This window comes from Labrus mixtus, chromosome 8, assembly GCF_963584025.1.
Source record: "Labrus mixtus chromosome 8, fLabMix1.1, whole genome shotgun sequence".
Taxonomy (NCBI): Eukaryota; Metazoa; Chordata; class Actinopteri; order Labriformes; family Labridae; genus Labrus; species Labrus mixtus.
This window is the reverse complement of record NC_083619.1, coordinates 17,309,914-17,430,835: the sequence shown is the minus strand read 5'-3', so window position 1 is coordinate 17,430,835 and position 120,922 is coordinate 17,309,914. Positions and strand designations below refer to the sequence as shown.

Genomic DNA, 120,922 nt, shown 5'->3' with positions numbered 1-120,922 from the left:
ATGAATCACAAATGATCATCTTTGGAAATAACATTTGTTACAATAATTATTTTATAATAGAATCTAAATAAAAAAAATGGTTTTTGATTTGTGTTGTAAAGCTTGTATTATGATGAGCCACTGTATATGTCAAGGAAGGCATGGGAGGCCATTAGTTGAAGCTTTAGAGACAAAAGATAAATCTTCATAGATTCAGAGTGAGCTCAATAAATTGGACACTTAATGACTTTTCCATGTCTGGTGAAGGGAATACTTGAACTGCTTTAATCAAAGAGTTCTTCAAACGCCTTCCAAGAAAAGGCGACACAGCGGCCTACGGGTGAATAGAAGACACTTATCTCTACCAAAAAGAATGTGGGTATCGCTTACATTTTTTTTATTTGTTCTTTATAATTCTGGACTTTTGCATGTATTATAACATTGTTTGAAATAACAGATCAATTGCTTTATGTATATTAAAAGTAAAAGAAAAATCAGTGAAAAATAACCATCACAAACCGTCTGACCACGAAGTGAAGCCTTCAGATAGATTTGTTTGAACTTTTCTCTAAAGTAAAAATAGCAGTTTGAAATAAGTTATGACAAGAAAGAAGAGCCAAAAGCAGCTAATATTTAAGTTAACTTGAAATACATATACTTATATTTCTGCTCATTAAGACATGGTTTAACCTCTTGTTCTATCACAGTCAAAATCAGATATTGTGATTTGTAATTATACTGGAAAATTGAGAATTAACCAAACCAGATCCTACATATTGAATCAATCAATCATTATTTGTATCGCACCAATTCACACCAACTGTTATCTTTACAAAAGAGCATATGGGATAATATGCAGGCAGGATTTCTCGCGTTCCGGTTGTCCACACTCCCTTGCCGCCGAGGTGGGGGTCAGGGAATGAGCCTGAATTAGCTATATGTCAATGACTTCATCATATTTATCCATACTTATCTGTAGCGTTTGGAAAGGAAAACTGATCAACAGAGCCTCATAAATGTTTCACATTTCACAGAAACCCATGCCCACAAAGTCACAAACAGAAAGACATTCTTAAGCTGCCAAAGATATCATCGTCCTTCTTCAATCACTTCAGTTGTTTGTTGTTATTAAAAATGATCCACAGTACAAGAATGTGTCCATCAATTAAGTTGCAAATGACTGCAGGCCACGGCCAAACACTTTGAAGGGGGGCCAGAGAGAAGTCATAAAGCAGGGACAGTGTGGCCACAGCTTAAACCAACCCTCCGAGCGGAATGAAAGAGGCCATGTGTATGAAGAGGTCATCACTCGGGGAAACAGGCCTGGCTGTTTTGTGTGTGTGTGTGTGTGTGTGTGTGTGTGTGTGTGTGTGTGTGTGTGTGTGTGTGTGTGTGTGTGTGTGTGTGTGTGTGTGTGTGTGTGTGTGTGTGTGTGTGTGTGTGTGTGTGTGTTGGTGGAGGTGGTGGGAGCTGGAGGTCCTCTGGGATTGGTGGGGTTAGTCTATTTTCCCTGAGACTCTAAGAAAAAAACTGTTGACTAATGGGAAATTAATGAACAGGTCACCCAGTACTTAAGCTCTGTGTATCTCCAGGGCAGGGCTTAGTGATGTTTTAGAAGTGTCAAAGTTATATGCTAACTAGAGACATGAGAGTATCTAACCTACACTTAACCTCCATGTGACCTCAGAGTATCTGTCTTAATTGTTTGGTACGACTATCGTGGGGAAATATGTTAAAAATGTGTTGTTTTTATCTACAGTTTAAAATGTTAGTTTGTTAGTTTGGAAACTTCTTGACTCTCTTACCCCAAAAGTTAGCCTAGAAGATCTCTCGCTTCTGTTAGGTAGAATAAGTTAAGCAACTTCAGCAAGTAGCAGGCTAGCAATGATTATTTTAAAGACCTATAATGTAGAAACAGTTAGCCTAACCTTGTTTATAGCTAACAAAATCAGCCTGAAAATGGAGCCTGACTACAGTTACCTCCGAGTCACTTGTTGGTGTTTTAGTAAAACACCGCCAAAGAAACAGAGGAATCATTTTATAACATTTAGATACAGCTAGGTTAGCTGTCTCCCCTGTTTCCAGTCTTTTTGCATAGCTTAGCAAGTTTAGCTAGCTTAGCGAGCAGCTTTGTTTTGACAAAGAGCCATGAGAACGATAACATTTCTTCCTATTCAGCTCTCGGCAATAAGCAAATAAATGCATGTTTTTTGGAATAACAAACTATTAAATATTATAAAATAAATAACTGGCCTAATTCTAGCGCTACATAAACAAGAGGAAATGCTTCCAACCAATTCAGAAAATATATGATATAAAAAAAGGTAGCTCTTATGATAAAGAAATAAATCTCAAAACATCCAAATATTTTACTTGGCCCTAATTAATTTCACATCAACCATTCATGGGCAACCGTGCAACAGCATCCTCTTCCTACCAGACCTCTCACTTCTCCCACTCTTCATTCAAGCTTACATGAGCGACTTGCCCCAGCACGCACTAAAGATAATTGGTCTTTAATTTGCACTGACTGCTTTTGTTCCTGGGTTGAGGCGCAGCATTAGCTCACAAAGGCAGAATAAGCAGTGCCAAGGAACTCAAATCCCAAGCCCACCCATGGCACTGTGAGAGCACGGCTGGTAGAGTAGTGGGGTAGGCAGAGAGATTGGAGAAACTGGGTTGCCAGGTCTCCTGTGAACAAGCCGCAACAGGTTTACTAAGGTCAGGATGTTGGGGGATTAGGGTGTGTCTGGCTCCCCCAGCTCCAACCCCTGCAGGTAAGAGCTTGACTATCTTGGCTGTGTGGGTGCTGTCAGCCACGTTCACACTTGCATGACCATCACTTGGGAGCAGCTCCAAATGCCTTTCTTTCAATTACCCAGAACAACGCTGAAAATAAATTAATCAGACATTCGTGTTATGAGTAAAGAAAACACCGGGAAGACGGATCAGGAAGGCTAGGATGAAGCCCGTTTCTATTTCAGGAGCCACACCCTTCACCCGGCCCGCTCTGTACGCAATCTTCCATTTTGTATGGGCAGGTAAACCACAAGATGAAAGAAGATGGCATCATGTAATATGCCTCTTAACTGCTTAAGAACCGTCTCCAAAACCTAACGCCAGATAATCAGATCCTTTATGGGTGGCCTAATCCGGTGAAAAGTGACCTCACAGTTGTTTTCATTTGCGAGTCTGTTGTGGTGACCACACTTGGCAAAAACGCTACATGCCTATCTGTCACAAATAATGAGACACTGCCAAGCTGGTTGAGCTCCAGCAACCGAGTCCATCTATGAAAGAATTTGTGCGTATGTGATCAAGCTGGTTGCTTCATGTCTGTAGGCTCACCAGCTTTATTTTTGCTTCGGTTATGTCAGCGTTGCCTCATCATGCAGATTACTTTTACATATTTGTACATACCAATGGAAGACGAAATACAGATTGCTACAAATCTTGGTCAAAATTCGGGAAGGAAAATGGTTTATTTTGAAGGTTTACCATCACAAGTCTCACCAACTGTTTCAATGTTATGAATCCATATTGTAATGGATTGAACTGGATGAACTTTAGTAAAGAGACGGCAACTATTTTAATCAGTTAAAGTAATAGAAAACATTTCGCCTCCACACATATGAGAGTAACCCCCCTCCCCATCACGCTCTTATATCAAACTCAATTGCTTCTGTTGGCTCCGGCTTCTAGTCTGTGAATGACATGTTGTGGCAGCAGCCTTCATTTTGAGACAGCTGAAATATTTTTACAGGTCCATTAAACTGGAATTCTGCGGGAGGAAATAAAAAAAAAATGGGCACTCTGATATAGATCCACGGTCGAGTACCAAAACAAATCCAGAAAAGCGCCATGCCCCTCGTTACACCTCGACTTTATCTGGTACAGACGGCAGGGCTGGAATTCAAAGTGGGGGCGATAAAGCTCATCCAACTCAGCATGAGTGGACTGGCTGTGTTATGAAGAAAGCAGCTACACACACACAGCTCACCACTGTCTCTTTGGGGGACCCTCAACAGATTAATGATCTCCTGAGCGGTTTGTCTGTGGTAACACCTTTAAGTGTCATAAATGCTTCAGGAAGTCTGGCTGCCTGTGGGGGATAACAGGACAGAAATGTTTTTCTATACCTGATGCATTTCAACTCCATTAAACTTCATTTTTACTTAATGACCCTCATTTTTATTTCTTTTTTTTAAAGTAGCGTTGCACAGTACATTTAGAGAACTATTCATAAAGTCAATTTAAATCATTTAAATTCCATACGAGAGGGGCTTCACAACCAGAACAAAAGTGTTGCTTGCTCTTGACCTCTTCCCCTGGCTGCAGCCCCCCATTAGTATTTAGCATTCACATCTAATAGCCCCCTAATAACTTTGATACCATCAGCGTCACTGCTCCAAACCGCCTTTTATTCCGAACTTGGCATGAGCACACGCCTCATACTGCAGGCTAACATGTCCACAGTGACATAACAGGCTGACTGAAGGGCCCTGAGAGGGACAAGGCCACAGTTTGTTCTGGCCTTTTCCTGTCAGGGGCTCTATATATGTTTGCGCTGTGGCTTTGACACCCATTGACTGCCGAAGAAACTGAAATAAACAAAACCATGAGAACTATTGAGAAAAAGCCACAGGAAAGGGAGTCCGTGTATTTTTAGCAGATTTATTTAGTAACCCTGGAACTCTAACGTGTATTTGTCTCACATTTTCATGAGATATTTTGAAGAGAATAAAAATGACAGCCCTGAGCTTGGAGCAATTCTGCGCACCCTAAAGGCTCCTAAAGTGCTCCCTAATTACCGTTTTTCTATCCCAAGGTATAGAGGAATGCGTTCCAAAATGGATTACGTTCCCACTCTCCCTCCCTCGTTTTCTCTTTTTCTTTCCCCATTTTCTTGCAATTCTTTCCCCTTTATTGCTTTCAGTCTCCGTCCTTCTCCTTCTTTCGGTTTAATGGCTTACACATGTCTGCCAAGTGGCCGTGGCACCGCTGTGACAAAGTGAAAAATACCCCAATGCTCTGTCCCATGCTGTTGGATCACTGCTTACATTACACAACCCCACCCGACCTGTCCAACCTGCATTATCAGGATCCATATTCATTGTTATTGGCGCCTGGTATCAGTGAAATAAAACTGTAATTTTGGGTCTCTTATGAACAGTTCTTAGAGGCAGAAATGATAAGCGCTCTCTGTTTTCTTTCAAAAGGGAAGTAGACCTACTTTTTCCCAACAGGACTTTTCATTTCCAATTTAAATTTTAATTTGGAGTTGTGTTTTAACGTTTTTACGTATGTATAGGTGTCAAGTTTTCTTCTTACTCTCCATCCTTTTGTCCCTTTGTGAAGCACTTTGGTATGCTTTGGTGCTCTTTAACTTTTGTTGAGTTAAGCTGACATATTGCTCACACAAATCTGACCCCAAAAAGAACTTGCAAAAAATCTGTAATTACCAGTTCAAAGATGTTTTTTCCTTTCTCGCAGGGTCTGTAATTAAAGGTAATCTTGAGAGAGTTTAGCCTGCAAAATGTTCAGAGCAACCTGCAATGTCTATGTTGCCTGAAAGGATGTTGTGCAGGAAGGTGTAAATGCAGGTGTGTGTCTCATTTCCAAACAGGGAACGGGACAGTCTGATATTCACTTTAAGAAGTGCTGTGATGTAAGGATGCTTGTACATGTCATCGACAATGGCTGCCCTCCAAAGCACAGCTTTAAGACCCATAATAGCACCCAGCTGCTGCTGCTCAAAGAAAAAAACAAGTTTAACTGTTTCAAGTCTGACTGTCTTCACCATTTATCCACCAACAAAGTCTGAAGAGACAAGAAAGAACACAAATGTCCTGTTTCTTCAAGAGACTACTTGGGACAAGTCTTCCAAAGTAATGGCCCCATATGTTTCACATTATAGAGGTCTCCAGAACACCATGCCCACAACAGCAAGAAACCCCAGAATCCGAGCCACTGCAAAAGACAATTTATTGAAGAGGACATTTAAAAGCTAAAAAAAGACTGACAGAAATCAAGCTAAGCTATAGGGGGTTTAATTCAAAGGCTGTAAATGATACTCTTTCACATTAAAGGGGGGGGGGGGGGGGGGGGGGGGTCCACAACATCAGTGCTTGGTCAGTTTGAATGACTCCCTTCTCTGTCTTGAGAGTGCTGGAGCACAAACACACACTCATACCCAGAGCCAAAGTAAATACAGACAGCGGTGGCTTGTTTTGCACTTTGAATAAATGGGCAAACTCAGTGAAATGTTACTGAGCAAAGGGCTAAAGAGAAGGGGGGGGGGGGGGGACTAAGGGCTGAGAGGTAGTACGCAGTGTGTAGAAGTCTAATCCTGCTTTTAAGAAACTGCCCTGCCTGACTTTGAAACCCTCCATGCTAATGATTGACCATGGAAAAGTTCAAATGCATCGTGCCTTACCTTTTTAAACAGAGAGCGAGCACTTTGAGTCTTCGTCTGTGTCCCTCTCTGTTTCCTCTTTGTCAGTAAGAGCTGCTGAAAGAGAAGGAGTCCTAATGAAAGAGCCCTCAGCCCGTCATACAGGCTTAATGCAGGCTGAGAATCTCATTTTCCTCTGCTGGAATCTGCTCTCAGGTCGGTCACAGCCGCTTCAGGGCGCTCACTTCGTCCTTTTGCCCCTTTCTGCGGTTCTTAAAAAAAAAAAAAAAAAAAAGTATTGAAGTCTTCACACAGTTCCTGAACTTTCTGCTGCTGTAGCTGCTCAGTCCCCCAGCACGGTACACTTCCTCCAGTCCGGGCTGCCGCTGCAGCCACCACAAGTCCTAGCATGGGATAGTCCTCCCACTGCGCCGCTAGGGCTGTCTCCCCTTGTTCCCTCCCCCCTTCACTCTACCTCCCCTCTCTCTGGCCTCCTCCTCTCCATTTGTTCTCACCATCACCCCTCACACGCAGACGGAGACTTCCTACCAGCCACCCCTCAGTGGACCACCCCAAAAACCAAACATTTTGGAGAAATAAAACATCTTAGTACCATAAGGTTTTTTACCAAAGTTGATTTAGGAAGTTGAATAGGCACGGACAGCAGTATGAAGACATTTGCTGTTCTGTGTCCTTATACCTAAGACACAGATTATGTTAATTCAGCTTTGTTTATGGTGCCCAACACACTCATAACTCCAAAGGGCTCTAATGCCTTTTCTGTTCAAACATATTATATTGGTTTAGTGGTATGATGGACAATAATAGCAGGATGTACTATGATGTTAAACCAGGATTATTAAATGTCAGATATTACATCATTTATTATAAAACTTTAAGATCTTACTGTTTTTTAACATCCTTATTGTCTGAGCAAGCAGTAAAGCTGTCTTCAGACCTCCAAAGAAACTTACTTAAACTTTAAGATGATTGTGGAATATGGTTTTCTCATCTTTCCAAACGCCTCGTGCATGATGGTGATTTCCTGTTCAGTTCTCCAAGATATGCACTGCTTTTAATATACTTCAAGAAAATGTGATTTTTTTTTTCTCCCCATTCATCTTTGGTAAAATGATTTGTAGACGGCAGACGGATAGCGCCATCCACAGGTAACAACAGAAACTGCATTTGAATCAGCAGTCTCTCCTCATATAGTGAACCGCTTCAGCTTTTAGTTAACATTGCAAACATCCTGCTTATAACTTATAAAGAAAAGTATGACTCAAAATTGCTATGAATGCTTTATTTAGAATCTCTTGAGAATAACATTTAGATTGCAGAAAAAAAACATGATTAATCATTAAAAAGTCAGGTCAGTATTGTCAGCTAAATCTCTGCCAAAATAAAGACAAAAAACAGAATTTTCTAGATTACAAAACATATCTTAGTTAAGCAGAAACACACTACAAACAAAATAGCAAATTTAATGTTGCCTCCATTGTAGAGCTGGGGTGAACACTTTAAAAATAACATTCTGAATTAGAAAAAAAGCCTTATATTCAAATGAGCAGTGACAAATATATTCAATGACCATGCATGTGTTAGAAAAAAGCATACATTTTTTCTCTGAAGCTTTTATATTATTGAATAACAACAAATCACCACAAACTTAAAATATCAAAATACTTAAATGAACCAGTGTCAGAATTTAAGCACACCTCCAAAAATCTCATGAGTAGGAATAAAAAAGACAGAAGTAAAGCAAACGGCATAGAAACTGCTGGGTTTCATTTCATTATTATGCTGTATATTAAAAGTGAGAGGTGGTGCTTTGGGTAGTACTGCTGGAGGAGAAGGTCATGCTGAAATTAGAGGAGTAATCTACACTGCCTCTACGGGATCCACTCTTGGAGCCGGCTCTTGACCCCGAGCGGGATCCTGGGTTAGAGACATTGTAAGGGCTGCTGATTCCCTTGGAGGAAATCGAGGAGGCTTGCAGCAACTTCATCCCATTACTTTCCTCCACCATGCAGCCATCCATGGCTTCCTTGTAAGAGATCTTCAGTTTGGTCTTAGGGCAGGTCAGATTCTTCTGGTGGTTTCTTGTGTCTTGAAGCTTCTGGGCCCCTTTACCATCCAACCAACCTCTGCTGATAGACTCCTCGATGGTGATGCGACGTCCGGTGTCGGGCTCTATCAGGCCTCCTGTCAGGTACTGAAACTCCAAAAATCTCTGGCCAGCTTCATAAGGCAGCCATGACTCCTTCACTGCTTCTGCTGCTGACATCTTTCTTTTAGTCTTCACATCCTCAAAGCCAACATAGGCTTTCTGGGCAGGTTTAAGCTTAGTGGCCATGCTGTCATCAATGATGCTGTGATGCACCGCATCCTGCAAAGACAGTCTAGCTCCGGTGGCAGGATTGATAATGCCCCCTGTGCATGCCTGGGCCTCCAGGAGCCTCTGGACTGTAAGAGTGTCGACAATGCCTCTTCGGTGTGCTTCAGGGATGGTGATTTTCTCCAAGGTCTCTGTGTCGAATATAGCCCCCACAGGGCTATGGTCATCGAACATCTCAGGGGGAGATACAGTGATGGAAATACTGTTGAAGCGTTTACGGACGGTAGGAGAAGATGGTGCGGCCTGGGTGGGACTGCTGCAGGTGACCATGTCATCAACAGTGGTGGCTGAAATGGTCATCTCAGTGGTGCTGGTTCTGCTTGTAATTTCATCAGCAAACTGGGTCAGGGTTAGTGTTCCAGCACGATACTTCTCCATCGACTGCTGGTCGATGATACCGCGGTCCAAGCAGTCCTGGATGTCATACTGGGTTCCTGTTTTCCTGTCCACTATAACCAAACGAGCCGAGCCGTCAGACCCCTTGATGGTTATTTCCTCCCACTCACACTCCTGCTCTGACAAGTCCAGGAAAGTGTCATAGTCGATTAGCTCCCGATGGTAGGCCTCCCTCACCGACATCTCAAGCCCAGTGTCTGGATCGACGATCACAACTCTCCTCTTGCGAAGGATATTGGTACGGCTCTCCTGGGGTTTCTGGGCCTTCTTCTTGTCTCTGAGAGGCAGGAGTATCAAGTCAGTTTTGCTATCTTTGATGCATCTGTCCTTCAACTGAAGATACGTCAGGTTATCCTTAGTATTAGGGTCGAAAAAACCTTTGGTGTCATCTCCTTCATAAGTCAGGATCTCATTCATCTCCTCATCAAAATATCCCCTTTTATAGGCAACTGAGACATCAATACGATGGCTCTCTTTGGGGTCAATAATCCCACCGCTGGCAATTTGGGCCTCAAGAAGACGGATTCCATGACCTTTCTCAATCAGATCTTTTTCAATAGCCTGGAAGAGGGAGATTGTCTTTCCTGTGTTTGGGTCTCTGTATCCAGTTACTGCCTTCTCTGCAGACAACAACTTGTTTTTAAACTCTTTTCCAATCAGCCCCCTCTTTGAGGCCTCCTCTACTGTCATGAAGACATTGTTGACTGGATCAACAATGAAACCAGAAGCAGCTTGGGCTTCAAGAAGCTCTAGGGTGGTTCCCCTCATGAGCAGACCGTCTTTCATCGCGTGATAGAAAGGCATTATCCGGTCATTGGCCTCATCGTAGATCCCTGCAATGCAGGAGGAGCCGTAGAGGTAGGACTTAAGCTTGTCTTCAATTTCTCTGGTGGTGAGTTCGCCTTGATTAAGCTTTTGCAAATCAGTTTCATCTAACAGTTCTGAATCCATGAGCTCTTTGATAGAGACTTCACCACGAAGACCCTTCACTGTCATAGGCGTTTCTGGTCCTCGGAGTAGAAGCAAACCAGAAACAGGTTCCACTGTGCACTTCCTCCTCAGCTCATTATAGCTTGTCTTCTCACTTGTTGCTGGATCCAGGTAGCAGGTGGGTTTTTTGTTCAAAGCTCTGTAAAGATCCTCATCAATGAGATTGCGGTCCAAGGCCAGATCTTTGGGAAGGTAGACACTCAGAACAGGGTCAATTATGCCTCCAACAGACTCTTGAGCTTGGAGCAGGCGGACAGCTGTGTCTTTGTCTACATGGCCCTGTTTGCAAGCCTGACCCAAGGACAACACTTTGCCAGTGTATGGATCTTTAAAGCCTGTGCTCGCTGCTTCGGCTCTCACCAAGGTGTCTCTGTCTTCTGTGTCTACGATCCCTCTTGAACAGGCAGTATCCACAGGCATCTTCTCATTCAATGCGGGGTCAATGATGTAACCTGTTGCTGCTTGAGCTTCCAAGAGCATAAGGGCGCTCTCTGGACTGAGGAGGTTCTTGTTTTTCGCTGCAGTGAAGGGCATTTTTCCTAGGGAGCCTGTCGTCATGCCAGCGATGACTCCTGTACCCTTCAGACTAAGCTGGATGTCCACAGCTACCTCATCCACAGTCTTTTCTCCCTTCAGTAGCTGGTCTAAAGTGGCTTTACTTATTATGCCACAGTCACAAAGTTGGTGGGCAGTGACTTTGCGGCGCACTCCATCGAATATCAGCTTGGATGGATTAATTGTTGGGATCTTCTCATCAGTCTGGGTTTGCCTGCTAGTGGCGCTAGGTCTCTGCTGCAGCCTCAGAATCTCTCTCTCCAATGCATCTCTCTTGAGTGCCAGTTCTTTTGCCTCTTTTTCAGAGCTAAACAGACGACTCTTGTACCTCTCCTCGACGCTCTTTAACTCTCTCATGAGCCTCTCGATCTCATTCTTCAGAGAGAGCCTCTCTCGATCAAGATTGTCTCTGTCTGACTCACACTGCTTAATCTTGCCGTCCCTGAGCTCAAACTGGCTCTTCATGTAGTTGAAATCCTTGAGGACTGCGTTCTTTTCATCCTGCAGCCGCTGTTTGCTGCGAATCTCAGTCTCCAGTGTAATCTTGATGCGGTTGAGCTCTTCTTCTAGGCGCTGCATGCGGGACTTGTCCTGCTCCAGCAGTTTAAGCTTGGATAGCAAACTGTCTCTCTCCAGCACTATCTCACTGAACTGGCTTTGGGACTGATGTACAATCATGGAACTCTGGGAAGAAAAAAAAAAAAAAAAAAAAAATTAATATCTGATCAGAAAAAGAAAGGTGATGCACAGAGCAAAGAGTGAAAACTGTGATTAATGAATCATTAAGTATAAAGGGGTTACTTAAGGAGCATGTTGTAAGCATAAAGTATTTCATTCATGGATAGTTAGTTTTTTGTTTGTTTGTTTGTTGTGAAGACCAACTGAATGTTTGAGGAAAAAACAAGCAGTTGTCACTTTGAATTGCACTGATTGATCATGGACATATTTAAAGAGAGGTGTGTCCTTATTAAATCAGTTAGTATTCATTGAGTATGAAGTGACTGTTATTGTTGTCAGTTTAGTCAAATTATGTGAAAAGTAATATGTTGAGCATGAAGATGCATATCTCAGTAAAAGCATAGGTAAGCAGATGAATTTCATGCAAAACTCTGAGAAGTCACATGTCATGGACTACTTGAAACCGGGTTCAGTCTTAATACATTTTTAACCATTCATGCAAAAGCAGGCAGGCAGTAAACAAATGTTGTTGAATTATGTGGAGATGACCCTTCAATGCAACCAAAAGTACCTCAATAGATTGCTTTTTGATTTTGTCAATTTCCAGTTTAAGCTTTTCTCTCTCTCTGGTCAGGTCATTGATGAGAGTCTGGAGCTCCGCTGTCCTCTTGGTGCTACTTTGAAGCTGGACATGCATGGCCGAGATCTGATTGGCGCTTTCTCCATCGATAGCATCTTTGCTCAGTTTCAGCTCATCTCTCTCCTGTTTCACTGCCCTCAGCTCCTCCTCCAACCTCAGTCTCTCCTTTGTCAGGTTCTGTGTCAGAGTCTTCAGCTTCTCGATCTCAGTGGTGTATTCATTAAGCTGGCGGCTCTTTTCCTCTATGGTCTTATAAAGGCTCTCGTTACGTTGGTTAAGTTCACGTATTCGAGTCTCTTCCTGCTGGAGTTTCTGCTTGAGTGCCCTCAGCTCGGCTGTGACAGCTGCCAGTTCATCCTTGGTGACTCTATGATCCCTTAGGCTCTTGTCCAGAGCGGCCTGGAGGGCGCTGACATCCTGTTCATACTTCCTCCCAGAGTTGGATGCCTCTATCTGGATAGATTTCAGTGTGCTAATTGTGGTGGTGTGCTCTCTGCAAGTGTGTGTCACCCTCTCCAACTCTGCCTCCATTCTCTTTCTACGTGTGAACTCCTCCTGGGTTGCCTTCTTCTGTTTTTCCAACTCAGCTTCCAGTCCATCCAGAGATCCCTGAAGTTCCCGGATGCGGCTCTGCAGCCTGGAAGAACTCTGCTCGGCCTTGTTTTTCTCACTCCTCTGCTTCTCCAGCTCTACTCGGGTGATGCGGATCTCCTGCTCGGACACTTTAAGCATGTTGATTTCCTCCAGATGTGATGTGTTCTTTGCCTTCAGATCTGCCTCAGCCTGCCTCAGGCGATTGATTTCTAATTCCATAGCTCTCCTCTTCTTCCCCTCCTCCTCCAGGTTGAATGTCAGTATGCTGATCTGTCTGGACTTTTCCTGATTACTTTTGGTGGCTTCCTGTAGTTTGATCTCATCATCTCCTTTCTGATTCGTGAGCGTTCTCAGCTGAACCTCCAACTCGCTGCGAATCCTTGTCTCTTGTGTCACTGATGCCCTCTGCTGGCTGACCTCTTGCTCTGCTCTGCTCCTCTGCTCTTCTGTGTGAGCAATGGACTGCCTCATTCTCATCAGCTCCTGGTCTAGATCTCTCTTTTCAGCAGTCAGTCTTTCAATCCTTAGTCTCAGCTCTGTGGTGTCCTCTTCTTTCTGTTGTGAGGCTTTCAGGATGGTGGTCTTGGTAACGTGGATCTCTGTCTCGTATGTCTGCTTAAGTTGATTAATCTCCTGGGTGCACTGTGTTCTTACCTTTGAAATATCTGACTCAGCGTTTCTTCGGCGTGTCGCTTCCTCCTCCATCAGTATCTTCATCCTCTCCAGTTCACGTTCCTTGTCCTTCACAGCTTTTTCAAGGTCAATCTTTGCCCAGTTGAGCTCTTCCAGCTCCTTCTGTCTGCGACGCACCGCTGCCTCATATTCTTCTTGCTGACTTGTGTAGCGTTCCTCTGCCAACCTTCTTTTTCTTTTCTCCTCCTCCAGCTGGTACTTAATGCGCGTCAGCTGGTCATTAAGATCTTGGAGCTGGGTGTTTGTGCTGTCCAGGTTTTCCTTGGTAGCATTAACTTGCATGACTGTGGTTCTCTTGACTTCCTCCATAGAAATGAGCTGATTTTTGGATTCACTGAGCTCCAGCTTGTAGCGGGACAAATCATCCTCCAGGGCCTTGTTTTTCTGGTTGCGATCTTGGATGTCCTCCCTCAGACGCCTCAGTTCCTCCTCCAGCATCTCGATCTTGGTGTTCCTGATCTGAAAAGAGCCATGACAAAAACAGAAACTACGGTCAGATTTGTAATCTTTTGGTTCATTTAGCTCCAGTTCATGTTGCACTTTATTTAACACTCATGGGATTATATGCTCATATCAATATGATCCTAAAAGGTGTGATCCAAATCTTCCGTCTACCTTCAGTTCCTCCATGTTCTTGAGCAGCTCCCCAAGAAACTTGTAGTAGTCACTGGAGCGGGTAAGCAGCTCAATGTAGTTGGACTGGATGTCAGCCGCCTGATGGAGATCAAATAATTGGATTAATACTGATGTAAAATGTCGATGAGCTCATTACCTACCAGTGTGATCTTTAAAACATCAAATGAAGGGATTAACCTTTTAATAAACTGTGTTAGCTTCACCATAACATTTCTCTGAATGAATGGAGAGTAATCACTCATACCTCTTGTCTGACTACAGAGGCTGGGGACTGAAGCATTGTTCTCTTGATCGGAATGTTAAGAAGAGTTTCCAGGCCTGAACTGTACGAAGCCAGCTGCAGCTCATAGTCCTGAAAGTATAATAAAATACAAACTTTTTTCACTTTGTGAAAATGATTTCTTGTGCCCATAAAGATGGTAATATGTCTGAATATAAATGATGTATAGAAATACAAAGAAAACAATGCATATTAACTGGCTACTTACCTTTATGGAGGCTGCACAGGTGTTTGCGTTTTTCTGCACGTCCTCTACTTTCTCCTTCTTTCCCTTGATTTCTGTGTGAAGTGCCTGTGTGGTATACAAAGGATGGGAGACATTAAATTCCCTGATTCAATGCTTATTTAGTTTATATGTGTAAGTTATATTAGTTTAAGTAACATCAAGTTTATTTCAATGAAGTTTATTTCATTCATTGACACAAAAACAACAACAAACATGCAAAAATCTCAAATCTTGAATGTGACCTCAAACTGTCTAGTCTCTTTTTCTTTAAAGAAATAATCAAGACAAAAATATGACACAATAATCAGCCATTACTAAAAAAAAACATTGTTTGGATTAATTTTCTTTCGATTCAAAGTCAAATAAGTTGAGTTGACATTTAAAGTATGTGTTGACAAAGAAAGAAATGCGTGCCTTCTGTTGGTTGAGGTGGTCCATTAGAGTCTGGACATCGTTGAGCTTAACCATCTGCAGGGTGTCCTGGCGCTTCCTGGCATTGTCTACCCACTGCTCCAGGGAAGTGCTGCTTTGCTGATAATGTTTCAGCTGTTTCTCCTGCTTCTCCAGATCCCACACTCTAGGGGAGGAAAAGGTGGGAGGCAGAGGAAGGGATGAAAGGATGTTTTCAGTGTTGTTACCGGCAGTGGTCGATTAAGGAAATGGAAAATATTCACAGGTATTGGAGGAAATGAGTGTACGTGTACAGACTACCCTACCTGCTGTCAATCTGGGTTTGGATGCGGCGCCAACGGTCGGACATCTGACCCACCAGATCTGAGTACTTGGACAGGTCTACATCGCACTTGTGGAAGGAATCTGAGATTTGACCGTTCCATTGCACAGCTCTAGACAGGTCGGACTCCATGGCTGTCAACAGGTCTCTTTTTTGCTCCAGATCACTCTTCATTTGCTTTTATAAAGAATCACAAAATATACTATGTATTAACATCCCATTCAATACTGATTTAGATCTGCAGGCAGATGCTGTGCTGATGCATACATAACGGGATTCTGACATTATTGTACAAAAATAATACAGTGATTAATGAGGTTACAACTTCAACAGTTAGAACACCTATCTCAAACCAAACTCAAATCTCTAATCAGCAAATCAAGTTGGCCGTTAGCTATTAAATTATTTAATTACAAGTAAAAGCCTTGCATTGAAAAAGTATTCAAGTACGCAGGATGTACTTAAAGGTATCTAAATACATTAACTCAATGCATATTGTGCAAAATAACTAGTATTTATAAATGACTGTAATATAGAAATATAATGGATATCAAAATGTGTTGGTTTCTTTTTAGTGATGTTGCAGATTTTCCCTAATTAGTTTTCTTTTGCAATCATTTTCAACTGTCCATTGCATTAAATGAGATCATCACACATATGATGTATTAAGGTACATTGTTTTGCTAAATGCTGCTTAAGGACTGATGGCAAAGACTCAATCACTGTTTCCTAGATAAGAAATGAATTTTGAAAGTTTATTTTCATCAAGTTGCTCAGTACATTTTGCATTTTGATGCATAGGGCTTGAAAGTGGAAGTGACTGAACAGACAAGTTTAAACATAATACTGAAGTTGTGTCAAACCTTTAGAGTGCTCCGATAGTTCTCCACCTCACGAAGGTCCAGGGAGGAGGTCTCCTTCTCTGTCAGCCGGGCCTCGTGCACTTTGATGATATCTTCAGCCTGGAGAAGGCTTTGAAGTAAGCTCTTAAGCGCTGACAGCCTGTTCAGGACACAAGGCCATTTCGTTTAATACAGTATCTACATTTGATGATGAAATATGATATCCTATTACATACAAAGTAAATCTTGATGTTGCTACAACCGCAGGTACTAGAAGTGACGTTTTATGTACAGAATTCAATCACTGCTGGACAACAAAAGGGGATGTGATTAGATTAAACTGACATACCTTTGAGTGTAGGCTGAGTAGAGACCCTGGAGGCCTACAAGCTTTTGGTTGATGATTTCCAGTTCAGTGCGGAGAAACTTGGCTTGCTCGGAGTCGGCTGGTAAACCTTCCAGTTGCTTTATTATCTTTTCTCTAAGGCGCAGGTACTCGTCATGAATGGAGTCCAAATCTTGGTGCACAGTCTAGATAGCGTAAAGTCACAAAAAGTTTAATTTAACATGTGCTGATGTTTCTTACTGTCTTTGAAACAGAGTTTAAAAGTTTAGCTAGGGACTTTTTACCAAGTGCTATTTATGATATAAACTTAATAGTATTTTTCTTTTGGTAATATATATGTATATTCAACGTTTCATTCTTCCAGTAGTTGCAATATTTTGCAGCAAAGAAAAATTCTCACTTGAAGTTAGATTGTCTACTGAATTAAAAGATAAGTACCTGAAGCTTCTGGATGTGCACTGTGCACTCGTGCACACTGTTATCGCCGAGGGGAATGTGCAGATGACTGGTGAGACCAGACTCTGCCAGCTCCAGCCTGCGACGGATCTCTTGCAGACTGCTGAGCAGGCTGAGGCTGAGGGTAGAGGTGGGTGGGGTGGGAGGCTTGGTGGTAACCTTGACCTCAGTTGTGTTGACGACAGTTTCCTGCTTGGTGGGTTCAGGCTTCGCCCCTTCATCTCCTTTATTTGTTGGTGAAAATATGGAGAATATGGTTTAATATCAGATACAAACAGCAGGATTTGAAATGATTTAGTGAACTGACAGTTCAGGGATAAGGTGAAGGGAGTTTGAACTCACTGTAAGCAGGCAGCTGGATTATCAGTGTGTCATAGTGGTTCTGGGCTTTGTCAAAGTAGCCCTGGATGGTCATCTTGTCATCTTGCCCAAACAGATCAGAGCCTTGGCTGGTATGCTGGAACTCTTGGTAGTGAGTCTCCAGTCTTTTGATGATGCTGCGGTACTCCTCTGGTCGCATTTTTGACAGCTGCAAGACAACAGAGAGGGAAGGAAAAAACACAGGAAGTAAGCAAACTAATGCAGACCATGTTTCAGAAACGAAATCTAGAAAAGCTTAACATACAATTCAATTTAGCACTTAGCAAACGCTTTCGTAAAAAAAGCGTCTGCTTGGTGTTAATTGCACTCTTTGTGATTACTTACCATGCTGAGTGTGAGGGAGTTGATGTACTTGATGTCTTTGACACAATACTGCCACGAGATGAGACTCTTGATGTTGATGTAGAGCTGATTCCAGATACTCATGATTGCTTCATAATACTGCTCATTCCTGGTGAACAGCACAAGCCATTTATCACTCTTAGTCCTAACACAAAACTATGCAAACACCACACGATAAACAAAAGAGACAGTGTGTTGTGAACATTTTTTTTATCTGCTTTGGCTGACACATTTTGAACAGCCCCATCTTAACTTGAGCTTGGTTGATCTACAATGACTGAATGTTTCCTACTTGTTGGCGAGGCCGATGCTGAGCGGGTTTGGTGGGGGGATCAGCAGACACACAGAGGGAATCAACATGTCCAGACCTCCGGGTCCTGTCACAAGCCATTTACTGCGCTGCGAGTTATCCTTCAGGATGCCCTCGTTCCCTTTGAAAATTCCTTTCTGTAACACAAATTGGACATATCAGAAAATATTTGCGATATTTAGGACTTTACATTTAATGCTTAATATTCTGTGCTTATGTTTGTGTATTTGCGTGCGTGTATGTGACAGAGGGAGCAGGCATATAACCCACCTGGTCTTGTTTGAAGTCACACAAGGCCTGGACCATCACAGGGCTGCTGCTCTTCTCCTCAGGGTTGCGCGGTTTCAGCCTCACAATGGACTTTGATTTGTTGACCAGACTTTGGACCTGCCTCTTATGCTCAATGATACGCTCCTTCTCTTTCTGTGAACATCCAAGAAATCCGTACTATTTTAAATATGCCACTGTAACCTGGAGCTACCATTACAGTTAAAAATAAACTAAATCTAAAGAACTTTAGAAACATGAAACCAGACACACATTACCATTCCACTAAGCCTTTGAAAAGAACTGGCCAAACTTGTTCACCAGACATGCAAATTGTTTACACCCAGGTCACAGAACATACAGTATTTGGTGGTTTAAACCTGCAGAGAAACATGCATTTCCTGGACTTAAGCTAGTGAAATGCTACCTCCAGGTTTTTCAGGAGCTCAGTGAGATTTTCCAGTGGAGTGTTCTTGTCGCAGGTGAACTTGCTTCGGATGGCCTCATGTTCCTTCTGCAGCTTTGCATAGGTCTCATTGGCATCTTTGAAAAACTGAAAATGACAGCAAAAATGTTTTATAAAGTGGTCACATGAAAACAAAAGTGGCTCTGTTTAGATAAGGGAAAAATCTGGTCTGAGCACTTACTTGGCTGTAGGCAGAATTCTCCTTTAAATGCATAGAGATACACTTGGTGATCTGGAGAAGCCAGCTCCACTGGGTCTGCAGAGTGTCCATGTAGGCCTGTGGGCACATTCAGTCATCAGTACAAGACCACTGAATCATTTGTCGTCTTGCGTTGCGTCAAACCCAAAAAACTGAGGGTCTTACTTCAATCTTATCGGAGGCGGGATGGTTGTTGTTCAGGAGTCCATCCGCTTTCGTCTTCAGCTTGTTCAGATCTTTTTCTTTCTCTTCCAGGTCCCTCATCAGACCCTAAAGAGATCCAGAACAGAGAGTTAGGGATCCAGCAGGATAGAGCCATCACACCGAACTCAGATTTTAGCAGTACAATTAATTAAAACACAATCGCTTCAGCAAAGGATCCTTACTGAGTAGCTCTCTTGTTTCTTAGGGATGTACTGATCGATGTTCTTGTCTCCCCAGTCAAAAACCAGCTCCTCCTCCTCCCTCTCATTCACCCACATGATGGCTCGGGAGATCTCCTCGATGATGCTCTGAAGCTCACGCAGCTGATGCACACGGCTGTTTGAAATTTTCTAAAGCAGAAGTTAAATTTAGGAATTAGACAAAAGTAACAGAAGCTAGAGAAAACACATCTGCTGGTTAAAGAAAAAAAGCTAGAGTTGGGATATACCTGAAGACTGTCCCATTCTTGTTCCAGGATTGAGAGATTGTACTTGTCAGACCTTGAATGCTAAAATAAATAGAGTTAGTTTTTTAAAATTTTATCTCAAATAATATGAGTGCAGAGTATTTCATTTTTAATAAACAACACATCTCAAACCAATCACATTGAACACTTTAAAGTAAAGACATCTTCAAAGAGCTAAAGAATCAAGGAAACAGTGAATAGAAGACGACTTACCAGTTCGTCTCTGGCTCGGTCTACTTCCTGACTTCTCTGGATGGAGCTGTGGGTTTTGTTGTGGCTCATGATTTGCTTATCAATGGCTTCGGCATCATCACCAAATGGAGAGGTCTCAATCATGCGCTACAAGAATACAGAATCATATTTGTAACATACGTATTTTAGAAAACCACTAGTTCCCTCACAAAAAAAAAAATCAGATACAATTTAGTTGAAGGAAAATGACACATGGAATATAAAGGAGTTTTTAAGGAAGTATACTGTATATATACAAATACAAAGTGTCTCTTTTAATTATCAACAAACTCCAGAAAGGCCAAAATCAAAAGGTCTTGGGACATAAAGCCATTTGTTTTTTCCAATACAAAACTTTAAAAACAAGTTACAAACATATGATTTATTTTCTTTTTTACTTGTTTTCTTTTATTTTATTTTTTTTAAAGCTCCTTAACACCTGGGCAGAGTGAATAGTGAGTTTGGTTGAGACTATATTCAGCTTTAAAATAACAAATAGTTAGCCTTTAGTTGAACCATGATGCCTTTGTTAATTGAATTGTAGGAGCTTGTCACCTTTTTTTTTAGTTTATACTAAAATACTTTGATCGACTTATACTTTTATTTATTTATAAGATTAGAAAAAGGGCAACAACCTGTCTGTATTCTTAGTGTAAAATGATTTTGAATCCAAGCTTCACAATTCCCTCCCTCCTATAATTTTCCAGAATTTAAATCTATCTCCGCCCCTACTTTGTCCACTAGGTGTCAGCAAATAATCATGTTCACTGTCAGCAGAAAACAATCCCAACTATTCCCCCCTTGTCTGCAGCCCTCAGCAGTGATAAGCGCTCTGCCAGTAAGTCGACATCAGCCAGTTCCTCCTGCTCTTTACGTGCATTTTTTTTCTCTCCCTCTTGCCCTCCTTTTCTCAAGACTTTTGTTCTCTCACCACTCCCTTTCCCTCCGTGGTTACTTGGCAGAGGACACACACAACAAATCTGTCAGGAGACTTTCGACTGTGAAGTTAATGTCCGGGGGAGAAAGGTCAACAAAGTTATGTAAAGCTCAGTAGGACTGTAGGTACAATGGCAGACAGTGTAATCAGCTGAACACAGAGACAGAGGTCGGTAATGGCAGGTTTTCAGATGACATGTTTATGGATTTTGAGCTTAAAAATATCAAAAATAGCTTAAGTAGAATGACTGATACACAGAATTATATGAAGAAATGTTTCTCTATTACATGACACGGGGAAAGCGAATGACAAAATAAGAAGGGTGAAGCTTGAAGTGTTGACAGAATGACAGGGTGTGTTTTTTAGTTGGGTGGGAGGGTTGGGGAGGTAGACTGCTGAAGGGCGTTTTTCCCATGAGCATGTTAGAGATCTGCTGAACGGCCCCGTCCCAAAACAAGTGAGTCAGTATAGTGTCAGATGTCACACTCCTTTACTTCTACTTTTCTTTCTGCTTCAACCAAGTCTTTATCTGCTTCCCTTTCTGTCTCTCTCTCCCTCTCTCTCTCTCTCTCTCTCTCTCTCACTCTCTCTGTTTCTCATATGGCCAAGCTCTTTCCTCTTCTTTGTTTCAATCCCTCTTCACCTCTCTTGGCCTCTTTTCACTCATGGAACAGGTTTGGCAGCATGACCAGATGGTATCAGTTACAGGAGGTCAGAGTACGTGATAGTGTAAGTACTACCCCCCCTCCCCCTCCCCACGCCCAGTCAAAAAAAATGGTGCACCTTAACACAACATATACAGGCATGCACACACATGCAGATGCGACCATCCACACTGCTCCAACAGGTTAAAAGTGTCAGAGTTTTGTCAGAGACACTTGCAGATAATGCTGTCACAGAGCACGTCAGACAATGTCAGACAGATGCTAATAATAAGTCAGTATTAGAATATGACTACATACAGATTGGCATTCATTTACCAAACTGTAACGTGTATCAACTTAGTGAAATAGTTCTTATTGCTATACTGTTTTCAGCATATCATGTGTATTTGTTTTGTTTTTACATTTGCTTCTGAAAGATATGAAAACCTCACCTTCTGTTGTGCAATCCAGGCCATAGCATCATTAAAGACCCTGCCCCCATCAAGGGAGCCCACGCTGCCCCTGTTCGGTCGTGGGGTCATACCACCCAGTAGCTGCTGTTGGATGGCGACATGCATGTGCTGGAACTGGTCTAAGCTGATTGAGACAAACAAAAAAAAAAAGGAAAATACTTTTGAATCTTTCAAGAGGAATCAAAGCTCAACTTCAAAGAGCTCCACATGGTCAAAAACAGCTAAAGGAGAAGAATTGTCCCGTCTGAAATTCCATATCTGTCTATAGTTATGGTTTAACAATGAAATAGGATTCAGACGTTGCTCAACCACAAGCACATTTTGCAAATGTAGTTAATGTACACATGTTAAAACTGTAGGCAGGTGTAGTCAAATACGTATACAGTCACGAATGAACCTTTGGAAAGACAGCACACAAACTCATGCTCTACAAAGAAACACACACACACACACACACACACACACACACACACACACACACACACACTGCACATTGTCTTACTTTCTGCCCACATCGTTGGGTATACGCATCTGCTGCAGCTCTATGCCACAGACCCTCAAATGGTCCATGGATTCTGCAGCCATGTTCAAAAACCTTTCTCCCTCTACTGCCGGACCGCCCTAAAAAAACCCACAAAGTACAGATATATTCTAAATGATGCATTATTTTCCTTAGGACAATATCTGCTTATATCTACATTTGATATCAGTTTTTTTCAGTGTAAACTTTTGAGCTATACTTACACCCTGAAGAACCATTTTTGCCCGCTGCAGGTACTCCTGACACTGGCCTGTTAGAAACAACGCCTTTTGCTGAATAGCCTGTACACTGCAAAGGAGAAAAGAGCATTCAGGCTCGTATACAGCTTTAAGTAATATTCATTTGTTAACTATGCTTAAAAACATGTAGGTGACACTCTTTGGTAGTTAATTAGAAATAAATCAGATTTTACAATAAAAAAATGTCATCATTTAAAAGTGCTGATATGCAGGTAAATGTTTTTGTTTTAAATAACTTTTCACCATGGCTTCAGGTAACTACATTGTTACAGTAATGCGATTGTTAATGATTATTCAATTTAACAGAAATTGATGAAACTTCCTTTAAAGCTAAATCATCCCTGTATTTGTGTAGAATGTGTGGAAATCAAATAAAGCAGATTTTTATTATTCTTTAAAAAAATCCTCTATCATTGTTTGTAAAAGTCATGCTATAGGATGGATAGGATAAAAGGGGAAACGGGTCACCAAAGGGTCACCACTACAAAAACTAGGTTAACCAACAAATCTTCAGCTCTGGACTTTCTCCTTTTAAAGAGCTTGAAACTCATCCATACATCTTCATATGATTCTCTATAGTCTCCTTAAGTGTGACTTTGTTGAACATGAGTTAAGCATTTTTGAGAGGACTCTTGAAAAAGGAAGTAGTTTGGAAGCTCTTGCATGAACAGAGACCTCACTGCTTCAACATTAACACTGACATCATAGTGAATGATAGTAGTGGGAGGACATTTAGGGGTGTGTGCAAATATTTCTTCTATTGTAGATAAACAGGCTACAGGCAAGGAGGGTTACAATGAGGGTCACCTAGAAACACATAGCCTATTATGAAAACAAAAAAGAAAATATTTGAAAAGGGTCTGGGATGAATTTGGACTGACAAGAGAACAGTTTTATGTTCTTGTACGTAGCCCAACATCACTTGAGCTATAGCCTAGTGCTTATAATATTAACTACTTTCCTGCATTCCTGAACGTATCTTTTGGTTTCAATCATATCAAATTGCCACAGAGGCTTCTTGATGTCAACGCATTGGTATTTTATATTTATATTTTTGTTAGCTTTGTAAATGTTCTCCTTGTAATTGTACGTTTCTACGTCACGGCCACGTTACATTTAACGGTTAATTGAAGCAGACTCGTTAAAAAGTAACAGGTGTTTTTCTTCCCCTTACCTTATTCCACCACCTCCGCCTCCGCTCATGCTAACTTTCACCTTCTGTCCGCCGGCCCCCCCTCCGTGCATGGAGGACCTGGAGAAGGTGGTGTAGGTGTATCCGCCTTCACCTCCCTGGTAGTCTCCATGAAAGCCGTTTCCACCGACAAAAACGTCGTTTCTCAAACTCGGACTCGCCAAATCCGGCCGCGAGTTACTTCTCGGGCCCATTTGAGCCAACCTTGGGTTGGAGCCGTACGTGCTCATGTTTGCAAATGTTGTTTCAAAGTTTTTTTTGTTGTTAATTTAAGTCGTCTGCTCTGCTGTCCAGACAGAGGACAGAGCGCGACTCTCCCCTCCCCGTCTCCTGTTACGCAGATAGTGCTGCTCTGCTGTGAATAGACGGAAGCGGGGCTCTTTTGGAGAGAAACCACACCTTTCTGTGTTTATGAAACGCTCCTGTGCTCTCTCGGCCTGTGTCAGAAGATTAGTCAATTTACACTGCAAAATCCAAATGGAAGTTATGTTGCAATCATTACTTGGAATGCGCAGTTGTTTTATGATGAAATCTACAACATGTGTTATAACCTGTTGTACGAGACTCAGAGGTGAAGGAGGTTACTTAGATTAGGAGTCTAGCTCATTTTACTATTTAAGCATTTTCTGCCACGTTCAAACCAAGCACTACAAATTAAATAAAAAGGCTTTAGCCTATAATAAAAAGGTGGAAAACTTTGAGTCTTGCTGTGTTATTGCGAGCTAATAAGCTATAAAGATTATGATATAAGGTGTAGCCTACAGATGTACATTAATGCTAATTTAAATTTAAAAGTAAAAAAATATATATACTATCTACAATGCAGATGGTCTGCAGTAAAGTGTGGACATGCAGGAATTAGCAAGTAGGCAATAAAATGTGTTGCTTGGAAACAGTCAAGTCCCAAAACAGCTAAATCTTAGTCTTGCTCCAGTAAAGTGGAACAAGTTGTGTTGGAGCAAAGTGAGTGGTTTAAAAAAAAAAGAACACAAGAATCTATTTTTTTCTTATTAACTTGTATTTGTTAATGCTTTTTCCTGTACAACAGCACTTCTTCTCCTGTGATTTTGCTTAAATGAGCCTAAAGATTAAACTGTGTTGGGAATAGCATCCAACTCGACAGCCAAAAACTACAACCATGCCTTTTCCTGTTATTACATTAGGCTTTTTATTATTTGTATTGCTAATGTAAGTTTGGCAAGGGGACAGGAGTTCAGATATTGCCTCTTAATTAACATTGGCACATCCACAGTGTTGTGGATCATTGTATTTTCCCTGTAATAAATAAAAAAGCCTATATAAATGAAAATTTAAATCCCTAATTATATGTTTTAATAACTGTTTGTGAGCACTCAGCCCCGCCTGTGTGCCCTCTCATGTATTTTAAACCTCTGATGTGATTGCTTTGGGTCGTCAGTGCAGAATTGTCTCCATGTTAATGTCTTCCAAATCAGTGTGGACTCATTTTAAACTCTTGTCCAGTTTGAAAAAAAAAAGAAAAGAATACAGCAGCCCCCACATTTGTTCTCCAGATGAGTGAGTAGAAGAGATAGTGGTTGTGCAAAGAATCTGTCATCCAGAGTTTAACATTCTTGAGGTTAAAGGGAGTCCATTTGAGGATTGAATGTTTTGTATAGCTAAACCACCAAGTAAAACCAAATATATGTTTTATTTTCCCATTTCCCTTTACTTCTGTACTAGCTTTTCATTCCTTGGGTGACAGGGCACATCACAGGTAGATGTGTCTGAGCTTTGAAAAGTGAAAGGGACAAGTAGACAGGAGGGAGAGTCATGCATATTGTGTCAGTGTGAGACAAAGTTTCTAAAGTATGTGGGAAAGTAAAGGTTGGTGAAATGTCCGAAGAGAAAACAATTAACAATGAACCCAAAGCATTTTTGCCAACTTATGTTTCAAAAGTTGCCAAAGTGGAGAAGATGGATCCTCTAGGAAAGATATAGAATTACTGGCAACAAATATATATATCTATATTTAATGCCAGAAATCTTTTTGTCTTTATTACCTTTTGTTTTGACAGCCATATTGTGCCCTTGTTTGTTTAAAGACTGAATTATTTCCACAGAACCCTGTGCTACCACACTGTCAATGAGGTGTGAAGACAGAGTTAGGCAAGAGGGGAGGGGGGGGGGGGGGGGGGGGGGGGGGCGTGCTCACGGGTTACAACTAATCTGACAACTTCAAGAAACCAACGCCCTGAACTGGAATTTTCAAACCATTTAAGAGAGAACAAAAAGTTGTACTTTTCAAATGTAATGTTCATGAATGAATATTGTATTTGTAAAAACTTGTCTTGACTTGTCTGTGCTCAATATTGAAGATTAACTTTCAAATGTATGACGACAGCCTCATACTATAACGCCAACAACCTTGAACAACCAGCCTCAGACGCTGCAACACACACACACACACACACACACACACACACACACACCTAAAGACACACCTTGCTTTCCCACTGGTCAATGTGATTTTGCATTACGTCTTTTTTTTTTTGTTCCAAACAAAAGCCACTGCAAGATTGAACATGAACAATTTGACAAACTTCAACTATGTGCCAAAAAAAAACAACAGACTGAACGGAAGGACAGTGAACCTCTCTGTACTGTATAATAGGATAGTAGCGATTAAGTGGAACCAAGCCCCTTCTAATGAGCTCTCCAACAGAGAGGGGTTTTTTGTTGTGCAGTTTTTTTAGTATTTGTTTTTGTGTGTATTGCAAGACAAGAGTCTTTATGGATGATTTAAGTAACAGTAAGGCTGCAGGGAGGGTTCTACAGTCAGATTTAGTAATACTCATCTGTCATTCACTGGAAACACCCTAAGGCTTATCTTCCTTTATGACTTATGTGTCACTCTAACTGTACTCTCTGTGTGTAAAGGCCACTTTGAGGAGAAAGTAAAGCCCCTGCTGGCTTTCTCCTCCACTTGGGAGTCAATAATTAACTTGATGTTTGCTTTCCAAAAATCCCAGTGCGGATCCTGGTTGTAAACAGGAGATTTAATTTATTGTGCAATGCCCTGTGGAATACACAGAAAACTGACATCTGGACTGTAAAAACACTCACTTGATATGTGTGACCCCATGGTGTGACCAAATGAAATATGATGAATCCAAAACCCCGAAAGGGCAACAACAGGTTAATTCTCATGAATTAAGTCAAGTGACTGACTGAGTGACGTGCTCGTAGACATGCGTGTGATATAATTTCCAGACTCTGGCACTGACATCATTCACTGAATAAACAGTGAGAAATTAAAGACTGACATCTGGTTTATTGAACTGCAGACAACTGACACATCCTGGGTTATTAACCTTGTGTCCTGACTTTAGCCTGCAGCTTGTTATCATACAGATGGTTCTTCCGGCTTTACGGATACATCTCTTCACTGCTTCTTTGCCAGTTCACCCCAGATGATTCAGTCATGAAATATAGTAAATGTTAAACAATGATCTTTATGTAAAAAATACATTTACATACAGAGGATGAAATACAGTGACGAATGACTGCCCTCAATTATATAAAAGATGATGGGTCAAGAAAGCACAGTGTATTGACTCTTTTGGAGCTTTGTTTGCATATTTATGTAATTACTGTTTCAAGATTTGATCATTTTAAGTAAATGTTATTAAGTATCTTCCTCGATAAGATTACTATAAACCAGACAGCTCCTTATTTGGATTAGAAAAATCTGTTTTTTCCGGACACTCATTTAGAAAAACACAGTTTAAATGGACAGACTTTTGGAGGAATTTCCTTGTAATCACTCCTTGTAGTCATTATATTGTCCCAATCTCCCCAAATTGTATACAGGACATGACTTCAGATCTCATGGGAAATAAAAGCCACAACATCAGAGGCCTTTCCACAGTGATTCAGCGCTTCAAAAACTTTGTTGTTACCGCCTTTTCTTCTCTAATATTTGCTTATCAGCAGGTAGATTATCTGAAGGCTTTGTACTGTGTGTGTGTGTGTGTGCGCATTAATGTGTGTATCTTTGTGTGGTTGTGCATATACTTAAACTGTGTACACAGCTCATGATTATTTTCTTCACACTATCTAAGTTGACATTAACTTCTAAGTTATAAACCCACCAACACTAGGCTATCGCTCAGACTTTGGAACCACTAAAACTTTATTTATACAAGACAACATTGTACTCCTGTGATAATGATCAAGACTTTTTTTTTTTTTTTTTTTTTTTTTTTAATCAGCAGCATATGCTACAGATAGGCTACACATATCTTATTGTGAAAAGGAAAAATAAATACAGAATTTCTCACAGCTGAGCGAAACCTCTGGCACACCTCTCTGATTTTATCAGGTATACACCAGCCAGTTTGTAGACACACAAACACACAAACACACACACACACACACACACACACACATACACACACACACACACACACACACACACACTCTCACTCACAGTCTGATAGAACAACACAGACATTTGAAGTGACTCATAGCATGGCTTCAGGGTGGGTCCTGGCCACACCTGTGTTAGTTGCTAGGGTGCGTAATAAGCAGCTTTGAACGATAACAAACAGCACAGTGAGATAGTGTGACGGTATAACGGTCGACTGGTTTCTGTTGGCGCTCTGCCATGAGATTTAATGTGCACGAAGTGTACTACAAGAGAAAGCTTTGTCTGCATCACAGGTGTGTAAAAGATTAAGACAAAACCTGGACATTAATTGTTAATTGTATTGTTACCTTACAAACAACAGAGCAGAAGAATGCAAACATTTTTATTTTTAACAAGCATAATTAAATGATGAGATGTTGTACAGTCGATCTAAAGGTACTTATTGAATCTAACAGATTTATTTGACCCATTGTCTGAATATTCTATGTACATTGTAAATTGTAAAATCCTCACAGCGTTTGTATATGACCTACACACACTGCTTTGCTGTAATCATAACAACCTCAGTCGTTTAAAAAGAAAACACAAATCCTAAATAGTTTATGTTGCATGATTGTTGCTACAATAAAAAGGAAGCAGTGCAGTTTCTCCAAACAGCCAGCAGGGGGCATCAGTGTGTAACAAACGACCAGCGCAAGACGGTGGAGGCCATTCAGAGGGGAATTCAAACAAGTTTCCAGGATCTGTCTGCTCGTTTTGCATAACACCTGAGAGCTGTGCTTTTTACCCTTAAAAGAATGTCAGATGTAGAATAAGCTGGGGCAACTGTGAACTTATAAAATAATAAATGATTAACAAAAAAAGAACTCAAAGGTCAAAAACAAAGCGTTCACCTTTTGACATGCATGTCTTTAAGAAATCCATTTGAACGTAAAAAGAAAAAAAAATATGCGATGTGTGATTTTACACCCTGGATAACTAGAAGTGTGTACTAGCACCTTGTGGCCAGGAGGGTGCAGCATTGCTAAACTCTCTGTGTCTGCTGTCACATGGTCAGATAAATATAGGCTATCAACCTTGTGGGTGTAAATCAGACATGAGCAATATTGAACTCTTTATTATGAATATTGTCCCTTGTATTTAATTCTAACCAGGCTACCTTAAATACTTTAACATTGGTATTATAACAAAAGCATAGTGCTTAAGTCAAATCTGAAAGCTCATAAATAAATGATCTCAATCAATACTACGATTAAGTGTTCATTCATTTTTTGTGGTAGTGTTCATATGGTCATAATGAATGGCCTACAATGTTTGTAATTTCTGTCAGCTAAAGATGAAAAATATTACCATTGTTAACAATCTCCTCTGATACTGAGTACGATTTTGTAGAATAAAATGAATAACACATGAAATGATGGAAATGGCTATCAAGAATGTATACTAGCAATACTAAGGCCTTCTTCTTATGACATTATTTAGGAATGGATGGTTATTATTAATGTAATGCTTTATAGATAGCAGTTAGCTATCAATAAAAAAAGGTTTGAATTTACCAAGGTGTAAAAAAAACACTTTGTTACTTGCTAATAGTTTGTTTTTCTAAATGTTCTGGAGCAAAGTCCATTTTATAACTTCTAAATAACAACTCCAGACAAAAAAAAAACAAACACCATAGCACAAGACATGTTTCTTGTCACCTAAGAGTTACAAATGAAAACCTGTTGGCTTGTCAAAAAGTCAAAAATAATTTCTACATTTTCACACCAAGCAACTTAAAACTTAATCAAAATAGTTGATCCATAAAAGCATTAAAGGCATACATCAACCATTTGCATTAAGTTTTGTATCATTAGAAACCTGGTAGTATTTTTGAATGGTCGTGCATCCCGCCCTCATTTTCCCCTGAGATGGGAAATCTTTGTATTTCTGAGTCTGAAAAGGAGCTTCCAGTGATGCAAAATGACGATTTTTGCGTCACTGGAAGCTGTTGCGGTTAGCGGGGTGAAACTACAACGCTAGTTCCTCATATTTTCGACCGCTGAAGCTACAGACCAATCACAGATCAGTGGGTGGGAACTCACTCCCAGAATCGAAACTTAACGTCCGCCATATTGCTTGGAAGCTATGCTAACAGGCTCTATGGAGAAAGCTGATAATGGCGAAAAAATATACATATAGCGGCGAGATGGCTGCTGCCAACAGGCTGGTCTTGTGTTTTGGCTTCTGCGGGCGCTGGTCGCCGGGAGCCAGGAGCAAGACCGGCCTATCGGCAGCAACCGTCTCGCGGCTATATTGCCACTGCCAGCTCAGCAGCCGAGACATAAGGCCTGCCTGTTGATAGCGGTGAGGACGAGGAGACCGAGCCGGCTCGAGCTGGGGCGGACTGGTAGTGGGTGCTCTCACTGTTTGCCTATGGACACAGACATAGAGTCTGTTTTCTGCTAGGAATTTCCAAGATCAATTCTGGAAGAAATCTCTGAATCAGTTGAGGAAATGGCCTCATGTGTTGAAGTAAATATGTCTGAAAATGTTTTTATTACTATATTTCTACTGCTATACTGTATATTTTGGAGAAACTGTAACGATCGAATTTCCCTCTGGGATTAATAAAGTATTTCTGATTCTGATTCTGAAATAGAGGACCTTAGTGGGAGTGGCCTGCGGTGCTGTGCATTCTGGGATTTGGTGTCTTTCATCAACATGAGCCAAAAAAGACACTTTCTGCCTTTTCACGGCCAAGAGGGCACCAACTTCAAAATGTATTTCACATTTCTACATATATGACCCAGTGTCAATACAGATTCATGTTTCAATGGGTGAAGTATCCCTTTAAAAAAAAGTTCAGTAAAATTTTATGAAGCAAGTTTGCTTTCGCTTTCTTTTTTTTAACTGCAAAACTCTTACCTCAAATTACCCCAATAACTTCATTAGGCTGCCTAACACATGGACAAACTCTTGGAAAGATTTGGTAAGAAGTCTGTGGAACAACAAACCAAAAGGAAATGACTCTCATCAGTTTCTTCAAACAATGTGACACGCCTTAATAAAAGAAACCATATGGACAAAGGAGAACATTAAAAGGCCAAGTGTTTTTGTGTTTTTGATATGTTGGATCACTCAACTCAAACTATGAATGAATGTTGATAAGCTGTTATATCACTTTGAGCTACTTCCTCACACTGTGGGGCTTAGGCCTACTGTATAGGCCTATAACATATCGGCTAGGCTAGTTTTTTCCTTTATTTGTGTGTTTTTCTTTACATTCACAACAACTAATTTAATTAAGTCAATTCACCTCTACTGGTAGCCTATCTACAGTAGAACAGACATGTTTCATTGTTTGCTACAGAGAGGGGCGGAGACAGAGCCACTTCCCCCTCCTCTCTTCCCCCTCAGACCCCCTGCTGACAGGACATCTGTACTGTACATTCTAACTCTTTGTTTTTAACTAGCCTATATATTCTTATCCATTATGAATCTTTCTGCATCTAAATACAACTTAGAAAAACACCGAATCAAAAACAATTAAATAGCCTTGATCTTGTGACTTTTGCGCAAAATGTTTGGAATTATCAAAAAGCGTGGAGCAAACGTTGCTATAGCTTCTGCTACGGTTTAATTGTGATTTATTCGGTCAATAAGTAGATGGTTTAAGAAATGCACTGTCAGTAACACTGTGCCCTTTAACATAAACTAACTAGCAATGGTGTCTTCTTGGTGAACATTTACACAATAGCTACATGTAAACAACCTGCTATTTTTTTCAGTCGTCTGACTACATCACACGAGCATTTTCCATTCCAAGTGGTAACCAGTGGTTACAGGTGGCCTTGTTGGGTTAAGGTGATCAGCACTCAGCCTTTGTGGGCAGGTGTGTTACCTGTGGCTCCCTCAGGAAGCACTTCCTGTGGCTTGTGCTGCTCCCGCGGCTGACCGACAGAGACACCAATGGATCACACGACGGACGGAGGAGATCCTCAGATAGTTTTCCTCGTCATTGCCTAATTCACCGCAATCCGCGTTTGTTGTCTGAGCTCGAGCCGGCAGTCAGCCCCTCGTGTTTTTCTGTTTGTTTTTTCCTTTTTTTATTTATTTTTTATTTATCTGTGGTGGCAGACGGAGGGGAAGTGCTTCCTGATAATAAAGAGGTGCGTCTTATTTCCATTCCAGTGATTGACTGCGCACGGCTTCCACCGCCGGAGCAGGGGGCATTGACGCATTGTGGAGTCGACAGGGGGTAGTAGCACTGCAAAACCCGGCTTCGCTTCACTACGGAGGCATCTCTCGGCGGAACCGCGATGGCCGTGGTGCAGCTCGACACGGAGGACCACCAACCGGAGAACGGCTTCGTGTCCCCCGAAACCACGTCCGCGGGACTGCTGACACGCATTGACTGCGCGGTCCTGCCGTTTCTCGGGGGATTTGGGAAGTACCAGAAACAGCTGATCGTGCTGACTTGGATACCGGCGTTATTCATTGGATTCAGCCAGTACTCTGATAATTTCCTCCTCGCGCAGCCGAACAACACATGTGTGCAGCCTTTGGCCAACCTGACTAATCGCACCGCAGGTTATTCCTCGTTATTGGACGGTCCGAAAAGCACCAGCGCGCGGCCGGCTCACCTCTATGCCAATGGAAGTTATGGCACCCACAATGAGACGACCAAGATGCAGTGTCAGTGCAGTGAGTGGACGTTTGAGCTGCACAAAGGGCTCGTGCAGAATGTGGTTACCAAGGTAAGGATGGGCATCCTTTTCCATCATATTGTGTTATGCATCAGTGAAACCCTATCTGCTGTAATCCCATTATGCTCGATTTATAAGAGGGGCGGGGGGGGGGATTCTAGAGGGATTTCTTATCAACACTCGCCCCATCGTTAAAGGTAGATCACTTTCAAGCAGAAACACACTCATGTTTGGACAAAACTGTGCTTTGACAGCGCTGCCTCCATTATCGCTCTGGGCATTTCTCCACAGAGTCTGAGTCGTTTCTTTTAAATCGAGATCTATGAATTTGCCCTGAAAGTAGCTGGATTGCACAGGTGACATGGCATGCATCACGCTGCTGCTGACAGTGACTCACCGCAGCAGCTGACACAGTGTGTGTGACCTATGGCAGAGAGACAACACCATTGGCACATAGGGCACAAAACTGCCAGGGCTATTGGAATTTACGGGTTGTCGTAATGGACATAATAGACACGAAGGGCTTTTGATTTGGAGCAAAGGTCATTACACTCTCTAGAATAATGCAGCTCTATCACTGACCAAACAACACCCACCCTGAACAAACACCAGGGAGATGTTCTTATAGCTATAAAAGCTGGGAACCTTCAGTGTGTATGTGATGTCTTCACCTCCTATCACGTCATTGTATTGTTGGGATATTCCTCTCTGTATGTAAAGGCTAGACTGAGGAGACAGCATCAGCCTGCAGTCTTCTTGCAGGAGAAGGAAGAGCTGTATATCACTATGAGCTCTTCTGTTGATGCTGCATGCCAATATCAACATATCAAATTATATTATTCTGTGAGCGAAAAAGCTTAAGATTTTGATCATCCCGGCTCTCTGAAAGAATGTGTATTGGATAACGTGATTGAATCTTCAGGAGAAAGACTCTGCATTTGATCAAAGGGAACAATTGAGGCTGTTTAAACTGAAAAAAAAAAAAACCCAATGATAATGAATGTGAAATGTTTGTTTCTTCTCAGAACAAAGTCTAAAATGCAGATAAACCCTGAGATAACCTCACCCCACCCCCCAGAACACACAAAAAATATAATTTTAATCTGCAGCATCTTCATCTCAGAAGAGTTTGGCAGCCATGCAATAATCAAAAGGCTTATCACGAAGAGTAAGATCTGACGCCGAGCTTTGAAGCTTCTGTGTGCTGCAGGAGGGTGGGGGTGTGGGGGTGGGGATGTGGCATCCCGAGCTTGCGTCCACTGTGATGCCAGCAGCCCATCTGCTAATCACTGATAATGTCCTCATTTAAATAAATCAAGTTTTAATTCAGCATTGATCTAGGGGGGGCAGTTAAAGTCCTGATTTCATTCAGTGTCCACAGTGTATTTCAGGGGGTGGGGTTCCTGATAAACCTTTTTTTTTTTATGGATGAGGCCTTCAAAAATTCCTTACTTGCAGCTGAAATGAAGTCATAAACAGGGGGAAATTGAATGGGTGGATCCATATATTACTAACAACCAAAAAATGTTAAGTTTTCCCTGGACAAAGTGTTAGTTTCCAATATGAAGGTTTTTTATTCTGAGACCCTGCTGGCCCTCCCCCCCTGTCCTCTCATGCTGGCGTAATAACCTGTAGGTTCTAATATTTGTGTTGTTTTTGCACACACGCAGAGAATGTCATGTTGACACTATCACCACTGCAGATCAGTGACAAGTCCGAGCAGTTGGTTGAAATGTCTGTGCTGTTGCCCACCTTCCTTGACCCACAAGCTCCATATACTGACAAGGTCACCGTCAGGAGAAATTCAATCAGATTTTGGCACACAAATCCCAGATTGATGCCAAAAATGAAGCAGAATTGACCCCATAATGTGTCTCTATTTTGACAGCCTTCCTCACCCTTCCAAGGGCCCTATATTTTCCAACACCAGAACACATGAACAAGGATGTGACACTACATCAGGATGTGATGACTTGGCATTTCTCCCTGTGTTTGGATTGCACAGGCATAACTGCACATGACTGGGCTCAGCTATCTGTGACATTCAATCCTGAAAAAGCAGAGCGGGGTGCCAACACCGATGAACTGTGATAGTGTCTCTGTCAGAATATTGCAAAACATTCTGACTCCATATTTCTCTGTAATGAGGAAAACATGTATGCAGATGTTTCTCTGGTTGCAAATGCACAGGAGTCGTATCTACTCAATATGTTCTCAGATTGTCAAGAAAAGAAGGTTTTGATGGAGGTTGCAGTGGTGATGGATCTGAAGTGGTTAATGAGTAGACCCATCCTAATTGAGTCTAAGCTCTCCTCAGGGTCCGTCTTAATTGGCTTGAGCCTGAGAAATGAGAATGTATCATTACTCAGAGACAGATAGTCTCTCTGCAGCCTCACCCGACTCAGATCCCATTCAGGCGGGGGTCAGCTGCACATGCCGTCTGAAATAAAGGCTTAAGAACCTCTGCTAGACAAAGATTAACCTACACTTGTATATTAATAAGAGACATTTGCCATTTGGAGACGGACGATCATTTTACCATCTTAATCTGAATCTTGGATTCCCCTTTTGTAATACCAGGAAAATGACGTCAAGACCTTTACAAAACTGCAATGCCATCACAGAATTTTCTTCATTAAGCTTAAAAGATGTCAGTCACAAGTTTTTTTGAGTCCAAACTATTGTCCAGATGCTTTTATGCTGAGTTAACTAAATAACCCAAAGATAGTCCATTAAAAATGAGAATCATGAATATGAGAAAAACAGCATTTCCTGATAATTCAGGACCTGGTATCAATTATCAACATAGATGCGATTCTTGTTTGTTTCATTTCGAAGTCAAAATACAGAGAATCACCTCTATTTAGATGATTTAAATTATAATTGAGTTATATTTTAGGCCAAAAGTGAAACATTCTGTATGTTTTAGTGTGAGGTCTAAAAAAAGTATACATTTTAAGATATAAAGTTAAGCTTTTGGTGTCGATGAAAATTTTTAACTTTTCTTACATTCTTTAGACCCAGTTAAAATGCTTTTTTAAAAATAAACTAAATAATGGAAAAGCAATGGGCTTCTTTGACAGTTGATAATCAATAACTTCAGCCTTAGTTGGGTGATTTATTGTTTCAGCATTACTAGATTATAAACATTTGGCTAATTTGCTAATTAATCAAGAGAATAATGCGTTCATTTGACAATGGATAATGAAAGTCTATTTTATCCCTAGTTGAGCTCTTCTTTAATTGAGTTTTATTTCAGCGTTTCTTTCGTATACATGGTACAGTTAACAGTACGTCACAGCAGAGTAATGTGTGGAAGTGATAAGGCAGATATGTCGTAGAAGCATATTGTCGGGTACACCCTGCCTCAGTATCACTGAGCTGGAGGCTGCACACCCATAGATGTGAAAGATGATACTGTAGCTGAACATTCAGGCCTCTCTGCTCTGTGTCCCTTCATACTGTTTACCCAGCTGGCTGGCTCCTTCCACAGACCCCCGGATCAGTGTGGGACACTTTGAAACGGTCTCAGCTGTCGGGAGGCGATGACCCCACTGCAGATACCCAGTCAGCACACAATGACAGCCACTCACGGCGTCAGCTGGGAGGAAAGAGACTGTGTGACCCAAAGATAAAACTGCTCATGCTCTTTACGTGTGTGTGTTTGCTGCAGGCTTGTTTCTGATAAGCGCTGTTTCATAACAGGGAGGGGTCCAACATTGTGGGGTCTCTGACCCTCGCCTGAGGTTTAAGTTAGTTTGTAGGAGTGTCTGATAGATTTCAAGTTGTAGGCGTGCTCGTCCCTTGTCAATGCTCATCAAGTCAATTTGGCGACAGACATGTGTCGTTATGGATCTTTACTGCAGACAAAAGGAGGAGAACGTTTCATAAACTGATTGAACGTTTCATAAACTGATTGATTGGTTTGTTTCATCACCTGCCAGTGTTGGTCGCTGGAAAAACTGACTTCACGCAACCAGTCAAACATGTTAGTCTATGGGCTGTGCAGTCTGGATGCAACACTAGTTTGACAGTTATTCAAAGCATTGTCACATGCATTAGTCCCTCAGGCTAAAACTATAATGTCAGATATCTGTGTATTGTTTTCCTAATGACTTCTTATTATGAATGCAAAACTAATACAGAAATAAGTCATTGTTAGTAAAGTTTTATGTTTGCTCTCACTCACTCACCACCCACCCACCCTCCTCTTCTAATTACCTTCTTTATTCTAAACTAATATACCACATTTCAGGATTTCTATCCGTTTGTGAGGCTGTGGTGCTCAAACTTGCATTTGGAAGCAGCATGAGTCTAATAGCCATGATGCTATTCAATGCTCTTGTTGCTAGGCAGTAACTATGCAGCAGCCTCTCCATGTGTGTTTTTGCCTTCTCTTTGCAGCTGCCTTTTTAAGCATCTCTCAGCCACTTCTCCGTCTTTAGACCGTTATTATTTTCCATACTTACATTCATTCTTTTTATTTCCCCCATCTCTGCATGTTCTGTTTCTACATTGTTTAATCAGCATTCCTCCCTTCCCCTTTGCCTGCCCTCACCCTTCAACCCTTCAACCACCCACATCTCTGTAGTTCAACGAGTGCAGAAATGTGCAGCTGTAGTTGAGAGCGTCTTCATATGAGCTAATGAGGCTCAGTGGAGAGGAACAATCATTGGTGGACCAGTCATTTGAGAGAGGTCGACAGCCCCCTTTGAGGTTCTAACTGATTTGTTTCTGGCCTCTCATTGTTCTGCATTTACTGTGTGCATGCATGTAACCCAACTGTACTGATTTCTATTCATTAGTCCCAAATGACAGAGACGACAGGGAGCAGCTGACAGAAATAATAAGGGGCATGGCAGACAAGCTGTGTGGATTTGACTCATGCTTTGTAGGATTTCTTTATCCTGCTACAGCGGAGAGCCTGTCCATATTTTTTTCTATTTGTGCTCTTCTAGATGCCCGTAATTGCCTGTGTTTGAGCTCGGTCAGTGTGTCAGCCTGGAGAGAAACCTCATGTTGCTGCTGCTTTGTCTTCAGCATGTGCCATGAGAATGCTCATATGTTGCTATTTAACAGCACTGGTCATCCGTCCCTGGTCAACCACAGACTGTCTGTTCTGGACAGTCAACACACTGTCGTCCAGCTGTGCAGTGCAGTGTGATTATGTCACAGGCCCAAAGGATGTCAGCTCAAGTTCTTTTTTGTTTTTTTTTAAACACTCTTTGTTGTGAAGTGATTGTGCAACAGGAACTTGTTAGCCCGCCTCCGTCTCTTTCTCTGCTGACATCGATACTGAAACCGTGAATAAGTGGCATGCCTGGATCATGTGATGGCTGGGTAATCCTGGAGCGTTCCATTCCAAGCAGGTCACTATGACAGAGGTTACGAGAGGTCAGAGCCCCTCAGAAAAAAAAGGAAGAAAGAACCACACTTTTTGTGCAATTCCAACTGAAGTTGTCTCATTTTTTCATAGCATTAAATTTTATGAAGTAAAATATATAGAAGTTCTGATGCGATTTTATTGTCCTTTCGAATATCAATTCCAATAATAGGCTTGTGACCACTACCTAGTTCCCGTCTTGTACTAGTCTGATTAGAAAATGATTTCATATTGGTAGGCAAAAAAACTGATGTGACTGATTATTTACCTAAAAGCAGATTATTTTTTGGGGTTGTACTAAATTATGGTTCAGATTGGTGCATTGACTGGCGTACTCACTGATGCTCGATACTACATTTTTGTCTGTATACTCGTATTGGAACAATATTTTAAGGTGTTTTCTGGACATTTTGCTAGCTTGAATAACATTAGACTCTTTGCTAGCACCACACGTTTTTTGTTTGTTATTGTCACATGTTAATGTTATTGCCACTTGATTGTTTTTGGGCCCATTGGTTTTGGTATCTGCATTGTCTGGAATTCTTGCAGTATCGTTGTACATTACAAATATTGGTATAAGTATCAGAACAACTGTAGCGTTTTTTGAAATGACATTAGTCTTAAAAATAAGAGGCACAGTTAAGATTTATGTTGTTCAAACCCACATTCATTAAGCAACTGCTTCAGCCACCACGCCCCTCTCTGCTCCTTCCTGCTGCTTGTATCTGCACAGACAGCTGGTTGGCATTCGGTACCAAAAAGACCCCTAACATCCACCCCCTTCCCAAAATCCATTTTCTTTTTCCCTTAGGGAACAACTACTCTACTGATCATTAAATATTAAAGGGAAGGATAGTAAAAGTTGCAGGTTTCTGGGAGATGTATTTCTCTCTCACTCTGCACGGCTTTACGTCTCTGTAATCATTGTGATGTTTACAGGGTCTATTTATCCTATTAGCTGTTCCTGCTTTGGGAAGAATAATATCAAGGTGTGCACGATTCATACAAAAGCGGTCATACATTGCATTGTTTGCACTCTAAGACTCCCTCTGCTCCTTGGGTGGAGGATTTCAGTCACAGAAGAAAATAAAGAGAGGCAGACTTGATGGTAGTGCTGTAAACCCATTTGGACAATGCAGAGTAGGCAGAAAATAAGAAATGTCATGCTTTGTAGACATGGGTACATTTGTTAGTAAAGGAAAGTGCAATTCATCATTTTGACAGTTTATACAGCTTTTTGATACTTGCAGTAAATTCTGTCTAAATTGAAGTCAGTGTTTCTTTTGTTTGAGAATGTGCCCATCTCACGTTTCATTGTTTTGTGTTTTGAGCTGTAACAATACCTCATACATCTGACAGACCAAGTTCTAATAAGCAATAGTCAATAGCTTGTCTCATCCAGATTCCCGTACCCTGCTTACATGTCTTGAAACTAATTCCTGTGTTTATTTGTCTCCACAGTGGAGCCTGGTGTGTGACTCAGCATGGAAAGTTCACATTGCAAAGTTTTCTTTGTTGGTGGGATCGATCTTTGGATACTTGGTGTTTGGAATCCTTGCAGACTGGTAAGATTTTTTATTTTTTTTTTAAAGTCCTGCATGAAAAGAAGACTTTTTATTTAATATGAAATGGCTTTTTTCAGAAATGACTTTTTCTGCCTCCGTAGGTTTGGCCGCCACCCAGTGCTGATCATATCAGTGCTGTTCATGCTGGTGTTCGGTCTGACTGTGGCCTTTTCTGTCAACGTCCCCATGTTCAGCACACTGCGCTTCTTTGAGGGCTTCTGCATGGCAGGGATCGCCCTCTCTCTCTACGTCCTCAGTAAGTCTTAATCACACAACTATAAGTACTCTGCTACATCATAGGCCATTTAACCTTTTACTAATCCCCTCTTACCTTTTGTTGTTGTTGCTACAAAGAGAACAGACTTTGATTTCTCACAGAAACCTTTCAACTTTGTCTGAATCTTTTAAACCTGTAGCTAACATGGTTGGAAAATGTGCCTTAAACTGACTTTTTAGTTTTCAAGCTGATTTTTACCTTATTGAAAAATCTGTAAAAACAACAGCCTATGGCATAGAGATAAAGAGTTTTCAAGATAATATGCTCCAACAAATGTAATGTTTGACAAAGGTAACATTTTTACAGTTGGCTAGCTCGAAGTTGAAACTTCCCTAAAAATAAAAGCAGAAAAGAGCCACTGTCATCACTCGCATTATTTACTCTGAACTGGTCATTTTCTAATGTTTCATAAAATGATGTATCATCTAAACCTCCCATGCTAACATTTGCTCATTGCCTTACAGCTACTAACATACTAGTCCTGCTCAGTGGTTTTTGGTTCTGGACAGGGCTTTTTTTTTTAAAACAGACATTGCCCTCCTCACTATTTTAATACAGAGTGCCAATATTTTATTTGAGTCTAATGCATATCACTTAAAGAGCCCATATTATGCCCTTTTTGGGGTTTGTATATTTAATCTATGTACCTACTAAAGTATGTTCACAATAGCTAAAAAAAGTGTCTGTTTTCATGTACTGCCGCTCCATGCACCGGCTCGCTTCTGATTCTCTCTCTAAGGCGCTGAAGTGCCCACGTTCGGTCACGGTCGGCCTGTCGGCTCTGCCGTAATTGGTTAGTCGCTCAGCCACTCTGGCTCCGAGGGCCGGGGAGCAAAAACATTAGCACCTTAGCACTACTGTGCTACCGCAGGCTACAGCATATCGTGGGCGTGCTACAGAAGTTAACGGGCATACAACATGAGCTGCTGGGCTTGCCACAACGAGCCAATGGGCTTAGATCAGTGATATCACACTGACAATGACGTCACACTGACAAATTTTTACTTCGAGGGGGGCTAAAACCGAGCGTTACATGCGGCTAATGCTGCAGCTAACAGGAGGACGTTTCCGTGGACAGGATACATGGAAAACACACTAAAGAGCATATAAAACCAGAAAAAGCATAATATGGGACCTTTAAGCGTGTTTAAAAATCTGTATCTTGACAGATCTGATTTCGTTGTAAACCATTATGGACACAGTAATGTGTCTGGGAGGGGTTTTGCCAACCGTCAACCCATGAAAACCTTTCTGTGGACGCTAATGTTAAATGTTGCCCTTCAAAAAACAAAGAAATTAGGTTTGAGACCTCTTGTGTAGCACAAGAAAACTTTGAAAGCCAGTTGCTAGTTTGCTTCAGAGCTGCAGCTTTGCATTTGGATTTTGCTGAAAAAAATCTGCTCTATTGAATAGAGGCATGTGGATTTACATGGTGGCCAAACTAGTTTGTTTGGGAGTTGGCTCGTTCATGTTCAGGAAGTACTGTATGAGTAGCTTGTGTTGCACTGCTGGTTGTTAGATGCGTTTTTTTGTCTGTGTTTGATGGAGTTAATTTTTAAACATAATTTTTTTCAATAAAATTATCATACAATTTAATTTCCTACATTTGTCATCCTTAAAGTAAAGATACATTACTTTACTTCTATAATCAAAATATTGCACATCAATAATTCTGTCAACCTTTTTCATGTGTGCATTTTGTAGCTTACTTGAATACAACCATTTAAATGAATGCAATGTACAAACTTTTTAATCACATGGTTTCCAATATTGAAGAACTGCAACACACCAGTTTCATGTTAATGCTACTTTTGCGCATGCCGCCGAAGCTTAATCCTTAGTATTCTCCTGTTGCTGTTGTTCTTGTTATGACCAGACACAGCTAATCAAATGCCTTGTCTACTTTAATTCTCATCTTTAGCAGGGGGGAAGCAGTCAGTTAAAGGAAGAGTAATTGCGTTGCGGTGACCTCCCAACGTTAATTAAACCAAACGCCATTGTCGGAATAAATTCTCATTACAGCAACAACTACTAGCCTCCTTACCCTTGAAGTGAACTCTATATTTTCATTTGGGTGTAGCAGCATTGTTGTTTTTCCTGATTTTTTCATCTGAATCACTTCCAATCAATAATCTGATAATGACAGCAAGGGGTTGGGTGCGGTTTGGTAACCTGTCACTGCAAGGAGAGTCTGTAGACACCTTAATATTCTCTGTTAATGGGACCTTCTTCACAATAAAGCTTTGAATAATTTGTTCCATGGGATTTTAGCCCTTAAGAATGGGAGGGAGGAAATTTCATGATAGCGTCCTACTAATTTTCCGTTATGACTCTGGCCAATTGATGATTCTGGTCACATTGATGGATCCTTCAACAGCCTCTCTGGCAGCGGTAATTGAACAGAGGGAGGGAGCAAAGGGTGAGGTAATGAAGGAAGGGGCTGTCAGTGTCCTTGTCATCCTAATTTACTCCACAGTGTATACCTTGAAAAGCTTCACCAGGCTCCCAAAATAGAAGGAGCGTTTAGGGACAAAGGTGGGACAAAGGGAGGCGAAAGGGCGGAGTTAAGCTGTACTGTACGGCGTCTTATCAAATTTAAATGAACTCGACATCTGCTTCCATTGTTTTCACGTTAGCACTGCAGTGTATGGTTCAGTAAATCATTGGTTCTCAATTTTGGTGGTGGAGTTGTATTATACGTTTGTGACTTCCTTTAAATCTCCTCAATGAACGATAGTATAACGGGCTTTTTTGTGCTTTTTTCAACCTTTTGATTTATTTTGCCTTTTGTTTTAAGATTTTAGAATACTATTCAACTTATAAACGTGCTTGGCTAATAAAAGAGAGGAAAAAGTTACAGTTTGTTGCAACATTAAGTTGTAAATGGATACAGCAACATTTTAAAATTCAGGTTTGATACTGCAGTTCTTAGTTTCTATAAGTGTACAGTTTCATCTTGATGTGTAGATATATTTGTGGTACCATAATAGATTAGATTAATCTATGATCTTTAATGCACAGGGTGCAACCAACAATCTGAGCTCTAGAGTTGATGATTTCATGGCCATCAGTGCTGGAGAATGACGGAGTTTGAGGGGACGAGCTAAGGGCTTGTTTTTTTCTGTTTCTATTGTCTCACTTTCTCCTTTTTTAAACTGTTTTTTATAGACCATTGGTGTTTTATTATTGCAGATTTTAATTGACTTTTAAAAACATAAATCAAAGGCCTTATTAATGGTTGAATGCCAGAGCGGCTCTGCACTATTTTATCCTTCCCATCTGTAAAAAGGAAACAATATATGACTGTTAAATCAGCAGCGGAGCTATACTATATCAGGGTTTGCATTTTAAATAAAGTACGTCTGTGTCTAGAGTGTCCAGTTAATGTGAGTGAGAATTAATATTACCTCCATAGCTCAGTCTGTACTTTTTCAGTCAACACCTTCCCTGTCCCCCTATCTGTTTTTGAACCATTCTCTAACATAACTATGACATTTTTCTTCACACGCAATCTACAAAAGTTCGATACGGTGATTGCAAAGTCAATAAAAAACGTCAAGAACAATCTGTTGCAATGTTATCTACGTTCTTTTTCTTTCTTAGCCCAATAAACTGTGAATGCAACACGTTACTTCTCTGTAATAATATTTTTTTGAAAACCAACTAGAGAATCTTGGCCTCTCTAATGTGTGAAATCCCAGCAATAAACACCATGTAGGATTGTTGCATCCTGTAAGAGGAACCCATATTATTTGGTTTGCATCAACAGCCAAGTTTTCACAGTTTCTTTCTTCAGGCTGAAACTGGTAATTATGATTTAGACAGTCAATTTTCTGTTTTTGATTGGTACTGATTCTGTGAAATCATGAAGTAATTTTGCATGCTTTTACATGCTGCTTCATGGTTTTTGCTGATGTCCTTATGACTCTGACTGTCTATGAGCAGCTCCTGCACTACATAGTACACTCAGCTGGAGCAGGCCTTAGGACTTATGTTTGCTTAAGCTTGCATATTTGTATAGATTTTGTTTTGCCATACTGCTGCCCTTATATCTGATCATGTGTAGCCTCTGTCACATGATATTTACCCTGCAGCCACTCTGTATTGACAAAACTCTACCAGAGCTGCTCCAAGAGGAGGAAGTCAATCGTTCAATAACACATTACAGGAGAGAATCAATCGTCTTATTTCAAGGCATTCTTTTTAGGGTATTTAATGTATTTGGAAGGTGGCTATATGCTAAGAATGCAGCTAATATTCACATTGTAGTTCCGACACTGTCCCATGACATCTCTGCATGTAACATTACAAACCACATGACCCTCTTTTGTGGTGTGCTTTGTTTGACTGTGCTTACAAAGAAAAGTTGAAGCAAAATCCCAGCTTCGGCTGTGTTTGCACTGGAGACGTAACCCTAATCCCCTCTTTCCCATAAACCACTGTGCAATTAAGTCTGAGTACATGGGTCTTAAAGGCTGGATTCCATTAGCATTGTCAGGTTTTTTGATCTGGAAAACAAAAATGTGCTAATTGCAGTCTTGCTCTTTGACTATGCAGACAATTCCATACATCCCTGTAAACACGGATATGCGGTAATAAGGGGACACCAACTGCCTTAACCAATGTTTTTTTTTACGGTATTGTGCCCTAGAGGCATCAAACAGGAAGTGCATAACATTTCAGGATATGGGCGAGGCTCTATAGATGAGTGTAGAGCAATTTAGGCAAGGATATCCGTACCGCCAGGAGTGTCTGTCAAAGACGGGGTCAGAGAAAGGGGCAGGCATAGCTTATATGATGTAACATGTTTATGCTAACTGCCAGGAACAGACAGAAGATATGGGAAATTCAATGAGTTGCTGGACATTTTTCAGACAAAGGAAGATAATTGATTGACCATATTCACACTGAGGTCATTTTCTTCTCATGTCAATCAAAGGGTTGTAAGCTCAGTTGCTTTTTGGTCGTACAAATGAGTTCCTACAGTACTTTATATCATATTGATTTAAGGTATCTGAAAAATCGTTAAATTAAACCACTTCTCATTTGATAAGCAGCTAAAAAAACCAAATCATAATAATAATCTGGAGGGACAGCAGGCCATTTTTAAAACTTTAAAACAACATATTTTATAACCGGGAGTGATGTTCCCACAGCCCTATGTTTTTTTTTTTTTTTCAAAATTAGGCCCTATGTTCCCACATTTCCTTTTTCATAAATTTGTATCAGATTTTCTCCCCCGTTCTCCCAATTTGGTAGCCAATTACACCCAACCTATTATCCAGTAGCAATGGACTACATATGGAATGTAGCTTTTAGCTAAATCTGGTGCGCCCATCTCTTTTGTTTATTGCAAACATTTAATGTAAATGCACATTGTCCTTTTGAATAAACAAACTAAACTAAGTAGCACAGAGGCCTCGCATTGACTAGCTTCCGGTCAGATCAGTCGAATGAAGCGCAGCAACTGTTTCAAGGCCCTGGGAAGTTTTTGAAAATAGACATAAATGTACATAGGTCATTGAAGTGAAGATTTATTTTTTTCTGTTTTGTTTGATATTTGTTCGTGCGTAGACACATAAGTTACATAGGTACATTACGTATGTACATATTTACGTTTGTGTGTATGTAGGTATGAATATGCATATATGTAGCATGTGATTGTATTACATGTATATACCGTATGCATATTTGTACTTATCTGGTTTTGTTTGTCTGACTTAAGGAAATGAAAACAAGGGTTCGGCATCTATATGCTCTGCTTCAGCAAAAACCCTTTTCGATCAGCCTACTTTTATTTTCTTTCTTGTAATGATTGTGATTGTGACGATTTCTGCTGCTGCTGATCGAAATAAAATGACTCATTCATCCATTCATTTACTATAAAGTGCTTCCAAAAAATATTGTGGGAGGATAGGGCTTAAATTGAAGGGAAATGTAGGAACACAAGACCTAATTTTGAAAATGTCCTAGAATTCTTTTTGCTTAATATTAAGTGATATAACCTCAAACTCAATATTATGATGTCACATATATGGCCCACGCGTGAATAAGGGGAATGGCAACTTAGTAGAAAATAGTAAACAGATGGAATGAATGAAATGGTCAACTTAAATAAGGATAAAAGGAAAAAGTAAGGTTTGAGTGTGATGCGATTACACCACATCATATCAGTAAATGAGGTAAAGTGTTTCTGTATTTAAACATTTAGCCTTTACATGTGTAACCCAGGCTATTGCATCTTTCTATGTTGTGCGATATGTTTTGATTCAACGTACTACAACAGTTTAGTAAAGCCCATAGCTATAGAAAGTCATCTGATGCAGCGCTGCTATTTATACACTAGTGCTCCAAACACTGTGGACCAGCCTTGTTAGCAACGTAGCACCTGGTAGCACAGGCAGGCAAGGCCCACTTTAGCTCAGCATCATTATCTATCTATCTATCCATTATCATCATCACTATTGCATTTTAACAGAGAACCCTCCCCCCTCCTGCACCACCTCCTACCACCCTTACATACAAACAGATGTGACACAGCAGCTTGCTGAGTCATGCTACAGTAACTGACTGCGTTTGGGGGTTTGTTTGAGAATTTTGTTATCGGCTTGAGACGAGGAGATTGTGTTCTGGGGCAGTGGGCCAGAGCTCGCTCTTTTGTTCACACAGATTCTTTCATATATGCAAAAAGGCAAATTGTTAGCACTTTTTTTGAAAGGAACGTTGCTTCTTTTTGGACTTTGAATGTGTATTTATTTGACATATCAGTTATGCAGCTTAATTACAGTGTCAATAGCACACATTGTGTCCGAAACAAATTAAATAAATAACTGGTTTAAGTGAGGTTTTGCGCAACAAAAATCATTGTTGCTGAACGTGTGTGTGTCTATGTGAGTTTGTACCTTTGCCATGTTTTCAGATTACACCTCAACTTCCTGGATGTGACAATCGAATGATGTTGTGGAGCAGGATGTGTACTCAGAAAAGTCTGTGTAATTGCCTTGCAGCGAAAAGCAAATGCTGTGCACTCATCTTAAGTGGAGCTCACTTTCCATGCCTGGATTCAGAGGTTGCAAGCCTGCACATGTCAGGGTGTGTGTGAGAGGCCTCATAAAGAGAGTTACTGTAGTCACACAGAGAGAGGAACAGACAGAGTGATGCAGAAGACACATCACATGATGCGGTCATAGTCTCGGGCCATGCATCATAAAGAACTGTGTGACATTTTGCCGTCAGAAACCTTTGACACACATGCTCACAACATGGCTACTTTATTTCAATAAAGGACATTATTTTGAGGTGCGATTACCTTTCCCTCTGTATTAACACATTAACAATTGCTATAGTTGCTATTTAAACAAGCAAAGTTTCATTCCTAGCGCTACAATTTTGTACACACAGCAATAACATAGTCTGTTAATGCACTGTGCTGATCATGCCAACCTCAAAAATATAAATACAATCTATATCTGGTCATGTTTCTAACCTAATGTTTTGAATAATATGAAGTACTGCCAAAGAAAATTAGTTAAAAAGCATGTGTTGCTTTGTGTAAAATAACAATAATTCCACGTTGCCTGAGTTAAATACCTTCATTCTTTCCAAGCGGATGCAGTGCTTGGGGTTTGTATCAATGTTTGTTTTAAGTCCAAGCTAAAATGTTCACTGTATAAATTAAATGTTTTCCTTAAGAGGTTTGGATCTAGTATTGATAATCATTTCAGTCACTGCTTATAGAAACTTGTCATGTCTGTATGTAAAAAAAAAAAAAAAGATGTAAGACAAGGAGAGGGAGATAGGCAACAAAGGCATGGGGAGAGGCAGACGAAGGGTGATTGATAAACGTATGACTTTAAAATCTAGAACTTGAACGTTACACATTACCAGACTCTAGCAGGTGTCATGTCTGAGGGGGTTCAAAAAGCTGTCTAGCATTCATGTCAATAAAGTAATATAGCTCCTGTCAGACCCAGACTCTTTATTGACTGTGTGAGTAATGTTGACTGTCTGTCACTCCTTTTGTACATAAACTTCACAAGTATTTGTAGTGAACAGAAAAACACATATAGAAGGGAACTTTTTCGAAACTCATGAGTAAAGAACACGATACTCCACTTTTCCATAACAGTTTGTATTTAAGATTGTGTTTTAAAGTCTAACTTCAGCAAGGACACACTACGTATTATTTTTTTTTTACCCCATTAATGTAGAAATAATGTGCTTTCAGTCTGCTCATGTGATGCCTCAGAACAAACCTGATCAAACTTGATACAGTCCTTCTCTCAGCCCACAATCCCTCCAGCACAGTCTGAGATGCACAAGATATATTGAACAAGAACACATGTTAAAATCAATGAATAATAAATTCATTTCAATCTCAGTGCTAAAACAGGAGGAGGCTTAAGAGGTAGATTTTCCGTTAAAATCATCCAGTGGTAGAGAAGCAAGGAATCTTTCTAGAACGAATAAGTACCATGCAGTGTGTGGCCCACATAGAGTTAGGTCATGGTCACCGTACATAAAGAGGCTATGATAATGAACTGCCTTCTCAGCAATTCTCATTTTAGATTTGTTTTCCATTCTGAAGAATGTATATCAGTGAAAAAGTGCATTTTTTAACATTTCCCCTTTTATGAAGGGTTATGCGACAACACCCATTTATATCCTCTCATCTGCACAGATTAGTCACGTGTGTTCCCAAACGTCCCCTTCCAGTATGTTGGTGGATTAATGCTCCTTTTTTTTCAAACAGAAGGATCTATGATGTATAAGCTTCTTGCTGCAGAACCTGCTCAGGTTGGCCAAGGCCAGTCCGGGCTAGTCCTGTCCTCTTCGCTGTCCCTGTGTTGCCTGTAATGAGGTTCTTCCTCTCTCTGTGGTGCCCTCTTGATACCATTCACATTAATCTCTCTCTCGAAAGGGGCATCGCAGAAAGACTGAAGCTCTGTGTGCATTATTCTGTGTAAATGGCTTCCTTTGTGTCACTGTCAGATTCCCTCCTGTTGGTACAGTCTTGACAGAAAGCATGCTTTGTTAGCCTGCCTCCTCGTCCTACCTTTATTGCTCTTAAACTGTTTGTATGTTTGCCATTGATAGATATGGCTAAATCTGGCCTGAACTGAGAAATGCCTGCCAGATCTGGACTCTAAAAACAGGAGTTTTTCATTTGCAACCATATGGCTATATCTCTTTGAGGATAGCTGCCAGGTTCTCTTAACAATATTGCAGAGATATTGTGCTTTATTTGTACTTATTAAATTTTTTAAGAATGGTCTGGGGGGGGGGGGGAGAGTTATGGAAGAATACAAAGAGGCTAAGTAGGACTTAGTGGGCTGTGCAAAGAAAGCAAAGGTCTTTTAGCCAAAGAAAAGTATTTTCCATGATACACATGTTGACCTGTCCACGTCCTTCCCCTCAAACTGCTCTAGCTGTCTCCTGATATATGGGTTAAGGGGCAGCCTCTTTTTTTTTTCCATCTAAACAGGGCTAAAGTTCGTTTTTGTGCAGAGTTTGCAAATCTGGTCGCTCTGCAGACTTCCTCCTCTTACACTTTCAGACCAAATGTATCTGTCCTTATTTATATTAGAGGACTTTTTTTTCCTGTTTAAAAGCAGACGGTATGATTGTGTTCGACTTGGCCTACTTAGAGTGGAAATCATTTAGAACCTTGTTCTTTTATGAGGGACACTGCATGACATAATCTCAAGCTATCTCACAGCTCAAATTCCTGATTGAAGTCCAGTGATTGGCCAAATCAGCAAGACTGACCTTTGCACTTTTATTTATCATTTTACGTGTAGAAGACAAATGAATACTTTTTCAGTTCTTCTTTAATCAGGCTGATGACTTTCTTATTTTGGGACACCTCAGAACTTTGTGTATCAGTCATTCTGTATCTCTCTTTGGTTACTCCTGGAGAGCTTAGTTTGATGCTGATCTTCCAGTGTGTGGGAGAAAGAAGGTGGAACCAGTGGGTTATTTCTGAAGTAGAAACCCACTCACGCACAAACATTCTCAAAGTAGAAGACTCTCCTGTTGATGTGAGCACACTTTGATCAAAAGAAAGTCCCTGTGACTAGTCAGTGCTTTTTGGCATTCTTTGCAACTCCAGATAAGGTACTAACCAATGAGTAAGACAATAGCCCTTTTTTAGCATGTATAAGAAGTTAGGATCCCTCAGGATATTTGTGTGATAACAGTGTCAGCCTATAGATCAACAAAGACAAGAGTAAGAATTTCCCTTTGGAGCGTTGTTGGGAAGTTATTTGCCTCAGTAAATTTTAATAAACTGCAGTTGTGCTTGTTTACATGTACCTGTAGAGAATCTCTATGGTCTATATTCAGAACAATGTTGTCACTGTAATTGTAGTCACGCCGTGACCCAAAAAGGACCACGTGTCTTTCAAACAAAATAAGTCTCTTCGTGCTCTTTAATGCCTTTAGGTTATCATGTTCTATAAAAATGTGGAGGGTACCTGGAGAGCACTCTGCCTACTCTCAGATACTTTCCCAATTAACTGTGTGTTAATCAGGGCTGTGCACCCACCCCCCACTGCTTGATTTATTCTCCAATGTAGTCACTATGTTCAACGGAGGGTGCAATTCGCTTTCACACAAAAATCCCCCTCTGCAGTAACTCTAGGCAAAGACCAAGGTTCAGTGGGTTCTTATCAGGGAAGTGCTGTTTGCTGACAGTGCTGCTCTGGGCTCTCACTCACTACCCTCACGCACTACAAAAACCTCATCAGCAGCTTTACACATGCCTTGATTGGACACGTCGAGATTTTTCATGTGTGACCATGACGTTGAAGGTGCAATATTTTAGCAATAAATTGTTTTATTACTGTCCTGCACATGCCATTTTCAATTAACCATATTGAAATGGCTGCCATTTCTTCCAAACCCCAAAGTCTGAGTTATAGTGTAGCCTACAGCTATATTTCAGGTTTGCAACAAGTATAAACCGAGAGGATTCAACAGATTATCATGATTTCAAACCTTCGTTATTAATCAGCAGCTAAAAAGACAATTGGTGAAGATCCAAAGTGAAAATGGGTCATGCTAATGTTAGCATTTAACATCTTTATAGCTAACCTTACAGTCTGATGGTGTCACCTCCCTGCAGAATGTAGCCTAACGGACACCAATGGAGAGGAAAAAATAAGTAGCTTATGGTAATTTATTGAGCTAACTGAATGTACATCATGCTTGATTACCTATTAGCTACTGTCATACAACAGCTATCATTCACATTCAACCACTTCCAAGCTTAATTTACCATTAAATAGTCTTTCATGATATGTTATGAAGGACATAAAAATCCTTTCTGATTGAAATATCTAAGGGTTTGTGTCCGTCTTCTAACTTTTTTGCAAGCTTCTTACTTATTAGCGTAGCTCATATAGTTAGCTAACACCCTAACACTGAAGTATCAAACATTAATGTTATCTTTGAAAAAACAATATTAGCTTGAAAAGCTTTTATTATTATTTGATGTTGTCTAATGGTAAAGACTTGTGTATAAAGCGTTTTACCTTGACATATGGCCTAATGTCCTTTCAAATTTTCATAATTACTTACTACTTCAGTAAGAGCAGTGAACTGATAAAAAAATTCTCAGACTTACTACGTTAATGTGATCACATCATCATATTTTAGGAGTATTTGAACTTCTCATCCCAATCAGAGAAAAATGGTCACCATTTGACAAGAAAGATGCTGTAAAGATTTGTGCTGAAGAAGCTTGCACGTTTTTCCAAAACAGAAGTACAAGAATATAAGTAAGCTAATTTCTGAGTTGAAACCCCTTTACTGTTGGGTAATCTCTTTCATTTGACCATTTGACCATTCTTAGCCATTCTTCTTTCACCATTTTAAAACCTGAAGTGTGGTTAGGTAGCCAGCCTATTGTTTCTCAAACAGAAGGGAAAAAGCTGCTAATGAGCAAAACTGAAGACCTGTTTTAATTACTGAACATCTCAGAGATGTAAGCAGTGATTCAGAGGCCATTGACAAGGAGGTTTTGGAATTAACAACAGCAGAAGTTTAAAAAAAAACAAAAAAAAAACGATGGAGGAGAAGAGGAAACTCAGCTGAGGGATGACACTGCATTACAGCCGCACTTTTTCCACCTGTTACACCCCATCCTTGTGCTGTGCTGCTACTGCAGATGCTACTAAAAATGCTATAAACATTTATCATAGCAGCAACCAAACCTCTGCTATCTTTCAGTATAAAGAAAGGCCACAGAGTTCTTACGGGATTGAGTGGCCGAGATTAGGCTGGGAAATCATGGCATGGAGCCATACGGACCTCATGTGACCAGTGAAAGGTCACGACATTAGCCTGTGGGTACAGGGAGTGGCTGCACTGAGTGCCTTTAGTGGTCAACCAATCTCTTTCACTCGTAAAACAATGGGCCGCCTTGACTGAGCTCTGTACATGACAGAAGGCTGGTGAGCTGCTGCAGCGGGTAGCAGAACGTGTGATTCATATTCTTGTTTTGACAAAGTCAGCAAAAGGACCAAAGCTTCTTTAAGGATTACCACTACTATTAATTGGCTATTGGCTCGATCATTGATGATGTCATTTCCACTTTCACTGTGTGCAGTTAGGGTCCCAATGCATTCAAATGTGTCCTTCTTTTACAAGATGTATGCCCTGCTAGTTTTGTCACCCCAGGGACCCTTTGTTTGCATCATTAGTGAGTTTCATGAAGGGGAAATCAGATTATTTATGTCAGTAGAACAGAGGGTGCAGCAGAGCATTGTGGGAATGCTGATCTAATGGGTTTGTGAAGGATTAGGGTCAGCCGGAGTAAGGAGCTCAGAGCCTCCTTTCCAGAAACTTTGGTCCTCATTGTGTAGCTCCATCTACAGAACATGTACCACCTTTTGTATATTTCAACACTTATTTTTTAATTATATATTTATGATATACAGTAGCTCGTACTGAAATGTAATGGTGTCTGTCCGTGCATGTGAGCACTTTCCTATAGCTCACCACAGGATGTACTTTCCCTGTCACAATGCGATGGCATGTTCGGCACACATGATGCCTTATACATAACTGAAGAATTCAAATCCCATGCGGTCCATGAGCAGTGAACCATTACTTTTCTCCCAGCGGCGCGCAGAGAAGGGGTCCTGAGGTTAGCTGGTTCAAACTCAGCAGGTCTTGCACCCATCGCCCTGCTCTCAGCTCATTGGCTTTGTCATTCCAGCTGCGATAGTGTCTGTGAACAGAGAGCATTATTCATGTCCTCAGAAGGGGGCAAGTCCTAATTGAAATTCCAGTCTTTTCCACTGGAATGAAGCGGGGCCGCCGACACCCACTGTATTATGCTGGCCTTGTCACCTTGAAAGGCCCATCTGGAGACTGTTCACATTCCTGACCACTAGAAAAGACCCATTAGAGAAAGAAAAACTGCGATGTAAAACAAAAAGGATGAATGAGGTGGGACAGAAGACTTGTGCAGTTTGAGAAAAGAAGCATTACAGTAATCTGCACTTTCTATGGGTTGATGTGAAGTCATGCTCTGCTCTGCACTAACTAAAGGGCTGAACTGTCTGTGGTTGCTCGCTGCCAGTGTGGTGTGCATGCTAATGGCTGGCTGAATGAATCAGTGCCATTCTGATCGAGGAGAATGGAGTACAAGGAATTTCTTTCTAGTTAGTTCACTCTCACAGCAGCTTACTGTCTTGATCTGTCTACTGTCTCTGAACAACAACTGTACATGCTGATTTATCGCCTTTATTTAATGTCACAAACTCTGCGCTGCGCTGTAGCTGTAACAGTGACCTTTTTAGTTTTTGATACAAGGATGTTATTGATGTTTTTTTTTTGTGTGGTTAGCCATGAGTTGTGGGGAAAAAAAGTAGGTATTTAAAATAAAATATTTTTTGCCAATGCCTCAGAGTGCAAGGTGAGGTCTGTGCAAAATCAGATAAGGGGTTGCTCTGAGTCAAGGGTAGGTAAAGAAAGGTGTTTCTCTGTGTTAAAAGTCACAGTATTTTATAGAATAGTTGTAATTATGTACAATGGCTTTGAATAATGTCTGTGTAACATCATTCAATATAAAAACTCTGCATTGAGGTCATCAAAGTCATTGTCATAAATACTGTGGGATCAGGTTGCACTTGCTATTCATGATTCTTTATACAAGTTTATGTGTAAAGTCTGTCCTACTAAGAAGCAGGTATTTCAGTCTCATCTGGGAATTAATCAATGTAAATACTGTAATTACATTTTTTATTCCTACTTGTTGTATGATTTACATGATATTCTATAAGAGCAACTAGCATGCCTTAATTTCCCCCTGGGGTACATTGAAGTATTTGTGATCGTTCGTCTGGTTCTGGAAGTCTTTTGTTCCGTGTTTTCACATACGGCCGTAAAGTGTTTGTGTCAGTTGCAGGAAACCTTACAACACACTTTCTCTTTCTCTAACTTCTTTATCTCTCCTCTTTGTTCTCTCTGCCAGGGATCGAGCTGTGCCTGCCAGGATGGCGTTTCTCCATGACCATGGTGGCCAATTTTGTGGTGTTGGGTGGTCAGCTGTTGATGCCCGGGGTGGCTTACCTCTGTCAAGACTGGCAGGTTCTCCAAGCGATCATCATCTGCCCCCTCCTGCTGATGCTCTCCTACATCTGGTAAGGAATAGAACCAGGAGTATGCTGCACCTTTGCCCCCACTTTCTTTGCGTTTGTTCTTCTGTTTTAGTTTCAAAGGTGTTGTTCACTTGTAGTGTAACATGATGCACTTGTAATGGGTAAATATGTGGCACCATCTGCACTAAAATTCAACATGTGTTAGATTCTCATAAAAAAGCGAGTGTTGATGTAGTATGAATTAAACCTTGTTAAACCAAAGGGGCCTTTGCAGATATTCTTGGTTTAAACAAAAAAGTGGAGAATGTCTGAGCTCCAAGGACAAACTCGTGAATTCTCAGCTGAAATAAGTGTAATGTCTTTTCATTAACACACTGCCAGTGACCTCTGCTGTGACCACAGTTCACAGTTTTGCTCCAGCTCAGGCAATAAATCCTCTTGATTTCACTTCAGTATATTCTCTCCTGTAACACACAGTTCTCCACAGCATTGCTAATATGTGCAAAGCTGGCAGAATAAAAACCAAGAATGTACATTTAACCACAGAGTTGAAGGCAATAGCATTTTTCTAAAGGTGCGCTACAAAAAAAAAGCTGTTTCCCCTGAGAAACTGTTAAAATATTATGAGGAACTGATCTGATCGAAACATCAATACAGTGCACTTCAATCACTGTAGGACACTGAGAGGAGAACTGATGGGGTATTGATGAGATTTCCACAGTGGAGCAGTGCAGGGGTCAAGAAACCTGAGACATTAATCAGTGTAATCATTCTAATAAATGGCTGAAACACAATGTGTATCACTCAGGAGTTAAGTTGCTGAGCTTGTGGAAGGCACTTGTAACACTTTGTTGTCATGCGATGATGGCCTTGACAGATAAACAAAAGGCCACAAAATTAAGAACTTGAGGGCACGATTTACTGGACATGAATGATAATTCTTGAAAAAATAGATGCTTAAAAACAGCTCACATAAAAAAAAAATCAGTTATGTCAGACTTTCCAAGAGGACTCTGGGAGTGTCATTAGTGTGGACCCATGTTGACTTTCTTAATTAATCCAATCAGTGATTAAGTTGACAAAGGGAATAAGGTGTCTGTATGTTTATATATAACTGTGAGGACTGAAGAGTTCACTAGCACACATGATCAAAGTTAGCTAAGTTCGGGTAAACATCATCAAGCTACATCAGTGCAAGATCATACATTCTGTGTCGACATCTGTTCCAGAGAAAATTAACCAGCAGGGTCAAATGTGTTGCTGTGGATGACTTTTTTTTAGATTAACATATTTCTGTGGGAAGAAACCCTGACAGCTCAGGAGAGGAATATGTGCGGCATCATGCACAACACAGATCAGACAACTAAGTGTGACAAGTGAAAGTAAAACTATGTGTTTATTTGTTAATACCATGTGTGGTTAGGCTAATTTGAGACACCCGTTAGTGCAATTTGAGAGTGAGTGGGAAGTTTTTTAAAAGACTGATTTCCCTCACATGAATAATTTAACATACAGGGTTTCTTTTTTTAATTTCATTTGAAATGTGTGAGAAGTTCTTACTCAGAGAGATTTCAATCCGCCAGTTCCTTTTCGTTTTCATTCACTTTTCTTTGTCTTATTAACGAGGACATCCCCCGTCTTCTCCTCAGGATCTTCCCTGAGTCACTGCGTTGGCTTCTGGCCACTCAGCAGTACTGCCGCTCCAAGTGGATCATGGGACACATCGCACAGAAAAACCGAGTGAACATGGAGCTCGACGCAGATAATATCCTCACAGGTGACCATTGTGTTTGCATTGAAAACTACACATTAAAGGCTTACATTTACATAGTGATATTGTAATTACTGTTTCTGCTGATCATTTTAAATCGTAACATTTGATCAACTTTGCTGCATTGTCATTTTTGAAGCTTTTTGTTTGGTGTGTTGTTGTATTCCCAAAGCTGTTCTTCCTCAAAAAAACAACAACAACAAAAAAAAAGGTGGATTGGCAAGGTTATATCAGTTTCCTGTCTGGTTACCATAGAAACAGACCATTCAGAGGTAGCAGTGGGTGTTGTACATTGCATTATGACTCTATAATGTTCCTTTATTTCATTAAAGCATGGGTGGATGGACTTGAGCTGCCATGATGGCAGATGGACGCAGGTCAGACTCTTGACCTTTGAGGCCGGGTTAACTGATAAGTGTCTGCACTACGAGGACGGATGGAGTCTGAGATAAAAGCCGTGCTGTTGTTAATGTCATGGCTACTTGAACTTGAAATAGGATTGAACAGGTTTTTTTTTACATTGTAACATTTTTAACATTTGAGCACCATGGCTGGGGAAATCCTCAAAGACGAACCACTCGGTGTGAAATCAGAGATACTTTTTTTAAAACTCTGAAACTGCAGCATTAACAGAAGTACTCTGCCATCGACATTTATTACCCCCTCTTGTTTTACAGTAACTGCGTGTCCCTGACACTTCCAGTAATATTTTCTCCTTTTAACCACTCAGCCTTAAATAACAAGTCGGGCACAAAATGTACTTATTGCTTGTTTCATCACAGCTGAGGAACTTTTAAAGCACAGAGACATGACAGATGCACGTGTATCCGCCGATTAGTTCATCTTTGGTAAAGTGAGCGCAGTAATTTGCATACAGGAGGAAAATCTCAGTGTTACAGCCGAGGCGTTGGTGTATGGAATGCGGTCTCATGCCTGAGTCAACACGGACATGCAGTACCACAAAGCCAAGGTGTGTTTCTGTGGCAACCTGCACGCTGATACTAAAACATCCACAGTGTGCTATGTCACATATCAGCGACGGCTCAGGGGCGTGTTGGCCCCAATGGAAATGTTCCTGTTCTTCTGTGAGCAGTGTTGTCATGCAGTGCCTGTTAGACAAAGCAGAGAGGGAGAAGGGGGACGAAAATGCTCATTAAAAAGACTGCAGGTGGAATTTGTTTGTGGTTGTAAGAAATCAGGGGCACCCTTGTTTATTCATATCACCTCACTATGTTATACTCAAGTGAGTGTATAGGTCGGTAGAAACTCACATTAAAACGTTATTATGTGCAGTTCGAGATATTTCTGATCATTTTTTCTTTACATACATGTGCAAAAATGTGTTATGTAGTATTTTGTACTGTCTTCTGACAAATACTTGTTTCTGTTAAAGAGCCCAGTGTCTTCTTTCAATCATAAATGTTTTGCCGTCTTTGGTTTATTGATGTACTCGTCAGGGTTCAGAGGTCATCATGCGGCTTTTGTAGATATCTTTTACAGCCCACCTGAAGCCACGGAGGGTAACAAACCAAAATGTTTCATTCTGCAATAAAAAGGAAACTTTGTTTTATATGAGGTTTAAGCTCTCCCTTATTTACTCAGGCATTTATATAACTAAGATAACAAGAATAAACTATGCAGACCAAAGATCAAAAAGAATAAATTGCATTTATGTCCAAGAGAAAACTAATAGAGAAACTAGGCGTCCCATGACGAGCCTATATGAAAATATAAGAAATAACTATTATGCTAAAATATTGACATGTGCTACTTATGTCTGATTTTGTCGACGCTATAACATGAATGTGTTTTCTTTTTTTCCAGAGCTGCAGAAAGCTCTTCAAAAGAAACCCAAAAAGACGTGCATAGTGAAAATGGTCGGGACGAGGAACCTGTGGAAGAATATTGTCGTGCTCTGCGTCAACTCGTAAGTGTTTGTTGCTACTTTAAAAAAAACCAAAAAAAAAAACAGTTTGGACAGTTATATGTCGGGTTCTGCAGGTGGGAGGATCTAAAAAAAAAAACCCAGAGAGAAAAGAAAAGGGGAAATGCGAGTGTGTGCTTGAATGTGTGTGCAGGGCGAGGCAGTGCCAGTCAGACACGCCATTTTGTGCAGCCAAGATGCCGCTATTAACCTGTCGGCTTGATACTGCATTGATCAGCAACCCTGCCTTTTTTTCCTTCTACATTTTCTCTGCTCTCTCTTTTCATCTCAGGAGGGATCTCTGTTCTTCACTCTCCATGTCAGATAGGCAGAGCTGCTCTAGCTCTGCTTCTCTGTGTCCCTGACTCCCTCAGTCAGCATTAATTTTACATGAGCTGTGTCCTTATGAAACATTAGACAGCCAGGGGAGAGGGTGTGAGTGTTTGCTTGCTTTTTTTTGTGGTTGTATACCTTTGGTGTGTCTGCTTATGTGTCAGTGTTTACATGTGTGCAGATGTGGGGATGAGAGGGGAAAAGGAGCTCAAGCTTGAAATCTCTTTATTAATTTTATTACGATTTTTCTTTTAGTTTACTTTGTTGTAGTTTTTCTGTATTTCCTTCTGTTTGTTTTCCATCTTTGTGCTTACCATTTCATCCCCTCCCTATTTTTATTTTCACAATTGATTTATCACCCCCCCCCCCCCCTCTGTTTATTCTTAACTAACTTTTCCTCTGTATTCTCTGGTTCTGTATGTACCTGATCATTTTGCCCTCTGTTTGTTCTGTATGAAGGCTAACAGGCTACGGGATCCACCACTGCTTCGCCCGCAGCATGATGGACCCTGAAGCCCACGAGACGACCATGTTTCATAACTTCTATGCAGACTACTACACCATGGCGGGCATCGCGGTGGCGTCTTGCATGGCCCTTTGCCCGGCGGTGGGCCTGATGGGGCGGCGGGGCGGCCTCCTCATGTTTATGATCATCACGGCCCTGGCATCACTGCTGCAGCTGGGACTGCTTAACTGTGAGTTCTTTATGACGAACACATGTCCAGTTAAACATGAAGTTTACTGCGATGGTGAAGTGAATTGGTTTTTGGTCATCTGCAGAATTTAGAGGCAGGAAGTAAATCAGGACTCTTGTGTACCTTAAACCGCACTTTGACACCCGCTTGGAAAAAAAAAAGTCTGGGACTCTTTTATTGTTTCTTATTGTTCATAAATCTCTTAAATACAAAAATCAACAAAGAGCCGATCCTTTTCCCAAGTTTTGTCTCTGTAAGCCTCATTAATTCATATCATTGTACCATAAAGCTGCATCGTCATCAAAAGAACTACAAACTGAGACACATCTCTGCACTGTTTGGCATACGCCTTTATTTTAAAGGACGTAGTCGTAGCTGTGTTGAAACACGTTCACTAGTTTACTTAGTTTGATGTCATCCAAGGCTACACAAAGGTCTCTGGCAGGTATTCTATTTTTATCGTGTTTATTTTTCATCGTTTGCTAATAACATCATCAGCCGTCTGTTAGAGATCATTTTTAACAGCCTTGAGAGACAGTTGATCTTGTAGGTTTTAAACACAGTTTTTAGTGAAGCTGTTGTTCCAGAGAGGAATCTCTGAAAAGAATGTAAAGAGTACTGGACTATATGTCTTCATTATTGTGTTGACTTGCAGTACCATCATTTTCTGATGACGTGATCATATCTCAAAGCTTCTTTCAAAATTCTCACAATACGAATCATTCTGAGCAAAGTAAATCCACAATGCCTCAGGTTTTTGCATTTTACAAGACACTCTGAATAACTTTGTCTCGTGTTATCCTTAATGTGTTTTTTTTATTTTCTCATTAAGCCACATAAACGGTACCATTCATGTCTGCTATTCAATATGCTATTTAATATATCAACACATCTTGTATTCATTTGATTTGTAGAGACATTTTGATATTACTGTTTATACTTTGTAAGCGTTCTTAGCTATATTATAAAAAATATGTTTCTTTGAATTCCATCTTTATGTGGTTTGATTTGCCATATAAGAAAAGGAGAGCTGAGTGGTACAACTTCAAAAACAATATTTTTTTAAAGGATATGTATATAGAGGTTTAGATTTATAAAATATTCTCACTAATTTCACGGTTCTTTTAAGAGTCCTCTTATTTATCTCGATTCAGTGATGAACACAAAAGGAATATTTAGCCAAACGTGTTTTATTCAGAGGAGCACAGACTTCATTTGAGACGTCTGGACCATCAGCAGTCTACATTCTGTCTTGTCCACAAATGCTGCTGTAGTTGTCAGTGAGCGTCCTGGGGGCTTTGCTGCCTTTAGTAGTTTCTAATGGAGTAGTCGGACATGATTACAAACTGCTGCTTCAGTCAATGTTTATCAAAAAGTGCTCCAGAGGATCAAAACAGTTTACAAGTCAGTTTATTTAGTTACAAATGTACTAGACTTAATGTTTAACCTGAGTCAACACAAGAGTTTCATGTTTACCATCATGACGTTTGCAACAGTGTGATGACGAAGTGTGTTCTTGGTTTTTGTTTCTAATGTTTGACTCTGGATTTAATTTGTTCCTCCTTTGTCTGAGTGATTGTGAAGATTTTGACTGTTTTGTGTTTCATTACTGACACATGTCTTTTTCTTCTCCTTCCGTCTCCTACAGTGCTGGGGAAGTACAGTGACCATCTGAATATTGGTAGGAATTATTGCTGTTCTATTTCAGTATTGCACTTGAATCAGGGAGATAAACTGATTAATCACAATCAAAGGCACCCAGTCGCCTCTATCAGCCTCACATCTGTTAATGTGGGAATTGAATTGTTGCCCTATCTCTGATGAGGTTTTTCGAAAATCTGCGGCATGCAGGCATCTTCCAGTATTTCATTCGGCGTATACGAGCCCTGCGGAGACACATAATGAAGTGCTCGATGTAATTATGTCTCGCTATTCACTTTGTTTATCCCCTTTGTGTTGAAGAGGGTGAGTCTCTTTGTTATAGAGCTTTGAATCACACGACTAGCATTCCTTTTGGTTTCTCCTCTGCTCATCAATATCTTTAATCTCTCCTCACTAAACCCACAACAACCGATCACAGAGCATCGTCCTTACCATGTCTCATACATTCTTAATTCATACATTAGCTTTGGAAAGGCCATCATATTCTCTTGGCTCTTTACCTCTACTACAGTTTTAAATCAGTTGTGATTATACATTCTTATGTTCCATTAAAAACCTGCCTTATGTGAGAGAACTTCAGGAATTCACTAAGATAAATTGTAAGGTCTTTTGCAGAACTAGAATATGTATATAAATTAGTTTTACTGAGGCAATACAGTATGTGGCATCCCACTGAAGCAAAGAAATGCTCCAATAAGTCAAAGCTTATAAGTAACTGAATTGCCATATCAGCACCACAGAATACATGATGTTGAAATTGAAATAAAAGTTGGTGAAAATGTTGTAGAATTAAAATAATTACTTTGAAATATCTTTTTAAAGGGTTGTAAAGCTTAAGAATAAAAGTTGTTTTATTTTGACTTTAACAACTGAGCAAGCAAAGATTTAAAAAAAAAAAAAAAAAAGGAATCAGTCAGACGTCTCTCGTAGCAATACATCCTGTGAGTCACATAATCAAAGAAGATAAGCCCGCATGAGTAATTGAAAACCTAATGTGCTGGTGGTTGTTTGTTTTTAATTTGTAAAATGGGCGTGTTGCACCTTTTTTTGAGATTGTGTCTGTAAACACAAATGCTATTCTTTAGATGGATGTTTTATAAAGTTGTCTTAATTATATGAATTAATTGGCATTTAAGGTTTATTCAGTTATGGTTACATTTTTATCGTAAGGTAGTAGCTCTCAAAAATGTAATTACAGAAGCCTTTCTTTATTTATATAAATCCTTACTATTGTCCATATTATTTACCAGAAATCCATTATCTGTTCTCTGTATGTTGTATAATGCTGCATGATTAACTTTCAAGCACTATAATTTATTGTAATAACACCGTAGAGGCTACCGCATGTTCTGTTTACAGACATGCTTGTTTCTATGCTACCCCTTTAAAAAAAAATACAGCACTCTGGTCCTTTTTCTAATTACTCAGGTTAATGAGTGCAATCTGGCAAACGTGTGTCTCCTGCTTTGTCTGCAGATAACTCAGGTACGCTGAATAAGAACTTCTCTGTCGCCTTCTCCATCATCGGCATGTTCTCCTCCCACGCAGTCAGCAATTTGAGTATCTTCTTCTGCGCTGAGATTACGCCCACTGTGATCAGGTAAGGCCACTGAAACACTGATACTGTTACAATAGAGGAAGATGAGGAAATGTGGATAATCTGCTTTTATCCTTGAGAGGATGCCGCTGTGTTTGAAATGTGGATCACTGTTTTTTTCATTGAAAATGTAACTGATTCCTCTATAGTGTGTTTATGTTTGTACACTCAAATGTTCAATATAATACATTTACTAGACATTAGAGAAATTGTCAACCCCTAATTTAACAAGAGTTGCACATCATTTGGGTCTGTTTAAATATGTCGTTTAGCTCCTAATTTAGTCAATACAGCGGTTGGTTTCCATAGCATTACATGCTCCTGATGATGGATTAACTGCTTCACCTCCTGTTAAATGAGGGTATGAAATCGTTGAACTGCAGGAAACAACAGCCTCTCACAGTTCAGTGTCAAATGTAATCCACATCTTGTACAAATTAGCAATCCCCTCTGAGAATATATGACACAGCCCTGGATGTTCTTTATCCGTGGTTATGTAAGGGGGGGTTGTTTTGCTGACAGTGTTCAGATGGCGACCTCTGGTGGTAAACTTGGGAAACTACATGAAAGGAATACAACCGCATGTAGAGGAGGGCGTTCAGTGGTACTGCAGCTCTCTGCGCTGCTGTTTGATTAAAATGTCAGCTGAAACATTTCCCTGATATATCACAGATATGATGCTGTTTTTCACTCCCTGAAAAATGCTGAGGATTTCAGATGAACCACGCTTTACTCTACCGTGTAATAATATTTGCCATCTCATCATAGGGGTGGTGGTCTGGGCTTGGTCCTGGCCAGTGCTGGCTTCGGCATGCTGACTGCACCAATCATGGAGCTCCACAATCAGAAGGGGTATTTCCTTCATCACATTATCTTTGCCTGCTGCACCCTCATCTGCATCATATGCATCCTACTGCTGCCTGAAACACGCTACCAGCCCCTCCCTGAGACCCTGGCCGACGGCGAGAGCTACACCCGTCAGCCTCTCCTTCCTCCAAAGAAACCTGGAGAACAGCGCCTCTTGCTGGCTCAATCTGAAAGCAGCAGGGATTACACGAGGGTGCACGACACGCCACTCCACGAGGCAGCCAACACTGCAGTGTCCACGATGGACTCCACCGCCTCGTCAGCTGTCGATTTGACCGCTCAGTCGGTCGCCGATGTGTCTGCTCCAGCGTTCATGGAGGTGCACCCTTTTAAGCCTGACTCTAAAGGCCCCAATGGTCATTCTCTTTCATCCACACCACCCATCACATCCCTGGGTAAAGACGGCATCATACATGCAAGTAAAGAGCATTTGTTGTCTTCCACGCCTTTACACAAAGCCCAGTGCATCACAGACCCACTTTTAGGCAATGCAGAAGAACCTCCAGCAATAGTCCTGGAGTCCATTGGGCCATTGACGGATTCAGCCACCCCTGAAGAGAATGACATTGATCCTTCCCCAATAAAAGAGATTCCCAATACCCCTTCCCTTTCTTCAGACTCTTCAACTCCTCCTATCCCTCAAACTGTGCCTGGTTCTTTATTGATACACACCATCCCCATCATCGAACCCCCACCAACTTCCACGTTAGAATCCCCAAACCCCATGGGTAACAATATCAAAAATATCGACACAGAATTGGATCCAACTTTGCAAGATGACTGTAACATCGCCGTAGAAGATTCACCTTCTCCGTCTATGCATGAAAGTCCACTGCCATCTCCTACGCCCTCTCCTGTTCTGATGACAGATCGCAACACTGCCACTGACCCTCCACCCCTCATTGACGAACATTCAGACATTCATTTAGAAATAGTAGATGAAACCACATCTACGCCCTCCAGTAAAGACTTTGAAAAACCTCCTGTCATAGACTCTGAACCGGCACAGGTAGACCCAACTCCCTGTGTTAATGATACCCTTTCCCCAGTCACTGATTTCCCTTCACCCAGTCTGCCTCCACCTACTGACCAAGATCATATACCCTCAGCAGACCCAGTCCCTCCCCCTGCTCTAGATACTGACACCCCTACACCCACTCCTACCATTCTCCCTGTCACGGACATTGTTCCCACCTCCACACCAGAGTCAATCTCTTTGACAGACATTGTCCAGCCAGGGCAGGATTCAGTTCCCCCCGTTGCTGTAGATTCAGTACCACCTTCTATCAACGATCCAGACTCTACAGAAGCAACTCCCCAATTGCTATTGGACTGCACCGTCTCCTCCCCTATTGACTCTGGTGTCCTTTCCATCAGTGCCAGCACAGAAAACAACACTGTCAATGGCATGGCCTCATCATGATCCAGTGTTGGATGCAGCCAAGAAAAGAAGCTTAATGGTTGCAGGAAGAAGCAGCCCATGCAAAATGAGGGGGCATGAACTATCCTGCTCAGACTCCAGGCAATCGATGAAGGCTATCCAGAACCTGGGGTCGAGTAAACATGTCTTAAAGAGCTGCTGTATGTTTCTCAATGCCCTCATCCCTTCCTGCGTTAAGCCAATAAATGAGACCACGCAACAGAGAGAGTGCCACAGGCTGGTTTTGTGACAATGTGACAGCATCTTTTGCCCTTCTTTTGAATGTCACTGGAAATCACCAGCCTATAAACTACTTTGATGTAAATGAATGGGAAATCACTGTTTGTCATTTGAAAGAGACTTGTGACTATACCAACAATCAAGAGTGGTGAGAAATGCAATGATGCTAAAAAGAAAACAAACTAAAAAAATCTGATCACTACTACTTTGGTTCAAATGAAATGTCCGTCTAACATTTGTATTAAAATATCGCCTTACCTGTATTGACAACAAAACAATCTGAATGTTACATAGTATTTTTTTTTTTTTTTTTTGCTGTTACAGAGGAAACAATCCAAATTGGAGTGATTTTTTCTAAATACAAAGCCAAAAACAACTCAGACCAAAATCAAATGTAGACACAGTGCCAAAAACTGAGTATAAATGCAGAATTTTCCTGTTTGGGGAAATACTGTTTAGTGCAGTGGATTAGAGTGAATCTGATAAACCCTTTTCAACAGTTTAGAAATGAAAGAGAAACGCAAATTGTGTATCGGAATAGAAAAAGTGACACGCTGTATCACGATTTGATGAGTCAGAATTGAGAGCTGTGATTGAGATTGCTACAGAGATGTTTGAGAAAAATAATGACCCATATTTTGTCGGTCTAAAGAAACTTTTATTTTTCCAAATTGTTCCGGTCAATGAAATTTATGGTATGCAAATGCTCTTATTTGTAAATGTGATATTGTATGTAAATTGATAATTAGTTGTTGAGCTTGATTGAGTCTTTTTTTTTTTTTTTAATTCAAAGTATTATTTTGAATAATCTCCCATGGCATTATACCTCTACTTTATTCTTACAGTATTTCTGTCACCTCAGTGGGGTGGCACCTTCGTCTTTGCAGTTGGGACAAAGCATGAAAATAATTGTGAACGTGTCAGCTAAACAAACGAGCAAACCTTAAAAAAAAAAGAAAAAGACACAAATATTTTCTTTAGTGAAATCAATGGATGATGAAATGTTCAATATGATCGCCACCTTTCAAAGCATCGCTAACGTTCAGTGTGTTTTCCAAATCATGTTCTGGCATTAACATAGTTTATGTATGTTATATGTATGTAAATACATTCACATGCACAACTAAGTTTACCTTAAAAAAATGCAATATCTCTTTTATTTGTCACATTGACATCTTACAATACAGATTGAATTCTTCTTCATAGCTTCATGAACCTATTGATGTGAAAAAGACGGACTCTTTTATTAAGGAAACACTTTCTCTTCCAACACCTGCGTCCATCTGTGGACAGCGTTATACTTGACTCGTGTGTAACTGGACAGGTGTAGTTACATACTCCATGCATTGGAGGTTGTAATATTAGTGAAAGATGTGCTAACAGATAGACCACTGTTTACAACAACAATAATAATGATACATAGGAATAATAGTTACATGTTACTGTAAAACACAAGAGCCAACTGAATGATGTCTTGTCATTTCAAATGTGATAAAATGTTCTCTTAGTATATCACTTATGCAGGGGGTACTGGTGATCTATCAAGGTGTCATTCAGGAATCAATGATAACTCCAGACTTCTGTTATTTACATCTTGTGGTACTATTATAACAAACGTTGCAGGTACGTGACTCACTTCAAATTTTCTTTTGCATTAATCCAAGTTAAATGTGGCAAAGGCAATATATCCTTTGGTATGTGAATGATTGAGCAAACATAACTGTGGTGTTTTTTTTCTTCTCGGAAGCAATTTTAATCAAAGTAAAAAAGTTCCATTTGGTTTAGTCCATTACGATCTGTTAATACACCATGATGTAAGAAAACTTTCATTAAGAGAAAGTTTCATATGAACAAGTCATGTCTTACATCCATATGCCATGCTGCTAAACCTCAAAGCACAATGCCCTGCTAACATGTGATGTCAAATTTGGTGATGTATTGATGAAAAAAAAAAAAAAAAAAGGGAAAATTGAGTAGGATGTTGCATATGATACAAAAATTACTAATAACACAACTTTTGCAATAGACCATATGTAATCAGTCTTGTGAAACAGGATGGCAAAACTGGATTTACTGCAGTAGAACTTGGGTTATCTGCAGAGGTCAGTAGCTTCACATTGTTCTGAGTCCTCGATGTCTGTGAGTGTCTGTCTCTCTGTCTCAGTGTGCGTATTGCAGAAACTGATCTGTGTAAGACAATATCACGACACAGCACAATACATCCAGTGTCTTCTCTGAGATCTGTTGCTTCCATTTCCACAACTCTCATGCAGCTATTTCAGAGTGCTGATTGGACCTTCTACGTTCAAATGCATTTGGTTGGACTTTCCTTGCAGATAAGTTAGAAAAGTAAAAGCAATCCAAAGCATTGTTAGCACCAGCGCTAAGGCAGACAATAAGACAGGGAGCAGTGGTAAAGCAAAAAAAAGAACATTTTATGCCTTTGTAAATAGTAAATGTGTGAAGACCCCCCCAGCTTCAATAAGATGAAGAATAATAGCTCATAACATGGACTGGTGAAAAGTATTGAACTTGGTACTTAAAAGTCTCAGACACATGAAGTCCCCAGTGTACACATTTCAGGTTTTGCTTCTCTCAACTGTGCGACTCAGAATCTCTTGATGGGAGATTTGAATGAATGTAAAAACCGTGGATTGTACCATTTATAATTTCTGATTGTTTGATTTCATTTTGTATTTGTTTTAACAGACATAATGCACTTGTATATAAGCCATACCTGTTGTTAAATAAACCACTATTTATTGATCAGCTATGGATATCATCGAGTCCTTATTCTACCAACCTTTAACGTTCTTTAAACTAGATCCATGAATTATTATTTTTTTTTATCTCTGCTGGCTGGAGGCCTCGTATCTAAATGCAAATTCAATTTAAAAATTGAAAATGACTGATTTTATAAAATCATCTAACAAGACTGAAATGGTTTTCCAAAACACTTAGTCATAGAAAAGGTCCAAAAGTCACAGATCCTCAGGGGTCTAGGAAATTATATATGTGGAAATAATTAGAGGTAGAAAAATACATTTCTGAGTTGTCTGGTTCTGTAAAATGCCTCTCTTCAGTATAATTCACAAAGCCATTTTTTAATAATCATGCTACCTGCTTAGCACAGACTGTATGTGCTAAGGATTCCCTTATTGCTTATGTTTTAATTGTGTATAGCCTAAAGCATTAATATCCATTAACAAGTTAGTTATTAAAAATATTCAGCCACCTACATTTGTGTTGAATGAAGGAATTAGTTATAAAGAGCAGAGCTGTGATTTGTACCAGGCTGTTTATTTCTGCTGTAAAATTGAGCATTTTAAAATGGTCAGAATGGACCCACTTTTGGATCTGGCCTCATGTGGTCAGCAAGAGGCTGCAGTAACTGCAGTTTTTTTTAGTCTTACATGTTGGCCTTATTTTATTTATGAAACTCAGAGATAGACAAATGTTTGAAAACCAGTGCTTATGACAGATAGATAATATTGCCATATATATTGACAATCATATGTCATGATCATTTTAGCATGCCAACATTTGCTAGGGAACTGTAAACACATTTGAATTGTAAGCACATTTGCTCGTAAATTGTAGTTTGTGCAAATTACAAGCACCAGTTGAACATTTTGGGGATCACCAAGATTATTACAGTTCATCTTATCCATTATTTATCCAGTCTGTTTATATAATCTGTAAACATGATTCCATTGGTTGAAAAATATGTGGTTCAGAAATGATCACAACAAATTCAACCAACCCATAGCAAACTAGCAATGATGAAACAATGGTCTTAGACTCAAACCAAAAACGTTAAGAACTGTGTGGTTAAAGAATATATCTAATAGTTGCTCTTAAATATGCTTTGCACACAGCTCACTGCTAAATGGATCAGCACATAGAACTGAATAGCAGTGGTCAGTATAACACTGATAACGTTTAACATTTTCTAGAAGGGAAAACATTGCCTAAGCTTTATACAACAACCTCAGGCAGACATTTCTCTGCATGGGACAGGGTGATGTCAGGGGGATGATGCGGCACGGTCCTCTGGTTCCACTGCATCACACAGCTGCTTTCCTATTGGCTGACGGGGATGCTGGGATGCTGCGCTGCGTGCAACGTCATCTAACCAGCAGCACGTTTATCTACCTCGCCGGCTCAACACTCGTCCTAGGAATGAAGCGAGTGCTGATTTAAAGAAACACACGCAATAGACTGAGGACCAGACGCAGGTGAAGTAGAGACAGGACACTTTCTGCCCGCATCCGCAGCGCACCATGAGGGAAATCGTCCACATCCAGGCTGGGCAGTGCGGAAATCAGATCGGGGCGAAGGTATGATTAACATCATTTGATTTAGGAAAATTAAAAATGTAGTTGGAATAAAGAGGCTTAATGATACACTTATTATTGTTATTTTACAGGGATTCTTGCTTTGATTGATTTGCACTCTCCTATGATAAGTTTTGCGTCTCTTGAATATGTTTATCTTTAAAAAAAAGTTAGACATCGATTAATAGTTTATTTCATTGTTGGGTGCGGTTCAATCGGGTTCAGGGGCTGCAGTGATGTGGCCCTGCTGCGTGTCATTTTCTCTCCAAGCAGATTCGCAATTACAAAAAAATAAAGCAAGATGCACATGTGAGACTGCTGTTTTCGCAGCATGCTTGGTTCCTAGAGTTTCTTAACTTGATTACATTTGTCCCATCTTAGTTCTGGGAGGTTATAAGTGATGAGCATGGCATCGATCCCTCCGGTAGCTACCAAGGTGACAGTGACCTGCAGCTGGAGAGGATAAATGTCTACTACAACGAAGCCTCAGGTAAAACGATATATATAGCCTATATTTAGTTTGTTTAAATACCTCTTTGCATTTTAGTAGCTTGCCAAAAAGGAAAACGTTGTTTCCATTGCTCATTGTCCTTGCATGACCTTATGCTACATTGACACAAGTCTGGGTGCAACAGCATCATCATGTCACTAATTTAGCAGCAAAGGAAAGTAGGTCCCAGCATGAGTTAAGAAAAAAATTAGGACAGTGAATCTGCTAAAAATCTCGCTCTCTCTCTCTCTGCCACTCTCTCTCTCTCTGTTTAAACTCTCTCTCTCTCTCTCCCTCCCTGTGTCTAAAGGGAGTACAGGTATCTGCAGTCTCTGTAAAGCTGACCCTGCTCACTGCAGCCTCAGTTTCAACATCAGCAAACAATTTTTTTTTGTTCGTCATTCAAAACTAATCTGTGTAATTTCTTAGCATTGCTAAGGATTAAACATGGTTACATAATGAAGCCAGTATCGTTACAGCTCTGTCTACTTTAGCACTTTAAAATCATGAACTGGGACAAATCAGGGCAGGTCTCAATTTGTGCATAATCCCAATTGAGATCAAACAGTGCCCATTCATCAACTTTGGATAAATGACTGGTTAGGAGAGGCAGATAGGTTACTGTCTACCCTTTTCAATTTTGCTGGCAGCAGGCTTTATTGATCCCTTGTTTCCATGTTGCATGCAGACATCAGTGTCACCTGGGTCAACATTGCATGTAGATTGTAACAACATCACATGAATTCAATCCTCCTTAAAAATTAAAAGAACAGACAAGCCAAAGTTGACAGGAATCCTTAACCACGTTAAGATTTTCTAAGGCAAGACAGTGAGAGAAGAAAGAGGTAAGGGTAGCGGCGGATCACATCTTTGTTTGAAGGAACTCCACAGAGCTCAGCACTTTGAAAGCCTCACCGGTCAGGAATAAGCAGTGCAGCATGCTGCAGCTATTTGATGGCAAAGTTTACTGACAAACGGATGGAGCAAAGTACTGAAATAAACAGTAGAAGTATCCTTTAAATATCCAGTGTAAATATAGTTGTCTATATTGAATGTTTATGTATAAAATGCTTTAAACAGAAGGGTGTTTGCCCAAAACATTGCAGCATCTAATATTTATTAAGCAAAGTTAATATGAAAAAAAATTATATACAGTCATTTTTTATGTTCTGACATCATGCACACTAAGACTGTCGATATCTTACTCCAACCCTCCCTCCATTACATCTCTCTATCCTTATATCTACTGCTCTCTTCCAAAGGCAGCAAATTTGTCCCCCGTGCCATTCTGGTTGACCTGGAGCCAGGAACCATGGACTCAGTCCGCTCCGGGCCTTTTGGACAGCTCTTCAGGCCTGATAACTTTGTCTTTGGTGAGTTGACAGTACACCATAGTGTCGTCAATAACCAGAAACAAAATGCATGTATGTGTTTCTTATTGTGTAAAGCTGAGTTTAGTTTTACCTGACAGAGATGTGTAGTTCTTTAGATTCCCAGCACTAAGCTTCTGTAGCCTCTCTGTGATGTATCCTCCATCCTGTGTCAGACTGAGACAGCTCTAGAGGTGACTCAGCAAAATAGAAATCCACTAGGAGATGATGCTGCAGTGCTAATCACGCCAAGTGTGGATGCAGGGGCCAATAAATTACTGAAAGGATGACTCCACATTTTCTCTTCACCAGAAAAATACACAAAAGTCCTACATCTCCTAAAGCTTTATTATAAAGTCCATGTAATTAATTGTGAACCCAAAATCAAAGCACACCAGCTTTTTGAAGTTGTGCTTATGAACACGTGTTAATGATGACAGGCTAATGATGACAATATTAACATTTGCAACATTCTGTGTCATTTCTGATAAAAGATTTTGATTACGATTTTGTTCATTCTTATGTGTGTTAATATTTTGGCTACATTTGTGCACTACCCCTTTGGAGTAAACATATGCTCTGCATCTCTGCTCCTGAGTGAAGGCAATAGAAAGGCTATTAAAAGCATGGGGGATTACGTTTTAAAATGTGCAAGCACCTACCTTTAAGAAATCCATATGCTGATGCAAAGTCTGAGTGTGAAGTAACATTTCGGCCCCAATATTCTTTTAAAGATAAATATGATTTATTATTTGCCTTTACTGTACACTTCTTTTTTACATCAGTCAATCTGGTGTTTTCTGCAAGGCAATTAATCATTCAAGACATTAGATATAAGCCATTATAAAGTGTAGCTGCAGTTCCACTGCAGGGATGTGCTCAGTTTGTTTCCAAAGCAGGGACCAGGATCTAAATAAAGTCCCAGGGGTTTTATTTTAACCTCAAAAGGTCACTGCAATGTGGTGATAATGCTCTCTAGAAGTACAGGTACCTTGGGGTTGGACAGGCATTGCTGGACATTATTGATTATATGTTTACAGCAGACTCATTTGCCTTATCTTCACAAGTCTTTACAACTTTGTGAAATGCAAACTGTTGTGGGCGGGATGAAACCTTTAAATCATGTGAATCACTTTTGTGGAAATGCATCTTGTGCTTTTGCAGATTACGATAGCGTTCATTTTAGAAGATGACTGTCTCCAAATATGTCATGAATCATGCAGGTCAAAGTGGAGCAGGAAACAATTGGGCCAAGGGTCACTACACTGAGGGAGCCGAGCTGGTGGACTCGGTCCTGGACGTCGTGAGGAAGGAGTCCGAAAACTGCGACTGCCTCCAGGGCTTTCAGCTCACCCACTCACTGGGTGGAGGCACGGGTTCAGGAATGGGTACCCTATTGATCAGCAAGATCCGTGAGGAGTACCCCGACCGCATCATGAACACCTTCAGCGTCATGCCTTCTCCTAAAGTGTCCGACACCGTGGTGGAGCCATATAACGCCACTCTCTCTGTCCACCAGCTGGTGGAAAATACTGATGAGACCTTCAGCATTGACAACGAAGCCCTGTATGATATTTGCTTCCGTACCCTGAAGCTGACAACACCTACCTATGGAGACCTCAACCACCTGGTATCAGCCACCATGAGCGGGGTGACCACCTGCCTCCGCTTCCCTGGACAACTCAATGCTGACCTTCGTAAACTAGCGGTGAACATGGTGCCCTTCCCACGCTTGCATTTCTTTTTGCCCGGGTTTGCTCCCCTCACAAGCAGGGGCAGCCAGCAGTACCGTGCCCTCTCAGTGCCAGAGCTCACACAGCAAATGTTTGACGCCAAGAACATGATGGCGGCCTGCGATCCTCGTCACGGACGCTACCTGACGGTGGCAGCCATCTTCCGTGGGCGAATGTCGATGAAGGAAGTGGACGAACAGATGTTGAGCGTGCAAAACAAGAATAGCAGCTACTTTGTGGAGTGGATCCCAAACAACGTCAAGACGGCCGTTTGCGACATCCCTCCGCGTGGCCTCAAGATGTCTGCCACTTTCATCGGCAACAGCACAGCCATCCAGGAGCTGTTCAGAAGGATCTCCGAGCAGTTCACCGCCATGTTCCGTCGCAAAGCCTTCCTCCACTGGTATACCGGAGAGGGAATGGATGAGATGGAGTTCACCGAGGCCGAGAGCAACATGAACGACCTGGTGTCCGAGTACCAGCAGTACCAGGACGCCACTGCTGACGAAACTGGCGAATATGAGGAAGATGAAATGGAGGATGAGGAAGAAGTCCGCCCGGAAGTTCGCCACTGATTGTGAAGCGCTGACATGACACTGAGTGAACCAGTCCGCCAAAATCGTAGTTGTTGTTGGACAGTGAAGTGAGATCAGAAGAAGTAAGCTAGCAATGCAGATATTCAACTTTATTGCAATGAATGCACTTCATAATGACATATAGCTTTTTTTTTTGTTGCCAAAATTGTATTGCATATAGATATGGCTTATAGTGACAAAGATTACGAGGGGTGTTAGAACTTATATATATGCAAGTACGATAGTAATGGGTTTTCCTATCATGCCTATCAAGTACAGTCTTGTCCTACATACAGTACAGTTTTGTACTATTCACTTCAACAAGCATTCACTGTCAAGTCTTGAATAAATGATCAAGTCCTGTTAATACAATTGTGTCCTCTTTTTATTGATCATTACAAAGCAGTATGAATCAGGACTCTTTATTCCTCAATATTAAGGGCCTTGTAGTTTTATAAAGTGTTCATAAGTAATCCTTTGTTTACCTCATCGTCGTTTTTTGGGCTTCTAATGGAAGTTTTTGCTATATAATATGAACATTTTAAATTTGCCAGCTTTGCCCTCTAAAGCTCCTGTGATGAGCTTCCATTTCGTCCTGCTCTTGGCACCCCCTGTGGTCAATGCTTTACATCATCTTGGCTGATCTTTTTTTGACAAAGATCTTATCCTGCATTTATTAAACAGTTAACAAAGGCTGTTTCTGCAGCATGCAGTTAAATTGGTCTCTGAATCCTACCTGGTGGCAGCGGTTTCATGCCTCAAATATAACTATGCAATAATATAACTGAAGGCTTGGTTTGCTTTTGCAGCTGTTTCTGTATAGATGTATCACTAATGATTTCAGTTTGTTTAATTACCAGCTTATAGTCATTACAGGAGCTTGAATGCACTGTCTTGTTAATAAGAATAACCATTTATCTTTGACATGGCCCAGCATAACTCAGTTCAGCATAACTTCAGTTTATGCACTCTTAATAAGAACTTGATCGATAAACTTACAGTTTGCAATATATTAAGTTAACTTCTATCTTAACATAAATCATTTTAATTTGTTTGAGTTTTGCAGAAGTATGTAAGGCTTTGTGAAATGGGGCTGTATTGCGTTACTCTGCAGATAAGAATCAGACAGAATCAAGTCACAGCAATCAGGGAGGAGCCCAGTGACAGTAAAAGATCTGTGCAGAAAATCTGTGCAGAAATTCCAGAGAAAATATTTTCTCACTTACAATCAAACTATTTGAAACCAATACCTGGTGCAGCTTGAGCTGATGCTTGGACTTCCTGACAAGACACTTGAGCACACATTGTCATGCGGACAGACATTTGGCTGTTGAAGTACTCGCTAAGTGTGAACAGTTGAAATGTGGTCCACTATGGGCCACACCCAAGTCACGCCTGTCAACCCAAGAATTTTTCCACTTGAGAGCTGAACAAAAACATCTGTTTTGACATGACTGATGACTCGTTGAGCAAATCCCACAATATATTTTCAACCAAGAGAGGGAATTTGGAGCAGCATTTTTGCCCTGGGGCAGAACTGTCTTTTTGGCATTTCATTAAAGGTAAAAAGAGAGAGAAAGAATGTTATTAACTCATCTCCTCTACATTTGGACAAAAATGCTTACTGCTGTTTCCAATGTTACAGTCTCTACTGTCAACTGTGTTGAAAAAGAAAAAGTTAATGCTCATAGGATGACATAATATGTGGAGGACCAAGCCATTACATGAAGAACTGGTATAAAACTGCTCAGTTCTTCGAAAGTTTTCATTACCATCAAATGAATGACAACATAAAAACTATGCATAGGAATAAACAGGAAAAGGGTAAGCAACATCAACTAATGTATTTAGAAAACCGAGTATAGCAATACTTGTGAAAACAAAAATGTCTAATGCAGAGATTTTGGTTCTACATAAATGCTTAAAGACACTTAAAGACAAACTGGCAAATACAAAGAACACATAAGTGTAAGATTATAGTAAGGGTTACTCTGAGGAGCTGAATAAGAAACATAAGCTGTGCAAAGTAGTTGCTGTCTCTACAATGTTCCAACTTCTCAATCTTCCTATAATCTTGAAATGTGTCCTGAGAACAATAGTTCTTGCTTCTTGCATCAAGATTCATCGTTAACTTTCCCTGACACTAAAGAAAACTCCCTCTTGCTGTGAGTGATACTTTGTATTCATGGTTGACCCACATGGATACCTCAGTGACAGCTTTAGATAACAAACTACTGTCTTGACCTGTACTGAGGAAATACTATTCAAATCAAACAGCCTTTACTTACTGTTGATATTATTATTATTATTATTATCATTATTATTCTTATTCTTAACAAGACACATTGGAGTCCTGCAGTAAGCAGTGAAATTCTTACTTATAATCTCTACTGACAGAATGACTCAACTCATCCTGTGAACAGTCAACATACCCCCATCCCTCACCCTCTCTCTCTGGTTGAATGAGATACTGATAAAACATGTCCTCCTCCATTTAAAATCCTACTCATGCTTTTGTGGTATTGATATAATCATTTAACACAAAAGAAAACATGTATTTGAACTGTGTCTCAGTTTAAGTTCGAAAGATTTAAGACAGGCATTTTGTCTGAGTCCAGGTCATCTAAAACCAGTCTTAGGCCCCTCTTGGACTGTACCTGCATTGTAGAGGACTTGTGCACTAATCCGGGAACCTGATATTCTACTTTCTGTTTTTTGTTTATGTGAAGCCTGAATGCATCTTTTGGAGCCAGCAACAAAGGAACCAGTTCTAATGCCGCTGTCTTTTTGGAAAAGTTTGAAGCTAAATGCCCTTTGTCCTTTTGACCTCACTGAAGGAGGACATTTTTAACTGACAGGGAGTTTAATGTAGGTTCTAGTCAGGACTAGATTTTATGTTTTAAACCCACAGCAGACTTTACTGTCAGTTTGTCTGAATGGTTTCCATATGAACATGGAAATGAAATGGTAAATTGACTACATTTATATAACACCTTTTCAGTCATATCCCCCTGAAATACATTTTGATCAGGTTTTTTTTTTACATAGAGATAATTTCATAACAGAGGCTGCAATTAAATATGCCTGCTTATCAGTGTTTTACCTAATTCAAAATCAAGCTATGGCTTTGCCTTTGGGAGCAATTTGGGGTTCTGTTTCCCGCTGAAGGACACAAAGACATGGAGGATCCAGGGATCGAACAGCCTGACTACTTAAAAGTGAACAACCCTCTCGCCTCCATCTAGCTGGCACCATAAAAACATTTCAAATTCAACTCAGCCCCGCTGGTTTCACAGATCTATTCCAGGTACATCTCTCTTGGAGTATGTTAAAAAAAAACTGTATTGCCATTGGGAGCTCCAGATGAAGCTGAAATCAGCGGATGTCATTTGAGTCAGCGTTGGTTGGGCTTAGAATTCAACAGCAACAACAAAATCTGGAATGGTATATAAGGACGCTTGCAAAACCTCTGGAGTCTGCTCCTCATCTCTGCTCTTGGCAAGCAGCTGGAGGCTACATTAGCTGCTCTTAACAACCAGCTGAATGCTGTTAACGGCTGTATTGCACTTCTGTTGTAATGTAGGCACAGTGTTTTTCGGTATATAGATGTCTCTTGTTCTTCTGCATCAATTTTGGATCCCTATTTTGAATGGTTAAATTACTTCCTTGCAGCCTGTACTGAGTTTTCCTGTTTTTACTAAACTGTATAAAATACTTTTAGCCTCACAGTTTTACAGAGCAGTTAAATTATTGTGTTTTTTTTGTAAAGAATTTTGACAAGCACTTTAAAGTTCAAAAATGCAAACCCCATATTAATTCCTTTAACCCTTTTAAAAACGTTTACAATATACTGTATTTATTGTATAAATCAGACGGTGGGTCATATGCATGTTTCTATCTCTAAATTGTTAGAATTGTAAAATTAGATTCATAGGTCATGACAGTGTTTTCATGTTTGATTTTATTATATCAGCAGGTGCAAAACAAAACCAAAAAATCATTGTCATTACCATGGCAAATACTGATATTTTAGTGCACAACCCTTCTGCCCTTAAGCAATATATTCTATCAGTTCATACTGAGAAAAAAACACATGTATGACAAGAACATCAGTATCAACCTACTCAAATTATCATTATGTGTTACCAGCATTAAGAAAACACACAAGGAAAGCAAGGTATCTGCAGTTTATCTGGTAATTAAAACTCTATTTACATTGGTATAAAAAGGGCATCATTCTATATTTACATCTTTGGCATTTTCATTTTTTTGTTAGCACTTGGATTTAACTCTTGGATTATTTAAAATGAGTAATTACAAACCAACAAATATAGAGTAGAAACAATAAAAGGAGTGCAAAAATATAGCAAAGAATCTTGTTCTCTATCTTGAAGCTCTTATTTGGTTAACGGTGTGTATTGACTATATTGTCTACTGATAAAAACAAGTTAAATCCTTTCTCAGAGCTCTAAATCTTTCTAAGGCTTTGGCTTTGGTTCTTCCGCACAGGGGCCCTTTCATTGGTTTTACAGTACAAACAGCATTTATCTCCGTTCCAAGCAGTTTCCAAGGAAGCAGGGGCCACCCATAAAACAGCTTCTAATTAGTTACAGTTTAACTTGTTTCAACAATCTAAGAGTCCGCAGGGCAGCTTAGCTAGAGCTAAAATATTAAACAAAGCAACCCAAGCGTCTTAGAATCACAACTTAATACAAAAAAAAACCCCCACATCACAAAGCACTTATACTAGTATTCAACACCAACATGGAAAAATGTAGACTACAGATCGTTGTTCTAGCTTTGCTTCAATCACTTGCAAAACAATTGTGGGCATTTCAAGATCAAGGACCCTCAGTGTAAATAGAGTACACATGTATTTTAACAGGACTTAAGGGAAGAAACTGGGATTAGGGACAAGAAGAGCAGTAAACAGGGTTTTAACAGAGTAAGAGAATCATTTTAGGAGTTTAATAATAGTACTTATCCGTTACAATCAGAACAGTCTCTCTTTTTTCTCCCAGCCTGGTAAATCATCTAGCTTACTTCTTATCTTGAAATGTAGTCAGAGGTTTGTTATTTCTGTTGATGGGCAGATAAACACTGTAGGAAGGACTGATTGCGTATATGTTTACTTTGGCTTTTCCCATCCTTGATCCATCCTTATTATGTACCTGAAATAATTACAATGCTTTAAGGACTGACATTTGGTACCTAACTGATCATTTTTGAACCACAGAAGGATCATTCTTTTTTCCTTCTGCTGGGGTGTAACTCCAGAAGTCTGCCTCTAAAAATCTGTTGCTTTGTCCCAATTTAAAAAGTTTCACTAGTACTGTAAACTTTCAATGTGTTAACCTCTATAAGCAGTCACTAGACAATATGTGTTGCATTGCACTTTTTCAGACGAGACTCTCTTTAACCATTTTCTCCCCCTGTATATCACAGTCCTTCCATCTTTATCAACATGTTGGTTTTGAAACTCTGTAGTGTACTTTTTTATACTTTATACTATATGCTTTATCACTAGAAAACAACGTTTCTGTGCTCATCACATGTTGCACTACGCACTTGTACTTGATTCAACATTCCTCTCAGTCACTGATACCTTCTTACGTTGCACAACCACTCTCTGGCTCCCCTGAACCTTTGGTGTTGCTGCCATAAGGACGTCTTCATGAGACCCACTAGAACCAAGAGAACCCAATGAAAAAGTCTGACTTTGAACCTGCATACCTTGACCTCTGAGCTCCATACCGTGCTCTGCAGATCCATTTCCTGTCTGAATATAGCCCTGCGCTAAGTGTGCAGCTTGCTCACCACCTGAAGACCCGCTCTCTACCACCAGTACCTTTCTGGACCTGGATGTTGTTCCTTGTGTATGGCCTTGTGCTACATGCCCTGTGGCTCCTCCCATTCCTACTTGCCTGTCTACAAGGACCACACCCTGAGAACTTTGGATACCACCAACCTGCAAGTGTGCAGCTTGCTCACCACCTGAAGACCCGCTCTCTACCACCAGTACCTTTCTGGACCTGGATGTTGTTCCTTGTGTATGGCCTTGTGCTACATGCCCTGTGGCTCCTCCCATTCCTACTTGCCTGTCTACAAGGACCACACCCTGAGAACTTTGGATACCACCAACCTGCATCAGACCCTGACCAAGCCCAACTGAGCCCACTTGACCCAATGCCTGCTGGGTGCCTGACACCAGCACCATTTGCGGCTTCTGTTCGACAACATACATGGGCGTAGCAGCGTAGTACATGGTTGGCTGCTGTATGAGCATCGTCTGACTGGGAATCACATACTTGTCCTGGACATGGACCCTGGGAGCTGTGGCTGAATTCTCAGTGATTCGCTCCTCCCGGATGAAGGTGGAAGACCCGGATGCTACATTGGAGGTGTTAAGGGTGTTGACGTTGACATGGTCCCTATCCCTGAATGTTTCTGTGTGAGTGTGGGTGTGGGTGGAGGGCCTGACAGGAGACACTGGTCTGGGAGGAGAGACAAAAACCCCTGCATCAACAGACTCTGTCACCAACGTTGAACGCTTGCAAATCTCAGCCAGGGTTTTAAATTTAGGCCCAAGATCATCAAGGAAAGCAAGGTCATTGTCATTTTCGAGTAGGCTGCAGCAACCTACAGAACCTGCCAGGGACTCCCGACCCTCGTAGTCATAGATCAGCAGAGCATCCTTCTCATGGGACTGGTTTGCAGCATGGTTTGATTTCTGCAAACATGAAGAACAACAACTTATTATGTAAACCTAGTTTTATAATAATAGTGTTAATTCATCCGTCAAAATATTTTGTTTATTAGTCATTTTAAATTATTTGTGTACATGCGGATACATAACAAGTAATAGTTCTGAATTATGTCTGAAAAACGGTTGTTAGATTGATATTATTTATGATTAAGTCATTTAATTTTCTGTTTTTGTGTATTTCTATTGAATGCTGCTAGTATTGAGTCCTTTTTTTATAACAACAAAGTTTTATATCTATTTGTTGCTTTGTGTGTATGAATGGGGGTTTGGGCGGTGTTATTTGGTGTGGAGTCAACAAAGATATAAAATGAATATCTGATTGATTGATTTACTGATCGATTTGTTGATAATGGCTCAGGTTTGACAGAATGATGCAGTTTTCATGTGTCCTCAAACACTGTTCAATTAAACTTCATGATGTTATGTGTGACGGTTGCACTTTGTTAAATATAGTCTGGAGGAATTATCTTTAAGCCTGATTTTAACTCCAGCAGTTTCAGCTAATGCTAGGTGTTATAATGGACCAAACAATTTATTAAAACAAACATGACATTCAAAATCACACTTCGGATCAAACTGTCACTTTAAATACTTACACTAGCATAATACTCCCCGAGGAACCCTTCAGAAAGAGCCATCCCATCATAGGCACTGTATCTGGAGTAAAGATGTTCTTGTCCAGTCATCATCCCACCACCCATAACGTCCATCTCTATTTGCCCACTGGACTGGTCGTATCGGTTGTACGTATGCATGTTCTCAGTTGTCAGGATGGAGCCACCTAAGGCTGCACCTCCACCTAAGGCTGCTCCTCCACCTGCTGCGCCTCCCAGTTCAATGAGTCCTCCCAGGTACCCCTTTCCCTTGAAAGTGTTGATGTTCTTGACATTTATTGTGCCACCATCAACCTCCACGGGGGCAGTGAGAAGAGGAACTTCCTGTCAGAAAAATGTGAGATCCCGTCAGAGATGCAACAAATTTGAATAAAATAGTCAACATATTGTACAAGAGGCCTTCCCATCAGGACTAATCAAAGTACCTTGTCTTCTCCCTGTCCCTCAGTGTGATATGAGATCAGCTGTTGCTTTGTATCAAATGGAATCGGCTTGAAATCTCCTACAGCTGCTCCTCCACACAGGCAGAACAGCAGCAAAAGGGGCACCACTAAAAAAATACACAAATATGACACCATGTCTTAAGAAGTTCTGCAAGTGAATTACTTTCATTCAAAGAGAGATTAAACTCATGGCAAGAAAAGTAACTAATGATTGTGCAATGCACGCCAGAGAAATGATCTGCCATTTCAAAAAATCTGCAGATAATCCCCACCATTCATTGCACTTCCTCCTTCCTAAAACATGTCTGCTTAGGCATTGTTGGAGAATGTTAATGATTCATATAAAACAAACAAAAACAAGCATAAAGTGTACGGTCATACTCTACTCACACAGTAGGAGCAGCAGTCCAAGGAGCAGAAGCAGTACACCTGATGCTCCAAAACCAGAAGTCTTTGTTGTGCGTGCTGCACACGATTGAATGTTTTCAGTGCAAGTACACACAGTGACGTCCATGACTTGAACATCAGCGCATGACTTTCCCTGATTGTCCTTGACCTCCACTGCAACTTTGTAAGTTCCTGGCCACAAGTTGGCTTTGTCTCGTAGAATGGCTGCAGTTTCTGAAGAAGAGATGAGAAACACATTTTAAAATGTGTTGCGCAACTTGTAAAAAAGCACCGCAGTTAATTGAATGCACGGATAAGGCTGATAAAACTGAATGATAGTTAACGCAAAATTAAACTGGAACACCGGATTGAATGAAGTAAGTTTGCAGAGACTCTAATAATTCAAACAGTTTTGTGTTATTCATACTGATTTTGTACCATCTGCAGCGAATAAAATTAACAATTTAACAAAAATAACAAACAAGATACAAACTATGGGACTTAAACCTACTGTAAGGAGTTTTTAGGTGCCAACTAAACAGGCTAAACTGATGTGGGCTCGACAACTGACAATGTCTATTGTTATTATCATCCATCATTGCTGTTAAAACAGGGTGATTTACAGCATGCTGAGTGAAAGAGCTTTTGTTTATCTTTTCACCTGTAGGCTATCGTTTCACAATAAGTAGTGCCTAAGCCAGTGAAGACGGAAAAGAATGGGAATTCTCAAGAAATATACTACACACAGGTGTACAGGACAGAATCAGCAAAGGATTTATGACATACAAATTTGTCATCTGAGGCATTAAAATGGACAAAAAACTGAGATACATCTAGTTGTTTAAAAAACTATTCATACTTAATTTGTCTAAATCTGCCTCTTTAATTTAAACCTCTTTAAAAAAAACACTTTTGAGTAATCTTACCATTAAGAGGCTCAACATTCCATTTCCCCTTGCTGCTCTCATGAATCACAGTAAAATCAAACGGCGCTGAATTGGGGAACTCATCTTCATCTACGGCTGAGACGTAGATGACATTATCCTCGAGGCACATGGTGTGAGTTGTAGTGGTCAGTGTGGGACAGTGATCATTAAAATCCTCCACCTGGATGGCTATTGTCCCAGTGGCTGTCTTTGAGGGGCTGTCTGAAAGCCGGACCAAAGAGAGATCAATATTTAACTAATCTGGACCAGGAGAATAATAACTCTAATATTTCCAGAACTCACCTGTAGTGATGCATATAATTTTTGCATAATATGTTCCATTGATCAAGAACTTTGACTCTCTGTCTGGCAGTTTGTTCAGCCTGATATCTGCGGTCTTTGAATCAATACTCAACCAGTTGTCATCATCGCGGATCTTGGCATATCTGTTGTTATGAAAATCAAAAATAAGCCGTACTTGTTAATACATTGTACATACATTTAATCAGAAACAAAAAGAGCCGTTGTATATATATATTTTTAAATAACATTTGTGGCCATACCTTACGTTGGTGGCTGTTAGTAGTGTGTCGCTGTCAATAGCAGCATATGTGGTGATGACTTGGTTGAGGGACACAGATGTGTGGTCCTCTGAAATTGTCACCACTTTGACACTCGGTTGGAAACGGGGGCCTTCCTTCTGATTGACCACATTTATTTTAATAGGGTAGTTGTTAGAGGTCATTGACCCTCCTGATACGGAGCTGCTGCCAAAATTATATGCTGCTTTGTTGGAAACCGCCACCCTCAAGTCGAGTGTCTTTATTTCCTCGTAGTCCAAAGCCTGCAGATGTAGGATACGGAGATGACATTAGCCTTCAAAGTGTTCAATAAATCATATCCATTCATTTGACTGTTTATTATTCAGTTTTACCTTGTTGATCATGATAATTCCCTCATTGGTCTTAGAATCCGTAGAGATGCTGAAGTAGCCGCCTTCATTCCCTGAGATGATTTCAAAGACAGCCAGCCAGTTTTCAGAGTAAATCAGATCCATGTCCAGAGCTTTGATCCTCATCACTTCAACATTGATTGTGTTCTCCTCCACACTTCCTTCATACTGCAGGTAGAAAGTACAGCAAACGTTGCTTTAAAACTACTTTCTCAAATATTTTTTCTTTTTTTTTAAAGGAGAAGTTTTGTTTGGTGTATTTGTGTCACACTTACTGATTTTTTTTCCAGTTCCGGGCGGTTGTCGTTTATGTCTAGAATTCTGATCTCGATTTCTCCTGTTCCTGTGTTTCCTCCTGGTAGGCCATTCAGGTCTGAGGCACTTATGGTCAACCTATATGAATCTTGACTCTGAGAAAACAGATTATAGATACAATGCAGTGATTGGTACAATGTAGTTCTGTGGTTTCTGCTAAAACATGTTTCTTGGTCATTGACTGGGAATGCTGTTAACGGTGAAAAAAGAATGTTTACAAAATGAGAGGATTTTCATTAGACTTGTCCATAAACTAACAGCCAATGTAGTGAAAGTTCCTAGTCAGCAAAGTAAGACTGAATGGAATATGTATTCAGTGTGATTACTGTCCAAAATGATCTTACTGCCATAGAAGGTTTTTCCAACAAAAATAAGTAGTAGTGACACACAGCAAAAGAAGCATTTCAGGTAAGTGCCTCACCTCCCTGTCGAGAGTGTTCTGTCGAACCATGACCTCGCCAGTCCGAGAGTTCATGAAGAACATCCCGGCCGTGTTACTCTGCCCCACGATACTGTAGCTGATCCTAGAGTTTATTGTGTTCTCTTCATCAGCATCAGTAACTATCACTTTCATCACAACAGTACCTAGAAAAATCACCAGAGCAAATTAAGATAATACACCAATTTATTGATTAAAAAAAAAAAAAAGTGACAAGTTTACAAGAAAACTAGGAGCCGGAAGTACCTGCTGCACTTGATTCGTTAACAGATCCAACTTGCTGTGCTGCAATGATTGGTGGGCAGTCATTCTCATCCACAACCGTAATTTTGAGGTCAATATCCTTTTCAGCTACAGTCCCGTCCATATATTTTGCCATGCCTTTTAACTACAGAAAGACATATCATCAATCTTAACATTGCTCTCAAGTGTTTAACCTCATACGATATACAGCTCCTGAAGAAATTAAGAGACCACTCAACATTTCCTGTAAATCAGCATCTATGCATTCATGGATTCCATTCTATTCTAGAGTCTGCTGAATTTTAATACAGGAAAGGTGAATTTAACACAATCTTAACCAGTTGCCATTTTCTGCAAATAAAATTCCCTCAATTATAATATTTTATTTGGAAGTTGGGTGAAAGCAAAAAATATTATTTTGTTGAAACACAAACCTGGAAATGACCAGGAAATAGTTGAACCAGTGGCCCCTTAATTTCCCCCCAGTGCTGAATACAATAAAGATGTTTCAAATAGAAAATGTGAGTCAGTTCTTACGTAATAGAAAGGGATCTGTTCTCGGTCCAGGATGGAAAAGATTTTTACATAACCAGTCTTACGGTCAACCTGAAAGACACCTTCAGGGGGCTGGTCAACACCAGGTCCAGTGAGATAATACCTTATTTCTGTAAAGTTCTCCTTATCAGAGCGGATCTGAAAAACAGATGAAAAACACAAAATATAACACTAAATCGGATGTCTAAGACTTTCAAAATACAAAGAAAAGTGCAAAAATAGAATATTTAATGTAAGTTTACATTTTTTATTTTATGTGCTAACATTATTGTGCCAGGCCTAGGATCAAATATTTTTTTCTGATCATGTGAATGGAAACATGCGACCTGATATAGTAAGATGAAATGCAGATACATCAGTTTATAGAAAACTCTCTCTTTGCTTAGATTCGATTAAAGCCAATAGCATGGATTGGATCCCACATGCCTAAACTGATCTGCGCTATGATTCTAGATAACGAACAAAAACCACAGACGCCATGAGAACAATCAAGTAATTATTGACTCATTTCAGGTTGTGAAAGTTTAAATCTGTGTTGCTGTTCCAAGTAAAGTCACTCCCTCCTCAATATGATGCAATTAGGGAAATGATTAAACATGTTTGTACCTACTTAAAATCTGTATTATAGTGTTCTTAATGAAGTGGGATGTGAAGTTTAATCAGAAAAGTACACACCCTGGCAATGCTCTCAAGTCCAGTGTAATCATGGTTCTCCTTCAGCCTTCTGGGAGCGACGATCCACTCTCTCTTCTGTCTGTTGAACCCGTGTCCTTCTACGCTCACAAAAGCAAGCTGCAAATAAACAAAAAGGAAGAGAACATTTCAATCAGTAACAATAACAACGTTATCCAGCATGTTGTTGCTCCTGCCTTACAAACAAAACGCATTGTTTTTGCTCATTTCCTTTGTGTAATGAGGAGTTTGACACATTGAGAATCTAAGGGTTATTTCATTATAAATGTATGTCATGGAGTAAATTCAGTGTTTTATAGTCGTTATTAAATAAATGAACACGCCCTGTAATATTAAAATACAAAAATAATGATAAATGCAGTGTATTCTTCAGCTTTTTGTGTTACTATATTTTAAACAACACAATTGGACATTCCTTCAGTAACCTCAAATTTGATTCCGTGCCTCTTAAGTTTTTTTTTTCCAACATCCGCTAATCCGGGAAACAATTAGGAAAAGCTGCTTTGATGAAGACGGTATAAAGAAAGAGTTGTTCCGTGACCTTTCAGTACAATACATGAGTGTCCATGCAAACAGAGACTGCGCATTAACTTTTTATTCCGTTGCCTGGCTTACTGCGGTTCAACTTTAACTTAACCCCCCCCCACAAAAAAAGCACCTCTGGGCTTGATAGCCCACCAGGGAAGAGCCATACCTGTTTAACATCGCTCACAATACAAACACTAAAAGTAGACTACATCGGTAAGAAGCGGAGATGTTTACTTACCGTTATAAAGGACGCGAGGAGAATGAAAAGGCAGCCTTTCAGCAGTGGAGTCATGCTGGCTTGAAATAAAATAAAATAAAATAGTTAATCGTTTTATCGTTAATCGTTCTGTTGGAGTGAAATCGCGTGAAGTTCAAACTAAGTGGAGTCCTCCGTTGGTTTCGTACAGACTTTGACCCTATGGCGGGGTAGGGACTTTTACAGCACTAGGCGGTTCCTCCCTCTGATTGACTACTGATAACAGGCGGAGAAGGGAGGTATTCTGTCATGTGGTGCAAAGCTGTAATACTTGTATTCAGCTGCCCATTGTCTCTTAGGAGGAACAAGGAAAGGTAGACTAGACGGAGGGGGGAAATTACTCTAAACTACCACCAAAAAATAGGAAAACCACATTGACATTATTTTATTGGGAGTCTATGGGTGCAAATATGTGAACTGGTATTTTTTTTTTGTGGTTTATGCATTACAGTTTAATAAACATTATGACATTTAGACGAATTAACTTTTGAATATTGGGTAAAGTCTAATGTGTATCTATGATTTTGTTAAACAGTAAAAAAAAAAAAAATATGTAGCCTAGGCTATTGGAGTCCCTTTGGATCATCTTTCTCACTCACCTGTAAAACATTACACGTTCCCTCCAAATTCCAGTTTCTTGGTTCATCACGACTCAGAAACACAGCTGCTGAACAGAGAAAGAGGTCTATATTGGCAGAGAGCAAGGTTTGTGTTGCCAAGTAACCAACAACTTTTACTCCCAGTGTCCAGAGGTGTCAGCATGGCAGTACAGTATCAGTTTTATCTCTTCTGATGAGGCTATTCGTTTGTTTAAAGGAAGTTTGATGGCTATATTTGTCGGTATATCTAATAATTCATCCCATTTCTGCTATTCTTGTGTGTGTTTTCCCTCCCAGTGAGAGGGATTCCTATGAGAGCAATCAATTATTGTTCATAGGTGATATCAGTATCTAACACTAGCACAAAGGTGAATGGGTGGTTTTGATGACACATTGTGATGGACTAAGATGATATGTGGCACTCCAGAAAATGATTAATACACCAGAACTGCAGAAACTAACACTTCTACTGCTGTGCTCAAAAATATAGACGTACAACATATCAGATTGGGTTATTAAAAAATGTGTCTAGACCAACACAGGCTGAGTGTTTGGTACATTCTGGAAGTGCAGCAGAGCGAGCCTGTTACTAGGCATGTTACCTGAGCTGGGTGTGTCAAATTTCTGTCCAGTTTAAGTGACCAAACAGCTTTTGTAGGATGCATCAGTTGTGTCAATACTGCTCTGTGTACTGGTGAGAACACAAGGGCTAGTTTGACCAACAAATAAAGAGGACCAGTAGTCATGCACCAGTACAGTATATCAACTTCAAGACAACGTGAGAGCTCCATCAAGAGAATAATAAAGACAATCAAGATCCAGACTGAATTGTGCCTACTCATTTTTTTTATTTTTTAAATTGAAGTTCCTAAACTAGTTCCTTCAATATAACAAGCAGCTCCTTCACCTTCATGAGGGTTATAATGGCTGGTTTAGTTTGATCTCTTTATTTGAGTTTCAGCAACTTTACGGCAGTTTCTGGAACCTGTGGTTTGGAATGATGTCAAATGTAATTGTGAAATATCGAGAGGTGCATCCGATGTCTTGTCCACTTTATTTATATCAATAAAGATAAACTCCTCTCACTATACTGCAGTAGAATTCAAAAAGGGAAATAGTAGCCATAGAGTTGTGTCAAGAAAAAATTATATGCAAGAATGGAAATTAAATTAAATTAAATATTGAAAATGACATATTTATTGCTGGATTTTTGTGGTTGAGTGTTCCAGGTAGAGGTGCCAACCAAAATAAAAAACAAACCAGGTCACTGAAGCACTTCACAATGTTTGGTATCATGCATCTCATTACTGTATGCCCTGTGTCGAAAGATTACACTCACTAATAATCACATAGCTATTAGTCACAAGATTTTTCTAAACAGACACCAGTGAGCAATTTGTCTCACCCGAATACGAGCCCTCACACATGACGTGAATGCCCCTCCCTGACTCCTTCGCTGGCACTTGTTCAACAGGAGTGGAGAGAAGGGTGGAGTAGTTGAATCGAGGGCACTCAAAAAAACTTTCTAAGTCCCCAGGTTGTACATGTCACTGTCATAAAGTGAACAACTGGAAGTGTCCCCTGTCGCACTGTTAATGTGCTGTCTGAAACCATCTGTCACGAGCCCTGCGGCGCTTCCTGGCATCAGAAAGGAGACGCTGTCGTCATGCAGCCAATTTGCACATACATTTGATTTGATTTCGCAACATTGACACACCTGTTGATATACAGTGAGACAATAAAAAAAATACAGATTCGTCAAATGACAAACTATAGTTAATGATGAATAATATGAACTCATGCTGTAGTGACGTAAAGATATTCAAGGGACAAATTCTTTGTGGGACAAGAGAGTCTTCCTGAGAAATGAATCACCTCTGACTTTCTTTGTTGTTACCAGTCAGCAGAAAAGTTCTGAAAAAAAGCTTTGGTTATTTTCAATGACTAAAACACCTCTGTTGTAACTTCTATAACCACAATAAATGGACAGTGTGGGAGGGTAAAGTCAGACTTAGTGTCACCAGAAGAATAAATAGGAACCTATAGGCTTATCTGTTCAAACCTATATGCACTAGGTCCAAAAATGAATCCTAATAGATAATTTTTAAATATTTCATCTTGGGAGTGACATAGGCTAAGTTAATTCCCTGTTAAGACTCCCAGCCCCAAGACTTTTCATCATGCCCACACCCTTGACTCACAGCAGCTCGGTCTTCCTGACATTTTGCACCTTTCCTGTTGCAGGCTGACTTCCTATGAATGTATAAACAACATCTACTCCACTGCAGTCCATCCAAACTGGACGTCATGTGCTAACGGACAGAGGCCAAGAGTTAGTGGCTCTGACGGCCCTTACTTTTTCTTTATCAGTAGTTTTATAGAGATAGTGAATGCTTCGCTGTGGGAGCAGAGCCTCCCCCACAACCAGGCTTTATTCAGCACACATTCCTGTGGCGTTAAGTGAGGAGCCCGATTCTGTTCCTCTGAGCAGAATGCTTCAGTGAAGCCGCAGAGGAGAGAGGGAGGAGCAGGCAGGGGTCAATCTCTTGGGAGAGGCTTCTCAGAAAGATACTTTTGAAAAAGAGTGACAAACAAGTGACTATCTTATGGATGGACAGATGCAAAAAAAAAAAAAAAAAAAAAAGTTGATCTAAAACAAAGCAGCATTTTGCATGTGGCCTATAAAAACAATAGTCAGCAGAAATATTCACATATTTATGCTTTTATAGGCCGTTCAATCTCAGATGGTACAACAATGTGTCTTCCAAGGAAAATTATATGGTGTCAAGCTTTGTTTTAGTACTTTGCAACTGTCTGAAAATGATTAAATTAGCAGGAAGAATGCTCCCCCTGCTGGCGGATACGACACATATTTACCAACATGTAGGAATGTACTTGTTCAGCACGACAGCAACACACAACACGCAGTGAGCTCTGCCCTGGAGGTGCTTCGCCTGCTGATCCTTCCCAGGGAGGTTCACAGGCTGGGTGGGGCAGTAAAGGTGTGTCTTCTTTTTTATTGACTCACTGTCGGTAGCGACTGACACTGACGCTCAGAACAAAGTCCTCCTGACAGCGCGAGTGGTCGGAAGAGACGAGTACCTTCAGTTGAAACTTTTTTTCTTTGCGGCGACACCAATCCATCTCCTGTCACTACCTGGACGTCAAACTTTCGCTGGAGTACAGTTTCCTCGTGGAGGGCACTTCAAAGGCCGCCAAAGGGTTTCCAAAAATGGCGAATGTTTTAATTTTCAACATATTCCTGGTGTTGGTAAGTGCTTCCTCTTTTCCTGTGTATGCATTGTAGGCTACTGAAAGAAAACTTTTTGGCGCTTCAAATATAACACTAGACTTTCATTATATTTCCCATTAGTACTGAGGAGGATAATGTAACTATTTAGTATTAAAGGGGCCTATTTCTTTAAATGAACAGCCCTTTTATTCGATATTTAAAACTCACTCGGAGGTTGATTTCCTACTTCAGATCCTGTCCGGTGTGGAGTCGTGTTACATCCCGAGCTCTCTGGACGTGTACGTGCCACACACCATTTCGGCTGGGCAATATATCACAACAGGTAGGCTAATATACCAATTATTTCCTCATTAACTTTTTTTTTTTTTTTTTACCCAACAGTTTCTTCCATTACATCTTAAACTGTTTCCAATATACCATGGTCTTTGTTATGTAACCATATTACACCTTTCCCTCTCTCTATTCTCAGTGGAATTTCCCGACTGCGACTCCAAGTCAATACAGCTCACTGTATACGATCAAAGTTTGAGAATATACAGTAATGGTACAGTCGAAGCTGTAGCTACTCTGTCAGTAGCCACAGCAGGGCGGACATTTTATGTGTATGTTGAAGACAACAGTGGCCAGCAAAGAATGGTTGCAGTGCACCTTTTAGACAATACAATGCAAGGAAAGAAGGTAAGCTTAAACATGATCGTGTGCGTTAATGGCATGGATGTGAAGGTCAGACTTTTGATGGATTTTCCTGCATGTTACAGCAGACAGACCAAGTCTTTCTGAAGCGCATCAAAAGGCGTTGGAGCCCACCTCCCTTCAACATATTGGAGAATGATGTTGGCCCTTATCCTAAAGAGATTGAAAAGGTAATCCTAATCTATACAATAAAAGCTTCTTTGACACTGCATTTTATGTAATAAGCATTACACTAAATGACTAATAATTCTTCATAGCTTTATTCATGATTTAAATCCTCGACTTCTCTTCCTTTCCCCCTTTGCTGTACTTGCAAGCTTTTTCCCCCGAGATTATTTTATTCCCACACCCAGACACACCTTGTTCTTAGAGGAGTTTTGGCTGACTCTTCGCAATGATTAATTCCTGTGCTTTGTTCTCACCTGCATTTCGAGATCGCCTTTTGGAATGTGCCTCTCATTTTTGTCCTCTTTTACCTGTTTCCAAAGTGTTTCCTTGACTCGAAAAGCCAAAATGATTTGTGTTTTTGTTCTAGATTGTGTCAGACACGGCAAGTGATCAGCAAGTGTTTTACACCTTCACTGGACCAGGTGTGGATATGCCTCCACTGGGAGTGTTCTCTCTTGATTCGAATACTGGGATGTTGACTGTGCACAAGAAAGTGGATCGTGAGGTGAACCCAAAGTTTGTGGTAAGTGTGAAATGAGCCTGGAATAAACAATATACTAATGTTCCAAATAATTTGAAAGACTCTTGTTATTTTGCATTTTTAATATTTAATTGGATGTTCTTTCACATAAAACTAAGAAATATAAATCAAAAGTTGAAATCCAAATCTTTAGATGATTCAAATATTAAGTTTTGGAATAAGTGTGAAGCCATACTGTTCATTTTGTTTCTTTGACTGCTAGAATTTGATATTAAAGTGAAGATAACCTTACATATTTTAATTCACAATCTGACTGTGAATCTTCATTTGATATACTTTGCATTTTCTTTGCGTCAACCTTGTTAACTCGACGCCATTCTTCACAGATAACGACCAGAGTTTTCAACAAATTCACAAATGTAGAGACAGACTTACCTTTAGACATACAAATACTCGTTGATGATGTGAATGACAATGCTCCAGAATTCAAAGACCGTCTGGAGTTCACTGTGCCAGAGAAAAGCAAAATAGGTAAGGAATATGAAATACAAAGCTGTCATTTTACAGAATGTGACTTCAAGGTGGAGTATAATTAACTCAATGACACCACAGGTTCAATTGTGGGGATGGTGAATGCTACGGACAGAGACAAAGAAGGAAGCCTTCACGTCAAAGTCAGATACACTCTCATCACTGGCTTAGACCTGTTTGCCATCAACCCAGAGACAGGCGTCATCACCACAAAAACTAACACCCTGGACAGAGAGGTAAGCACTAATATATTCATATTTTACTCCAATGTGAAAAAATTGAAAATGGATGATACAAATGCACTATCCTGGTTTTAAATGTTGTTTTCTTTTGTCATACTTAATCTTTAGGTGAAGGACAAGCACACAGTGGTAGTACAGATTAAAGATATGGAAGGTGCAGACAGTGGTCTATTCAGCACAGGAACAGCAACAATTACTCTGACTGATGTCAACGACAACCCACCAACTTTTACTAAATCCTCCGTAAGTGATGTGCAATGATGCGCTTCAGATAATATCTTAATGATTTGTGACAATCAAATTTAAACTGCATAGTTTACAAAAAATACACTGTAAAGCAGTGGGTTTTTTTTTTTTTTTAACTGTTTAAATTAAAAATGTTGCTGTCTTGTAAGTGAAGAACTTCCCCCCTCCCCCACCCCTTCTTTCAGTATCCAGCCAGTGTCACAGAAAATGAAAGTGAAAAACTTATCCTTCGAATTCCCGTGGAAGATAAGGATTTAATTAATACACCAAACTGGATTTCAAAATTCCTCATCACTAAAGGAAACGAGAAGGGCAACTTCAGAATTGACACCGACCCCAAAACAAATGAAGGCCTTTTGTATGTCACAAAGGTAAGACCCCACGTTATTATCATTATTAGAATAAAGAAGAAATAATATTACTTTTAAATATGATGTAGAGACTTTGTTGTAATGGAAACTTAACACAGCACTGACAAAAGACTTGTATTTACAATGAACTCTCTTCCTGTTGTTACAGCCCTTGGATTATGAAAAGTCTTCAAAAGTTGATCTTGAGATTATGGCACGTAATGTAGCTGACCTACAAGGCACCACGGCTACGTGGCAGTCCATCCCTGTGAATGTAGCGGTCAAAAATGTCGATGAGGGCCCAGAATTCACAGCTCCTACAGTCCGCTACACCGTCAAAGAGAACACACCAAATGGCACACTGATAGGAACTTACACAGCATTGGATCCAGAGACCAAGATCAGCGACGGCATTAAGTAAACAATCTAATTTACATTAGACTAAAAGAAATGTGTTGTTCAGAAAATCCCAACATAAGTTTCGGTTACTCCTCTTAAACACTAGAGGGCAGACTTTCACTGCAAAATCCAGGGATGTTATACTAATACACAAGCACTTGTCTCATTATTTCTCAGGTACTTCAAAGGTACAGATCCCGCCTCCTGGATCACTGTGAACAAAGATAACGGGGAGCTGAGAGTTGCAAACACCATTGACAGAGAATCACACTTTGTTAAGGATGGAGAATACAACATCACCGTCACAGCTGTTGATGCTAGTAAGTAGCTTGTTGTAAATGCTGCACTTCTCTTTTCTATTTCCTCTTTGAGCAAACAGGCAGAAATCAAGAGGGTTAGTTATATCACAAAAGAGGTATAATAGAATTGTATCTCCAATGCTTCCATAACGTGGCTGAACCTTATTGCAACATCACTGAATCATAAAACACAGGCTTTGACACAGAGTCGGGGTTCTTCGCTCACATTTCCAACCTGTTTAAAAACTGGCTGGCTCTGTTGGGTTAGGCAAATTATTCATCATGTCGTTACAAAGGAAGTTTTGGTGTGGAAAAGTGTCTCGTCTGCATGTCATATCATAAAAGATGCCTTAGAGTACTTGTCATTTAACCTCAAACCATTTGATGGCATTGATACCGGAGCCAAATGTCATTAAGAAGTCCAGCCCCACCCTCACCAGTATCTGTCTGAACAAACTTCTCCCGGCTTTGTCTTAACCTGAGAACACCTGTTGACGAGATGTGATGTGACTAGTCATTGGAAATGACTCACAGTTCTGTGGTATTACAGTGAACTTTGGGATCCTCTCCAAGAATCCTGTCAGAATTTGAATTTTGGCTTGCCCTCATGTTGTTCAACAGAAATACTAATGAAATTCTAATGTGTTTCAGGCAACAAGAAAAGCACAGGAAAAGTTATCATTATGGTGGAAGATGACAACGACAACAAGCCGACACTCCCCAGTGGCGAGCTGGTGTTGTGTGAGAGGGAGGGAGAGATGGGCTCCGTGCTGGTTCCGGCTGAAGACAAAGACCAGCCCCCCTTTTCTTCCCCCTTCACCTTTAGTTTGCCACAAAATAATGATGGCAAATGGCAATTGTCACACTATAATGGTAGGTACCTATTTGCTCTATATGTGCATGTAGTTTAGTAGAATCATTTTTATAGGAGAATCAGGTTTCTAGTCATGAGTTTACAGTCTCATGAACATGTTTTTTTTTTTATTAACTCAGTGAAACTTGCAACAGATGTATTTCTTGGCAAGCAAACAAACCCAGCAGCAGGACTGATATGATTTTGATGCTGATACCAAAATTAGCAGTGGTAGAAAAATAATTCACATGATTTATTGAAGTGAATAAAGCAAAACACAACTTTAAATCATCTTTATTTCAACTTAAAGTCCTGTTTTAAAAATCCTACTTTACTAAAATAATGAAATATCATCATCAAAATGTACGTAGTGTTGACTGACTCCAGTTAGTTTTAAAACATTTAACATTAATGGATCTTTATTATTTATGCTGACACATCTAAGTACTCTTTTCATGTCGTAGCTTGTAGGTCTTTTAATGCAGCTGGGCAGTTAACTACAAGAATTTATCATATTTAAACAGCTTTGTTTATGGTCTGTAAATACATCTTTCAAATGATAATGCAGGACACAAACTACATGATATACCCTGAAATGATGAGGTAAAGTTAAGTTCCAGACAATGGAAAAAAATCCTGCACAGTACAGGTTTCTTGATTTTCTTCTTAGAAATGGTACTTCTTAATATGTTTCTTTCCAGCATTGGAAAATGTTTAATGGTCTCTATTTTTTAGAGGAATACAAACGGGAAAATTCTTGAGTTAGTAATGATATCCTGAGAGACATTTTCAATTGAATAACTAACCTGTGTCCAATGCTGACACTGTATCTTAAGTGCTGTTTACATAAATCTTATGGGCAACAAATGTGTTGATAGGATATATTAATATGATAATCTTATTTTGGACAATAATTGTTGTCAGTCATTTTATCTGTATGTTTCTACCTGGTATGTGCAAGGGACATGAAAGATACATGTTGATTTGTAAGACAGATTTTGAAGCACTGAGATGGAATATTGCATACTCTTATTATCTTGTTTTTATATTGTATTGCTTACTCAAGTTTAACGTGTTTTGCAAAGCATTGTTATTTCTTGGACAACTGAAATCTCCTCAGAATTTGAACATGTGTTTTTCCTCCTTAGACACAGCAGCTACTTTGAAGCACCTGAAACACCTTCCTACAGGGATACACAATGTTCCTGTGGAGGTTAAAGATCTGCAGGGCTTTGGCGAAACACAGATAGCCAAAGTAAGGATTTGTCAGTGCAAGAACGGCGTCTGCTTGGCCAAGCAGAGCTCTGTGTCATTTGGGCCACTGGCTTTACTGGCTCTGCTGTTGCCGCTGGCCCTCCTCCTTCTGCTCTGTGAGTACCCCCACTGTTACAGTATACTTTTTGCAAGCAGAATTGTGTAGATAAGAAACAGGAATTTTGACCTCATGCATGTGTAAAAGCTCAAGAAGAGTGATAGAAAGTAAGCGGGTTTGTCACTGAATTATGCATAGTGTATTAGGTACAGATGTAGTATTATACATTGTATAATGCCTTTATGCTAACTCAGATGATGCTCCTCTCCAAACCTGCAGAGCTGTGTATCATAAATACACTTGTTGTATGCACTAATTTCTGATATTCTTGCATTGTTGTCACAGGCCTACTCCTCACCTTCTTCTGTGCGACAAAGAGAGAGAAGATGGAGCTTGAGGATGTGGGAGATAGCGGAGGAATCCTGCTTAAATCAAACACTGAGGCCCCAGGGGAGGAAGTGGTGAGGACATAATAATGAAAACAGTGCCTTGGCTCATATCTTAGCATATAAAAATATATTTTTATATATATAAAAATATATTTTTATATCCCCCCCTTCATTTTCATCACGTTTTTACAGTGCTTGATTGCTGTTTTTTGTTTTTGCTCTACAGGATGCAAGTTTCATTAATGTTCCAACCATTATTAACGATACAGCAGTGAAGGGCTCAGTCAAGGGGCTGAATGCAGGATGGCAGGGGACCAATAGCAACAGCAACATGGGAGGCATGAACACACAAGACAATGGGATGTATACGTCCGGTGTCAAAACAAACGAGTTTTATTCTGGCCATTATGATAGCCAGTATGGCTCACAGTACAACGGGGGTCAGATGCTTGGTAGTGGTATGGGCTTCGACAACAAGTTCCTCACCCAGGACTCATCTTTTCTTCAAACCTGGCAAACAAATGGACGCTACCTACAACAGGTAAAGTTGCTTTATAGTTATTTCAATTAGTTCTCTTGTTGTTTTTAATGTATTTAATAGGACAAAAAAAGATGTCTTAGATTTGAAGCTGGCAGAAAAAGTGGTAGAAATGAAGTATGTCTTCATGTGTACACTTTTTTCTCTGAGGTTTAATAACTGTTGTCTGTAAGAGCTTAGGAAAGCCTCATGTGTAATATAATCATGTTCTCTAAGCCATGATAGTATCCTCGGTACACTTTAATATTTCTTAACTTCTTTCTGAGACATATTTTTTTTTCTAACTTGTTGGCGAGGTGTTTGTTTTCAGTGTAATATCAGACTGCCACTCATATCCTTGCTTTGTTATATCACATGGTGTTGTATTGAGCCCGCTCATAGCAACGTCAGGTAATAACTCACTTCCTCTCCCCTTCATCCCTGTCTTGCAGAAACTGCCCTATCTGGGAGTGGAGGACGACGGACGGTTTGCTGAAGACATCATACACTCCTACGGGTACGAGGGGGTCGGCTCTCAGGCCGGTTCTGTGGGATGCTGCAGTGACTACGGAGACAATGATAACCTTGACTTCATAAACACTCTCGGACCAAAGTTCAAAAGTCTGGCAGAGGTCTGCAATAAGACATGAACAATGAAGCCCAGAAATAAGGGTGTTTATTTTCCACAGGACAGGATGTAGAGAGGCCTGGGATCTGAATGCTTGGTTTGCCCCTGAACATGAATAAGAAAAAGAACAAGCAGGTGGCGTCAATGTGTGCGCACTGCTCTGCTATTGCTTATTGTTGTACTCTCCCCCCCCCCCCCCCCCCCCAACCCCGCTATTTTGGTAAAAGTCTTTTGCACTGAAAACTATGCATATACAGTGAGTTGTACATAGTTTGTGTTGTGTATGATGTATTGCTTGCCTTTAGAGTTGTTGTTTTTTTAACCCTACATACATCAGCTGTACCTGCTTATCCTTTTAGAGGGTTGCAGAGGCTGGTTTTTCGTGATGGTAGTTGTTATATAAGTGAAGTGGAGGGTGTGTGATCGATAAGTATGGGTAATTTGATGGTATTGTTGATAGTCTTTTCTCACCATAAATATTTGTTTGAGTAATTTTTCAATGTTAGCAAAATTAAAATTTTTGTATATATTTTTTAAAGAAAGAAAAATAAATAACATTAAAAAAAAAAGACAAAAATACTTTTTTCAGGACACATTTCACATCCAAAGTGGTTCATTTCAAATGAAATGTTTGTTGACTGTCTTCTCCTGGTTTTCCAAATCACACAGTAATTATCTGTGCAAACACATTCCAGAGCAACTCTCGAGCGCGTTGGGCGTAGCTTTAGCTCGCAGTATCACAGAGGTTGTTGCACCATTCAGACAGTAATCCTGTCAAAGTCAGCACAAGGGCGTGAAAGGGAGGAGTGAGGTGTTACTGGCACAGCCTGTAACTGTCTGAATACAATAATGACCCACAAACAAGAAATTGACTTGTTTTAATTATGAAATGTCCTTGAGTAAGCTAATTAAAGGGAATCAGACACTCCCATTCACGTGTAATTTCTAAGTAAGTAAGTAATCTTAAGGAGATCTTTCTTTTACAGGATAAAGCATTTCCGAGTAAATCAGTAGCCTAAGCCTATGCACTAAAGGTTTAGCTGACAACTGACATTTCATGTTACAGTATCATTTTATATAAACATGAACAGGTAAAATGAAAAAACAAAGCTTCCTTGTACTATACAAAAAGGTAGCAGGGGACACTGGAGAAGACACAGTTGTTCATTGTGCCCGGTCTGTGAGTACTCTGGTGAATGATTTACTGGGTGTGGCACTTAGATTACACAATGTTCCACCTATTAGCAAATGTTTACCTCTGCTGCAGAGCAAGTTGGTGCACTTTTAGGCAGAGTATCCAGTTTTATCAGTGCCAGTAGTGCTAAAGCTGACCCAAATTCGAGCTTCACTATAACTGTGCTGTATTTTGTTAACAGTCATTTCTTAGCTGTCGTCTTTGAAACGGCTTTTCCAGTATAGGATGAAGTTCATTGTAGTGTCCAATCATCGTCACTGGATGAATTATTGATGATTTTTTATTTTTATTTTTTTAGAATTCTGTAGCTAACAAGCTTAGTTACTTTATGCATATACCTCCATGAATAAATAATGCTGTGTAACAAATGTATGGAAATACAAATTGAAATCCCCAATGACTTTGTGATGCTCATGCCGATGGATTACTAATTTATAGACAGTACAAAAAAAAGCTAATAATACACCAACCTTTGTGAGGACGATGCACACAACATGCATTATTGTGATGAATTCCAAATGTGAACCTGGAAATATAATTATAAGGTTGAGAAAAGACCATCTGTCATGTGATTGTGGTGATGAGTATCAAAGATGACAGCAGAGAGCGAGGAGGAGAGGGGATTAAATCTTGGAATGAAATCGTCTTCTCAGGCGATCAAACGCTGGAATCTTGTTAAAAAATACAACAATGTTATCTGCACAGATTACAATAACACTGTCACTATTATAGGAGGATGTGAACGAGATGTGAACATCAAAGGTTCTTGCTCATAAATCCCACCGGGGCCAATTAGGAGAATCTTGAAAAGTCACTTAACTTAAAAATAATGAAAGAAAGCAGTTAACCCAAAATATCTCCACTCCAAGCACAGTGAGGGACTTTCTATTACCCCCTTTTTCAACAATAAACAGTCTTTTTTCCTATTAATTAGGATTCTCTGCAGAAATAAAGGCCTTTGTGTATGACTGGTACACTCAAAACCTGGCATGAAAAGCTGCAATGAGCCCAACTCTTTAGTACATGCTCTTTTTTTATAAAGAATTTCCTGCTCTGTATTTAACCCTGAGCCAGATATTTAGCATGATGTAAAAGTGAGAGTGTGCTCCCTGTTGTGCTGTAAGGGAATATCTGACTAACAGACTGGTCACAGTGATGACATGACAGAGCATTAAGACCTAGGAAAACTTCCACAGCAAAAAAAAAAGTATCTGGCTCAAAGTTTATTTATAGCTGCATTCTACTCAACGGGTGTGAAATGTATCATGTGAGTCCAAAGTGAGGAGCAAAGAGGAAAGATTTTGACAGAGACGCCTTATTTGGCCTCAGTCTTATATTAGGCTACGTAGAATTTAATTTAGATTGAAGAAGGTGGAAAACTAATAACCTTGTATAGAGCTACAGCACCAAACAGCAAGCTCAGTTGTTACAATATATGGTGTTGGTGTGTGTTTGAGTGTGTAATGGGGAGCAGCACAACCAAAATACCTTAGCTGCAAATTAAAGGACAACAAAACTGAGTTTTAGATAATTTCTTCACGGATTATCACGGCCATCCTTATGTAAAGCAATGACCGTGATAAGCCCTATAATTCAATAGACCCGTTTGTGTGTCCGCCCTTATCAGAGCTGCTTGAGCCATCACTTCCAGTCACTTCTGTGAAGATGCAATTAATTCCAAAGCAGTAGCGTGAAATTAATTTATTGCTTGTAATTAGTTTTCGGCATACTGTGAAAACAATCTCTTCAGATAGGCTGTGTTTTTTTTTTTTTTTCAGCCTCCACCAGAGAGTCTGAGGACACTTGGCTCCATCGGAGTTCAATATGGAGTGTGTGCCTTTCAGCTGCCAAGATCGTGGAGCACAGAAACGTTTTAACCCCCTGTTGACTTTGGCCTCAGGATTTATGGTTTTAAATGACAAGTGCAAGATATTTTTTTAGCTGCAATCAACACACATGACAAAGTCATTTTCTTTTCTTGGCTTGGAAAGCAGAAACCAGGTCATGTATATCTGGAATTAAGGTTAGGTTTTGAATAATTGAGTCATTGAGTGGGCATGTTTCTGCATGCAAAAGGTCTTATTCAAATGACCATGATGGATTCATGAAAGAACCGTAATTATGCTTTGTTAACACTCTCGTGTCACTGATCAGAGATGATAAACATGCACTTTCTTCATGAAAGGAGGTTAAAAATACAACATGTTATTTCTTTTAGGGCCACTAGGTGTCACACTTACCTCTTCTCTGAGTTAAAGCACAGGCTGCGGGGGCAGCTGGGGGAGGAGTATTTATAGAAGGTGGTGGATTTCAGTCAAGACACTTTCCGTTGTCTGTCACATGTGTAACCAAACACCTGAAATCACTTCAATTAAGCTGTGAAGGCACGACAGCCCTGTTAGAGTGAAGTGATGAGACAATCTGAGGCAGGTGACTCGTCACACTTTCCTGTGGCATACAACAGACTGTATAGTTACCACGTGCTCTTAGTCACCTTTGCTGATATAAGGCGTCACTTATCTAACAAGATCAGACTTATTTAACAAGATCAGACTTGTCAACACACCTGCATGCATGTTATTACTTGAGTGAGATAGAATCTGATCACCTCCTCCGAAACACTCAAGATGAATGATGGACTATTTAAAAACTCACTCTTAAAACGATTAAAATCCATCTTTAAAATGATTCAGAACAGAATAAATCACAGTGACAAAGAGTTTACATCAACCAATCAAATTTCTATTCATATAGCTCCAAATCAAAATAAAAGTGATTCAATGGTACTACATAAAGGGCAGGACTGTGCTGTACTCTTCTCTATAATCTTTAGAGTGACCAAAAATGAATCCACCAATGAGCAAGTGTGTGAAAACACTTGCAAGGAAAAGCTTTCATTAAACAAAACAAAAAGTGTATAAAAAAAAAGAGAACAATTTAACTTCTATTACAATGAATACGTCGCTGTTAATCCGAACACGTGGTTGCTTCTCACGTCATTGATTAGACTGTAAACATTGCAGTAAGTCTAAAGTAAGGATGACCTGAAAATAAGTTGTTAAAGGCTAATCCCTGACTACTTGCCAAAAAGATAGCCATGGTTCCGAGTGATATAAAATGTCGTCGGACAATAGCCATGGGTCCCGAGATTGCAAAAAACATTGAGGTACATCTTCGTTATTTCAATTCAAATTCAAATATCTTTATTTATCCTTTTGGCGCTTCAGTCGTGTACAAAAGCATCAGTGCGCACACAGCTCACATGAATGACAGCACAGCACAAAACACACAAATATCACATATCAACATCCAAAGAGCACTGAGTGAGTGAAGCTTGTTTGCCGTAACAAATGATGCATGACAGATCAGTAATAAATAATGCAAAACAACTCTGGATTTAATCACATTAACTGCTATTAAAGGTTTAAAATACATTAATACAATTACAACACTTAATACTGGAAGCATCATTTGTTAGAACATACTATACCTGTTGTTTTTTTTTTTTAATTACCTTCGCTGAGGCTGAAATCACTTGTTACTCAGTGTTTGAGGTGTTGTTTTTCTTCCTGGAGTCGCTGTCCATATTTTTCACACTCCATTGAAATGAGCAGCTCACATATTAATGAGAGAAATCTGTTAAACAGCAGAGAGCCTGAGCAAGACATCTGCTTCTTAATTAGTCAAAAGGATTCGAGTGATAAATAGAGGAAAGAGAATGTGTGTCGAAATGCTAAATTAACTCCTTCGATTAAATCCGTGATTACAGACACTGGAATACCTCTGTACAGTGTAAATATCAATCTGTCATGTGTATATCCTATTACGCTTTCTTTGTTTCATTTAGAGATGCAGATACAGATAGATTAATGATTTCTAATCAGATTTGCTGCTTTCTACGTTTAAAAAAAAACATTTTTATGATTTTTGAGTGAGATTTAAAAAAAAACACAAGACATTTTATTGTCATCGTTTGAACAACACAACATGTCATTGGTGCCAATCAGCCCAGCAAGAGACAAGATCAAAAAGATAAATTTATTAAAAAAAAAAATAATAATACAAACAGAAGCTTAACACAACAGGATAATAAATCGAATGCAGTAATCATAACACAGATCAGACATCGCTGTATCTCTGAAAAGCCAATTAGTGGAATCATCCTTTTAATCACTGTGAGAATAAATATGTTATTATTCCCCCTGGGTTAAAGTGACAGTAGCTTGCTTTTGCACCGTGTTCTGTGGACAGTGAGTGACGCATAGTTTTAAAAGCCTAGACCGACAAAGTAGAGGGTAAAACTTACTGTCAGATTTGTTTTTATTTTTTTATTTACAGTAACTTCCATTTATTTTCTGTGTTGACTTGTTTTTCACTGCAAACAGTTAACGTCAAAAATATATATAGGAACGGCACAAACAGCGCAAGATGAAAGCTGGACTTTTGTCTCATTTCTTCTAACAAGACAGAACGTTGGAGGTCGAAGCTGTTCACCATCAAGTGTACACCACAGGGAGAGCCTCTCTGACTCATTACTGAAACGAGTGAACGGCTGGGGTTGACCGCTACCGAGGCCTATTCATCTCCACAGGCACACCTCTGAACTGCATCAAGGGACTGTATTGGAATATATCTGCTTATGTTTGTCGTTTGAGCATATGTACTGAAGTTCAATAAACCAGAGGTCATCTTATTGCAGGATCCATAAATAACCACTTTGCTAGTTACTGTTCATCCCCACTGAGGTTCACTCCAATTCACACTCTGAGGTTAGGTGGTTAGGCTTTGAACAATGTGCTGAGAGAAATTCACAGCTTTTCTTAGTCTTGCTGGTGTGAAACCACTTCTGCAACTATTGCATGTCAAATAATCCTTTTAATGAAAAACACTCTTAAAAAAAAAACAAAAGAGCGGAAAATAAAAGATTACAGGCAATACTTGCGATCTCTGAAGGGTGTTGTTGGTGGCATGGGGGAAAGAAAGGTTTGTCACAAGATGTTCCTGTCTGACTAAAAGCCTCAGTGTGACGTTGTTGTTTGTCAGAAGTGCCACACATTAGCACAGTGGCCCTGTTACATTTATCTGACAGAAAGAGGGAAAAAAAAGGTGCCTGATAAAGTGTTTTCTTCTGTAGTTATCATAATCAAAGAGAGCCCTGTGCAGAATTCTACTGTCATGTATCACCGACTGCTCACATTTAACTGCTAAAAAAACAACAATTTAACAGATGAGGATCAGCAGAGGGCAAGTTTTCTGGGCTTGAAGATACACAAGGTTAGACAGGTAGAGGGGGGGGGGGGGTAAAGAAGGTAGATAAAGAGTTAGAGAAGAGAGCCAGAGTGCCTGACACACACTCACACACAAAGACGCCAGACATCTGTCACGTGGGTGTTTGTCAGTTGGTTTTGGGGACTGATGTGAGGTATGAAGCCGGAGCAAAGATGGAGGCTCACACCGGCTCTCGGTGTGTAACCCCCCCCCCCCCGTAGAGAAGATCTATAAGGCTGATCAGACCACCTTCTGTGGGGAGCTGCTGCTTTTGCCTTGCCGCCAATCCCTCGGCTGGGTTCAGAGGGAGACTTCGGCTGACTACAAAACGCAGACTCACACAGAGGTTATGCTCTGATAACCATGCAGTCTTAGCGAGGAATTTAATTGGCCCGCTGCACATTCGACTGCAGGGAATGTTTTGACACTGTAGGTGTCAGAACAGGATGAGCCAAAGGTTGGTGCTGCAGATACATAGCATGCAGCCAAATCTCAACCTCCTCAGCCCTCTGAGCTCAATGGCCATAACACAGATTTGCATATTGATGAGGATACTTACAAAGTTTTAAAGCCATAAGTTTAGATTCCGATGCAAAAATCAAAAACAGGGATTATTGGACTTTAGATGGAATTATCGGACATAAACATCACTAATATAATTAAGCACTATTTTCTGCTTTTTATTTAATGTATTATGCACATAACATTGCAAAGCAGACCTGTCCATCAGCCCCTGAGGCTCTTTATCACAAAGTGGGAATGTAAAAAGAGCATTCATTGCATGTTTAAGAGAGCACATGGAATACCACTTCATTATCTTTGAATAAATATACCCACTGTGGTCTCCAAAAATCCAATACCGCACAGCAGCAAATCTCTTACTAAGCCCTGTGACCGCTTTGTTGTTTATTTATACCAAAGTGTGGAGAAGTTAAACCACACCGACACCCCTTTACATGGAGATCTATTTCATGTTCTAAGACTGAGCTCAAAAGACATTTTTTTTATATCCAACAACACCGATGCTCAGGGAATACAATTCATTGATTTGCTGTCAGTCCTGGATCAACAGGGTCCTATCAGGAGTCTCGCTACATATAACAACACAGTCAGTGGACAGCGAGTGGTGCGCATATAGAGCAGCAAATGATAATGTTTAGGCTGGAAAACACAGGAGTTGACCCTTATATCTCATGCAGTTGGCTGGAAAGAAGAAGAACACAAAAAAAAAGAAAATCTGTCATGCTCTGATGGGTTCACATGGCTCTTATTCCCAGAAAAAGTGCCAGCTGACTGATAGATGTCAGTGTACACCTGATTTAACTGGAGTTAAAAATAAATCACATCAACTTGTGTTCCATAACGAAAAGTGTAGCACAAGTGCAGCATCTTCTCACAAATATATTACATTTGTGAGAAGATATTGCCAACTAAATCCAAAATGTTGGGTTAAGTGCATTGTAGCAAAATCAAGCATTGTGTGGCAGCAGTGGTTGAGGTAAATTCAAAGTCTTTGTTCGCTTTTTAAACTAAACGAAATGAAAGATAAGGTTGTGGGCTTTGTCAGTCTGGACAGTGCCTTAGTGCTCACTGTCACAGTGTTGCCACAGTGCTTTATTTTAAGACCTGCTCACAGCCCACATCTAATTCAGCGAACAGGAAACCTTGACCTATTTGCTTTACATGTGGGATCACCTGTCCCCCTGCTGTTCCCCTGCTTGCTGTGTGAAAGTCAGTTCAATGCTTCTCCATTTAAATGAGGGTGAGATTCCCTTTTTTTCTATAACTCAGCCAAAGCACGGCTTCCTATTCTTCTTCGCTCATTGATTGCCGCCCCGACATCCCAGAAATCACTCCGTCCATTGTGAGTGGCAGGTGAAGGAATGATGGTGGAGAATAAATCGATGCGAGTACATTTGGCAGTCTTTCCTTTCTCCTAACCTTTCATCTTCTCCACCAGGAGGTCAAATCAAAGTCCCAACACCAGAGATAACAACAAGGTGGGATGAAATGATGGATGTTGTTTGGTTTAAATTCTTCTGAATAGTGTGATATATGTCGAGACTTTATACATTACTCCATATGTGACCTTTTTGGAGAAAACAATGGTGTCCTTTTTGATGTTCCTGTGGCATTTCTAGCTGTCTAAATCTGCATTTGTTTTATTGTAAATTGACAGTTATATCTTAGTAAAACATTAAACACACCATATATGATCAAACTAATAGGGATGTCATTTCCTATCATATAATGACTTGTATGGGTAAAGCTATTTCTGCACATTGTTAATGTACACCTGAACCCATTCAAAGTCTTGTTGGACAATAACTCATTTAAAATGTGCATGGCAATTTGTATCGACTACAGGAGCCCCTCATTTGCCCTGCAAATACAGGTCTCACAGCATGACCAACACATGGAGGGGGGGTGGGTGGGTGTTAACCTTTCGAGGGTCACTGTCCAGCCCGATGAATCCCTCCCAAGATCAGATGAATGTATTACCATGCGCCTGTGATTAATTACTAACAGGGCCTGCAGCAAATTGCCGCCACAGATGACAGCTTGTGTGATAACATTTCTTATCAGTGACCTCCATCACCCCCAAGCAATAACTCACATTGATCACACTGTGCAGATTTAAAGCTTCTTTTAGGGGGGTATTAATAGAGCCTTTGTTGCTGAAGGATTCATTCCTGGAGAAGAAATGTAACATGTATTTAAACAGAGTTGCAAGATAAAGATAGAGGTTGGAAACATTTTGGAGAAGATAATTTACTGGCATAAATTATTTTTAAAATATGGGGGGAGTGGTCTGTACAAGACTACTGATTATGTTCTTAGATTCTACTCAAAGTTGTTTGAAAGATTTAACATGCATGCTTCATTACTGTTGGTTGATTTATTTATATACGTACAGTATATATAGCATATATTTCCTACTTTGGTGCTGAATGTCAAAGTAGATCGTGACAAACAATTTACAACTGCATAGAGTTTGTGGTGAAGACAGTCTCAGATATTTCATATTTTCCCTGTGTATTCCTTGACATCTGGACAGTCTGGTTCTTCACTAGAATCTAAATTGATGTTTTGTGGGTTTGAGCAAAGTTTGCCCCACACTGTCTGTGTTACAATGAGAGAAACACAGTCAGGTCGATGGAGGTGAAGAGGAGGAGATAATGCAACCAAATAGAGTCTTGGGCAAAAAAACGAATAATAGCAATAAAAACTCTCGGCACATGTTCATTCCAACTGAAGTGAAAGACAATTTCTACTGTATATCTGATTCAGGAGTTCAAATGCAGACAGTTTAGGCATTTAAGTCCCCATCTTCTAGTGAGTACTTGAAATCTGTCTTGGTCTCAAGACCACTTTAAAGGTCTCGGTATCGTCTCAGAATCAATTTTACTGGGTCTTGTCTCGGCCTCAGACTGGGCGGACTCCGGATTTTAAATCAAGACCGGTCAAGACCACCACTGAAAGGTTATTTTCCACATCATCACTGTGATTAGAAGGAGAACGCCCACTTTCTAAAAGAATGAATAACTTTAATTTATTTGTAGTTTGATTTCAGTCATATTCATGGTCTTGTTCTTTGTCTTGGCCTCGCCCTACCTTGGACTTGCTCTTGGTCTTGACTAGGTCTCGATCCTGAAATGTCTTTGTCTTGTGGCGGTCTAGGAGCACTCTGGTCTCGGGGTATGTCTTGGTCTTGGTTAGTGTGGTCTCGACTACAACACTACCATCTTCATCAAAGTTTGGTTAACCGAAAGGCGCAAAGCTGTTTATCATCAACATAACTTTGGAAACTGCTTTTTAATATAAGGCTGGAGGATAAATGGGCGAAAAACACAGCATGTATCCCCAGCTGTGGACAGGATATTTATGAGCTAAAGTATTTCTCATTAATAACCGGGAGACTAATGGCCAGGATTGTTGCCAGGTAAAACCTTTTATCGCTCTGATGCTTTCAGCCTTCATAAAGCATGAAAGGTTGTTTTTTTTATTTTCAGAACATACTGTTTTTACAACTACGTTATACTGAATACAATACTGCAGTGTAATTAAACCAGCAAATAGTGTGCAGGCTAATTCTCTAGATAGTCACACTTGAAAATGCGTCTCATCTAAAAAACACAAGACAACTTGAATTATTCATCTTGATAATTATTTTATAACTTGCCATTAACAAACCAACTGAAGAGGCTTTAATGCGATCTTATACGCGATTCCATTAAATAGTAAAGGGTGGAATAGGGCAGCATGCCAGCCAAAATATATCTCTTTCAAGCTTTCTTTGTCTTTTTAAAGTCACAAAGCTAACACGTTGGAAAGTCTCTGGGCGACAGCAGCATAGGCACACACTGACCCCATCCATAGGCAGCGGGTAGCCATAACAATAGAGAACAGGGCAGATGAAGGTTGCATGTAATTACACCTACCCTCAGGCTTAATTAGGTCACCCTTAAGTGAGTATTGTGTGAGAGAGTGTGTGTGTGTTTGCTTGTGCATAAATGTGTGTGTAAACACTATCTCCAAAACAGACCAGAGGTTCATGAGTCACAGGATCAGGGTGAATTTACAGCAGGCTGCAGCAAAGTGCCTCTCTGCTCAGCTGAGAGCAAATGTGGCAAAACATACTCATGCAGTGAGTGTGTTTGCATGCAAACATCTGGTTGTAAGAAATAGGTTTTTTTATGGTTTTGTTTTGGGATGTGTTGTTAACATTGAGTATCAGGGTTGTCTATCGGCCTTGATACACGATCTTTGAGATTTTCAATTGTTTGTTTAATACTGAAGTTTAAAGTCATTTTTATAGGCCTACTGACATTATCTCTACAGCTGAGCATGAAGGCACTGTAATTTATGTCTGCAAAAAAAGCTGCTGCATTGTAATGCAGTGGTGTGATTTTGACGTTTTTTCCTCTTATCGCTATAGGAAGCTTATCGTCATGTTGTTTGTTTTTCTGACTTACTCCTGAATGGCTCCAGTTGATGAAGGTTGGTGCAGATAACAGACAGTGATCAAACACTGGGACAGAAGCTTTTGCAAGTGTTTATCTCTGTATAGTTTTTTGAACATGCACAAAATGAACGTGCTTGCACGTACTGCATAGACATGTAGTAATGCAGTTGTGGCATCATTGCTATATGTTAGAGGTTCTGTTGTTTTAGCCTTCAAACATGACGTCTTGAGAAACGTCTGGGCATGTTTAAAGGCTAAGCTTTACAGACTTGTCAAAAACTTCACACCTAACTACTTGGGATTCAGATGTATTGACTCTTTGCAGATACTGTCTCCACAGAGGAATGAACGCAGCATCTCATTTAATCATTCTGAAATTATTCCAAGGTGACATTACTGCCTGCATTCCACATGTTCTGCTGTTTTTTTCTTGTACTGCTTCCATTTTTCATTGTCATTTAAAACTGTCAACCTTTTAGTCCTGCGCTCCTTCTCTCTCTCTCTTGCTGTGTCCTTGATATAAGTACCCACTGTGTCTGTCTGAGAACACCATTATTACCATAAATGGCTGTTTGCTTGGGGAAAAAAAAAGGGAGAAGAGAGAAAAGCTAATGATGTTGGCTTGGGCTCAGAGCTAATTAAAATTCTATAAATATGGTGGTGGAGGTAGGCGGGGTGATGGATGTAGTGTGTCAGAAGTCCGGTGAGCAGGGAGGCGCGCGGAGATGTCCGGACGATCAATACCTGCATAGTTAATGCATGACACTGCATATGCATTTAATGAACCAACAGTTTTATCTGTTAATTACACACCAGGACACACACCTTAGCATTCCTCACACTCTGCTAAACCTTCCTGGCTGTACAGATAATGGCCAGCTATTTCACACAACAAATCTGCAAACGGTGGGCACATTCCTCTATATTTACCCGCTCGCTTTATCTCTCCCTCTCCTGCCCGCACTCTCATTTATTGCAGGTAATTCTCCATGCAACACACTCCACGCTGTATCAGTAAATGTATTGCATTTCTTCTTTTGTCCCTTGACCGCCGCCTAGTTTAGAGAAGCATCAGGCATTTACTCAGAAAACATTTGTATCTCGGAAAAAGCCGGTGGTTTCTCAACGTGCTGGGGATATTGTAAGGCGGGCGGAGGGGGGACAGGTTAATTGGTCTGACAGGCAAATAGAGAAATAAAGCTCTAATGTGAAAAATCACATAGAATGCATCTTCAGCTACTGACGCTAAACTTATTTGAAGACTTGATTTAACAGTCTTTTTGGAAGACTTACGTAAAAATAAAACAATATACCGGTAATTCAAAAGCCTCTCTTTGAACGTCTAAACTATCATCACAATGAGGTGATTACTGTAGGAAAGAAGGAACATATCTGCCTATCAATGCGCTTATGTCATTCTGCTGTTCAGGGAACTTTGTGCAATTTCAGAGGACGCTTTGGTATAATTTGGTATTTCAGGAGAAATCCTTCAGTAATGCTAAATTAATTTGTGGGTTACACTTTGAATGTGATCTCATACAAAGGTAGTTTGTTGTGAGCTGAGGAGGTTATAGTGGATGTGAACAGTTAAGTAATCTACAGTGAGGTGAATACTTCATGAAACAAAACAGTGACCTTTGATTGTGGTTACTCATTATCTGACACTCGTGGGTCTGACACCGACATGATGTCATCTTTGTGTGTTTAAGTATTTCTGTGTGACGATGTCCTTGTGGGTGTTTTTTTTTTTTTGGGGGGGGGGGGGGGGGGGGGGGGGTGATTCTTTCCTGTGTGTTCATGAAAGAAAATGAAAAGTATCTACTGTAGATAAATAGAAGCAAGGTTCTTATGTTACAGTAGTGTCCAGATACAGTCAGCTAAGGTTCAGGTGTAGTTGTTGTGAAAGGACGCATTTATTGTGCTCAGTATTAAATAAGACAACATTAGCACAACGTCTTAATAGCGTTCCCTACAAGTCAGTTCGTTAGCAAGTTAGCAGAGAGGTCTCCACAAATAGTCTTTGGAGCACCAAAGACAAGGAGGGACAATTTATTACATGTCGGCCTGTTGCTTTGCTGTTTTTTTTTTTTTTTACAACAGTGAGAATCATCACAATTTTGACTTTTACCATTTTCTCTAAATTAAACAGCTCACGTCGTTTGATGCTAAATCTATCCGACTGTGGCTCAGTGGTAGTTGGCCGTCTTTCAATGATAAGGTTGACGGTTCGATTCCAGCAACTGCAATGCACATGTGGACGTTTCCTTTCCTTGGCAGTGTATGAATGCTTTTAAAAGAAATGAGTTAATACTGACGGACACTTTTTATAGCATCCTCTGTCATCAGTGTATGAATGAGTGAAAGTGACATGAAGTGAAAAAGCCCTTTGAGTTGACAGAGGACCAGAACAGTATTACAGAAATACTATCTATTCACCACTTATTCATGTATTATAAATGCGCATAGAGCGGGTTAGCATTTCTAATAAATGTAGCTCAGTGTTAAGAGAATTGTTCATGATTTTATGCCTCAGCCCTGGAATTGAAATAACTTTCTGACGCCCTGAAAACAAAATATTTAAGGCTTATCAAAATGCAACTCTTTCATCTCTGGTTTGGGGGCAGCACTGATAAAAAGGACTTCAGATTCAGTTCTTTTCACCTATTGAGGATGCAAGCAGGCACCCTAAAAGCAGATCAAAGGCAACACTTTAACCACACAGTTTTTGTTTACAGAGTTATCAAATGTACTCAAACAGAGGATACACTGTTAAGTTATTCAGACTGTAGTTTACACATACAGGCTCACACACACACACACACACACACACACACACACACACACAGTACTAGATGAGTTCAGGTTTCTGTAGCTGTGAGGCAGAGCAGGGAGCACAGGGACTGTGGGACAGTGACTCAGCTGTGTGCTGACTCACAGACTCGGCGGTAGTCAGAGAGCAGGGGGCCGGGCTGGTGAGCAGTTACTATTCTTACTGCAATTCTTTCAACATGTCTGCCTCATCTCTTTCGGCTTATCACAGGAGCATCTTGACAGCTGCCAGAATTCCCTACTGTATGATATGAAAGCTTTTTTTTTTTTTTTTTTAAAGTTTTACATCAGCACACAGCAGTAGAATCCTAATAAGACAAGATAAAGACATTTCTCATTTATCATTGAATCTTAGCTGGTATGCTGGGACTGGAAGAGATAAAGGGCTAAATGAATGAATGCTGTCATCATTTTTTGGAAACACACACAATATATTGTAAAATATATTAATTTAATGAGTTTTATGGCGGGGAGGGTGTATTTTAACAAAGCCAGCTGATTTTGCTCCAAATCTAATTTGAAGTTTTTGATGGAAACGTTTGCTAAAGACGTACTAAATTCTTTCCGAACCAGCACCTCCCTAACTCCCTTTTTTTTCTTCCCCTTTTACACACTCATACACACACACTTAACAAGTACCATGACCTCTGGGCCATTAGGTCAGCCTCTTGAAGTTGTCTCCAAAGCACTCACCCACTCTCTTCCCGCAAGTACAGTTTGTTTATTTATAACTCCAGCAGCTGTATCTCATCGTCTCTCTCGCTCTCGTCTAAAACTCTGACACACTGTATGTCCAGATGGGCTCAGACGGAGGAGGCAGAGATAACATTCCTCAGTACACTACACTCCTTTCCCAAAAGAGAATAAAAAAAAGTTTAGAAAAACAAAAACAAAACGGTGCAACATAACAACCCTGTGTCTTGGTGTACAACCAGTGATGCTGGTGCAGGTTTCTGATTGATAGTACAGTCATTATGTGACTTACAGTAATTTCACAGTGGGGGTGGGGGTGTTTTCGGTGACCACCATGTTCCAGCTGTGTGATGTGGGTTACATACTCTGCATGTCCCTTCAGTTTACAGTCTAATCTTGTAAAATATATTTAAAAAGGAAGAACAGGTTTGTCAGTTTAACAACTTAGGTTTCCAACCTTGGTGGGATTATATTTCTATATATTTCTATTATAATGTCTATCATAAAGCAGTTTTGCCTTTTTTCTGATTTTGTTAAAATGTATGCTTTTTGTAGGTCACATTCACCATGACTCATATCAGGGAATACATTTTATTAAGCCTGTTTGTGTACCCTATACTATTTGAATTGAATTTGAATGAAAGTTATTATTTTAGTAGAAAATAAACCCTACAAATAAGCAGACAAACAGAACAAAAGTAATATGTACAAACAATGAAAACTTCCTAGATGTTTTTATATTATCTTACCTTTGTTGTCTTATCTCTCATGCTGTGTTTTTGCAGATCTTTTGCAATATGGGTAATGTGCAATATATGTCATCTTGTTTTGCATCATATAGTTATACAAAAGACATTTTCAAACACTTAGTTAATTCAATTTACAAGTCCAAAAAAGAGACAGAAGACGTGCAAACTTATTTCATCCCACCCCTTCTCCATTAATCATGAATCATCGGGTCACTATGCAATCAGGTTGTAATATTAACACAAAACAGAATATGCCAAAGTGAAATGAAACTCTGAAATTTGTCCCGCAAACTGGAAACTTCATCCCAGTGACCAGGGCCAAACATCTCGTCTTTGGCAAGACAGTCTGTCAACAAGGTAAACTCTTCCCACGGCAGAGACATGGCCCCATTTTTAGATCCCATGAACAGGCAGGAATCACCAAACATGGCAGACATTTCACCTCACCCGTGGAAAATCAGTCTGCCAACTCAGTGGGGGGGAAAGAGCGTGTAACAGTTGGCCAGCAGCAGGCCAGTACTGCTCTGGTTGGCAGGTAATTTTGTAAAGAGGCAGGGCGATACTTTTGGCACGAAGGGCAATATTTCTACTGTGCTGGGGGATTCTGTCTGCTTTGCAAGTTCGTTTTTTGAGCTGAGGGGAATATTTCTGTGGTCGGAGGCACCTCTGCGTGGTCAGCAGGTTGTTCTTTCAGAGGCAGAGAAAGGGGCACAAGGGCTGAGTCTTTTATGGTTCTATTTGAAGGTTCATTTCCAAAAAGTGTTAGGAGGACACAAAAAATGTTCAGCTCTGACACTTGCTGTAGCTGTCTTCGTGACATCATGTTCCCGCCTCACAGGGAATCTCGCTTAAAAAATGACGGTCAGTGGAGTCGGTAATGGATACAGAAGGCGACCTACAGGAATAAGAAAGCCACAGGCAATTAGGAGAGGTGCCAAAGAAGTCGTACTGCACTCCATTATGTGTGAGTGTGGTCAAAATTAAAATCTAATTTAAGGTAGCATAAAGATAAAAAAAAAAAGAGTATTTCATTTCTTCAATTTGCACAACTATTCCATTCCATTAGACATGTAATTTCTGCTCATCAGACACTGGGTGAAATTGGTGCCCCAAAGGAGAGATTTTTTTTTTTTTAAATTTAAAGTAATTAGTCCTGGAGAACAGGGATGAGCAAGCATGGATGAGGTAGTTTTTGCCCATGTACTGTAGGAAAGTGGATGAAGATATTGAGGGAGAAAAAGGAGGAAAGGAGGAGAGGAGAATGCGATAAAGAGGCACTTATTATTTTTAAAGTATTAATTTCAGTCTTTGAAAATTCAAACGACCAAAGCTCTTTTGACAATTGATTCAAACGTTTCTTTTCATCTTTGAATTTTTTTTCTGTTTTTAAGCTCTGCAGCTCTCACCTGCCTCTTTTGTACGCCATCACAATCACTCACAGTTGACACTAGTAGAACCTTTAAATGACGCTGTACTGTCAGCGTCCCCACAGACACAGAGAGATCAAAGGCACAGGATTGTAGAGCCAAAGAAATGAGGCCCTGCTGAGATGACCTGACTGCTGCCTACTCACTTACAAAGCTTATTAGACTGACTCACCATGTGGATGTCATGCCCATTTACCAGCATCCAGAGGCTACCAAGGCAGGGTAACCATGGTGGGTGGTAGTGTGCTGAGTCTTTGTACTCGACCCAGCAGCCTCACCACTGATTGGAATGATTGTGTTCAACTCTGTATGAGGTTTCACCGATCAGGCTTTGTGACTCATATTTTATACAGGGATAAGCCAAAAATATCTAAAACATCATAGCTTAACCCTTGTAATAGTCTTACCAAATAAAACTCCAAATGTCCAATATAGAAAAAAAGATCTGGAATTGCCAGCAGAATTATCTCATTAAGGGTACCTGTGCTGAGCAGCCAAAATCTGTATCCAAAGAAATATCCAGAAATACTACTTTGGCAGCGGCGCATGCAGCAAAATGAATAAATAATTTAAACAACAGAGATTGTTAGTCTTTAAAGAAAGGATCAAAAGCAATTAAGATGATAATGTTTCAATCTTAGACTGTATATAAAGATGGACAACATGACAGCTCCCCAAAAGTGAAGCCAAAATATCTGAAGTAGCTTGCCGCAGTGAAGGTCACAAAGCCTCATTTTGCACAAAATCACCAAAAAATCCTCTTATCACATGTTAAAGGCAGATCCAGAAGGTCAAGAGAAAAGAAGAGTTCAAAGATAAATTTCAAAATAATAAACTCTCTTGTTATCTGTAAAGATGCTTTCATTCTGCCTAAGAGTTTATTACTATTGAACTATAGTATTAACTATGAAGAGCCATTAAACAAAGGATGAAGTGCCTCGACTATTAGCCTCACTTCCCATCTGGTTTGGGTTGTATACAACAACACCACCTGTCCTGCTAGCTGTGACTGCAAAGTTAAGCTTTCTTTTGCTTCTACTTTCTTTTCATGTTGCATTCAAGTCAACAGGCTCACGACTTCTTTGTTCATATCAAAGATACTTTTTCTCAAAACTTTTGAAAAATCTAGTTGAAATCTTGTTTGACTATTTTCAGTCTTCCAGTTTAAGCTTTGGTTAAAGCACTTTCTTGACATCATGATTATAGTCATTTTAAAGTGATTCAATGGTGAATGTTCTACATTTGTATAACCCTTTTCTACCATTTAGGACAAAGCACTCGACAGATTTATCACTTCAAGTCACTCTTTTACACCTACATTCACAGACAATATGAAAGGTTGTAAGTTATACAGAAAAGATTCCAAAACGGGTTCAAAAGGTAAAGAACAGTATTCTCTAAGATTCTACGGTACTTTTCCTTTAAAGGTAACATTTCTTCTCTGGTAAGATCAATCAGAACTCTACCAATAGTGATCAAGTCATAAAGGCCACAGAGGTTACTCAAACTGAAGATTAAGAACAGATTTTTTTTCTCTCTTTCTTTCTGATTGCAATATTTTTTTAAAGTCTTACAATGAAATCGGATCAGGACATGGTGTCAGCTTCTTTTGAAATAGAGCTGTTAGAATTGGTGACAGAAAGGGATATATGATATCGCACACCTCTGTCATATCCAATGCATGGTCTAAGTGACACTTCAGAGATTTCATACTCTTGGTGAACCAGAATAAAAAAATCTAGCAATGAACAGATCCATACTTAATTCAATAAAACCATCACAGTCTTCCTGTTCCTGACTTTGGAGTAGTCTTGAATTTGGAAGAGTCTTGTGCAACTTTCGGGGTTTATGCACCGGAAAACAAGAAACACGGTCGCTCTCCGTTGCACTGTTCACTGACTCCCATGTTAAGGGAAGCAGAGAGTGGGACGGCAAGCCACAGAGAGCAATGTGCTCAAATAACACGGCCTGTCAGCACAGGCAGCCCTGCCACTTTGATTAAACTATGTACATCAACAGGCCTGAACCCCAGAGGCTCTAGCTAACAGAAGGGCATGGCTCGGTGGAGTGAGTAAAGGGTGTGCACTGCTGCCTTTTACCATTACTTTTTCACTACAGGGTTGTGTAAGAAAAAAAAATACACACTCAAGTGAGAGGATCTCAAGTGTAATTTTTGTGGCTTCAGAGCTGTGAGATTGTTCCAGCTGGTCTTTGAATGTTTTAGACCCACTGTGTTGATGATGAATCTCCGCTAGGCTGTCTTAACAGAGAGTGTTTTATCTACCACAGTGCACCTGCGGAACAAGATATTCTTAAAAAATCCATCTCATTCTGGCCCATGTTGATGCTAAAGAGTCCTCCCTGTAGGATCTCACATGATGCCTGAACCAGGCTGGGAGGCCTGACCCAGTTACAGCGTCCCAGCGTCAAACACAGCAGCCGGCGATATCACTCTCACGCTTGCACGAAGTTTCTTTCATTTCCCATTCCCTCCTCCAACCCCCCCCCCCCCTCCTTTCCCTCTTTTAAAAAGAAGTGTTGAGCTATAGAAAAAGGGGAAAAAAGCTCTCCAGGGGAATGAGAATGAGAAGTTGGCTAAAAATGTTAGTGCGTCTGAAGAAAAATGTGCAAGCGTATACGAAAAAACAGAGAGGCCGTGGAGCTATTGCTCCAGTTGTTCTGCAAATTTGTTTTTTTAACAGCATATAATTATGGTAATTATAGTAATGTTAAAAAACGCACTTGGAGAATAATAGCCTTATGCAACAATGGCAATGCTTTAAAGAGTTTTAATCTCCTTGGTAAAAATGAACGGTTCTGGTGTTCCTCTTTAGATGCAATAAATAGCTCAATTATTTTCATTTATGAAGGTGTTCTGCAGGCAGCACACAGTTTAAATTAAATACAAATATAGCATTTAAAATGTGCAAAGGAGGGTGAAAGTGTAACCTTTGGGTCCGTGAACTCAGAAGATTTGAGATTTTCTTGTCTAGTTAGCTCTAAAGGTAAATGACCTTCACCAGAATTGGAACCTGTTTGTCCTTGTGACCAATTGCACAAAGAGAGAATAAAGGTACTGTGGAGTAAGCACCAGTAAATCCAGCAGGGTCACTCTACAAAGAGAGAGGCTATGGTTAAGAACAGGCTAATTTATCAGCATTACGTCAAATAAAGAAGAGAGAGAGAGAGGTTGTGTTGGCGGAGGGCTGGGGTGAGCGGTGGAAAGATAGTGTGGTGGGTTGGGTACACATCAGCAGCATTTAAAAGAGACGTCAGGAGATAATGACTTCATTCCCCTTCATCTTCTCTAAGTGTACCGCAGTTTTTTTTTGTTCCCCAACAGGCTCTTCAGTTTCTTTAAAAGAAGACCACAGGGGGAATAAATCTCTGTACATTGAAGTGTGTCAGACCTTAGCGGCAGAAACATGCTTCATAAGTTCCTCCCTACCATTTTTCAATTTCATCAAATGGTCTGGTTTTTTTTTTTTAGAAAATGAGATTAAATTGAAGCAATCAAAATAGCAAAGAGGATTTAGCATGTCATGCTAGCATAGATTTATTGCTCTGCTTCTCTTACACACAAACGCACAGACACTGATAAATACAAACACATGCTTATTGCTATTCCCAAGCACACATCCACACACACACACTAATGCTCCTCCACCAAAGCAAGCGGACTGTCATTGATAGCGCCGTGACAGATTCGTCAGTAGGCGGTGGGCGTGGGTGTGCTGATGCAGTGTGCGTGGGTGGACATGATTTAAAACACAGTGAAGCTAACCGCAATGGGACATGATGGCACTGCTGGAGGTAAAAAAAAATTGACTACAATAGATTATAGCTCTTCATCCCTAACTAGTGTTTATTCTTACATTTGGAGTGCTGTTATTAAAGGGATACTTCACCCATTTGCATTAAGTTTTGTATCATTAGAAACCTGGTAGTATTTTTGAATGGTTGTGCATCCCGCCCTCATTTTCCCCTGAGATGGGAAATCTTTGTATTTCTAAGTCTGAAAAGGAGCTTCCAATGACGCAAAATGATGATTTTTGCGTCACTGGAAGTTGTTGCGGGGTGAAACTACAACGCTAGTTCCTCATATTTTCAACCACTGAAGCTACAGACCAATCACAGATCAGTGGGTGGGAACTCACTCCCAGAATCGAAACTTAACGTCCGCCATATTGCTTGGAAGCTATGCTAACAGGCTCTATGGAGAAAGCTGATAATGGCGAAAAAATATAAATATAGCGGCGAGATGGCTGCTGCCGACAGGCCGGTATTGTGTTTTCGCTGCTGCCGCCGGAGCCCCCGCTGGCCTACGTATGTCTGTAAATGTTTTTATTACTATATTTCTACTGCTATATTGTATATTTTGGAGAAACTGTAACAATCGAATTTCCCTCTGGGATTAATAAAGTATTTCTGATTCTGATTCTGAAATAGAGGACCTTAGTGGGAGTGGCCTGCGGTGCTGTGCATTCTTGGATTTGGTGTCTTTCATCAACATGAGCCAAAAAGACACTTTTTGCCTTTTCTCTGCCAACTTCAAAATGTATTTCACATTTCTACATATATGACCCAATGTCAGTACAGATTCATGTTTCAATGGGTGAAGTATCCCTTTAAGCGCCTTACATCTTAGCTCTTCTTCTCTTAAAGCCTTTAAAAGTGGTTCAACAAAGCTGTTTAAAGTAACATATTCTTTAATGTTCTTTAGTATAATTGTCAGGTTTACTTCTACCAGGAAAGATTCATAAATTGTGACCCTCTGGACAAAAAAAGCAAACTTTCTATGACCCATGCAGTTGACGACAACAAACTATTGACCACAGACTTGAACCATAGTATGATAAATAGTGATGTTTTTTCACCATGAAAAATATGAATACAATAAGGCAAGAATGTTGCTCACTGAAAAGTTGAGCACAGACTTCTTGAATGGCAAGTTAGTGCCATAAACTGCACAGAAAGCAAGTTTATTTGTCCATTTCTTTGGCCGAAAAAATCCCAACAAAAACACAAACGCAGCCGAGTATTACATGTCTCTATTCGCTGTTGATGAGAGCCAGCAGATCACGTCTGTCACTCAAAGCAACCATGCCCTATAACTTTGATGCATAATATAAATTTAAAAAATGGGTTATAATAAAAATTCAAAACCCTTAAAATTGACAGGAATAGATGAATGAGCTTTATAGTATCATTCGGTAGTATACTATAATGGGTTCTTTGGGCTTTGGCAGATAGCCTCAGGAACAGCACTGTTTTGAACTGTTTTTTTTTCTTAATTTTCAAAAAGAAGAAGGTTGACTCTTGGGATTTTCTGTGTGTTCTCTGCATGTTCTCCCTGTGCCTGCCTGGGTTTTCTTTAGGTACTTCCAAAGTAAAAGCCATGACTTTTGAATCTCCTCCTTAATTTAAAAGACATGCTAGTTTGATTTGGTGACTCTAAATTGGCTGTAAGTGTGAATGTGAGTTTAATTGGTCGTCTGTTTCCATGTCTGGCAACCTGGCAAGTTGTACCCCAACTCTCGCCCAATGTCCAACCCTCCCACGACCGTCTACTGCTGAGCGGTAAGGATAACAGATTGATGTTTTGGATGACTGCCTCTTGAAATCACCCGCAGGAGATTATATAAAAAAATATAACTATTTAAGTGTTCTGTTCATAGGTCAATTGTGTTTAGCTTGCTGACACTAAGACATTAACATGGCTTCCTTATGCATACTTATTATTTAGCATTTTATGTTACCTTAGTGTTTAAAAGTTCTTCTACAAATAATATTGCCATGCCAGCAAATGTTATTATTGTAACAGGTGCTTGCAGAACATTTATAATGTTAGGTTTGAATGAAATGTCCTAAAGTCTGTGTATTGTGCCAATAAGAAACCAAAATGATAAAGGAAAAAGAAAAGGAAAATAAATTACAGGAATTTGAGTTACATGGTTTTCCCATGACAGCAACAATATGAATGGCTCTGCTTTGATTAAAGGTCATGTCACCTTTGTGTCTGTGATAGAGTCTTCTCTCCGTACCAGCTTGGCTTCCTGACACC

The 120,922-nt window shown here is 40.1% G+C and overlaps 5 protein-coding genes across 7 annotated transcripts; 3 read left to right on the top strand and 2 right to left on the bottom strand.

Moving 5' to 3' along the window:
* Positions 1-7,661: 7,661 nt before the first annotated feature.
* dspa (desmoplakin a) lies at positions 7,662-24,081 on the bottom strand. Of its 2 annotated transcripts, none has more exons than XM_061044777.1 (24): positions 23,711-24,081; positions 22,501-22,585; positions 22,259-22,377; positions 21,736-21,880; positions 19,685-19,810; positions 19,454-19,513; positions 19,188-19,355; positions 18,967-19,071; positions 18,784-18,879; positions 18,564-18,689; positions 18,140-18,292; positions 17,852-18,006; positions 17,542-17,668; positions 17,179-17,365; positions 16,819-17,060; positions 16,384-16,565; positions 16,056-16,194; positions 15,176-15,369; positions 14,874-15,036; positions 14,442-14,525; positions 14,198-14,305; positions 13,933-14,031; positions 11,962-13,776; positions 7,662-11,396 (listed from the first exon to the last, which is right to left on the bottom strand). In XM_061044777.1, the coding sequence occupies exons 1-24, from the start codon at positions 23,956-23,958 to the stop codon at positions 8,184-8,186; spliced, it is 8,139 nt and encodes a 2,712-aa protein (XP_060900760.1). In that variant the 5' UTR covers positions 23,959-24,081; the 3' UTR covers positions 7,662-8,183. The 2 variants fall into 2 exon arrangements, with proteins under 2 accessions (XP_060900760.1, XP_060900761.1); XM_061044778.1 differs by having other exon boundaries at positions 13,279-13,776; positions 23,711-24,079.
* A 7,872-nt stretch (positions 24,082-31,953) lies between these two features.
* LOC132979188 (solute carrier family 22 member 23-like) lies at positions 31,954-67,918 on the top strand. The gene is made up of 10 exons (XM_061044776.1): positions 31,954-32,857; positions 39,651-39,754; positions 39,856-40,010; positions 54,514-54,682; positions 56,290-56,417; positions 58,236-58,338; positions 59,128-59,363; positions 61,012-61,044; positions 62,502-62,625; positions 63,391-67,918. Exons 1-10 carry the CDS (start codon positions 32,420-32,422, stop codon positions 64,910-64,912), a joined length of 3,012 nt encoding a protein of 1,003 aa, XP_060900759.1. The 5' UTR covers positions 31,954-32,419; the 3' UTR covers positions 64,913-67,918.
* A 1,387-nt stretch (positions 67,919-69,305) lies between these two features.
* LOC132979187 (tubulin beta-2A chain-like) lies at positions 69,306-74,026 on the top strand. The gene is made up of 4 exons (XM_061044775.1): positions 69,306-69,489; positions 69,868-69,976; positions 71,239-71,349; positions 72,570-74,026. Exons 1-4 carry the CDS (start codon positions 69,433-69,435, stop codon positions 73,652-73,654), a joined length of 1,362 nt encoding a protein of 453 aa, XP_060900758.1. The 5' UTR covers positions 69,306-69,432; the 3' UTR covers positions 73,655-74,026.
* Positions 74,027-77,597: 3,571 nt separating this feature from the next.
* On the bottom strand, positions 77,598-86,910 carry LOC132979186 (desmoglein-2-like protein). The gene is made up of 14 exons (XM_061044774.1): positions 86,754-86,910; positions 85,970-86,086; positions 85,277-85,432; positions 84,743-84,884; positions 84,479-84,642; positions 84,018-84,152; positions 83,725-83,910; positions 83,354-83,634; positions 83,094-83,236; positions 82,791-83,012; positions 81,868-82,098; positions 81,460-81,584; positions 81,017-81,358; positions 77,598-80,384 (listed from the first exon to the last, which is right to left on the bottom strand). The coding sequence occupies exons 1-14, from the start codon at positions 86,805-86,807 to the stop codon at positions 79,215-79,217; spliced, it is 3,468 nt and encodes a 1,155-aa protein (XP_060900757.1). The 5' UTR covers positions 86,808-86,910; the 3' UTR covers positions 77,598-79,214.
* Positions 86,911-90,335: 3,425 nt separating this feature from the next.
* dsc2l (desmocollin 2 like) lies at positions 90,336-99,323 on the top strand. 2 transcript variants are annotated; one of them, XM_061044773.1, is made up of 16 exons: positions 90,336-90,641; positions 90,855-90,945; positions 91,093-91,301; positions 91,385-91,486; positions 91,852-92,007; positions 92,352-92,496; positions 92,578-92,732; positions 92,847-92,981; positions 93,170-93,355; positions 93,504-93,751; positions 93,911-94,053; positions 94,684-94,905; positions 96,034-96,255; positions 96,543-96,658; positions 96,813-97,127; positions 97,556-99,323. In XM_061044773.1, exons 1-16 carry the CDS (start codon positions 90,603-90,605, stop codon positions 97,751-97,753), a joined length of 2,682 nt encoding a protein of 893 aa, XP_060900756.1. In that variant the 5' UTR covers positions 90,336-90,602; the 3' UTR covers positions 97,754-99,323. The 2 variants fall into 2 exon arrangements, with proteins under 2 accessions (XP_060900756.1, XP_060900755.1); XM_061044772.1 differs by having other exon boundaries at positions 90,337-90,641; positions 91,382-91,486.
* Positions 99,324-120,922: the final 21,599 nt, after the last annotated feature.

Excerpts from the sequence above, each read along its gene's own strand:
- LOC132979187 (XM_061044775.1), top strand. The coding sequence starts at position 69,433 with ATGAGGGAAATCGTCCACATCCAGGCTGGGCAGTGCGGAAATCAGATC. Across the intron at positions 69,490-69,867 it reads GAAATCAGATCGGGGCGAAG|TTCTGGGAGGTTATAAGTGA; the intron begins GTATGATTAACA and ends GTCCCATCTTAG. Across the intron at positions 71,350-72,569 it reads GCCTGATAACTTTGTCTTTG|GTCAAAGTGGAGCAGGAAAC; the intron begins GTGAGTTGACAG and ends TGAATCATGCAG.
- dspa (XM_061044777.1), bottom strand. The coding sequence starts at position 23,958 with ATGAGCACGTACGGCTCCAACCCAAGGTTGGCTCAAATGGGCCCGAGA. Across the intron at positions 19,514-19,684 it reads ACCGAGCCAGAGACGAACTG|CATTCAAGGTCTGACAAGTA; the intron begins GTAAGTCGTCTT and ends TATTTATTTTAG. Across the intron at positions 14,032-14,197 it reads CCTCTGTAGTCAGACAAGAG|GCGGCTGACATCCAGTCCAA; the intron begins GTATGAGTGATT and ends GATCTCCATCAG.
- LOC132979186 (XM_061044774.1), bottom strand. The coding sequence starts at position 86,807 with ATGACTCCACTGCTGAAAGGCTGCCTTTTCATTCTCCTCGCGTCCTTT. Across the intron at positions 83,911-84,017 it reads CGGAACTGGAAAAAAAATCA|TATGAAGGAAGTGTGGAGGA; the intron begins GTAAGTGTGACA and ends TTCTACCTGCAG. Across the intron at positions 83,635-83,724 it reads GAATTATCATGATCAACAAG|GCTTTGGACTACGAGGAAAT; the intron begins GTAAAACTGAAT and ends CTACATCTGCAG.
- LOC132979188 (XM_061044776.1), top strand. The coding sequence starts at position 32,420 with ATGGCCGTGGTGCAGCTCGACACGGAGGACCACCAACCGGAGAACGGC. Across the intron at positions 32,858-39,650 it reads TGCAGAATGTGGTTACCAAG|TGGAGCCTGGTGTGTGACTC; the intron begins GTAAGGATGGGC and ends TTGTCTCCACAG. Across the intron at positions 39,755-39,855 it reads TTTGGAATCCTTGCAGACTG|GTTTGGCCGCCACCCAGTGC; the intron begins GTAAGATTTTTT and ends CTGCCTCCGTAG.
- dsc2l (XM_061044772.1), top strand. The coding sequence starts at position 90,603 with ATGGCGAATGTTTTAATTTTCAACATATTCCTGGTGTTG. Across the intron at positions 91,302-91,381 it reads ATACAATGCAAGGAAAGAAG|CAGACAGACCAAGTCTTTCT; the intron begins GTAAGCTTAAAC and ends TGCATGTTACAG. Across the intron at positions 92,733-92,846 it reads CTAACACCCTGGACAGAGAG|GTGAAGGACAAGCACACAGT; the intron begins GTAAGCACTAAT and ends CTTAATCTTTAG.